This window comes from Dermacentor variabilis, chromosome 4 (genome assembly GCF_050947875.1).
Source record: "Dermacentor variabilis isolate Ectoservices chromosome 4, ASM5094787v1, whole genome shotgun sequence".
In the NCBI taxonomy this organism is placed as follows: Eukaryota; Metazoa; Arthropoda; class Arachnida; order Ixodida; family Ixodidae; genus Dermacentor; species Dermacentor variabilis.
This window is the reverse complement of record NC_134571.1, coordinates 107731032-107875210: the sequence shown is the minus strand read 5'-3', so window position 1 is coordinate 107875210 and position 144179 is coordinate 107731032. Positions and strand designations below refer to the sequence as shown.

General features: G+C 45.0%; 1 protein-coding gene across 2 annotated transcripts; it reads right to left on the bottom strand.

Annotated features, from left to right (window-relative positions):
• Positions 1-27199: 27199 nt before the first annotated feature.
• On the bottom strand, positions 27200-126545 carry LOC142579591 (protein lin-9 homolog). 2 transcript variants are annotated; one of them, XM_075689967.1, is made up of 16 exons: positions 126508-126545; positions 126146-126181; positions 125927-125973; positions 125693-125800; positions 125532-125606; positions 119683-119810; positions 115136-115261; positions 98171-98328; positions 94445-94578; positions 86179-86292; positions 57707-57811; positions 56309-56389; positions 51837-51962; positions 47966-48205; positions 36152-36246; positions 27200-33848 (listed from the first exon to the last, which is right to left on the bottom strand). In XM_075689967.1, exons 1-16 carry the CDS (start codon positions 126524-126526, stop codon positions 33740-33742), a joined length of 1701 nt encoding a protein of 566 aa, XP_075546082.1. In that variant the 5' UTR covers positions 126527-126545; the 3' UTR covers positions 27200-33739. The 2 variants fall into 2 exon arrangements, with proteins under 2 accessions (XP_075546082.1, XP_075546083.1); XM_075689968.1 differs by lacking the exon at positions 126508-126545 and adding an exon at positions 126339-126484.
• Between the last annotated feature and the right edge of the window lie 17634 nt (positions 126546-144179).

Here is a 144179-nt window from a genome sequence, read left to right as displayed (position 1 = left end):
ACCTGCAGGTTACATGAAGTCGTCCGTTTTGGCACGGCGGATCAAATCGAGGAGCAGCAGCGGTGCGTTGGGCGGCAATTTTCTAAGCTACAAACTGATATATTTGCACCGCAGAAAACGATGATAGACTTCAAGACGAATAACCTATAATCTAAATTGACTTAATATTTTCTTTTAGTGCCCCTGCTCTGAACTTGTGACACGACAAGCGACTTGCGCTGGGAGATGTCCCTGGAGACCATGGTGGTCTTCTGGCTCTCGACAGAACCTCAGAGACTCGGTCAGTAACTTTTGTGCAGTGCGTTAAGCCCGCGTGTTGTTGGGCTACGAGTTTGTAGCGGTGTCTTCCGCTCTGTTCTATGCCGCTGTCACCACCCGCCATTCACGGCCGGCTGATCCCATCGATAACGCGGGCGGAGCGTCGCTCTGACCACTGACGAAGCGCGAAAAGGAATAGCATCGGAAAAGGCATCGCTACAAAATCGCGGCCTTGGTTTGTGCCTATATGCCTTTCTTTCTCTCGCCCATTTATTTACCTCACCTGGAGTAGCTTGCCAAGCCTAACGCTAGGTTATAGCTTACCCATACGCCCGTTATAGGCAAACTGCAAATAAATTTCACTTCGACTAAATAAGTTATAAATGAGTAGTATACGAGTAAATCTGCAGGGCTGGTATTTGTCTAATTTTCGTATTAGCAGCCTTTGAATGACATGCTTAAGCAGGCGACGCTTGCCCCCCGGTGGTCGTAGTCCCCGTGTACCACGATTCGCTGCATCGACGAAGCAGTGAAACTCGCGTGACTCCTGAAGCAATGACCGCAATTAACGACAGCGTACAGGGACGGTCACCCTCCGTTGCGCTCAACCAGACCGGTCTTTGTAGCAAGAAAGAATCTATAGCATTGCGTCAAAAGGACGTGTAAGGCGGTACAATAAAGTTGCTATCATCATCATTAAGTGTTGCATGCTATCTAGTTATGGTTCCTTCTATCTGGATATATTTAGTCGATGAAAGAATGGGGATGCGAGGCACATGGCACGAAGAAGTACACCACCTATCCGAGAACACCTAATGTGGTGGAGAAAGGCTGATACACGAATTTTAAAGCGAAGCAGTTAGTGCCTACTATTCCGACTTTCGCGTCTCTTGGGTGCTGTCTCTCAGAAGAAGATGGTGATGACGTTGAAGCCTCAATTAATGGCACAAAACCACTGCGGGGGGCAGGCCACGAACCGTGTGGTAATATGATTGAAAAATGAAATAAATTTGTTAATAAATAAATAAGTAATAAAGAAGGAAAATTAATTAATAACTAAAAATGAGGAATAAACCGACAACAAATGAAATAAAGTAGTGTATAATGAACTTAATAATAGAATACATAAAGTAAATGATAGACGTAAAGATGATCAAGTTAAATTTTGTATAATAACATCATTAATATTATAACTGTGAATAATTTTATTCACAGTTATAATATTAGTAATACAACCACTGTTGAATAATTCGAAGGAAGTTTTCGAAGAGCTAAGATAACGGCTGATTGCGCAGCCATAAATATGGGTGTTAAAACGGAAGGCGCAATGCATATGACGAGGATAGTGACTCGGAAAAAATACCCACACCCACTTTCTCCTCACTCATTGATGGATCAGTCGCGATCACACAATGATCACAGCATGCCATTTAAATATGTAGTGGGCAGGAGTTTGGCATTTCATGGAAATATATCATCAAATTGAATCTTTATATTGGGCAAGGGCTTGTCTGGGAAAATGAACTCGCGCACATTAACGTTTTGTGGATCTAGCTCAGCTCGCACAAACAAAACCCGAGGTCTATGTAAGCGGGACCAATGCTCACGGAAAAATGCCCTCATTTCACTAATAAATATAAATTGTGATCGTTTCAAAGAAGATTCATAAATGTGTAAATACGTTTTTTTTTTGTTACAATGAGGAATCGGCAGGGAAGAGTAAGTACTCGTGCTTCTTGATATAAAACATTGTTAGCAACCAATTGTGGGAAATCAAAACTATGCCGAAGAGCCTCCTATTCCAGAACCAGGGGGATAATCTTCTATGCTGGTCCACCACAGAATAGCACGCACCCAAATTTCAGTATCGGTCGAACATACATGCTATAAATAGTTATTAAAGGTTCCCTGCGAAGCCCAGGGTGATGTCGGTTTGGTTTGGTTTGATGCCTACGGATATGACTCAACCCACTACGAGGGGTCGGGCATGAATCGGCTAGGTAAGAAGGGAAGAATACTAAATATAATTGTGTAATTTAGAAATGATATTAAATGAATACTAACCGTTTTGTCAATTTTCAGGCTGTGCTATTCTAAAATTTGAAGTTAGTATTTTTGTGTTCTTATTGAGGACGGTTAAACAATAACTAGGAAAGCAGCGACACCGATCCTCTGATCTTTGTCTTCCTCACTTCAGGAGCAATGCGGCCGCAGCAACGCTTGTGCTATCTACTTCATTACAGGAGCAACGGTATTAGGATGCAGCCGCGGGTGAATCTGTGAACAGTTGGTAGTTTGCGCTTCGTCCGTCTGCGTCCTTTTTCCTTTCTTTGTAAATTTTTGCCAGTGTAAAACTCAGCGCAACATAATCGTGAAAGTGCACCAACTAGCCCCTTTCATTGCTTTACCTAATGTTGTCTTTGCTTTTTGCACCCTCTTTGCTTCCTTTCGCCCACTCCGAAAGCACTGTCCTGGACCACCACTGGCCAGAAGGACGAATCACCCACAGTGATATCAAAGTTTAGCATTTGCGCTTGAACTACTCGGATGGTCTTCTAACTATACGCTGGTGCGATATGGTGGCGCGCGGCACAGCACGCAAGGCAACTGCTGCCGGGCAGAAGAAACAGCGCCCCGGCAGCTACCAGGCGTCTCACAGCGTTGGTATCTATAGGGACCTCACGCCGGGCGCCGCCTGTGGCGTTGCAGGCGTCGCGGCTCGATTGTGCGAGATATGATACCTAAGGAAAACCGCCAGCGTCTGTAGCTTGAAGTGTATACCGTCCGTTACGCTTGGACCCCTTCATGCACCGCGGTGTGGTACCATGCGCACAGCTGCTCAACAGTATTGCTGTAGTGTTTGTAAGCACACTAACTCTTGCCAGCAGTGAGAGACGGAACGTTGTCATTGCTCCACTACGGAGTCGATTGAGCGGAGCATAAGGGTGCGCCCACATCAATTCGTTTTTGCAGCCAAACACACTGTACGCATGTGGAATATCTGACACATGGACACTCAAAAGTGCTTTTTTGAATTAAGGGACATATATCGGAAAGGCGTTCACACGAGGTGACGCACGACAAAGGAGTATCTCCTTTCTATTAAGGGTCTCTTGCAGAAAGAGAGAAATTCTAACTACTTTATGGGCGTAAAGGCAAGCCTCGTTCGCATTCCATCAACAGCAGATAAGTTGATGAAACCTGCAGGTGTCTTGGCCATCCATTTTACTATATTTCAAAAAAAAAAGTTTCTTACAGTTAGCAGAGGCCCAATTCGTCTCGCAGTGAACATTTATTGTAGCCATAATATGGTCTCTAGAGATATTCTAGGAACCATAGCCATGCCTACGAACACACGCAACTTTACCCGTCGCAGATGTAGCCACCATAACATCGCACAAAATGACATGCTAAAAGCCTGTTCCTTGGTCGGTGCGCCTGTACGTAAAAGGGCGTATCAGCCTCCAGTTATGTTGCTTTCTTCAGCTACAATGCTTTTTGTGTTGATAAGAAACGTTTATTTGCTTTGCGTTATTATTCTCACAGAAAAGAAAAAAAAAAGAAATGCGCTTTACGCTAACGTTTACGCGCTTTGCACCGCTAGACAAGTAGGACAACATTATTGTTTCAACAAGGTTCCTCGTGCTATATTTGGCAGAAGCGTCACAAGGTGGCGCCACCAGCATTGCTGCGCGCGTATTCGCTTCCGGCATAGAGTTAGTACTCCAACACTGGAAGAAAAGCTGCGCGATGAAAAGTGCTATAGTGTTGCTACGACACATTTTTGTAACGCTAAGTATATTCGAAACAATATACAAGAACAAGCTTTTAGACCTAGCACGTACGTATCGACAATGTGTAAACTTCATTCCTTATATTTTCCAGAAAGATCGGACAGATATCTATAAGACTTGGATCCAAAATTTATGTTGCGTGAATGAATGAGCTTGCAGGCGACTGAACTAGATGGCGCCGCTATACTGAGGGAGGCTCGGGATCGCGCGCCTCGTCGCCTTCGCCAACGCGCCTGCACAGAGTAGCAACATGGCGGCGTCCCTGCGATTGCAGATTCCAGTGCATGAGCGCTATGGGGAGCGTTTTCTCTTGAGTTGCTTATGATAACTCATGCCTTCCGGTACTGCAATAAATCTACAGACAGGCTAAAGCCGTCTCCTGGTTCCCAGCTCTATGAAACGTCTAACGAAACTGTGCCATAAAAAATTATTCGCCACTATACGACATATTTCTTCAGCGGAATTGCATTGAACGGCACGGCGGGGTTTTACAGCGAAGCTGTTTCTGGCTAGGGTTCCATGAAATCTGCATGTGTGCGAGCAAAAATTATCACCATCAGCAATGGCTCGTACCCTTGCTCGCGCGTTCGTCGTCGTCGTCGTTTTCCTCAACTGGCTCGTTTGCATCCCTTGGCGTAATCGCGCGAACGCGCTCGTGCCACTGCTCGCGCCTTCGTCGCCCAGGTAGCACACAAAGTCTTGAAAACGTCGTATTAAGGAATTCAACGTCTGAAACGGATTTTTGACCATAATCGACGCATCAAAGACGTTCAGAACAAGAAAGCTTAAAAACGAGGGGTGAATACGTTTTGATAACGTTGGAAGCCAGACAGCTTAAAAACGAGGGGTGAATACGTTTTGCAAACGACTCAAAACGCCACCGCCACGCCACGGCGCGTCAGCCTCTTTAGCGGCTTCTACAATATTCAACAACCCATCAACGCGATCCAACCTTGGGCAAGGTGGCGATACCGTCGTCAAATCATGTGACCAAGGTGGCCACGTGATTCGTGATGCCGGGCAGCCGGGCGAGCCGGGCATAGTCGCGTCGTCATGGCATCGTCGCGTCACCGCACTCGCATTGCGCTGTAGTGTGTTTGCGGCTGTTCTGAACGGGCTGCCGCGGCCCTTTGCTATGTAAGTGTTGCAGTGTTTTGCTGTCAAGAAAACGATATTCTGTGATCAGTTTGGGTTGTGCGATATGTTTGTGTGGTTTTAATTTGGAAATCAGTAGTATTTTCAGTTGTTATGTGACCAAGGCGGCCACGTTATTCGTGAAGCCGGGCATAGTCGCGTTATCGCACTCGCATGGCACTATGGTCTGTTTGCGACTGTTCTGAATTTGCTGCCGCTGCCCTTTGTCATGTAAGTGTTGCAGTGCTTTGCTGTCAAGAAAACGACATTCTGTGATTAGTTTGGGTTGTGCGATCTGTTTGAGCCGGGCATAATAGCGTTATCGCACTTGCATTGCGCTGTGGTATGATAGCGGCTGTTCTGAATGTGCTGCCGCTGCCCTTTGTCATGTAAGTGTTGCAGGGTTTTGCAGTCAAGAAAACGACGTTCTGTGATTAGTTTGGGTTGTGCGATCTGTTTGTGTAGTTTAATTTGGAAATCAGTAGTGTTTTCAATTGGAGGGCGCGGAGTGGAGGGCACTAATCAGCTCTTCAAGTTCATTGTCATGTTATGTGAGGCGCCTTTTCACTGACGCTGTAATTAAGGCGTTAAGGGCAGTATAAGGACGAAAGCTAGAGGGACGAAATCGTGCCTGTGTGTCCCTAGCGTCGGGGTCGGCCGCTATGCGTGATCCTAACAAGAAAGCATTTTGCAGAATGCGAAGAAAGGCGGCAAAATTTCTGTCTGTGCGCACCTTGCCGATCTCCGCAATAGAGCCGTCATCGTGGTATTTTAGTCTCCCGTTTAGCAAGAGTGTTGCAGACAAGGGAACTGGTTCAAACAGGCTTTTTTTTTAATGATTCAGTACTAGTGCGGTATCCCAAAAGGTGAGGTCAAGTGCTCGCCCTATTTTCTTCCCTCGCGCTACAGCGCACTGACAGAATTTTGCGTGCACCATACCGTGCTTTTATCGTTTGCGCTTCAGGTTCTCGATTGTGTTTTCGCCCCCTTTACCCACGTGATGGGTATTTCATGGTATTACCGGGTACCACATGTGTCCATATATTGTTCCCAATATATGAAACGGCCAAATTCGATTTTATTTGACGCCTCAAATGGTAGTAATGTATTGAGTCCCTTGTAGCTTTGTGCTTGTTATCAATTTTACTATTTGGCGAATGGATACAGCATGTACGCTGCATAACTCGCTTGTGGATACTGCATACGTGAGTCGAGTATGCCCTTGGTATAAAATTAATTGTATGCTTTAGGTAGTACGATTGTTTGCAGTTTGGGACATGTGTCGGAATGTACGCTGTGCGCCCTTCGCGCTTTACGGCGGCCTGCCGAGTTCGTGCGGGTGCCATGTGTGCGCATGGAGTTCGCGAAGCGCTCTCGCAGTTTCTTTATATATATATATATATATATATATATATATATATATATATATATATATATATATATATATATATATATATATATATATATATATATATATATATATATATATATATATATCCGAAGAAAGCTTATTGAACTGAAACAAAAGCACGTTCCCAAAATTAGAATAACGTCATCAACACAGAGCAAATGGTTCACGTCCCAAGTAAAGAGAGCAATAAATAAAAAGAAACGCCTTTACTCTAAAGCTAAGTTGTCCCACTCGGATGGTGATTGGCAGCGATACCGAGAGAGAGAGTAAAACTTTATTCAATGGAAATAAAATAAGGCACGATGGTTGGAGCCCCTATTCCAGGGCCCCACTGGCACGAGCGGCTCGCTGGGCTTGGTCCAGAAGAGTCAACTGGCTCTCCCGACCCTCGTCCGCAAGCCAAGCCTCCCACTGCCTATTCCTCATTAGTGGATGTTGGTGTAATATGGGACTGTCTATGTGCGGAGGCCTCCTGGGGCACTCCCATGTGATGTGTTTTAGTGTGGGTGTGTCTGTGCACCACGGGCACTCGTCAGAGAACCTCGTGGGGTGTATTCTGTGTAGGTGGTGCAGGTTGGGGTATGTATTCGTCTGAATACGACGCCAGTCCCTCTCCTGTTCGCTGTTTAAATCGGAGTGAGGATGTCCAAAACGTCTCCGCTCCTGCCTTTGCTGTAGGAGGATGTCACGAGAATTCGGTGGAAGGACGTCGCTAGGCCATGCCGTTGCTCGGACGTTCAAACCTCGAGCAATACGGTCTGCCCTAGCGTTTCCTGCCAGTCGCTCGTGTGCCGGACACCAGACGATAGTGTGGTGCCCTTCTAGTTGAGTGCCTAAAATTTTGAATATTGATTTGGGTGCCGTTCCTTGTAAAAACAGGCGGCAAGCCGCTTGTGAGTCGGATAATATGACAGCCGAATTGGTTTGGCGCTCGGCGTCCTGAATGGCCAAGGCAATGGCTGCAGCCTCTGCCACGCATGCCGAGGCGGTTTTGAAGGATGCCGTTGTTACGTTGTTGTTGCGTGTAGAGACTATGGTGAAAGTGTCTGAGCTGGCTCGACTGGCATCCGTATAATACACCCCCGGTCCCATGCCGAAACGTTTATGAAGGGTCTTTGCCCTTGCTCTGCGTCGTCCGGGATGGTACTTGGGGTGCATGCTTGGATACCGAGAACAATCAAATAAATGTAAAGCTGAAATTGAAGCATCTAAAGACAAGTTTTTTAACGGTGACATCGTCAGCATGATAATGAACAATCCGAAAAAGTTTTGGAAAGTAATTAACCCTAAACACTCTTCTCAATCCACTATACCAATCATTAATAACGGTGAGCTACTCTCACCATCTGAAGCTGCGACTGAATTAAACTCGTTTTTCAGCTCTGTATTCACAAACGAAAATCCAATTCCACCTGACCTTACGTTTCCTTCAATTAACTCATCTATGAATGATCTCATAATTACACCAGAGGGAATAGAATCGGCCATAGATCGACTTTCGAATAACTCAGCGCCAGGTCCAGACGGCATCTGCACAAAGATGCTTAAAATGACTAAACCTATAATATCTCCCGTATTAGCCGCCCTTTTCCAGCAATCAATAGATACAGGAATTGTACCAGATGACTGGAAGGTCGGTCGTATCACTCCCATTTATAAATCAGGTGACCGATCAATGCCCTCAAACTATAGACATATATCCTTGACTAGTATTCCATGTAAATTACTTGAGCATATCATATCTTCCGCAGTTATGAAATATTTATCTGAACATAACTTCTTTTCTAACAATCAACATGGATTTCAGAAAGGACGCTCTTGTGAAACACAGCTTTTTGAACTTATAACTGATCTTCTTCAAGCTGTTCACGATTCCATAAAAATCGATGCCACATTTATTGACTTCAAGAAAGCATTCGATAAAGTTCCCCATTCTCGCTTAATGATGAAACTTAGCCGGCTTAACATACATGGTAAAATTATAAATTGGATCTCAAGTTTTTTAACCAATCGCTACCAATTTGTTTCCGTAAATGATCACTTTTCCGCTTTAGCACAAGTTAAATCTGGCGTTCCTCAGGGATCCGTACTTGGCCCAATCTTATTCTTAATTTACATTAATGGCATCAGTAACAACCTGACCTCAACAGTTCGATTGTTTGCAGATGACTGCGTTCTTTACAGACAAATTATCACCTCTGAAGACACTAATATTTTACAGGCCGACCTAAACAAAATTTCACTTTGGTGCGAGCAATGGCAAATGGAAATTAATGTTTCTAAAACTAAAACAATGACATTTAGCAGAGCCAGTAACGTTCACTTAAGTTCATATTTTCTGAACAGCATATGCATAGAGAATGTGTCTACATTAAAATATTTGGGAGTCCATTTAACTTCTAACCTTACATGGAATGATCACATTGATGAAATAATTTCGAAAGCAAATAAAACACTTGGATTCATTAGGCGAAATTTGTATTTAGCAAATGAGTCAACTAAATTATTAGCCTACACAGCTCTAGTTCGCTCAAAGATTGAATACGCTTCCATAATATGGAATCCAAATCAGACTTACCTAATAAACAAGCTGGAATCTTTACAAAATAAAGCAGCACGCTTCATCACTAAAACATACTCTAGAACATCCAGCATCACGGCTATCAAAGAGTCCCTCCAATTACCTTCTCTAGAAACACGACGACTGTTAGCACTGCTTTCCCACTTCCACAGATTGTATCATACCCCGTCATCCTTTACAGCATCCCATATCAAACCCCCACAAAACATTTTTCCCCGTCTCGACCACCCCTTCAAAGTGCGTCCCATGTTTGCACGTACGAATCTCCTGCGACAATCACCGCTCTTTCTAGCTACTCATCACTGGAATAAGCTGCCAAAAGAAATTGCTTCTATACGTGATCATGACTCATTTGTTAGTAATTTGAAGCGCAGTTTTACGCATGTTGGGTAAAAGCAGAATTTTATGCCTTTGACGCATTGTAAGTGTATCTACATGCTTTGTACGGAGTGTTGTTGTTGTTGTTTTCATCATGTATGCAATTCTCTTTCCTTTTTTTCTTTTTATATTTTCTTGTTGTATTCGGTGATCTTTACCACGGTGTTCTATATTGCCTTCCCCCCCCTAATTGTGTTTGACATATCCTGTTGTAACCCCCCCCCCCTATGTAATGCCCATAAGGGCCTTTAGGGTATCTGAATAAAAATATATATATATATATATATATATATATATATATATATATATATATATATATATATATATATATATATATATATATATATATATATATATATATATATATATATATATATATATAGGCTGCTGAGCACGAGGTCGCGGGATCGAATCCCGGCCACGGCGGCCGCATTTCGATGGGGGCGAAATGCGAAAACACCCGTGTGCTTAGATTTAGGTGCACGTTAAAGAACCCCAGGTGGTCGAAATTTCCGGAGTCCTCCACTACGGCGTGCCTCATAATCAGAAAGTGGTTTTGGCACGTAAAACCCCAAATATTATATATATATATATATATACATGTGTTCTGTTCGCGCGCTTCGCACAACAGGGCATGTCGCAGTTCTTTGTCCTTGTGCAACACATTTTCCTAGCGTACGTCTGTGCCTTATTTAATACCGGTTTCACACGGGGCTCTTTTAGCCGTTATCCAGTCCGTTACAAATCGAATTTCTCGGTCGTGATTGGCTCCTCTGCGCAAGCTACGAGAGTGAGCCAGTCGCATCGATAATTTCGATCCGCATCGGGCTTGATCGCGATCGAGGGTGGTCGTGTGACACCGGTTTTACACATGGCTCCCACATAGGGAACACATTAAGTTCAATGCTACTGAGTGAAGAGCAAGTGCATATGTATGCCAATGGTGGTATGTGGGCAAGTCCTTCTGGTGAAACCAATACTTGTGCATCTCACGTTCCGGAGTGGCAAGATGCAGCATTACTGTCTCATCGTTCGCTGTACTACAGTAGTGTTCACTTGTTACACTGAATCCCCCGTTTAAGTATTTTGTACTAATTTCACTTTATTGCTTTTTTGTTGTATGGTTATTTTTCTCGCCATTACCTTCTTTGATATATCCTAAAGGCAATATTTCCAATTTTGCATTGTTCCCATTTTTTTTATTTCTGTCACAGGATTGTTTTATGATGGTATGCGGTGGTATTTCTTTTTGTGCTCTTTTCAAGCTTCTAGATGATTAGTAACATTGCTTGGAGGCAGTAACCATCCAATTCATACTCTTGCATTTTTCACTCTACTTCTTCCATTCGCTCCGATGTCACTTCTGCATAACTCTAGTCCACCTAATAGCACGCGCACTTTACTATGATAAATTAGACGCTTTAGTACACTTCAGGTTTTTCTGTTCATTTTTGTATGTGTACTTGGCATTTTGTTTATGTGCTAGTGAATGTTCACTTTCGAGTTCATTACGAATCCTTTCTGCGACTTTTGTCATTGTTGATGTACTTTTACTTCTATTTGCATTTCTCACACAGTTTGTTCGAACCTTGCATAAGCATTAAATTTTAATAAAGTGTTTTTGCTTTGTCACAATGTTCTCATTTTATGCACTCTTAGCATGAAGGGCTTGGTCTGGCCACCTGCCAAGACGTGGCCATTTGTTCTTTGCAGGATGTCATTCCCATTGTGGTTGTAAGCATCGTAGCTTACTAAAGGCGGTATTAAGGATTTATTATTCCTAACAGGCTCATTTTCGTGCGACTTGGTAGAGGATGCGCCGGCCATGCGGGGAACAGTGCTTGGCACTGCGCCATGGCTCTTACAGTCAACACCGACGCTTCTACTCATCTTGGGCGCGATTGGAGATCGTTGTTCGAAACGCCCGTTCAGTTTCATCTCACGCGATTGGCCTAGGCCATGCCGACGGGTGCGGCTGACGACGTCTGCGCGGCATAGGCCAGTCGCGTGAGGCGAAACTAAACGCGTGTTTTGAGCAACGATGTCTGGTCGCGCCCGTCACCCGCGAAAATTAGCTTCAGATGATCGTAAACCTTTCAAGACCGCTTCTAGACCAGCTTTTTGATAACGTCCTAAAAACGTTTAGAAATTGGTTACGAATAGTTTTGGCAAAGGGATTACTTGTGTCTTTCCCAATCCTATTTCTAGACCAGCTTTTCGAATACGTCTTGCAGACCTGTTCTAGATCGTCTCAAGAAAGTAATTAAGCCGGACATTAGCAGAGATATACGACGTTTTCCCGTCGAAGTTCTCTCATTCGTGTCTTCTTTAACCCGTTTTTATCGTCTTGGATAAACGCTACGAAAACGTTACGTATCTCTTTTGTGCTATCTGGGCGTCTTCTTCCACAGCTGGCTGCGATGGCGCTCATCATGCGAGCGTTCCTATACTGCCCCTCCCTCTGCGAAGGCGCTGACGGCACTGGCCCACTACTAGTAGGTGAGGTGGCTTCGGTCTCAAATTCTTTGCCTCAATATATTGCGAGATGAAAACACGAATGTGTATAACGAATGTATAACACGAATGAACGTGAATGTGTAAAAATAAATGCCTACCTTTCGTCACAATGACCACCGATCAAGACAATAAATGTGTTCGTATTTTCGTTAAAAATTCTGCGTCAGCTCTTTGTCATTTGCTACGCAGCTTCGCTGGTCATCCGCCATCAGTGTGGAACGGTTCATGACTTTTTTTTTAGATCTCCTGGAAAGACTGGAAAGCATTGTTTTTGGCCGCAAAAGGATATACAGAGAAATTACAGATAGAGAGCGCGCCTTCCTTTCTATGTCTCCTTTTGGACCCAAAAACAATGTTTAGCAGACCCCACCAACTTGCCCGAGCAGTCTTATTCAGCTGTGCTTAAAGGGACTGACAACCAATTTTTAAGGGTCTAGTTTTTTATGGCGCAACGCAAAGCTCGCCCTCGGTAGTGTATACATCTGCAGTGGTTACTTCCAAAAGCGTGTGGATATTTAGTAAGCGGAATTTTTCGATTTCAGCAGCCTCTAAAAAAGTAAGAGTCCCTCCTCCAGCAACGCTGAGAAGTGAGAGCGTGTCGATAGCCCGCCTCGCAAATTGTGAAAGCCATCCATCGTTCTGCTTTCACAGGAATGAAACTGTGGTTAACCACCTACCTACATTTTGACCTTTAAAACCACTTTTGAAAACAAAAAGCTAATGCAATAAGCTCACGTTCTTGTACAGACATTTCTTTTATTTGTACCGCATTTTCCCCCAAGTACACGCCTACGTCATGGCTGGCTGGCCCCCGTCGTCGTTGTCCTGTCGATAGACGAGCCAAGTCAACTCATCGAAAACGAACGCGAAGGCAACGTCACTTTTCTGATCACTACAGACGATTAGGATTAGGATTAGAAGTCAGGAAAAACTTACAATAATGAAATGTATACTGCATTTCAATACTAATAAAGTACCAGTAACCGCATACACTAGTAGGTCACGTGGTGGGCCTCTTATGCAGCTTCATGTGTTTGCCGCGTGGGTCGCCAAAGGTGATTTTTCTCGACTTCTGGTGATGAACTAAAAATATAAATCCACGTTTAATGGGAAAAACACGGCTCGTTCTGGCCACTGCGATATGGAATCATTCCATATCGATTTGGTTCTGAGCGCGGTTGCCTGTCCCTTTAAGGCTAACTTCTCCACATCAAGATTCATCGCGCGGAGAAGCCCGCTTCTCGGTCTCCCTTCGTTAATAGCAAATTCATTACAAGTATGCACTGTAGTCGTGTCGGCTCACGATAGACAAATTTGAACTGGAACAAACGTTTAATGCATAAAACAATTGATCCTGACCTTAGAACAACCTATAAAGACAGCGTCTAGTTGCGGTGCTTCATTCCCCAAAACAACGCGTGCCAGGCGTTTATTTGCAGAAATTGGTAACCATGCTAGTCATGAGTAGAGCCACGGCCAGTCTCTAGGGGAGCGCGCGCTTTCCATCTTACGGCCTTCGCATTCGCCGCGGAAGCAATGGTAGTTTTTCTCCAAGAGTTACGCCTTTCGGCGCCGCCAGGGGCGCGACGACCCTACTGCTAGGGACCGCTCTCTGCCCGCCTGCTTCTGCGGCGGCGGGCGGTGATCGCCTGGTTTCGTGCTGTTTTTCCGCTGCATCTTGTTCAACGATTCACCGAAACGAAAGAAAACAAAAAGCAAATGATTTATCTACATGTCAGCCAATAAGTTCACATGTGAACGGAGTTTTCATAGAAAAATTCGAACCATAGAAACATCAAAGGTCCAATCACTCTCGTTCCTGAAAGGTATGACTGGGAAATGACAGATGTTGCGGTCTGAAATGCCGAAGGTCGTATTTCGGTCAATTTCTTGCATGGCTCATAGTCCATGCCGAAGTTAAGTGCTGGTAGAGAATTTAGTTAATGCGAAGGTTAACGGAATGGCTTATGATTTATGGGTGTTTAACGTCCCAAAGCGACTCGGGCTATGAGGGACGCCAATGTGAAGGGCTCTGGAAATTTCGACCACCTGGCGTACTTCGACATGCACAGACACTGCACAGTACACGGGCCTCTAGAATTTCGCCTTCATAGAAATGGCTCAGTAGCTTAGCACTCCAACCACTGAGCCATCGCGGCGCATTCATATATTGGCGTTTTTCACTGGTCGATTCGGAGCAGTATTTCTTGCTCCGCGGCAACGAATCCGAATTTCACTGGTCGATCTGGAGCGGGTTCGCGCGTTCCACTGGTCGTTTCGGATCAACTCGCTCCGCGCCGGATCGCTCTCACTTGCTCCGCCGCCGAGGCGCGGATTCGGGCGGAAATAGCTCGCGTCACTTCCGTCTTCAAGCGAAATCGGTACCCGCTTGGTACGCACAACATTGTGTTGCTTCGCAAAATGGCTGCGTTCGGTGCTGCTGTAGCGCTCGCGAGCGATGAGAGCCCGGACGACAGCGATTACGAAGTGACGCAGGTGCTGTACGAAGACTTCTGTGCACGTTGTCCATGCACAATCCTTGCGGGCGCGACATGGAAATGACGGACTATGCGACTGCCACGGTCAAATTACACACGGGGAACGGCGAGTTTGGTTGCCGTGGAAACGTACAGAACGGAAGTAGGGCATGGTTTTCGGAACCGGTTCGTGCGACGTGTACGTAGACTTCCTGTGTGATCCGCCGCGGAGCGTTCTTGCGCTCCACTGGCCGATTCGGATTTGTGAAACCCGAGCGCTCGCTAGAGGATTTCGGCGGCCGCTCCAGATCGACCAGTGAAAAACGCCATAAGTTTCAATGCCGCCATATTCATTGCTTTCTTTTTCTCGCCACATCGAGGAATAGGGGGTATCGTCTCCTGACTCGGCTACAGTGGCGTAGCAACAGGGGGGGCCGGGGGGCCGTGGGCCCCGGGTGCAAGGAGCCAGTAGGGAGGGGGGGGGGGTGTCATATACGTCTGAAGACACCCTTTCCGCCGGCTACACCCGGGGGGGGGGGGGGGTGACAGAAGACCTATGGGCCCCGGGTGCCAGACGACCTAGCTACGCCACTGCTCGGCTACCTGACGACGCCATTAGAGAGTTTTAGAATAGGGGCCCCAAACGTTTTGGGGCCCCAAAGAAATAGCGTCGAAGCCACTGCGCATGCGCAAGACGCAAACTCCGTTTGGGTTTTGCGTTGGGAACGCTATTTCACCGATTTAGCGGGAGCCCAAATAGCGGCCCCAAAAGCTTTGCGTCGGCGAACATGGCGGCACCCATCGAAGCGACGGCTCTAACCTAGCACAAAACTGGGTTCGATTCACGGTAACGCGTGAAGTTCGCAAGCTAGGAGAAGTGAGTGCGGTTATCGCTTTCTCTCAACTAGCGTGTGTTATGAAGATTGACTCATTAGACGCGGCTGATTTTGAATTCGATTGTGGATTTTATGGCTCGTAGGCCTAACACGGCTAAGCTTGGCTGGTGAGGGCTAGTAAAGTTGGTTTGCTCAAAACTAAGCGCAACTAATTGTTTGCTGCTTACAGAGAATAACCTCTAAATTGTACTTAAACGCGAATACACGCAAGTAAAAATTATTATTCCTGTCATAAAATGGTATATTTTATGTAATTATTTCTAATAGCTTTTCTTTGACGCCGTAGTGGCGCTGTCAGCGCAAGACGCTATCCGCAAACGTCAAACCCTATTCTAAAACTCTTCACTCCTACGTGCCCCAACGCTAACACCCGCAAAGCTCTTTGGGGCCCCAAACTATTGGGGCCCCTATTCTAAAACTCCCTATTGTCGCCGCTGCTGCCGCGAACGGCATTACTTGCAGCTGCGTGTCGAATTATGTCTCGAATTCCGACTCATCCGCCTTTACGTTGGTTTTCTAAGAAGCCTCCCAAGGTCCGAATTCGCCGATCTTAACAATGTGCAGAAAAGCCTGCCAACTTGACTTCCCTCTTATGTGCGAAGCGCAAACGTCACTGTTGGTCTGCGCTTGCTTTTTTTTTTTTCCGAGCCTCGCATATTTCTCTCTTGGACGGGGAGTGCTCTCATCGCACTGTGTGCCGGCAGGCAGCGTGGCCTTTAGTGTTGTGAGCGCTGGTGCATGTTTCTACCCGTTTCTTCCACGGATTAAGTTATTTGCTGTGCGACGGTGTTTATTGCCCGCCGTTGATCATCCAACGCGGCGATGGTATACTGCTGCGTACCGCTTTGCAAGTCGCAGTTTGATATCTTTGATATCTGAAAAATTTCTCAGAATACTTCTTGTTAACTACACCAAGAAAATCACCGACAGGAACGAGAAGCCAGCTAATTATGTGCATAAGCCATCCAGGAAGCTTTTCAGACTGTGAACTTTTCTTCTTTTTGTTTGGCGCTCTTCTCACTTCCACAGCGTTGTTCATGCCATTTTCTTTGATGGGAAGTTGTTGATCACTCATATACTAAACCGACTGAATCTGCAATACATGTGCGTCAGTCGCGATGCTATGATATATAGAGTGTTCCAGCCAACTGATATGTTCTGAACGTAAAACATATTGAAGTTATGGACCTGAGCGCACCGCATTGGACACCTTGAATTTAGCTGTGAATAAATCTGTTTTCGTTTCTCTGAATCCGTCCAGCGCCATGAATTCATGCTAAATCTGCTTTCGTGCAAAACAAAAACGGCAGCGCTTGAGATTTCAGGACCTATATTTTATACGCATCGGAATTCTTAGGAATCTGTCATATAAACGCTTCAGGCCGCTTATAATTCTACACACTGGTTAAAACCCATCAGTAGGCAAACTGAAGAGGCTGATAGATTTGTTTATCTCCAAATTTAACGGGTAGAAAGTGTTGACGTGAGTGTACCAAAGCCTCATGCGACCATACAGTTATACTGAAGAAGAGCACGCGATGGCGCGCGGTAGTTATTCTGTTGTTTAGAACTCTTAGCTGTCAAATCGAAGAGGCTGATTGCGCGGTCTTTGCACAATGCATAGGGGTGAAATATCAGGACCTGACGGTTACCACTCACGCGGGACGGACTTGGAGCGGGCGCGCGTTCTCCTTCCGCGTGAACGGCGGTCGCAGCGGCGGAGCAGTGGGGCAGTGGCGACCCCACCGCGGTGCGGTGGGAGGCGGAAACAGACCCCATTGCGAAGGCCGTAAGAAGAGAAGCGCGCGCACCCCTCGAGACCGGCCGCGGTAGAGCCTACTCCAGGCTACCCAATTGTTCACTGTCGTTAGTCTAGCGCGGCGCATATGCGGCGGCATGGCGTCGTAATGCTGCAGCTCGAACGTCACCGTAAAACCTAACTCCATTAAGTGCACATTTAGATGTCTTAATTCAAGTCGAGGCTGCTTATATCGTCACAGTGAAACCACTTCACTTCGTCCATAAGACATCCAAGTCATGTCACATGTCCATGCGCCATTTCGGATACAAATAGGACATCCGCTGGACGTCCAGTCCCGGATATCCTATTGCGGATGTTCCAAAGATATAGCACATGGACCTGTTTCAGATATCCTGTACCATGGGCGTCCCAAGGTTTTCCCACATGAACCTTTTTGACATACCTGTACACTTGAATATCTGTATTCCAATTGAGGCTTTGAGTTTCTTGGCAACCGAATTATGTTTTCCCACATGTTCGAATTACAATTCGAAGGTATCACCACTGCAGCTTGTTCGCACTTTGTACCTTACAAATTTTCTGATGCAATTTGAAAACTTCAGCTTGTTCAACAAGGCACTTGCGCTTCTCGGAATGTCTAGAAGAATGAGGAATATACTGCACTTCCGCACACGTGCGTGCGTGCGAGCGAGCGAAACCTGTGCACACAATGTATGGGTTCTTGACTCATGGAAACTCTGCCCGTTGCATCTGTCACACACCATGCGCTGCGACCATAATCGAATCTATATTATGGCAAAGACTGTGCAAATGGCCCTGGCATACATGTGTGCCCGTAAAATCTAAGCATGTCCCCATAATGTCCCTCGTGGCTATGCAAGGGATGTCCGCAGGACACGATAAGTGCGGCGAAACTGTGATGCGAGGTACGTCCGCAAGACGTGTTCGGCCCATCCTTCGGATATCCACTCGGGCAGTGGCCCATAAGGTAACCATAAGACGACATTGCTGTCACTGGGAAGTCAATGCTACCGTTTTTTTTTTTCGTGCAATTTACGAACCGAACTAAGCAACAACTCATCGGCATGACGAAACGAAGAGGCGGACGCCCACAAAACGAAAACACACACTGAGCTGCAGAAACTGCAGTATCCACGTAGTGGACATGTCCATTTCATCTGCTGCTAAAGTTCTCATTGGCTGGGCTGCGGTACACGTCAGGAGACAGGCGCTACCAGCCAATTAGCACTTCAGCAGCAGACGCAATGGACGTGTCCTCGTTGGACGTGCTCGTTGAAATTCTCAAACCCAAGTAAAACGCGAAAGTGAATAACAACCAATCGGACCAAGTTGAGTTTCTTCCCAACAGGTTTCCAAAATTTAGCGAAGGTTCTCTTTTGGGCAAAGTATTTCGTATAAGTGTAAATGCAAGACTTGGAAACGAACTGAACCAGTTGTGCACAGCGTCGGAAAGCAAACTTGTGCAGTGTGCAGTGTGCAGGTAGAATGCTCCAAAGCTGGAAAGAGTGCCGTTTGCTGTTGCTTCTTTCTTGTGGGCAAATAAACTGCCAACTCAATGTGTTGAATAAGGAAACCATCTTCTGGATGTACTGCTAAAATTATGCATACGCGCTATGAAAACGATATGCCGCCTCATGGCCTAACATGTGATGACCGACTTCAGACTTTCCGAGGCAGTTATCAATCCTGCTACCGTGCCCGTAGGCTAAAGATATTAGCGAGATAATTCCTGCTGCTTAAAGCATTACTTACATTAATGCTGGGGCAGAAATCTATAAACGAACAATGCTAAATGAAACTTAAACTTGCATCACTCTAATTTATTAATGCTCCTGCCTAAACAAAGCACACTCCGCGATTTGAAATGCGAGACAGATGTTAAAAGCAATGTTCTCCTCACCGGGAAGAAAGAAGCCCCAAGTGTTTCGAATAAACCGGTATAGTATCAGTCGTCACCATTTCCCAATGCAAAATTTATCATCCAAGTTGCTCTCCGATGCACATCGTCTGCTTCTTACGTGAAAAGATGAAATCATATTTTGCTGTCTTTCCACAGCAATGACAGGCATAATGGTTGGTACACAACAAATCTTTTGACATCTGCATTCTTTTTTGTCATTTTCGGGCTAGTGCGCGGTGGCAACACAATAATTTGAGAACTATGGGGCATTAAGCGCATGCCACGATAGGAGGCCCTCTTTCGCTTTAAGCTTGCACCTGGATGAGCTGTTCCTTGACCCGGCTGCTAGGGGAGGTGAGTATTTATTGTGTTGTGTTGGTTTTAATAGCGCATAAGTAACTCAGGCTATCATGCACCAAACACAAGTTCATCATCATCATCATCATCATAATCATCATCAGCCTGGTTACGCCCACTGCAGGGCAAAGGCCTCTCCCATACTTCTAGAACAACCCCGGTCATGTACTAATTGTGGCCATGCCATGCCTGCAAACTTCTTAATCTCATCCGCCCACCTAACTTTCTGCCGCCCCCTGCTACGCTTCCCTTCCCTTGGGATCCAGTCCGTAACCCTTAATGATCATCGGTTATCTTCCCTCCTCATTACATGTCCTGTCCATGCCCATTTCTTTTTCTTGATTTCAACTAAGATGTCATTAACTCGCGTTTGTTCCCTCACCCAATCTGCTCTTTTCTTATCCCTTAACGTTACACCTATCATTCTTCTTTCCGTAGCTCGTTGCGTCGTCGTCAATTTGAGTAGAACCCTATTCGTAAGCCTCCAGGTTTCTGCCCCGTGGGTGAGTACTGGTAAGACACAGCTATTATATACTTTTCTCTTGAGGGATAATGGCAACCTGCTGTTCATGATCTGAGAATGCCTGCCAAACGCACCCCAGCCCATTCTTATTCTTCTGATTATTTCCATCTCATGATCCGGATCCGCCGTCACTACTTGCCCTAAGTAGATGTATTCCCTTACGACTTCCAGTGCCTCGCTGCCTATTGTAAATTGCTGTTCTCTTCCGAGACTGTTAAGCATTCCTTTAGTTTCCTGCAGATTAATTTTTAGACCCACTCTTCTGCTTTGCCTCTCCAGGTCAGTGAGCATGCATTGCAATTGGTCCCCTGAGTTACTAAGCAAGGCAATATCATCAGCGAATCGCAAGTTACTAAGGTATTCTCCATTAACTTTTATCCCCAATTCTTCCCAATCCAGGTCTCTGAATACCTCCTGTAAACACGCTGTGAATAGGATTGGAGATATCGTATCTCCCTGCCTGATGCCTTTCTTTATTGGGATTTTGTTGCTTGCTTTATGGAGGACTACGGTGGCTGTGGAGCCGCTATAGATATCTTTCAGTATTTTTATATACGGCTCGTCTACATCCTGATTCCGTAATGCCTCTATGACTGCTGAGGTTTCGACAGAATCAAACGCTTTCTTGTAATCAATGAAAGCTATATATAAGGGTTGGTTATATTCCGCACATTTCTCTATCACCTGATTGATAGTGTGAATATGATCTATTGTTGAGTAGCCTTTACGGAATCCTGCCTGGTCCTTTGCTTGACAGAAGTCTAAGGTGTTCCTGATTCTATTTGCGATTACCTTAGTAAATAGTTTGTAGGCACACGGACAGTAAGCTGATCGGTCTATAATTTTTCAAGTCTTTGGCGTCCCCTTTCTTATGGATTAGGATTATGTTAGCGTTCTTCCAAGATTCCGGTACGTTTGAGGTCATGAGGCATTGCGTATACAGGGTGGCCAGTTTCTCTAGAACAATCTGTCCACCATCCTTCAACAAATCTGTTGTTACCTGATCCTCCCCAGCTGCCTTCCCCCTTTGCATATCTCCCAAGGCTTTCTTTACTTCTTCCGGCGTTACCTTTGGGATTTCGAATTCCTCTGGACTAATTTCTCTTCCATTATCGTCGAGGGTGCCACTGGTACTGTATAAATCTCTATAGAAATCCTCAGCTACTTGAACTATCTCATCCATATTAGTAATGATATTGCTGGCTTTGTCTCTTAACGCATACATCTGATTCTTGCCAATTCCTAGTTTCTTCTTCACTATATGAACACAACAATCAAACCCCGGCCCTCAGTCCCCAGCAGCTGCGAAGCAACTGACCACGGCGGCGGTCAGACCTGCAACGCAGCAGAGGGTGCTAAGAATCACTGGCTCCGGACAGGCCGCCATTGGAATATGAACCTGGCAACGTTTAACGCTAGAACGTTATCTAGTGAGGCGAGTCTAGCAGTGCTATTGGAGGAATTAGAGGGCAGTAAATGGGATATAATAGGGCTGAGTGAAGTTAGGAGGCCGAAAGAAGCCTATACAGTGCTAAAAAGCGGGCACGTCCTGTGCTACCGGGGCTTAGCGGAGAGAAGAGAACTAGGAGTCGGATTCCTGATTAATAAGAATATCGCTGGTAACATACAGGAATTCTATAGCATTAACGAGAGGGTGGCAGGTCTTGTTTTGAAACTTAATAAGAGGTACAAAATGAAGATTGTACAGGTCTACGCCCCTACATCCAGTCATGATGACCAGGAAGTCGAAAGCTTCTATGAAGACGTGGAATCGGCGATGGGTAGAGTGAAAACTAAATACACTGTACTAATGGGCGACTTTAATGCCAAGGTAGGCAAGAAGCAGGCTGGAGACAAGGCAGTGGGGGAATATGGCATAGGCACTAGGCATAGCAGGGGAGAGTTATTAGTAGAGTTTGCGGAACAGAATAATATGAGGATAATGAATACCTTCTTCCGCAAGCGGGACAGCCGAAAGTGGACCTGGAGGAGCCCGAACGGCGAGACTAGAAATGAAATAGACTTCATACTCTGCGCTAACCCTGGCATCACACAAGATGTGGACGTGCTCGGCAAGGTGCGCTGCAGTGACCACAGGATGGTAAGAACTCGAATTAGCCTAGATATGAGGAGGGAACGGAAGAAACTGGTACATAAGAAGCTGATTAATGAGTTAGCGGTGAGAGGGAAAATAGAGGAATTCCAGATCAAGCTACAGAACAGGTATTCGGCTTTAACTCCGGAAGAGGACCTTAGTGTTGAAGCAATGAACGACCATCTTGTGGGCATCATTAAGGAGTGTGCAATGGAAGTCGGTGGTAACTCCGTTAGGCAGGATACCAGCAAACTATCGCAGGAGACGAAAGATCTGATCAAGAAACGCCAATGTATGAAAGCATCTAACCCTACAGCTAGAATAGAACTGGCAGAACTTTCGAAGTTAATCAACAAGCGTAAGACAGCTGACATAAGGAAGTATAATATGGATAGAATTGAACATGCTCTCAGGAATGGAGGAAGCCTAAAAACACAAGTTCAAATTTCATTAAAAAGTTGGGTCACCTCAGCGACGATCCTTCTCTGGGCAAGGACTTCGAGGATCCCAACAAAATAAAGACCTCCATCTTCTCAAATATGAGAAGGTGGGTGAGGTGTATCCCAATATGAAGTTGTGGGTAGGCTCATTTATAGCTTTTCAATGATATCTTCTCGTAAGAAGCTAATAACATGTGTGGTATCGACAAGTGCATCTTCGCTTAAAATCAATGCTGGGTGAAAGGGAATATGTTAATTATAAAACGAAGTAAAGTATTTTTTCCTTAGTGTTTCGAGTTGCACGCATGTTAATAAGATGTGGCTTACAGTAAGTTCATTTCCGCATTTTTCATAGCCAGGCTTGTCTTGTTTTGTCAGGAGGAAGTTGTGTGTAAGGTGCCTGTGGCCGATGCGAAGGCAACATAAAATGACTTCGATGAAGCGTTCTCGGTGTGAGCATGACTTCCATTCTCTTATGACAGGTTTTACTAGGTGTAGTTTATTTGTTACTTCATTATTCCATGTAGTCTGCCATTTATTTCTCAGTGTATGGTGCACTAGTTTCATACAGTCTTTGTAAGGAATTCTTGTTTTGGGGATTTTTTTACGTTGAGCTTTCGCTGCACATTCATCTACTTTTTCGTTGCCACCGATTCCGACGTGACTGGGCAGCCAGCGAAATTGTATGTTGTGTCCTTTTCTTGTGGTTTTTCTCATGTTATGTAGGATGTTGCCAATTAACCGTGGAATTGCATTTCTAGGGTGAAGTGCTGTTAGTAGGCTTAGTGAATCTGTGTAAATTATGCTGTTTTCAATGGTCTCATTTATTATTTTTTTCTACAGCTAGAGAGATTGCGTAACAGTCTGCAGTAAAAATGGATGCACACGGAGGTAGGCGTACCATTTTTTCCCAAATGTTTTGTATCGCGGCACTGGCAACGTATCCTGTTGATGTGGAGCCATCAGTGTAAAACGCTGTGTATTCCGTGTATTTTTCGTTTAGTGATAAAAATTCTTGTAGTGTGTGTTCACATTTTTTTTTTTTTAATATGTGTTAATGTGAAGTCGCACACTGAAGGCTGGCAATACCAAGGTGGGAGTGGATCGGGTTTTCGGGCTATCTGAGGCAATGTGTCCCTTATATCTAGTTCTTGGCATCTCTCCTCGAAGCAGACAAGGAGTGGTCTTATTGCTTGGGGTTTGTTGGTAAATAGTCTTCGTGACGGGCACCTTGTAACTATTGGGTAGCAGATGTGTTTCGGCATTGAACAAATTTTTATGATGTATGAGCATGTACGCTTGGTTCTTCTGTCTGAAAGGGGGTGGCTCACTGGTTTCAACATGCAGACTGTGTATAGGAGACGTCCTGTATGCACCAGCTGAAATACGTAAACCTAAATTATGTAACGGGTCAAGGCGGTTCAAATATGACTTCCTTGCTGAGCCATACACTATTTACCCATCGTCTAAGCAGGAGCGTATAACATAACGGTAAATGTGTAGGAGGCATGCCCTATCAGAACCCCAGTGTTTGAGATGGTTTCTTTTTCAGCGCGTTAATGTGCGGAAGGAAGGCGAGTTTCTTGTAAAAAATTAGGCCTAGAAATTTGTGCTCGTTTTGGACAGGTAAATTGGCTTCGTTAAGGTGTAGGGTGGGACCTGTCTGTACAACTCGTTTGAGTGAAAAGAGAATGGCCACTGTTTTCTGAGGAGAAAAGCGGAAACCATTTCTGTCTGCCCATGTTGCATGTTGCGTAAAGGCTACTCAACCATAGACCATATTCACACTATCAATCAGGTAATAGAGAAATGTGCGGAATATAACCAACCCTTATATATAGCTTTCATTGATTACGAGAAAGCGTTTGATTCTGTCGAAACCTCAGCAGTCATGGAGGCATTGCGGAATCAGGGTGTAGACGAGCCGTATGTAAAAATACTGAAAGATATCTATAGCGGCTCCACAGCCACCGTAGTCCTCCATAAAGAAAGCAACAAAATCCCAATAAAGAAAGGCGTCAGGCAGGGAGATACGATATCTCCAATCCTATTCACAGCGTGTTTACAGGAGGTATTCAGAGACGTGGATTGGGAAGAATTGGGGATAAAAGTTAATGGAGAATACCTTAGTAACTTGCGATTCGCTGATGATATTGCCTTGCTTAGTAACTCAGGGGACCAATTGCAATGCATGCTCACTGACCTGGAGAGGCAAAGCAGAAGAGTGGGTCTAAAAATTAATCTGCAGGAAACTAAAGTAATGCTTAACAGTCTCAGAAGAGAACAGCAATTTACAATAGGCAGCGAGGCACTGGAAGTCGTAAGGGAATACATCTACTTAGGGCAGGTAGTGACGGCGGATCCGGATCATGAGATGGAAATAATCGGAAGAATAAGAATGGGCTGGGGTGCGTTTGGCAGGCATTCTCAGATCATGAACAGCAGGTTGCCATTATCCCTCAAGAGAAAAGTATATAATAGCTGTGTCTTACCAGTACTCACCTACGGGGCAGAAACCTGGAGGCTTATGAAAAGGGTTCTACTCAAATTGAGGACGACGCAACGAGCTATGGAAAGAAGAATGATAGGTGTAACGTTAAGGGATAAGAAAAGAGCAGATTGGGTGAGGGAACAAACACGAGTTAATGACATCTTAACTGAAATCAAGAAAAAGAAATGGGCATGGGCAGGACATGTAATGAGGAGGGAAGATAACCGATGGTCATTAAGGGTTACGGACTGGATTCCAAGGGAAGGGAAGCGCAGCAGGGGCGGCAGAAAGTTAGGTGGGCGGATGAGATTAAGAAGTATGCAGGGACGGCATGGCCACAATTAGTACATGACCGGGGTTGTTGGAGAAGTATGGGAGAGGCCTTTGCCCTGCAGTGGGCGTAACCAGGCTGATGATGATGATGATGTTGCTAGTTTATTTATTGTTAGCTGTACCTGTCTTTCGCATGTTGATATGTTTGATGCCGTGCAGGCTATCTGAAGATTGTCAACATATACTGAATACATAACGGATTTTGGAATTATTTTGCTAATGGAATTTATTTTTATAAGAAAAAGTGTTGTACTTAAAACATACCCCTGAGGTATTCCATTTTCCTGAACGAAATTTTTCGACAGGGTTGAGCCTAGGTGCGCATGGAACGAACGGTTAGACAAGAAGTTTTTTGTGCAGTTCAACATCCTGCCGTGGATGCCAAGATCGGCCAGATATCTAAGAATCCTGAACCTCCAGGTTACGTCATATGCCTTCTCTAAATCGAAAAAGACAGCAAGGCAGTGATGTTTGTGTATAAATGCTTCTTGTACTGTGTTTTCAAGACAAACTAGATGGTCATTAGTGGAGGATGCTTTTTTAAAACCACATTGATGGACATCGAGCAGCTCACGGGTTTTTAGCACGAAGGTTAACCTAGTATTTAGGACATTTTCAAAGGACTTTACAAGACAGCTGGTAAGCGGCTATAGGCCTATAGCTACTGGAGGAGGTTGGTGGTTTTCCTGGCTTCAAAAATAGAATAATAGCTTTCTTCCATGCTTCAGGTATCTTCCCCGATATCCAAATTTTGTTTAAAAAATTTAAAAGGGCTTTTACGGCATGTTCAGAGAGATGGCCTAGCATTTGGTAATGTACTATATCGAGGCCAGGTGCAGTTTGCTTACCAGCGGACAGTACTCTATGGACTTCTTGAACTTTAATTGTAGTGTATGGTTCATTTCTGCTGTGATTTATCGGTAGTCTTTGTTTCTCAGCTGTGTTTTTGAATTTTAGAAATGATTCAGTATAGTGCGATGAACTGGAAGCTGCAGAGAAATATTTGCCCAATATGTCTGCCTGTTCTATGCTTGTCTGTGTACCGGGGGCTGCGAGAAGTGGAACTGTGAATGAGGAATAGCTGTTATTAAGCTTTCGTACCTTCTCCCACATTTGTTTTGATGTGGTTGAGCTGTTTATAGAGGTCACGTAGCTTTGCCATGAATACTTTTCAGCACTGCGGCGGATATATTAAGCTTCCGCTCTCGCTTTTAAAACAAATTTTTCTGCCGTTGGGTATCTGCGAAATATTCCCCAAGCTTTGGTTTGTTCTCTTTTAGTTGGAGTCGCAAATAGGTGCCCACTTTATCAGAGAAATCTACCTGTATTCTCTTGCTCAATGTCACTGCCAGTGTGATCTACAAATACTATTGGACACAGCCCACTCAATTATACATGCTCGTTCAGCTGACAAAGCCCTTTTAACTTTTGAAGGTGAAGCAGAGATATCGAAACCAGGTCCAAGAACATGCCAAGCCACTCTTATGGCACAAACCCAAGACATTCGGCAAGATCCACAAGTAACATGCATGCTTTACTTGGGAGCTAATATTCTCAAGATGCTGCCAACTCAACAGACTAGCACATCCTAATAGTAAAAAATAGTGGAAAAATATATTCAACACATCCTGGACGAAATATATGAATGGGTGTGTCGGTATTGATACTGAATAGAACAGTGCAAACAGGCAAAAAGAACAAGTCAGTGCTTCATCTTGTCTCATTCTTCTGTTTTCTCTGTCCCATTCAACATTACTGCCACATTAAGCAAGACTTGCAACGAGAGCATATGAAAAAAGCTCCATCTTTCGCACAGACACTAGTGACAAAGTACATGTAAATAAACTTTATTTGTCGCAAAATACCTCTAGTACTTTCTTTTTTTAATTTTCCAGTGCAGACCTCACATCCATAAGGTAAGCCAACACAAGCAGTATACTTCAAAACCCTTTGTCACACTACGACATATGCACATAGCTCCTCAATACAGGCTTCATATGCTTATAACTCGGTCAGCAGACACCTACTCATCCCACTGCAAATGTACAAATCCATTGAGCCTCTCTGAGCCGTGAATACTTTGCTGAAATATCTGAAGACACACCAATTCCAAGCAGGAACAACTAGCTTCATTTCAATAACACATTTAGACGACGAGCATCACAGGGGCGCAGGTATCTCAAGGCTAGAACTGTAGAAGACAAGCAAGAGTACACCAGCATGTTCAATGAACTTCTTGTACATAACTACAGCTTGAAATTTGTCAGCACAGATGACATATGATTACTGTTCAATTTCTTTTATCGACACTGGCTTTGATGCCAAGAATTGTAACACTGTAAAACAATGTGCACTTATGTGAGAAAAAGCAAGACCTGGTTTCTTTCAACAACAGAAATAGCACTCAATAAGCAACAGCCATTTGACATCGAAGAAAAAACAATTTCCACCACTTGATATTTAAGTTCAGTGTTATGCTTTCAAACTGCACTAAGAACTAATTACATACTCTGCAGTGTCTAAAGAGTGATGCACTGCAACGACCAGTAGCCACAGGGCGACAAACTGGGCACATGCCCACCCCAAAATTTCTGCGTTGTTAAGCAGGCCCTGCCCAGCGTTCCCCCCCCCCCCCCCCCTTAAAAATAAGGTTTCTTACGCCCCTGACAAGGGCTAACTCTTTGCTCACATTTGGCTTCCAACAAATCAGCCAGCCAGAGCAGCTTTCAATGGCTGTAGTTTCACGAGTAATATGCCTTTTCTGAACATAACATTACACTGGTGTCTTCACATATTTCAGTGAAACTCTCTGGCTCAAAGCAGCTGGACAAAGCAACCAGGATGCAAGGAACAAAATACACACTCGAAGAAACACTGAACGGTGTGCCTCGAGAAAGGACTTCCCCGTGGTGGCTGTATGCTACAGCAGTTATGCCATACCAAAGGATGCTTGTTGGTGGGGGCGCTCCTTGCTGTCATTAATGTGTTAAGAGATTAAATTTATAGCCCACTAAATCAACAAAAAAGTCAGAATATTCCTGCGATCTTGGCATGTTGACCTAGTAGTAGTAGTAAACGACTTTATTGGGGTCCTGAGGAGCTAGGCGGGGACCTGCTAGGTAGGTCCCTACCCAGCCATTGGCTAGTCCCATGTCGGAACAGAGAGGCCATGCCTCTCTGCTCGTTCACGGGCCCTATGGACAGCACGTTGACCTAGAAATGAGATTTGCGGCCACCATGAGCTTACGTGGCCAACAAAGTCCTGTAATGTTTCACTAGCTGCAGCCACCAAATGTCAAGGATTTTCAGCTTTTCTTGTGGAACATGCAGCTCAATCTTTTGAGAGTGATGTAGTACATCAACGAGGAAAAAAAAAAAACTGAAATCTTGACAAATGCAACAGTTTGAAGGACGCAGTGCAATAACAGGCATTCAAGTGACATTCAATCTTACTTCCTCCCGCCATAGGCATCTAACACCATGTAAATTAAGCATACAAGAACCACCATAACTCAGTGGCAAAGAAAACAAGCCCATGCAAACATAAAGTAAATTATGTACCCGAATTGAGAAAGAAAATCACATTTGCTTATTTGTTTTACAGCTAATGATGGTTATTAGAAGAGGTAAATTGCACAGCTTGTCCGATTCATGGTGCTAAGAAAACACTGCGAGAATTTTTTTATAATATGCGCGCTGCATTAAGCTGTCACGACATCTACTACCTTACATTCAATAATGCAAAACAAGAAGCCTGAGCAAATAACAATGACTTTGCTCTATGGAATAAATAAGACCCAACTTAGGCAAATAAGACATGTCTGCGAGACCACAATTTTTCTCAATCTATGCTCACAATCAATACTGTGAAGCTGCAGCAAACAAAATTGCACTGCTAAAATTTCGGCAAAAGGATCACAGGAAAACAAAGCAGCAAATTTTGGACTTGCAAAAAGTAACAAGGTCAAACTCTTGTCTCATCTGATGTTAAAATTCATGCGCAAGTCTCATGGAACAAGTGGACAAGTTTAAGTGTCGATGACAAAGCAAGAGGGCTACGTTCAAACCACAGGCTCATTTGTGTTCAAATTTTGCACGGCTGCCAATCCACAGTGCATTACAATTACTACTACATCAAAAGGCAGTACTTTCCCATTTCATCCAGCATAAAAATCAGCTGCCTGCTACCGGCAGTGATATGGCACCACAAAAAGAAAGTTATTGTTGAAATGAAATCAGCGAAAGAGACAGTGGCGCTACCGGTCACTACCGTGGTGAAACACGGCGCATACCATGTTCTGCTGTAATGACACGAATGACTCCACAGTTCCTCTTGGAGAAATCTGCACTTCCTGCTAGGCATTGTCGCAGATGACAGATTTATTCTGGATGATGCAGTGAAGTACTGCATTCAAACATAAAAGTGGACTGCAACATGTTCTTTTCTGTGAGAAATCTGCGCATGAATGGGCAAGCTACTTGGCAAGAATATCTTTTTATACCTGGCTTCTTACTCAATGGCTTCTCAATGGCTACCTGGCTTCTTACAATGCTCCATACTCCTGCTTAAACATTCAAGGTATTGCTCAGCTCCCTTTTGGTGCCAGCGACCTGTGCAAAGTAGGGAAATACTCTCTGGATATTACTCCACACATTTGTTTTACCTTGAAGTGCTGTGGTAGAGGGCAACCACTTACATAGAGTAAAGTGTGTTAAGTGATTTCTATAAAAGGGTTCACCTAGCTGTTTGAAAATGACCCAACTTCTAACGAACAGCCCTGTCTTGATGCGACACTGTATTGGCCTGTCCGACGTGGGCATAAGTTCCACCACTACATTCTCCAATGTTTATCGCCGCCTCCTTGAACTGAAAAAAACCTCAGGCAGCAGTACTTACGCGTACAGTGCATTCCACTTATGATATACAGTTGCAGAAATAAGGTTCGAGTGCTACATTGTGTGCTCGTGTGTATGCATTCATATGCAGTGTACGGTTCTGTGATGCAATTACAGTTAAAGTGATTTCATTCCCGAGTTTCTTACTATCACAGCACTGTACTTTAAGCAGTATTCGACAAGCAGATGACAAGTTTGCTGCACAGTTTACAGTTACCACATACTGCAATCAATTTTATGAATCTTCACAAGCTACTGCAGCTAAGTGCACTGATGACTATTGCCACTCACACTGTACAAAAACCATGAAGTACTCTGCAATACCTCAACAAGATATGAACATATTGTAAAGTGAATCATTTCAATGCTAGTTTCTGCTCTGGAAGTTTAATGGTCACAGTTCAAAATGATTCATTGAGTCAGATGTTCACTGCTGCAATAAAGTGATAAGTAGGGCCAGTCAGTAACCCATAAATAACAGCCGCACTCGTAGCCACCCCAGATGTATGTTGACATTAAAATTATGCACAGTGCCAAAGTAACGATGTTATCCTACAAATATTATTAGACTTCTTATATGGCTAAAAGAAGTTCCACTACCTGCTAGTCCTACATAAGAACCAGATGCCCAAATTTTCAATAGTTGCATTGCATTTCTTTTAAATCTGATAACATAAATGCTAACAACACATCGTATCTGCAGCAAAGCTTTCAATATTAAGCACGTCAACGTAACCATCTGTAATGCCATTCGCCATCAAAGCAGTAATAGTTGAGTGCTCAATCGCTTTACTTTTAATTCTGACCCGCAATATGTGAGAGGAAAAAAAATGACAAGAAAAATGTCCACCACACTCTGTCCCCTCTTACAAGCATCCATTAGTATGCCACACCAGGCTACGCCGCCAAATCTACAAACTCAAGAAAAGACAAACCAAACACACACACACACAAACACTAAAAAAATGGAGGATGAAACATTCACTGCTGACTCACATGATTGCGGCAGTTGGTTTTACTAAAGGCTTTTACACAAAATAAATAGACTTATTGCAACAAACTATAAATTTGCACATAAAAACATGCAATTCCAAAAGGCCTCTTACAGAGAGGACTGGTCAAAAAGCTCTTTCAAAAGCTCCCTTCAGCATCCATTCTCACTTCGAGGCTAGGGAGCCCCAGTCAAAACTGACTCTATTACAATAAAAAACCATACAGTAATTAGCGTTGCTTTAAAAGCGAAGCTTTTCCTTGTGAACTGTGCCTGGTTTGCATGACCGTTGGTGCTGCGTGGCTGTTCTGTCACCGAATAGCCAACCCATCAAAGCTGAGGGTGCGCTTGACATCACCGCCTCTGGCCGCCGAGTTCCTTATGCCACAACCAAGTGGCACTCACCTCCGCAGCAGCTGTCGTGCAGGAAAATAAAAACAAAGAAGCAGAAAAACGCTGGGACGCCTCGTGATCTTTATCGTCAACCATTGCATCACCACCAAAAGGGGCCCACCTTCACGCTTCTGCAGCAGGATTAGCTCTCCACAATGCCTGAGTGAATAAAGCCTTCTGTGTCATTTTGTGCGGACATTCCAATACACACAAACTTGCATTTCGACTCTATACACTCGCACAAAGCTTCTCGCTATATAGATTCCAACTCGTTGGATCTGCTGCACTTCTTTTCATCCACTTCTAAAAACCAAGGCCTGTTTGCATAACGTTTGAAATTGTCTACCTTTTCTCTTCAGAACGATTAGGACAGCTTTGAAACAAAAAAGGCAAGTTTCTTTTTTTCAATACACCCTTATCACCAAATGAGGACAATAGTGCTGCAGCAGGTTTACGAGATCGAGAAATTCAGGCGGCCGAGGCCCAAGCCCTCAAAGTGCACAATACACACACAAATGAAAGGATACGATAGGAAAAAAATTTTTCTTCTTTAGCTTGATGGTTTTATTCTGAAGGGCACCGTTTAATAAAGCAAGCCTTTCTGTGTACTAAACAAGAGTAAATTTTGGCAACCTATGTTGCAGTAGCCTCAAACAATCTAAGTGGAACTCTGAACGACTTCTCAATTCCTGAAAAAGCAACACAGACCTGATGATGTCCCCAATCACATGCTTGCCGACACGAGCGCAACATCCACATCATAACCACATAGTACCAAGTGGTGGCTACATACTAAGTTATGTTTCTACTAGCTGCTCTTCCATGATTAATGCTTATAAAATGTATGCTGCTTTGCAGGTGAAATAATGGGCCATGATGACATTATTTAGATAAACTGTAGTAAGCAGAATTTTTCACAAAAAGGAGAGAAACAAATTTCAAGAACTCGCCTGTCTCCGCACCAGCCTTAAGATGAACCATATCCCAATTTTTTTATGCCTTCACAACAAAAACCCTCGTACACAGCTTGTGGAGTCTCCCCATACCGGGGCTTTGAGGGGACCATGGCATGCCCAAACAAATCTGCATTATTTACATGCCCCCTCCCCCCCCCTCCCCCAAAAAAACCCTAGGAAGCATAGCATGGACGCCAAAAAACCGTCGCTACCTCCCAAGCGAAGTGATAGGCAGACCAAAGTGTAATGCAAACTCCTTGGCAGCCCCGAACATGGATTTTACAATCTTCACCACCTGACATGTACAGCACGCCGCTTTCCATGGCTCTATAACAAACAGCAAAATCGCATGCACTGAAGTTGCCACAAGTGTGCTGCTGCCGATAGCAGCTGTGGCCGTACTGAGATGACAAAAGCTTGCACGCAGTTTACTGACAATGACTTCGTAGTTGCCCTAGGAGTGCTGTCAGGCAAGGCTCTCGGTATAGTATATAATATATACACGGTGAAGCCAGTTGAAAGGAAGCACCAACTTGGCATGAATTGTTATGTTACAGTATAATCACAAGTTAACTCAGGGCATTTTATTTCCACAAAAAGAGCGAGCACAGCAGTTGTGACCACTGAGCTGATGCCTGTACAACCTAAGAAAGAGAGAAAAAAAAAAAAAAAAAGGCAACACAAACCACAAGAACGATTCATATGTCCGTGCCATCACTAATCAAATCTCGTGTCATTCTATATGTCATTTGTGAACAGCACCACGGTAACTACAAGGCTTCAAAAGTACATCTGCATTAAAGTGACAAACAAAATCAACGCACTGGGGCTGAAAGAGACACACATCAAATAACACTGCCATCTAATTACAGCGAACATGCATTCAATGAACCCCTCAATTACAAGTGATCCATCGCTGGTGACAATGTTGTGGACCATGCAGCGTCTTCAGGGTTTCCTTGTAACACACAATTCTCAAAGCGTCTGCAACCCAGAGAGGGCTATCGCCAGAAGTCAAACAATAAAAACAAAACCTAATGGCTGTGAGCACGTAAAGGTGACGAATCCATACTGAGTGCAACCGCTGAAGCAGAAGCTGGCTAGGCAAAGAGTGCAGCTGGGATGGAGGATGGGATTAGACGGAGATGTTGTGGGACGATGATGTAAACGCGTGCAGGTTTCCCAGCTGGCTCAGACCGTTCTGGATGTGGTTGATGTGTATTTGAACTTTGTTCTGAAAAAGTCTGCAAGGAAGTGGGGAGAAAGAATGTAAGCACATGTTGATTCAAATAAAATATTAAAGACACTTATGAAGCTGGTCAGTGCATCGACATGAAAGGGCCATCCTGAAGCGACATTTTTTTCCGGACAAGCAGACATTTGAAGGGATACAGCTACATTTCGTGCTCGCATCATATAGCATCAAACCCAGTGCCTTCAACTCCCGCACGCCATCACCGTATGCCACGGTGACCGGTATTACTTCTGACAGCCGTGTGGCGATGAGCTGCCACATTTACTGCAAGTGCCGTCTGTGAACATAGGCATAATGGTCAACAGCTGGAGAGTCGGCTTAAGATGGCGATCATCTAGGTGGGTGCCGTGCATGTTCTCTTCCCCACATGCAAGGCATATTTCATCATTGTCGTCACTGCTGGAGTGATGGCGCTAAAAGCTTAGGTGTGTTAAGTAGCTGAGTCACTAGCAAAGTTCAGCACTTGCTTACCTGCGGTTGTTAGTAGTAGTCACAGTTGTTCTTATTGTAATGCGCTGAGTAAAACTAACACCTACAAAGGACACACCCGACACACCAATAGAGTGCTCCACTGTCCTTGTCTCGTGTGTCCTTTTGCAGTTGTTAGTTGCACTCGGTGCATTACAAGATGAACTAACACTAACTAGTCAAATTTTTTGCCATACAGTAGAACCCCCGCTGATACATTCCTCATTTATACGTTTTCCCAGGTATAACGTCACTAAAGCCCAGTCTGAGCAAAGGGCTTATAGACACCTATGTACTAGAATCCCCTTTCATACATCGTTGTTCTCACAATGCTCCCACATGATAAGTTTCAACTTTGGCAATGAATTACAAGAAAATATCAAGTGTACTGTCTACAACTTAAAGACTATAAAAGAAAAACATCCATCACACTGGACACCCTGGCTGTGCACTTCCCACCACCACCAACTTGCACTTTTCACGCTCCACAGCCTTGGCGGTGTGGTCATGGGGGAAATTACAGACACCTTACAGTGCACTGTGCGATAATCGGAATTCCTCTGCATGACGGTCTGCCAATTAGGTCAGAGAATCGAGCAAAAATAGCAATATTCTGTCTTTAATATGGCGCCAGTGCATCCTAGCAAAGCACCAACTGTCGATCTAGTTGTTTCAGATTGCGTCAAAAGCTCAGGGCAAGGCAAGTCAAGCCTTTTTGTTTTGAAAGGTTGCATCAGCTGCATTTACTGTTTGTCATGCGAGTTCTGTGCATCCAGCCTTTTTTCACTGATGTGTTCAATAGCGACAAGCTTTTCAAGAAGTTCCAAGTGGCACCAAATCCGCCCACAATGTATGCACTGCACTGATTAGAATGATGATTAACTGGGGGAGGCACCAGACAATGTTGGTTGCAAAAAAATTCGTGAGCATTCAGCTATCGCAGCTCAATTGACCTCTTTGATATGGCGCAAGCACTGACTATACTCCCGTCTATCTGTAGCAACAGCACGACAATGATAACATGATCAATGATCATATGTGCAAGCAGCAATGCGATGACAAACTTGGGCCATATTTTTGGACAATCACTTTTGAAGATACTACTTTCAGTTTCGTACCACTGAACGCATAAATGGGTGAAAGCGATACTGTCAGTGTCAAGAATGCCGTCACTCATAGACATTGACGTGTCTGGTGCTGGTCACAAAAAATTTTATGACAGTGAAAGTACCCCCAAAAGCGATCTGAAAATAGGTCACATTTTAGGCTACTTGTGGAATAAGTTACTCATTGTCTGCAGAATCCGATAGTTTGGGCTCTCAATTATTTGAACTTCTAGGCGGCTCTGCCAAGTCTTTATTAGCCGTCAGCGACGGTAAGACCTTTAGAGGCTAAGCCATGCATAGTGTCTCATGTTTGCGTGATTTAGAGACCATGTTCACATGCATCAATATGCAAGAATTTGTCCAAAACCACACTGCATGATTTATCTTCTCCGACTATTTTCTTAGCTCCTTTAAAACAGCATTTAAGTCATCAGCTAACCTTCCTAGCCTTGCTCTTTGCCGTGAAGCAGCCCGTCTTTCTGTATAGCACAAATATTTTCATGTCTTTGCGGACTCCCAACATTATATATACCAGCCTTCCACTGCGCTAACCACACCAACCACGACAAGGCTACGTATCTTCATCTAGCTTGTACTGTTGCTTACCCCCCCCCCCTTTCTTTTTCTAACTGTGGACATATTGGGGTAGGCTTAGAATTGAGGCTGGCCTAAATTCGAGTAAATACGGTAGATGAAAAAGAGATTTATCAAAACTCACCCGACATTACTTTGGCTCACGCTGTTCTGAACGTCCACCATGGCTTCACTGAGTGACTTCAACTCAAACGAGTTCAGGTCCCCTTGGGAAAGGTTCTGCAAGCAGAAGATCCACAACTGCCTTCAAGTCTGCAAGGGTCACACAACTGTCTCTTGTGCATAATACGTACAAAATGTTCTACATTCCATTATATATTATCATGGAATTATACATATTATATATATTATATAAACCTGAGGAATGTGGATGTTTAAGATTTCAGATGAGATTTAAGAAGCACACCTTAACTACCAGTAGGTATTCAATTAGCAAACTTGCATTCAGTATTCTTTTTGAAATTTCAACGCAAATCAAACATTTGAGAATGCATTCGAAAGCCTTTTTTTTTGTCAGCATGGTTCATCTACACTGGCATAGCAGCATGGCATCCCTCTGCACATGAAGGAAGGAAAAGGTCCAGGAGGGGGCATCATGTAACAATTATGAATCCTATCATAAAACATGTAAAGGAATGGCTCGTGAAAAGTAGGCCCTCACCATATGATAGGAAAGCGGTAACTTTTAGCCAAGGGTGTGGAGAGTAAAAGCGGAGAGTGGGCAGCGACATCAACTGTGCTGTGCGTGCAACAAAAAGGTGCAATGACCCAAACAGTTCCTTGTAATGTCTGGCAACATAGTGCGCTGTCCTGGACACTGTCAAATTCTGCCACATCGTCAAATTCTGCAATGGTGGCATTTTGAGCCAATCAGGGAGGCCGTAGCAGCCTTCTGGGCCAACCAGAGATGACAAGATGGCAGATATTGACAATATGCCGGAAAAGCGTCCATAGAGGGCCTACTTCCCAAGACTCAAAGCACATCTCTTGACATGTGCCCCCACTACTCCCAAAGAAATAAACGCAGTGTCACTGTAAATGTTGCCTAAAATATACACTAGAGCCTAACCCCCTTATACAAATATTCAAGCACAAAGAAAATCCCATTATTATAACTGGTAATTCTTATAACTGGGTTGCATAACGCAAGCAGACGAGACAAACATTCAAACATTTTACTTAGCCAGAAAGAAGCACAGTCGAACCCACTTGCGGCATCATTACTTTTAACAATAGTAGGATGCAACAATGATCAGCTGCCCTGTCCTTAACTCCTGTGTGTGTTCTATGGTAAGACAAACCACTTACTACAATGCTCCCTCGCCGAATTATTATTGGTTATAACAATTCAATCTGGCTACTGGGTGTCGTGCCAAGAAAAAGAAGACACGCAAAATCCAGGAAAAAAAAAAAAAGTTTGGAGGACACTTAAACTTCGCCTATAAGAGTGGAAGATGATAGCATTCAAAGATCCCTGAGTACTCTTCATGCTTCCTGGCAACTGCAGCTTTAACTGGAAAGTTTAACGGGAAACGCTGGCAGCGAACGCTATGCACGAAGGCGACGTTTATGGTTCATTTTTTGATGGTGTGCAAGGAAACGAGGGGGCTGCAATGCTCCTACTAAGACATATCTCAAACGGCAGCTGGAAAACATTACCGTGTTAAAAAGGGTCTGTGCTTTAGTTTCAGCACAACAGAATTATGTTTTCTCCTATATTAAGATTACAATCTGACGCTATCATGTCCGTAGGTTGTGTGTAAGTCGTACTTCAAGGTTTTTCTGACGCATTTTACTTTGAGAAATTCAATTAGTTCAGTAACTTCTCTGCGCTACCCGGAGGGGCCTGCATGGTTGGGTATTCGTCGCTTGGAATGATCATTCCCGAAACGACGGTCGACGATGGATGCGAGACGCCGACGTAGGATTTTCTGCGACACGGCGCCCTTAACGCTATCCCTTTGTAAAGCACAAGCTGCTTCGTCACAGCCACCCTTGTGCCGCGCACCCCCACTTTTTTGCTGCGCAGCATGGCAAGGACACCTCAGTTGCTGCTGTCTGGTCTACCTTCTACCCCTCAAAAGTCAGCGAGAGGATGGAAGGGAGACGGAAAGGAGACTGGAGAGAGAAGGGGTGCGTGAGGCCAGGGATGAAATTCGATAAATGCGTGCCGTGCAGGGTGCACGGCACAAACGAGAGAGTGATGAAGCACCCAGTGCTTTTATTATTTTTTTTTCCTTCTGACTCGCATACCTAGCAGCTAAATTTAATTGTCATTACTGATAACGTGGCATGGGAGCACTGTAGTAAGCAGTTTCTTTTACTATAGAACATGTACAAAAGTTGACAGTGTAATGGCTGCTTATTGTTATATCCGATATATTGCATAAACCAGAATCGTTATAAGTGGGATCAACTGCATGTTTTAGTATTCTTTTTTTCCAAACAGGGAAAAATATCTGGTGCTTTCGCACAACTGCGCAAAATCAAGCTGCAATTACCGCTTTAGCAGGGTACACAAAGGCAGACATGGCGGCAGAGCTGACAATTCGTACATCTACATCTGTACAACGATCTGCTACTGAGCGAAACCGACGCCACTTCACTGAAACGCCGTACCTGCTACTGCGCAGTGCCGATTGTCCTGTGTGATTAGTGTTCCTACTAAGTCACCTACTAAGATTAGTCAGCTACTAAGCACATGTCATCATTGTGCTGGTATGCTTGCTCTATTGAATGTGCACATTCGCTGGTAGACTGCAGCATCTGTGAAGTCAGCTTTCTTTTGCCTGCACTGCTCTTGGCCGTGTAGTGTATGCCTTATCGAGTCAACGCAGTGGGCTGCTTTTGTTTCTGCAAATGATGCGGACTTGAAGTGGTCCCACTCAAAGAAGCAGCAAAGTATGGAGGCACATTTGGGTTCATCATCATCATCATAAGCCCATTTTTATGTCCACTGCAGGATGAAGGGTACTCTCAGCTATCTCCAATTACTCCTGCCTTGTGCCAGTTGGTTCCAACTTGCGCCTGCAAATTTACTAATTTCATCAACCCATTTAATCTTCAGCCATCCTCAACCGAGCTTCCCTTCCCTTGACACCCATTCAGTAACTCTAATGGTCTATTGGTTATGTACCTTATGCATTACGCGGCTTGCAAAGATCCACTTTATCGCAATGGCAATTACGGTAGAACCTCGTTGATATGTTCCCATAATGTACGTTTTCCCGGCGCCAACGTTTGCAATCGAGAACATATAAAAATGACCCAATAGAGTTACGCTCATTTTTTACCGGTTCATATGTTCCCGGAAAACACGATTTTTAGGCACCAACATTCAGTAAGTCCCCAAACTACGATAGTATGATACATTTCCCGGCCACCAGATCCCATGTGAACGAGAAAATGTGCGAGGCGCGCGCGATTGAGAACAGTATATAGCTGCCCGCCACAGCAGCTTCACCGCAATACTTGCCCACCCATCTCACGCGAAAATGCCGGCATGTACTCGGTTTCTCATTTCAGTACCAGCAAATCTTCTCCGGGGTCGTCGGATGCCGCATTCACAGCTATCACTGCCAATCCTATTGTGATAAGCACCTTCACTTATCTGTTCTATAGTGCGTGCTGTGTAATGCCATTGGTCGCGTATTGCACGCTTCTAGCAGGCTATAATCCAAACGCACCACCTTTCCTTGCTGCAGGCAGCGCAATGTGGGCATCACGTTTCGTTTTGGTGGTATCCGCCATTGCCCACCAGCTCAATTTTGTTTTGGTTTCTTGTCGCCCTCTTAAAACCAGAGCACGACCAGCTCGGCGTGCGTCAGCGTCTCACACCACAACAATCCACGCAAGGCTTTGCATTTAGTAGATGTTAACGATAGTTGAGTCTGTCAATTTTTTTTAGTTACTTCAGATAGTACATTTTCCCGGTTAGTACGTTTTTTTCCAGAACGTATGAATGAGGTTCTACCGTATATGGACACATCAAGCGCATTTCTGCTATACCTGTCGCCGTGAGGTTCTGTACAAAGTAGGCATACGCGAATATCAAAATTTTCTAATATGAATCGAATACGAATATCTAGCTTTGAATATCAAATTGAATAATCAAAGACAGAAGCTTCTTACACTAATAAACTTTTGTTTCACCATATATTTATGTTGAAAACAATGTATTACGTATGAGAACAAAATGTGTGATTTCACAAAAATATCAATATCTACAAAAGAGATACTGTTATGACAGACTACCGAGACCAGCTTTTCAAATCACAAATGTATTACACACAAAATTTTGCAGTTTAAAACAAGTGGCAACAAACATTAAAAGTTGCCATGCAGAAAGATTTGTTCTACATGGTCAGGAAGCAGGCGCTCCCTTTTAGCAGACACAACTTCCCCTGCCACAGAAAACGTTCTTTCACTTGTGACCTAAGTGGCTGGTATTGCCAGTTATTTAAGGCAAACCTTGACTAGACTGGGATAACTGAAGAAGCCCACAGTCTGCCACCAGCTATGTGGATCACTGTCTTTTTTTAGTAATGCCTCCTCGGAATATGCAGCAATTTCCTATTCTGACGAAGAAAGTTTTCTATTTCCCGCATGGCTACTTGCAAGATTATCAAAAGTGCCCCCTACGTCACAGGAGAGCTGTGCAGACTGTTTTGGTTCTTGCTTTCTAGCTTCTGAGTTAGTCATGTCTCAGGCAGGACATAAGGCCAGATCTTGAAGCACCAGATCTTCTAACGTCATTATCTTCTGTTTGTTGGTTTTGAATACCGTATTTACTCGCATAATGGTCTCACTTTTTTTGTCAGAAATATTGACGCAAATTCAAGGGTGCAATCATTATGCAGGTTAAATTTCCCACGAAAAGAAAAAAACATTTTTTCTTCATCCCGCGTTTGCTGCGGGATGCGGGTGTCCCGCGTTGGTGCGGGACACGAAAACAAAAATGGCGGCCCGCGGAGCAAGCCGAATGCGCCGAACGCGATTTTTTTTTTTCTTCTCGTGAGTACATAGCGTGCATTGAAAAATTTTTTTCCGTATCAGTAATGAATAATATCGTTAATATCGGCAAGCTTGCGGCAATAACGCAGCCATGTCCACTTTGAGGGGACAGAAACAGATGGGCACGCTTAGCTGCCAGTGACATAGAAACATATGGCCGGCATGCTGCGGAAACTGCGGCATCTGTCTTCACTACTATCCTAATACAGCACGTTTCTGCTAAGGGTGGACGAATATCTTAGCTGTATTACAAGCGTCGGTGTATGAATAGGGTACACTTGTAACGCATCCGTGTAAACGTGGCTACTATCGTTGCCGCTCGCGATTTGTTGCGTGCCCACGAGTGCAGATGAGAAGAATCGAAAGGTGCCTTTTTTTTTGTTGTTGTTGACCACAACCATTATAAAGCCTACACATAATAAAGGCAAGTTTGGTTGTAGCTCTTTTTGTCATGGAAGTGCAGAAAGCAATGAAAGTAATGAAATGAGGCATCTACTCAAGTATGTTTGGTGCGTGCAGACCGCTTGGTTTGTCATGATTCGTTTGCATAGCATTCGACAGATGGTTAGCACGATAATTATTAGCTAGACTAGGCACATGTCACATCGCTGCGGCAAGTTCGGGGTGCGATCATTACACGGGAAATAAAAAAAATCTGTATTCAGTAAATTTGGCATAATCATATAATCGAATCCCTTCGAATATTCAATGATATCCGAATATTTGAAACCTTTCGAATATATGAAATTTTTGAATCTAGTTTTCGAAGCGAATACGAATATTACAGATTTAATTTTCGCACATCCCTAGTATGAAGTCCAAAAGAAATAAAACAGTCGCCACGCTCCGTATGCTGTATGTGCGAGTGAACGTGTGTGAGGGTGAGCCTGTGATTGTGGCTCAATCTCGCGTGCGGAAGTGAGGAAAGCGGGAAGGAAGCATGCCATTTTCCATCGCATGCAAAGCTCCAGGGGGAGGGTAGGGACGAAGAGGGGACATTTTACTCCAGGCAGCCCAGGCGGCGACATGCGCCTGCCACGGCCACTGTATTTTGAAAGCCATCTGCAACAGGGACAGAGTCCGTCCGTCACACATTGCGTTTTCGCGGCTTAAGGGGGGAGGCTACCCTGGAGACCGAACTTCCTTATTTTTTAAGATATCTGGATGAAACTTTCAGGGTACGTTTACACCACCGAACTATTAGGAACAGCAAAGTTTCACGAAGATGTTTTTATTAGTTCCAGAAGTATTGAGGTCTAACTAGGTGGTTCATGTGCATGCCTGAGGAAGAGTCTGGAGAAATGCCAGGACATCGTAGGAAGATGAAATTCACTGTGATAAACCCTTGATAAATATCCCGGGGGTTACAAAGCCCTTTTCTTTAATTTCCCCTTCAAGAAATTTTAACATAACCTTGAATTTGATGTAGCCAGTAATGACCCCATTCATAAAAAAATTGCGTATCATAAATTAACTGCACCAGCTTTCAAAAAAAAGAAGCTTGTTACCCCCTTGCAAGGTCATTCAGGAACAGAATAAAAAAAAATGGCACACAAATCTGAAGAGCAGTTCCTGAGATATCGCTTTGCCTACACCACTACTAGCGAAAAGATCCATACCGAGAAAACAGGCCTTAAAGTTGAAAACATGTTTTTTATTAGAAAGCTCCTGGTGGAGCTTCTAATTAGCTTTTACGGCTTCAGGCACACTCAACGTGTTGGATTTTCAACTGGCCACAGCCGACAGCACAGTTCCGCTGTTGAAAGTGTCTACACAGTCGGCACTCGCAGTGGAGGATCGGAAGTTCGATGCTCGTACAAGTCTCATATCGCGCTTCCGTGCACTGAACATCTGCGCTGTCTTGGGTTTGCATCGCGTGCAGCCAAGAACTAGTGAAAAAAAAAAAGAAAGCAGAGAAAATAATCTAAAATATAGCGCAAGGCGATAAGCAGCTCACAAGCAGGCATCTGTTGAGGCGGACGGAGCAAGGGGCGCGAAGGACGCGAGTGCGGCGGGCGCGGCATCGAAGGGAGCAGCCACCGCCACCGCTGCCGCCCGCACAGCAGCCAATGGCAGGCGCGCATTAGCCTGCGGGATTTGAACGCGCTGCTTCGGCCAATCAGCGCTCCGCATCGCATCGCGGGAAAATGCCAATAGCGCCTCAACTGCACCGACGATACTATTTTGCAAGGCGGCAAAACAGAGAAAAAGAGTTCACGGTCAAAACGACACCAAGATGGCATGGGCAGGCCGCAGGGTCCGGGAATGGCACGCGCGCAAAGTTTAAGTTCATTTCGGCATTTGCGCGTGTTTTGTGGGCTGCGGTGGCCTCGAAAGTAGCGTTTTTTTTTTTACTTTGCAGTTGAATTAGGTGCTGATAATTACAGAACAGGTACTTTATGAGACATACAATCCAATAATATTGTTTTTCAAAACTTGACTTTTTTCCGATTTTTTGGTTTTCGAAGGCCGCGTCCTCCCTTAACTTTGCGTTGATGCAAGACGCAGCACAGAGATCAATTCGCTCACTGCTGCTGCTACGCTTCCTCACGCCAGCATTATGACATCGATTTTCCGCATGTCATCAAGTGAAATATACATGTTCATGTTTGCTTGTGTGCGCGTGACACCATGCTTGTTAATTTAGTTAGTACGCCTATGTTTACAAGTTTATACTGCTGATAAAGCCACTGCACTTTGTATAGCTAGCTGTCCACTAATTTGCTATCACAATCAATGCTTCGCCTTTCGGGTGAAACTAACTTTTTTTCCTCTTATTGGCAACTAGAATATCTGTTATCCCCATTTGATCTCTGATCCACATCACTCTCTTCCTGTCTCTTAATGTTATGCCTATCATTTTTCGTTCCATCTCTCGTAGCGTGGTCTTTAACCTGTTCTCGAGCTTCTTTGTAAACCTCCAAGTTTCTGCCACATATGTTAGCATGAGCAGAATGCAATGATTGTCACTTTTCTTTTTAACAACACTGGTTAGCTCCCAGTCAGCATTTGGTAATGCCTCTCACACGCACTTCAACCTATTTCTATTCTACTGCGAATTCCCATCTTATGATCAGGGTCTCCTGTGAGTAATTGGCCTAAATAAACATACTCCTGCAAGACTGTAGAGGTTGACTGGCGATCATGAAATTTTGCTCCCTTGCCAGGCTATTAAGCAGAACCTTTGTCTTCTGCACATTATTCCTCAGCTCGACTCTTACAGTTTCTCAGTTAAGGTCCTCAGGCATTTGTTGCAATTCCAGGGTGTCTACCAAGTTGACACTTCCAAATTCCCTGAATTTTTCAGGTTTTCCCTGAGTGCCTTTGCGAATTTCCCTAAGTGACGCAGAACTATGCTTTATGTCAAGACGGGCTGAACCCATATTGCCTGATGCTGTCACTCTCTAGAAAGCATACGAAAAAAATTTAAAAAGAAACCAACTTAGTCCAATTTGAATACTAAGGAGTAGTGTTTATGTTATTCAAAAGGAGAATAGAAGGGAGGGGTTAGTAAAATGCACAGCAAATAATATGTCTTAAAAAAATTGCAAATTGAGTCGGACATTCTCAAATACGAATAGAAAGGAGATGCATACGGAAGCAAATATTTTCCAATATGAGCTATTTCTGTCAACTGATAGCAAGCTCAGTGGTATGAGGCCGGAACACTGTCACAATTGAAATTCTCAACAGCTCGTAAGTCAACATCAACTGTCCTGACATACTCTCAGCCCGGGCACGACGCCTCAGTGTTGTTTCACTGCTTTGAAGAGTTTATTTTGGTTTGGATTAGGGACACCTGCATCTCGGCATCAGCCAACACTGTTTTTTGAGCTCAGCAGGCCTATGAAGTGGCGAAGAGGCAAGACCTCGACGTCCCATTGTGGGAGACCTAGGCCCAGTTGACGTAACTGCTGGTTCTCATTAAAATTCACTCTCTCTCTCAACTCCTTCAAAACGGCGGCAGCACGCTTTTTTTCCCATTCATTCCTCAAGGCGTAGGTCCCTTCTGTTCTTGTCCTCCTTCCGCTACTCGTTCGCCCCACAGGCCACTTGAAGCATCTTCTTGGTCAGTTGCACAGCCCACGTCCGATTTTTCGAGCTCCCTGAGGGCCCCGAAAATGTCAGAAAAATCGGCCAGTTGGAAAAAAATAAATGCATGTCATTTACTGCCTTAAGGCAGTAAATCGGCCTTAAGGGCTCAAACCGCCACAGGCACATTCGAAAACGCTCTGAAGGCCTGCCGGTACGCGTATTAGGCATATCAGTGCTCGTAGCATGACAGGAAATACCGGGTGCACGCGTGTATAGTTGAGCAATACATACTGTGTCCAATGGCAATAGCCTGTTCCCACGCTTGTTATGCTTCACTGCAAGACTTTTGCGTATGCTTCACCAAGTAACATTTGTGTACGGAGGCAAAGCTGACTTTCGTGAACCGGCATTATGCAACGCACCATGCTTTCCAAGCTTCTAAGCCAATGACGAGGACCACAAAGGCAGAGTCCGTGCCATTGCTGACAGCAGTGAATTCTTTCAATAAAAAAACATGGCATCCAACGGCAAGAAGCTTCCTAGCAAACGTCGAAGCAGCTAGGCCTAGCGTTGCCGCCGTGGTGGCTGCGGCTGCCAGCGTATCTGCATGCAAGAGCACTGGTTCGAGACGGCAAGGTAATCAAAATGGCAGTGGTGGTGGCTTTCATTAATGCCGTTTCGGACCTGCGGTCAGGGCAAAACCTCCGGAAAATCGGACAGCGAAGAGTTCTTAAGTTTGAAATTCCAGACGTTCTGATAAACTGACTCTACGGGGTACGTCGTGGTGCTGCGAAGCTGTACAAATTATCGGGAATCCGGAAAGTCGGTTGTTGACTGTACATTGGCAACTCCTCCAGCCGACGACAGGGTGTCAAAGACGATTCATTACGATTCCTGTCTGTTACTCGAGCCAGCATTACTTTGCCTTTAGACCCTCTCAATAAAATTAGAGCTCATTTTCCCTGATAGAAGCACAAATTCCCTGAGTTTCCCCTGACTACTCAAAATCCCTGAGAATTCCCGGTTTTCCTGGTTGGTAGACACCCTGAATTCATCCCCAGTGTTGCTGAACAGGACAATGTCATCTGAAAACCGAAGGTTGCCAAGATATTCGCTAATGATCCTCACTCCTAAGCCTTGCCAGTCTTAATAGCTTCACTAATTCTTCTAAGCATACACGGAACAGCATTGGAGAGATTGTGTCTCCTTGCCTGAGCCCTTTCTTGATAGGTAATTTGATACCTTCCTTGAGGAGAGACAAAATAGTTGTGGAATCTCTGTGTATGCCTCCTGCACACCTTAATTATACAAAGCCTTCATGACTGCTGCTATGTGTATTGAGTCAAATGCCTTTTAATAATGTATGAAACCTATATAATGAGGCCGCAGATTTCTTGATGACATGGACATGATCAACTGTAGAATATCCTTTCCTGAAGCCAGCCTGCTCTCTTGGTTGATTGAAGCCAAACGTTGCCTTAATTCTACTGGCAATTATATTGGTGATTATTTTATACAATACTGAAAGCAAGCTAATGGACCTATAATTCTTCAATTATTTAATGTCTCCCTTCTTCAAGGTTAGTACGCTGTTGGTATTTTTCCTGCTCTCTGGTGCTCTTGAAGTCAGGAGGAATTGTGTATAAAAGGCCACAAGCTTTTCAAGTATAATATCTACTCTACCTATGATTAAATTGACTGTTATTCCATCTTCTCCTGATGCTATTTCCAGGGACATGTCTTGCAAGGCCTTTCTAACTTCAATGCTAGTTACAAAAGAAGCCTCTGTAACCTGTTCATCACTACTTCCAATTAAGGTTGCGTGGCTGCTCTGAGTACTGTGCAGGTCAGCATAAAATTCTTCTGCTGTTTTTACTATGTCATCAAAATTTGTGATGACATTACCCTGCTTATCTTTCACTGCATACATCTTGCCCTATCCCATGCAAAGTTTTTTTCTCACCGACTTATTTTACTGCTTCCTCAATCTTTATATCCTTGTAGTTTCAAATATTGATTACCTTCTTATTTATCAGCTTTGCAGTTCAGCAGATTCTACGTAATCTTCAGTTAGACGATTTTATGCTTTGTTATTTCTTTATTAAGTCCTTTGTTACTTGGCACAGCTTCTGGGTGCAGCTTCTGGGTGTAAGCCTGCAGCACACTTACAATGGCACTATGCCACATGTGCTGCTTGGCCCGGAGAAAGGAAATAAACTCTACGCAGCTGAGCAGATAACTGAAGACGCTTGTCGCCATAAGTTTGGCAGAGAGAAGTCATACTGGCGTGCCAGTTGTTGGTTATACTCTTTTCTGAGGCTGCCATCCCATCCCCGTATATTTCTGATGCTGATCTGTATGGGCATCACCGCTATCGCACTGAAGCCGTAACATTGGTAGGCTGATCTCTCCACTTTCCTAAAAGGTGGATATCTTTTGCAGCACTACGTGGCACAGTTTTTTTGCCACTTGTGGAATAGAGTCACTTGTTTTTTGGCAAATCACATATTCCAGACTCCCAATTAGACTTTTAGGCAGTCCCCGTTGAGTCTTAATTATTGGTTGGCAACTTAATGAGGTTGGACTGTACCATCAGCATAAATTAAATGCCAGCATGAACAAACTCCTATTATGCTTAATTACATGGAAGTATAACATGTAATTACTCTGTAGCCAGTTTTAAGCATGCAGTAGTCCCAAACGTGTTCTGGCACCTGAATTAAGCCACTGTCACAAATGCAGGTGACCCTATAAACAAAATAGCACGTTGGAGTAATTTTGGAGTTGTTCACGTTTTAATCCATACGGATAGTACATTGAAGATATTGACGCCTATTGGAAGAAATATGAAGCTTGTCCACACAGCTTCGCAGGACACTGCAGCACATACCTTGACCTGCAGCATGAGGGAGGTGAGCTTGGCTACCAGGTCTAGTGCTTGCTGTGCCACGCTCCCCTCCGATTGTGACGAAGGGGAAGCGTTAGAGGAGGAGGAGGAGGCCGATAGGGTGGCCGCCATGCTGCCTCCTGGGGCAGCACATTGCTGCATCAGTTCACGGGCCTCATTAAGGCACTTGCTGCGGATTGCCTGTGGCTGCATGTCGAACTGCAGGCCCTGCTCGGGGGCCAGCTGGAAGAGAGAGGGAAAGGCGTCAAGAGAGAAAATGTGGTGGAAAGTCGGTGCCGTGTTGGTAACGTAACGAGAAATTCACTAAATTAGGGGGGCTTCTAGTCGCCTAAACAAGACCGCTGCCTTTTTAGAGTCATTATCCATCAATCAAGCTTATTATTAAAATATATGTATTCACAATCCAGTAGAACACAGCTGATACGTTTCTCAAGAGACTGCAAAAAAAGAATGAAATGGCCGGCAAAGCGTAGCAGTAAGGAAGACCACAAATCAGCACAGCAACATCAGAAACAGCTTTGAATTCCTGCCAGTGAACTTATTATACATCTCAATGCTTGAACTGTGACCAGAGACGGTACATACACATGTGTATAATTAAGGGACACATACTACGTTTCATGACAGTGGTCCCTTTCCTCTTTTAAAATTCTTCACCACATAACATGGCTGTATTGCGGCGAAGCTAAATTTATTGAAGCAGCAAAATGTGCAGTCGGATACGTTCGAATTATTGAGCGTTTGATAACATTAACTAATGCATACTCCTGCTGGAATGCCAGAGGAGGAGTCCAAATTATTTTATTTTATGAATTAACAAGGTTTTACTGTTTAGGTGGATGAAGCTTACTTTATAACCATCCACAAATGTTGCTTCATATTATGTATATGCAGGTCTGTATAATACAGTCGCCGACCAACAACTCAGACACCGATAATCCGGGCATGCTTAGTAATTCGAACAGCTTCGCAGCACTACCAATGGCCCCATAGACTTAGTGTGTAAAGACGGTCAACATTTCGGACAGCCGCCAGCTCTACATTCAATTATATGGACTCTGTCAGGGGGTGTTGCATGCGCTAATGCTGCTGCCATTGTTTCCCCAAGCAACCTCGACAAGACATCAAGTATGGCCTCAAAGATTACCAGCTAGACTGTGATCTCTGAGACCTTGCCTTGATAGCTGCTCTACACCTCTGAGCTTTAACTGCAACTGCCGATCTTGGAGGCATTGCCTGAATTGTGAGGTTGCAACAACATCGTGATCATCGCGTCCTTTCTCGGCACAGCCGTGCATGGCCCGCTATTGCCATTTTGTTTGTCAAGTTTGCCTTGCACACCAGACAGCGCTCTGCAGGCTCCAACAAGTCTTTCTCGTGAAGTTCTAGATAGGCCGCGTCAAATGGCACCAACGGTGCCCTCGCCGTCCGACCCCAAATGAATCTAGAGTCCGAATCCGAATGAGCCCAACTCCACAATTGAAGAGGCTGAACTGCCACCTACCATAACTAACTAAAATGTGGATGTCAATGATGACCTGCTTGGCTGCGGTGTGCCAACTCCTGCCGCCGTTAGATCTGAACACTTGGCAGAAGTCGACAGCACATTTTCGTCATGTGCCGAAGTGAATGACGAAATAATTGAGCAAGTTCTCCCACCGTCAACCAGCTACTCTGACTCAGATGATGATGCGCCATGTGCTCCGAAGCCTTCCACATGCGGATCTGACTCAAGCCTTTGCAGTCCTAGCATCGGCGCACAGCAAAACTCAAAACTGGCAGAAATACAGGCAGACTGGGTTGCACATAAGTGGAAGTGCATGCAGCGATGCATTGACCACTTGTTCCGTGCACAAGTAAAAACATAAATAAAGTGACCTCTTTTGGATACATTTTTTTTTGTTGCACATTCCATAGTTCGGACTTATTTACATTCACCATGGAGTCCAAATTATCGGTCGTCAACTGTATGCGGGTTTTCATGGCACATCCTATTGTGGCGCATGCTACGTTGCTCAGGGAGCCAGAATAAACGACGATCATTTCATGCTACTATGGGTTACTTAACTGCCGATAGTGGAAGCCTTCACAGCGAAAACAATGCAGAACGTGATGGCCTTAGACCATGCCTGACAACTAACTTGAGCAACCACGGCAATGTTGCCACTTTGTTTTCTACCAATGCCATGGCAAATCAGTTCATTCCACTAACAGTGTTTGCACTTACCGTTCCATTGTCTTGGTCCATCTCCGCACATGTCGTACCTTATGAATAATATCTTTCAGAACATTGTATGGCACTAGGTGATATCAGATGACCACAGCCTTTCTCCTTTCAGCCAGAACATTAATTCATTAGACTTTGGTGGGTAAGCAATCTTTACATAAAGGTTTCATCCATAAACATTTATCCTTTATGCTTTAGCAAAACTGCCATGGGGATACGATTTCAACACAAATAAATGACTGCCTTGGGCACTATTTTCAAAATTATCCAGAGATGAGACATTACCGGCTGTATATGATACAACCAACCCTCGTACATCAACAGCCTTCTTTCCATTGCATATCCTTGCATGCCATATTTGCATGATATAAGTCACTCCTTGCAACCCACACATCTTTGCAAAACACTTAGTGTAAGAAAAACTGTTATATGTATAACTAGCATAAATAACTCAATTAAAAAAAGGGTAGTCTTTTATGATGATGAATATAGTGTTTTGTGGAGCAAGGGCATTTTGCATTATGACCTAAGGTACCGGCTGGCACCCATGCATTTCTATGGGAAGAAACTTTCGATACTTCAATCCTAAAATTGGCCTCTGCCGGGTAATTCGAACTTGACCAGTCACACACATGTGCCTGACCCCTATGGTGACCCCAATAGAAACCCCTTTAATGGAAGCGTCTGTCTCGATGGAGCTTAGGGGGCAGTGATGACATTAAGTACACCTTATCTCCCATTTTTATTTTCGGCCTGACCCCCAAGAAAGATTTTCATGTAATAACCATAGCTTAGAATGTCCAATTACAGTAGTATTTACCCGATTCCATTGTGCACCATTTTTTTAAAAAGAAGATTGGGCTGAGAATAGCCTGCGTAGTGCGATCGGATAAAAGCCCAAACTGCCTTCGTGATGCTTGTATGTTTTACTGCTTAACACGAATGCAGTGCGGCAAAACTAATGTTAAGAAAAGAAAAACACCATGTGGTGAAGGTGACTCTAGGAAACAGGTCACGCATTGTGCAAGACATGTTAGACCCTTGCCCACATTTCTTGCTAAAGATTGAGTGCATGTTACATTTCTACATCATTTAGGAGCTTTAATGCCATTTCCCCGTTAGTTTTTTTTACTATGGACATGCAAAAAGTGGGAACGCTTTTGTTTCAGGAGCATGTTAGAACTGGGCAAATATTGCTAAATGAATCAATAGTGTATTTTGCTGTTATTTTCCACATCTTGTTTAATTTGATGGATAATTTGATCAATCTTGCTGGTCCTGTCAGGGTCAAATTTACGGAAGTCAAGTGCACATAATTTTACTGAATTTCTGGTGCGCAGGTTACGCACATAAGAATAAAGTAAATTCAGTGCATCTGAGGCTAAATTTTCAACAAAATGCATTATTCCCTCATCCCCTTCCCAAGTGCTAACCACAAACAGGTCCAAGCTGTCAATACTTGGCTCATTAAGCAAACACATTACCCACCAGAAGCACAATCACATATTTATCTAATTCTAGACACAGTTGCGGACAGGAAAGTTGTTGGCAAGTACAAAACACAATGTGGTAAGAATGGTTTGTAGTGGACAGAAACACAGGAAGGTAGCGCAGTAATATAAGTACCCTTTCACAGTAGGTCATGATGCCTTCCAGAGATTCCTCCAGATCTTTGTTGAGTGCCTCAAACTCCATGATGAGGGCTGCGTACCGCTTCTTAAACTCGGGCTCGATCACCTGTCCATACGACGTCTGCAAACAAGGCCACAATAACTTATTAGAAATAAGTTCTGCTTCTACTCGGTTAAGACAAACACAATAACCATCCCCTTACTGCCTATTGCAATGACTGTGCGACATTTCAAAAGTGGGTGGACTAACTGGTGTGCCCACAGCTGTGTTACCACTATGGCCAATGTTTGCGGTCTGTTTAAATGTTTCATTACACGGCCACATAGTGACACAGTCAAAACTCATTGGAACGAAGTTGCATCTGATGCAAAAATACCTTTGTGATATCCAATATTCTTTATAAATGAATATTTGTTACATGCTGATATGGGCGATAAACATCTTAAAACTTGTTATACTATATCAAGGTTGAACGTTACAGTGGACTCCTGCTAAAGTGTATTTGAAGAGACTGTGAAAATCTGTCCATGAGAAGTATGGCTTGACAGATGAGATACCCAGAACTCAAAATCTGCTCTTCCTGGTGCACCTAAATATCCACTACAGTAAAACCTCGTTAATTTAGATTTCCCTGGACCGAAAAAAATGTCCCAACCAACTGACTGTTAAATTATCAAGGTTATCAAGAAACCAGTAAACAAAAGCTTACTATGTCAACGCGCTTTTGTTTACTGAATGAATCTATAGCAGCACAAATGAGGCAACACACTGAAAGATGAGACAGAGCTACTGCGGACGCCATCCACGTTTCCCTGCATTACAGCCAATGCGAACTACAGCCAGTGCATATGACGGCGGCTCGGCAAGTTTCGACCTTGGAAGAACGGTTTGGTTCACCTGTTGAGGAGTGTTGGTAGTTGCTGCCTATTTTGCCTCGCAATGCTTCCGATAAAATATGGGTTCCTGTTGTAGATCTTTAAACCTTTCGCTGTCACAGACGTACCGGTACGTCATCGCGCTTCCCCCCCACAGTGTCACTGACGTACCGGTACGTTCTCTATCGTGCGTTCAAAATTTCGCGCCCGAGCGCAAAGCTGGCGCTCCTGGATTGGCCACGCCATCTGTTGACTCTTTCTACAAGTTCGTATATTCGCTCCGACCTGTGTTAGTACATGTATTGAAGAGTACGGTGGGACTGCCACTCCACACTTTCTCTTTGCTGAGTGGCGTGGTGGCTCCGCGTTCGCTGGATCATGCGTCGCGCACGTGTGGTTATGGGTTCAAGGGTTGTTCTGCCATCTCCGCTGGTTTGAAGGTTTTCATTTTTCTTCTGTTGGTGTGTCTGCTACGGCGCGTCAAGTTCAGGCACACGTGCCGTTGCCTCTCTGAAAAGAGTGACTCGATTGCTACTTTCGCTCTCTCGCCACACCCTCGCTTCCGACTTGCAGCAGTAAACGTAAAGCCCTTCGAACTTTGTTTAGCCTTTTTCCATCTCCCTCTGTCTTCTTGATCACGCCCATTGTCCCATTTCTCTCCGTTGTGTGGGCGACTGAAAGCGCATTCTCCTCCCTGCGCGCGGTTACTTTCTGATGGCTGAGTGCACGGGACCTTCGTCTTCTCATTGGAGCGGTGGCTCAATTCCGATTCAGAATACGAGCCGAGCTCGGATTCGGACTCGGACAGAGTCGCATGCGAGGAAGAGGGTTCCGCATCATCAGATTCGAATGTTGAACGGATCTTATAGTCAGGCTGATGATGATGATAATGTTTACTAACAACAGCTGTAGAACACTGAAATGTGCATATTGCATTGACTATGTTATTTGTATACTAATCATAATCAAAAATAAATTGCTATGTTCATTCCCTGTTATGCTCGTTCCCTGAAACCTGGCGCACTGGGGGTGCGTCACGGCCAGAAAGGTCCGACAGCGAAAGGGTTAACTTGTGTTTAGTGTTAACTCGTGTTAGTGTACATGTGTCGTAAACACATGCACACTACACCTACAACAAAACAAATCCTATTTCCATTTCACACAAAGGCAGTGCTGAAGCTGCAATTCTAGGCATCGCGTGACTGATTAGCGCTCGAAGCAGCGAAGGCCTCATGACTTCCTTTGCAGCACAGCCGTGGCGCGTGTCTTCACCCGAGACATCACATCTTGATTATTTTTTCGCCAGTGAGCTGGGCACCAAGGTCGTCTGTCTATCAAAATGTAGCCAACACTGTTCATTCTTGAGTCAAAATGAAACTAGTGGAATCGCGATAAACGGAAATTACTTAAACGGAACTGCCACTTAAATGGAACACCATCCACATGGTTGGTTGGTTTTGTATTCATGTAATGCTCTCTGCAATGTCTCTCAGTAAATGGAACGAATTTTCCTGGTCCCTTGAGGTTGGATTTAAAGAGTCCCCTGTACTGAATGAGTTGTGGACGAAACCGCTGTTTCTATCGACACGATCATGGATGGCGACCACGCAGTTCTGAAGGCACACGGCTTATGTGCGCACCTAGTCAAAACGAAACTACTATTTGACGTAACCGCTGGGACAAAACCATGGCCGTAATCAGCAAGTACGTTCAAATTAACGAGTTTTATTCCATTATATAATCCTTGTGCCTACTGGGCCCCCAGGATGAGTCCAAATCATCAGACTTTTTCAATTAGCGAGGATAAAATAAACGAGATTTAACTGCAGACAAATTAATTACAAGCATTAATAGAACCAATAAACAGACATAAATAGAGACAGTCATTCAATTTGCACAGTACAAAGCATTGCTATAAGCCCTATTACTTATTAAGCTATCGAATGATTGTGGCTTGCCGGCACTGTGCTAATCTGCGAGCTGTCACAAAAGCTGGCATTACGCCTAGCATTCTAAAAAAAAAACTTGAGTGACAATCTATCTAAAAAACAAAGCGCAAACATTCTTACACAAAAATATGGATGCCACTTGATCTTTACACTGAGCGGCTTCAGCCATGGAATGCCAAACTAGACATTTGTGCTGCCAGGTTTTTCTTGTTACGAAGGAGGAGTTTGTGCGAGTGGCCAAAACAAATCTGGCCCCAACGACCACATGACAAAATTTTTTCGTCACAGTTTCGCTTTAACACAGCCACCGCACGCTACATCCGCAATTCTTGAAAAAGCAGTTCTTGGCAGTGCCACTCAAGTTGTTGCGCTGTGCAATTCGCAGGCCCAAAGCCAGCGGTGAATGTGTCGCATTTGCGCTCGCAGTGGGAATGGACTCTGCTGCTCTGCAAACTGAAACCCGGGAGGTTTGAGATCTAAGAGAGTTTGTAAGGTGTCGCCAGTCACTGGCTAATCAACGCTCAAGTGGTACTGATAAAGAATCGGGCAACTGTACATTGATGACCTCTTCAATTACTGTTTCTGTGGCATCAGTTCTTCAGGCTTCTATGTGGTCGACGTTGGAGTAGCTGTCTATGCCCACAGATACACCATTTGCTTCTTGTGTAGCTATCAGTGTCACTTCAAATTTGCTGAGCTGAGTAGCAGGCACAAGTGGCTGCTGCAGATGTTAGGCTTAGCCAAATTAGCAGTGCGTATTAAGTGGCGTTTTTTTTACGTTGGATTTATGGGAAACCAAGTAATGTTCACACAATGTTCCTCATCGAGTTCATTTTTACGAGTCTACTATATTTGGAATGTCCCCACACTGCTCTAACTTTGTGACCAGCAGCCATCCTCAAAGGAGGACAATATGTTGTGCAGTGACATCACACCGTTTTCTGGGAGTTGCCAGTAACCCTCCTAGGACAGTAAAAAATGTTCAAACTTGCCTTTTTGTGTGCAAATGATTTTTATGATCATATAAAGCAAGAACCATGGAAAAAAAATTGTCCGAGGGATGAATTTTACTAGGGCAATAATTTTAAAATGGTAGGCTTCACACCACACAAGAGAGTTCATGTTCTCATATTCATGTGCAAACAATTTCATGATCATGTAAAGCAAGACTACGTGAAAAATTTGTCAGAAAGGTGAAATTTACTAGGAAAAATTATTTTACTCTAGTGAAACTAGGATTTCACTGTCCAAAAGCAAGATTATGCATCCAAATTCACTCTTGAAAAGCTCTGTGTCATCTGATGTTATTTACAGGCACAAAATAAATGCATGCCATCCGGCAGAAGAAGTAGAGGCAACTACTGGGCAAAGATAAAGTATAGACCAGTGCTCCAAGATGTCCAAATCCCATTTTCAATCAGACAATAGACAAGTACATCTGAAAACTGGCATAAATGCAGGACACGATTATTGTTGCAACTGTGAAAGTATGGTGCCAGCTTGCATGACATAAAGTGTCCCGTTTAAATGGCTCGCAAATTATAGTCACCCCTGGCCATAACTACGGCAGCTGCTTCCCCAATCCAATGTGGCCCTGTAAAACACAGGACATCAACCAACATATGATCAGAAAAAAGTTTACCATCTTCTCTGCTTGTGTGTTCATGTCTCTTAACTTCTCAATTTTCTGCTTTTTTACAGTAAGGATCTTGGATAGCTGGACCTGGAAAGAAAGAACTATGCATGAGCACATACATTAAACAACACTCACACAAGAACAAAAACAATATACACAGTTCCGAAATGTAGATAATTCACACTCCTCCTGAAAAAGATTACATCATGGCAGTGTTGATGAAAGTGAAATAGTCAAACCTTGTTATAATGACCTATTGAAAATAATGAAGAAATCATAACTTCCTCTTTTAATTCTCATAGAAAAAAAAAATGACCTTAATGATGCAAAAATGTTCCATAAATGGATATAAGTTCATAACAAACATTTACTGATCAATTCCTGCCAATTTGCCCTGAGACTAGCAGCTCCTGACGCTGCTAGTAACTTATCTTGTGCAGCATTTCAAAACTTCAGCAAGCTGCTGGCTATATGGTAACGTGCCAAACCAGCTGCCCTGCCAAATCAATTGCCACATCAACACTCTGTCAATGCCGCCAATTCCCACTCTTTCCTGCACTCTACGCACGTCGTGCGTAGCAAACGTAAAACGTAAACAGCGGATTGCTTAGCTTGCGGTACATGGAGAAAAGATGCTTCGGTGCATGCTGTGCCGTTTACCTGTAGTGTACTTCTGTGGTCTTGTTGCATGCGCAAAGTTCAAATGATCAACTTCATTTTCAATTTTTCGTTCCCTTTGTCATTGGCTCAGACGAATTAACACCGTCATTATCACCATGATCAGCCACTCGAACGGCAAAAAATATTTCACAGACGCTCTCTTTATTGTCTGAAAAAAGCTCACAATGTAGCTTTAAAGACTTTGGGATTTCCACAATTTTTCTACTTCGAAGTCCTGGCTGCACGTACCCCTGGACTTTCTCTAACACCTAAGGAGTACTTCTGAACTTAAATTCAACCAAACGTAAACAATGATAATAAACAACTGTCACAAAGCAGTCACTTTATTATAAGTTCCAGACCAATTTTTCTGTGCACCAAATACCCTGGTGTTCTAGATTATTAAACACTGTAGCACTTTAATGAACTCTACGTACAGAAACTTCAACCTTACAGGACACTCTTCAATTTTTTGGACTTTGCATGCACAAGTCCTACTGATGCTCCAGCTCTGTCACATCAAATCGTAGTATCTGCTGGTTTACTTGAATTTTTCCGTAAGACATCCGCTGTACTTAAGTTAAATTCAGTTTCCCTAGCATGCACTTTTTGTGATGTTGCACTACTTTCTTACGTGCCAGCAGTTTTCCTATAAATGGACTCAACTGAATCAAAACAGAATTTTAATAAATTTCATTAACTTCCACAATCCGGTTGTTCAAGACTGCAGATATGCTCACTTACCATAAGTGTTAGAAACTCGACAGGGAACCCGCCAACAGTGGATGTTTCATCGACGGACTGGAGCCCAGAACGCAGTGGAGAGGCACCTAGGAGTGGATCATTATCCTGGGTGAAAGGGTAGGGCATACAAGAAATTATAAAATGTTCTTTGGCTTTCTTTGTTCAGAAAGGCAGCTCTTACAACTCTAGTCAATGGTACCAGCTCCATGGTCCATTAATTGACACTGGTTGATAGTGGCAAAGCAAAGTTGTTCCATATGGACCAATACACATGACATCACAGCTTTGTGTCAAAAATTGCTTCCAGCAGAGTCAAAGAAAAAAAAAATGGAAAGAAGGAAAGGGGTGTGCGAAGTGTAAGCATCAAAACTTGCCTGCTAATTAGCTTCCAAGTCTTGCACATGTCACTAAAATTTAGGCTCCTGAAAATTTAAATATTTAATATTCTCATATAATTCGATCGAATACTAGCTATTCAGGCTTCAGTCTGAATTATTGTTAAAAGATTTTAAAGTATTTTGAACAAATAAATATAAATTTGAAAACATGTACAATCGACAATTTCAGTGTGCAAATTGCATTGCCATTGACACAGCTCATAGGCAAGACAAGCCAAAAACAAAGAATTCATTTAGAGCATGGAAAAAATATTAAGAAATAGGAGGAACCATCACATGACATTCTTGAAGCCAATCTAGTGTACCCCTCATTTTCTCACTTTCTTGTATTGATAATGTTAGAGGGACAATAAAGCGAAACAATAAATCAGTTTAGACTAATAAGGCATTATTTGAGAACCCTGCAGGCAGTCATTTCAAAATAATAGTTTGATTATTAGATGAGAAAATGAAGGTCGAAATATCAGTTTTTGAATTTCGTGCTGAAACCCCGACGCCGGTACGTCAGTGTGACGTCAGGCATTCCAAGTATGTTTTCGCATTTGGGCCGCGTTGGCTGAGTAAAGGTTCCCAAAACTTGCCATGTTGAATATTTGGTTCCTTTAGAACACAATGTGGTCAATCTGTACTGCTACATATAGTTGGTAGGCCCTAGAAGATGCCATCAAAATCCATGACGTCACAACAACCAGGTGCAGGAACTTGAAGGAGGCGTCGCCACCCTTCTTTTGTTTGTGCGCTTTTTCTGGCTTACCAAGCATCTTATCGTGGTAACAGTGGTGTTTCTGGTGTCATATAAAGGTAATTTACTGATGCAAAAGAACTCATTTTTTATCTTTAGTGTCCCTTTAATGTGCACAAGAGTGGAAGGAGCAGACTGCAGGAATGTTTGCATAATACATGTAGCTTGAGCATGTGTATTATTTTTGCCTCTTGTTTGTTTCATCAAATAAATGAAGTTGAGAGACAACGCTCCATGTGTTCACTTTGTTCTTGTTCTTTGTCTCTCTGTCGTGCTGTAGTTAATAATGAATCCATGCCAACTCGCCCGGCTTTCACTTATTATGTCATGTGAGGTGTGCTGCTCACAGGATTCAACGCGTGATGTGTGCATTTGCAAACTGAAACAAGGAAGAAAATAGTGTTGGAAGATGTTGCACTGCGAAAGGCTGAATGCCACATGTTATGTTCCTCCGTAAGTGTTCTTTTTTTGTTTCTTTCCTCCAATGTTTACAGTTGCTGACCAATCTGTCATACCTGATCGATTATTCCAACATCCTTACGGCACTGGCCACGCTCTCTCATTGAACCAATGTATAACACTGACCAAAGTTTTAAACACAGAGTGGTGACTAGGCTAATTTTTCAGTGCATAGTCTCTACACACAACGTCAGAGATATTCCAACCATGAAGAAAGTTGGCCCCATTCAGGCTGTCCGTTATACTCTCACTTTCGTTGATGAGGTGGCTTTCTTGCTTTTCAAAAGCTGTACAGATGCCAAGAATAAAACTTAAAACCAAGAGTAGATGTGTGTCAATTCAGCACCAAACTGTAAATTTGGTCACGAACACCCAACGAAGCAGCTCTGGCTACGCTAAGCCAGTATGGTTGTAGCGAAAATTCACTGCTGGCCAAGGTGGTGGCAGGTGGCAAACCATCACAAGAAGTTTGCCACTATGCTGGCATGTTTGTACAAGTGGCTCATCAGTTATAGGGTCCAAGATCATGAGAATGATTCCCTCAAACGCGGAACTGGTCTTCTAGATCTTTCTGTGCATCGCTGCATCGGCAGCCTCTGTTTGCTTCACAAGTTTTTTCACAGCTTCCTCGCTCAAGCACCTTACATCATCCCACCGACATGCATACCCCACTGTACTACCCATCCATACCAAATTGAATGCTCAATGCTCGCGCTACCACTTTTGCTGCCTCATTTTCTTTTTCTTTTTCATACAGCAGTGGACTGGAATGGCCTTCCCTGTGACATTGCAGCCATCACGTGTCCATCAACTTATGCCGAAAACGTTACAGCATACTGTCCTACTTGAAGACCGTTTTTTTTTTCTAAATTTAATTTGTTAGCCCACCCCTTTTGTATTACCCCTTAAATGGAGGTCTTTAAGGTAATGAAGTGAAGAAGTGAAGTGAACGGGCTAGATTGAGGTCTGCAGAAGCGCAGCATTCGGGCCCATGGGTGAGTAGCCAACGACTACAGTGAGCATGCTTACCATGTATTTGGAGTGCTTAATAGACAGGATGGTTTAGGCTCATGTGTAGGCAGAAAGCAGCAGGCTGAACTTGCGCAATACAGCCTAAAGTGCCAGCAGAGCACGGTCAATGTCGCATGTGCGTAACATCTGCTCTTTGTGGTATTGCAACAACACACTACACATTGGGCTATTCAACAGGCGAACACAGAACACACCCATTGCCTTGACCATCACAAAATTTTAAGCAGACTGATCACAAGACTGAGCACAAGTCTGCAAATTAATCTTCTGTACTGCTGGTATTGTCAAAAATGCTGAACTTGCCTTTTTGAATGAAATCATCTGAATAACAGCACTTTGAAAATAACCATTTAACCCTTTGAAGGTTTTTGCCGTACATGTACGGCGGCAGTTTTCTGTCCCACAAGGTCTTTGCCGTACGGGTACGGCTTCGACCCTCCGTTTGAAATTTCGCGCCATAATGATGATGCGTGGATGGATGGATGGATGTTATGAGCGTCCCCTTTGGAACGGGGCGGTGGGTTGCACAACCAAGCTCTTGCTATTATACTGCCTAATGTCCTACCTAGGTTAAACAATAAAAAAGAGAAAAAAAAAAAACAACACTATGAAATACCCCACCCAAATTTTCTGATCCCCTATTTCGAACTGTGCTTTTGTACGCCTCCGTTTTTTGTCGTTTCCCTACTTTTCTTCCACCAATACTCTAATCGCCTCTTACTAATGCCTACTGCGGGCGTGTTTACTTTTCCACTGCTCTCGCTGAACCCAAGTTCTTCAAGGAGGCCAGTGGCGCCTAAATCGACCGCTGGGTAGACATCTTCACATTATAATAAAACATGCTCTATAGTTTCCCTTGCCTTACCGCAGCAAGCACATGTTTCTTCTTCCTTCTTATATCTCGCTTTATAGGTGCATGTTCTAAGATATCCCGATCTCGCTTCGAAAAGTAATGAGCTTCCCTTTGAGTTATCATAAATTGTATCTTTCCTGATTTAGTTTTTTCCTCTTAAGTAGTTACTCATGGCAGGTTTCTTTTCCGTGCTCACTGGGAGGTGCTGCCACCTCTTAGGACTTACAAGAAGCGTTTGAAATTTGTGCTATGTACTTGGGGAGATAAATAGAACTGATTTCAAGCTTCAGCGCGTCGCGCAGACTGCGGCAACACCCCTTTTGCGGTTTCGGTTTCACCGCGTGATCGCAACAGAGATGTGCGAAACATTATTTTTCTCTTTGTTGGCATTCTCTTGCAGCGGCGTTGGAAGTTGATTTCTATCTTGATTGGCGCTGCTCTTAGCTTGTTTATCACCGTCGTTTGCGAGGAATTCTCGCTCTCAGCGGCAACGCGCTTTCGCGGTTTTGGTTCCGCTGCGTGATCACAACGGAGGCGCGCGAAACGTGATTTTTCTCTTTGTCGGCTCGCTCTCGCAGGGGCGGCGGAAGTTGATTTCTATCTTGATTGGCACTGTTCTTAGCTTGTTTATCACTACCACTCACGAGGTATTCTCGCTCTCTGCGGCAACGTGCTTACGCGAGAGGGTGCCTCAGACCTCTGTCCAAGGCAGCCGCATGCAGAGAAGATGTCATGTGTGCGCCAACACAACTCGTCGCTCCAAGAGGAGAACAGACACGCATTTTAGGTGTGCAGACTGCGATAAGGCGCTGTGCGTAGAACCGTGTTTCAAGGAGTACCGCACTCTGAAATACTATTAACATTTTGCAGTTCTGAGTCATGCCGACACCAAAATACTGTTCCAACATTTTTTTTTACTATTCATTCCCGACTTTATACATTTTGTACATTCAAGATCCGCAATAAAGTAATTTGACCACCTGGGAAAGTTTTTTCAAAATAAGTCGACCCTCAAAGGGTTAATGAAATGGAGTTTGAGTCAATTCCAGACATTCTTTACCATCCATTATATCATCTCATAACCTTTCAGGGCCAATGACATAAATATACAGCGCTGCGAACAAGCTCAAAATGGTCGATGCCGTATATTTACAGCGCCGTCTGCACATTTAAAAAGTGCACCTATTTCCTAACTTTTTCTTTTCTGGCATGTGCTGCCACTAGGTAGGAATACAGGGAATTTTTTTTCTTGCGCCTCCCTCTCTCGGTTTTCGTTGCATGGTTTCCTTTAGAGCCAGTTTGCTCCAGTGCGTCTACATACTACGGCTCACACATTGGCGCGCATGCATGCGAGCGGCAGTTTGGGTTTTGTTCCGCAGGCGGTTTCAGCTTAGAACAACAAAAAGCTGAGCTAGTTGGTAAGGATTCATTATGAAAAAGAGGTGAGGCATGCAGCCAGGACACAAGAGTCCTGTGTTGTCCACTTCTTTACTCTTGTGTCCTGTCCGCACGCTTCACCTCTTTTTTGCATAATAGTTTCAGCTTCTTGCACTCACAAAACTGATGGCTGTCTCGTTATTAATCACTCAAGCAGCGACCGCCTGTTTCTCGCTCGTGTAGTATTCACAGGAGTGTGCATAGGAAGGATGCCGCCGTGCATGCATTTCCTTTTCTTTTTCTTTCTTGGAGATCCGCGAAAACTAACTGCCTCTGGTTGGCAATAAGATGAAGATTAATGGTAGTTTGTCACACGTTTTGCTTTTTTGACGGGCACATAACCATACAGTTTTCTTGAGTGCACTCACCTATGCAGTTTGATTACGATATGGACATAAATATTAGTGCAAGAGCAGGAAAACTTGAGAATTGGAAAATATGCTTGTGTGCGCATTTTCTAAGCCTTGAACTATGTGTATAACAATGCATCAAATTTTTAATTCATATGTACCATAAACAGTACATATGCACCAATGCAAAATATTTTTTTCTCACTTTACAGTCACCCTAAAAAAATTACGGTAATTTTTTTTCGAAATAGGTCCCTCAGAAGAATTGGAATCTGTAATAAAAAAAATCTACCCTGGGCGGTCGCATATGGCAAAAAAAATCGACCCTGAAAGGGTTAATGCAAGCAGTTCAAAACATGTGCCATGTACCACTGTTGCGTTTCGCCTGCGACACGTGGTTTTGCCGGCGCGACTGCGGCGGGGCGGCAGACATTTTGGCCCGATCGTCGTCGCCGCAACACTCATCGCCAGGTGTTTCCAGGCGCGTCTGCGGCGATGCGACCGCCTAGGGATCCTCCTCGCATTCCAGTCATTGTGCCCGAAACAGGCGATGCCAAAGCAGGGATCTCATTCCAGTTATTGGGCCCGAAACAGGCGATGCCAAAGCAGGGATCTCGTTCCAGTCATTGTGCCCGAAACAGGCGATGCCAAAGCAGGGATCTCATTCCAGTTATTGGGCCCGAAACAGGCGATGCCAAAGCAGGGATCTCGTTCCAGTCATTGTGTCCGACCGGCAGCGCCACGACAGGGTGCTACGAGATCGTGCGCAGCGCCACGACAGGGTGCTACGAGATCGTGCGCAGCGCCACGACAGTGTGCGTCACCATTAGCCCATTGTACATTCACGTGCTCGTCTTTTGAGGGGTTCCTTCTTGCCCTCAACTGCGAGAGTATAAAAACAGCTGCCCCCGGACGCCAAAAGGAGGGCTCCGATTTCTTCAGTTGAGTGAAGTGCTCTCCCGTCTCTCTACTTCGGTCAAACCTGACCGCCAACTCTTTGCGATGTTAAAATAAACAAGTTGTTTCGTTGTTACCAGTCGACTCATGCTTTGCCGGGACCTTCGGATGCTTCGAGTTGTACCCCAGGCCGCCAGGCCAACGCTACCCTTGGGGCTTGCGACCCAGGTACAACCACGGGCGTCAGCGCCGAGTTCCCAACAGATCGTACCAGCAGTCCGATCCCAAACATCTGGTGGCAGCGGTGGGATCGCCTACGACTTCAAACAACTGTCTGCCAGCGGCGAGATCGCGACAACGGAGGCCAGCAGCAAAGAGATGCAGTTGACAGTATGCTGAGCAGCTCAACGACGATCCGGGAGCAGTGCAACGAGCCCTGTGTGACGACTGGTTGCCTGCAGCGGAACGACTGCGCGGAATTCCTGCCTGCGAGGTTTGGTGAGTGCGGGACTTTCTTCTTCTGAGCTTTGCCAGGCTTTTGTTAGTGTCAGAAACAGAGCTGGTAATTGTGGTTGTCGTTGCTGCCGGGTTAGTTTGCGGCAAGACAATAGTAAGCAGTAGAGAAAGCAGCATTCAGAGCAGCCATGGATTTGAAGTCGTTGCGCAAACCGAAATTGTTGGAGCTTGCAAGAGAGTTGGGTCTGGATGTCTCAGACAAACTCAGAAAACCAGAACTGCTAAAGGCTATTCTTGAGTTAGAGGCTGAGGATGACGAGCTGTCGGAATGCCTTGAGACTATTGAAGAGAGGGAGACTGCAAAAGAAAAAGAAGAGCGTGAACGTAAAGAACAGAAAGAGCGAGAGCAACAAGAGCGTGACCGTCAACACGCTTTGGAAATGAAGCGTCTTGAGGTAGAAATGGAACGCGCTCGTAATGGAAGTCAGGCACACGGTGCAGGAGAACGCGTATTGTTCAAAATGACTGACCTGATGCGGCCGTTTAAGCTTGGAGAGGACATTGGTTTGTTCCTGGTTAACTTTGAGCGAACGTGCGAGAAGCAGGGGTTCTCTCGGGAAACGTGGCCACAGCGCTTGCTCACTTTGTTACCCGGCGAGGCGGCCGACGTAGTCGCTCGCTTGGATAGAGAGGAAGCAGAGGATTTCGACAAAGTAAAATCGAGTCTGCTAAAAAAGTACCGGCTGTCTGCGGAGGCGTTCCGTCGGAAGTTTCGGGAAAATGAGAAAGGCAGAAGTGAGTCATATACAGAGTTTGCGTATAGGCTTATGTCGAACATGCAGGAGTGGCTCAAAGAAGAGAAAGCGTTTGGTGACCACGATAAAGTTCTGCAGTGCTTCGGGCTAGAACAGTTTTATAGTCGGTTACCGGAGAACGTGCGATACTGGGTCTTGGATAGGCCAGACGTGAGTACGGTGGCTAGAGCCGCTGAGCTAGCCGAGGAGTTTGTGACACGTCGGGCTCGCGGAGCTAAGGACGGTCAAAAGGGTGAATTTGGCTCGAAGTTTGAGAGGCCGAAGTTCACACCCATGAGATTAAAGGGGGACACGCGTAGTGAGGATGCGAGCGAAAGCAGTCCGACCAAACGTAAAGAGACGGCGGCAGCCAAACGCAGAAAGCGGTTCGAGATGAGGCGAGCGCGCGTTTGTTATACGTGCCAGAAGCCGGGTCACTTTTCGGCGCAGTGTCCGGAAACAACACCAAAAGTTGTGTTTTTTTCAATAGGCAGCACTGACGAGAACATGAAGCTTCTCGAGCCTTACATGCGAGACCTCCTCGTGAACGGGAAAGAGTGCCGAGTGCTTCGCGATTCCGCAGCTACGATGGATGTAGTTCACCCATCTTACGTAGAACCCCATATGTTCACGGGCGAGTGCGCGTGGATCAAGCAAGCCGTGGAAGCTCATAGCGTGTGTCTGCCAGTAGCAAAGGTGCTTATTGAAGGACCTTTCGGAGCGCTTGAGACAGAGGCGGCAGTGTCATCTATGCTGCCACCCCAGTACCCGTACCTATTTTCAAACAGGTCCGATCACCTCCTGCGCGAGAAGGGGCTTTTGTTTGGTGAAGCTAGTGTTCAGGCCTTAACCAGATCGAAGGTTCGGGAGCTCGCTGCAAAGGCGGTAGTTGCGGGGCCGACGTTATCAAACAACGAAAAAGGGTCAGAGGCGCAGCAAGCTGATATTCAGAGCACGCCCGAACTGAATAGACTTGAGTCTGTAACGTTAAAGGCGCCAGATACTGGAGAGGAAACGCCCGACGCGGGAAAGTTAGAAGAGCTATCTACTGATTTGCTCATCGCGCCTACGTCAGACGGACTGGATAGGTTGCTAAAAGTCAGCCGGTCGGCTTTGATAGCCGAGCAAAAAAAGGATGGCAGCCTGGAAAACGTGCGCTGCAATGTCAAAGAAGGTATCGCCAGGAAAACTGCGCGTTTTGTGGAAAGAGGGGGAGTCCTGTACCGGAAGTATCTAGACCGCAGAGGAGTGGAGTTCGATCAGCTGGTCGTGCCTCAATGCTATCGTCAGGATCTGTTGCGCTTGTCACACGGGGGTTCGTGGTCCGGACACCTAGGAGTTAAGAAAACTAAGGACCGTCTCTTGCAAGAGTACTATTGGCCAGGGTGTTTTCGGGACGCAGACCATTTCGTGAGGACATGTGACACTTGTCAGCGGGTGGGCAAACCAGGGGACAAATCGAGGGCGCCGTTGAAATTGGTACCTATCATAACGGAGCCTTTTAGACGGCTCGTTATTGATACAGTGGGACCTCTGCCGGTAACAGCCACGGGGTACAGACACATTTTGACTGTGATCTGCCCAGCGACAAAGTTCCCTGAAGCAGTGCCGCTTAAAGAACTCAGCTCAGTTGAGATAGTTAATGCACTACTGTCCATATTTGCGCGAGTTGGTTTTCCTGCGGAAATCCAATCAGATCAGGGCACAGTGTTTACTAGCGCTTTGACGACAACTTTTCTCGAAAGGTGTGGGGTAAAGCTGTTACACAGCTCAGTGTACCACCCACAGTCGAATTCCGTTGAGAAGCTCCACTCCGTCATGAAGCGCGTGTTGAGAGCGTTGTGTTTTGAACATCGAACTGACTGGGAGCTGTGTCTGCCTGGGGTGATGTTTGCTTTAAGGACCGCGCCGCATGCGGCTACGGGGTTTTCGCCAGCTGAACTGGTGTACGGTCGCTCGCTTCGATCTCCGCTTCGCATGCTTCGAGAATCGTGGGAAGGTAGGGGCGACGACCCAGTCGTGGTGGAGTACGTGCTTAAGCTCCTCGAACGCTTAAGAAGGGCACAGGAGTTGTCAGGTGAAGCAATGACAAAGGCCCAGCAGAGGGCCAAGGTTTATTATGATCGGACAGCCAGGGCCCGTCGTTTTGAGGTTGGCGATGAGGTCATGATATTGCGCACATCGCTAAACAACAAACTAGACGTGCAGTGGGAGGGCCCAGCACGAATTGTTCAGAAACTGTCGGACGTTAACTACGTGGTAAGTCTGCCAGGAAAGCGGAAAGCACAGCAAGTTTACCACTGTAATCTGCTCAAACCTTATAGACAAAGGGAAGCAGTGGTGTGCATGATGGTAAACGTTCCTGAAGAGCTTCCGGTCGAGCTTCCGGGTCTAGGCTCAGTGACGAACAGGGAAGACACCGGTCAAGTCATTAGTGACCTTATCAGTAAAGCACCGCTGTCGCCTGAGCAGAAAACCGAACTACACCAGCTATTACAAGAGTTTCAAGGTCTGTTCTCTGAGAGGCCTGGTAGGACTTCTGTACTTACTCATGATATAGAACTTACCTCCCCAGAGCCAGTACGATCCAAGGCGTATCGGGTGTCACCCCGCCAGAGCGATATTATGGAGGCTGAGGTAAAGAAAATGCTACAGCTCGGTGTTATTGAGGCAGGTGAGAGTGATTATACCTCCCCTTTGATTTTAGTTGAGGTACCGGGCAAGGAACCTCGTCCTTGCGTCGACTACCGCAGGCTTAATTCCATCACTAAGGATCAAATTTATCCGATCCCTAACATCGAGGAGCGCCTTGAGAAAGTTAGTAGCGCTCAGTTTATTTCCACCCTAGATCTTGTCAGGGGTTATTGGCAGGTTCCACTTACAGAAGAGGCTAGTAGGTATGCGGCGTTCATTTCTCCAATGGGAACATTCCGTCCTAAAGTGTTGAGTTTTGGTTTGAAGAACGCGCCATACTGTTTTTCAAGTCTCATGGATAAAGTGTTGCGGGGACAGCAAGAATTCGCTTTACCGTATCTAGACGACGTAGCGATATTCTCCGCATCCTGGTCTGAGCATATGACACACTTGCGGGCAGTGCTAACCCGCCTGCGCGAAGCGGGCTTGACAGTCAAGGCTCCTAAGTGCCAGTTAGCACAGGCCGAGGTTGTCTACCTCGGTCACGTGATTGGTCAGGGTCGTCGCCGCCCCTCTGAAATAAAAGTGGCCGCTGTGCGAGACTTTCCGCAACCGCGCACCAAGACCGATATTCGGTCGTTCTTGGGTGTCGCCGGCTACTATCAGAGGTACATCCCTAGGTACTCTGATATCGCGGCTCCCCTGACGGATGCTTTAAGAAAAACAGAGCCTCAAACAGTCGTCTGGGACGAGACAAAGGAAAGAGCTTTTAGCGCCCTAAAGAGTGCCCTAACAAGCCAGCCTGTGCTACGGTCGCCAGACTATACAAAAGGGTTCATTGTTCAGTGCGATGCTAGTGAGCGAGGCATGGGCGTTGTACTGTGCCAACGGGAAAATGGAGAAGTAGAACACCCCGTCCTGTATGCTAGTCGTAAGCTGACCAGTCGTGAGCAGGCGTATAGCGCCACCGAGAAAGAGTGTGCATGTCTCGTGTGGGCCGTTCAGAAATTGTCATGCTATCTAGCCGGCTCGAGGTTTATCATTGAGACGGATCACTGCCCTCTCCAATGGCTGCAGACCATCTCTCCCAAAAATGGCCGCCTCCTGCGCTGGAGCCTCGCTTTACAACAATATTCCTTTGAGGTGCGTTACAAAAAGGGGAGTCTCAACGGTAACGCCGATGGCTTAAGTCGAAGCCCCTAACGTAGGAATCAGCCTCAAAATTGTTTGTTACTGATGTTTTTCTTCCTGAGGCAGGATTTTTTTTAACATATTGCTTTTGTTTAGTGTTTCAAAGTGATGATATGCTTTCTAGTGCAATTTTTCAATTTGTGGACGCGTTCTGAGTGATGCTAGACTACTGTAAGGAACTAGGCAGTGGTATAAAAAGGGGAAAGAGCCTGGCAGGGCTTAGTGAGGGTTGTGCCGTGCTTGCTGACTGAGCGGTTGAGTTTTCAGCGTAGTTCTAACGCTTGCCGGGAACGAGAACAAAAATGTGAACTCTCCCGAAGTCACTTTGCAGTGTCCCGTGCGAACCTGAACGAGAGAACGAGGCCTTCTCTGTGCGCTGCGCTCAAGAAACGTCAAGGGACGCCCGACTTCGGTTATGAGCATCATCGAGCGACATCCCTCCGGACAGCGGATGCAGTCCCCTGTCCATCGGGATCTCCTTCCCCCGGCGGGGCGGTCTGTTGCGTTTCGCCTGCGACACGTGGTTTTGCCGGCGCGACTGCGGCGGGGCGGCAGACATTTTGGCCCGATCGTCGTCGCCGCAACACTCATCGCCAGGTGTTTCCAGGCGCGTCTGCGGCGATGCGACCGCCTAGGGATCCTCCTCGCATTCCAGTCATTGTGCCCGAAACAGGCGATGCCAAAGCAGGGATCTCATTCCAGTTATTGGGCCCGAAACAGGCGATGCCAAAGCAGGGATCTCGTTCCAGTCATTGTGCCCGAAACAGGCGATGCCAAAGCAGGGATCTCATTCCAGTTATTGGGCCCGAAACAGGCGATGCCAAAGCAGGGATCTCGTTCCAGTCATTGTGTCCGACCGGCAGCGCCACGACAGGGTGCTAAGAGATCGTGCGCAGCGCCACGACAGGGTGCTACGAGATCGTGCGCAGCGCCACGACAGTGTGCGTCACCATTAGCCCATTGTACATTCACGTGCTCGTCTTTTGAGGGGTTCCTTCTTGCCCTCAACTGCGAGAGTATAAAAACAGCTGCCCCCGGACGCCAAAAGGAGGGCTCCGATTTCTTCAGTTGAGTGAAGTGCTCTCCCGTCTCTCTACTTCGGTCAAACCTGACCGCCAACTCTTTGCGATGTTAAAATAAACAAGTTGTTTCGTTGTTACCAGTCGACTCATGCTTTGCCGGGACCTTCGGATGCTTCGAGTTGTACCCCAGGCCGCCAGGCCAACGCTACCCTTGGGGCTTGCGACCCAGGTACAACCACGGGCGTCAGCGCCGAGTTCCCAACAGATCGTACCAGCAGTCCGATCCCAAACACCACACTGTTTTGCCACACTACCACACGGCAAGAAGCAAGGTGGCTGGTTACACTCCAGAAATCGGAGGTGGCAGTCATGTGGTATCACAAACCAAACCACTCACATGCACTACACTCAGCCTGTACATAGGATGATGACCACACAACAGCCACATCTTTGAAAGCTGACTATGCACCACTGAACAGGCCCTTCCACCCGTTTTCATGCTTCACTTATATATAATTGACAAGGGTTAACCATAGTCCTCTGATGTTGGTCCTCTGGGAATGCAGGGGGTGCTCTTTTTTTCCCTTCTTGTCTTGTCGCACACTCATTGCATTCACCTTTTGGCAGCATAGACCTAACGCAAGAATGCGATTTCTATCACCACGTGACCACCACCCCGGGTTTCTGTGATGCAACCAGCCTTCACATCCATTCTTGAAGCCATGCTGCACTTACCGTGCATTTTGAACTGGTCGCATTGAAAAATTATGTAATTATGCATGTGTTGCATTCTCAAGGAAAGGAGGCTTCAAGACACTATCTCTAGCTCAACAGTCTAAACTTTAGAAATTCCGTTAGCCTAATTTGGCAAGCCTTGCTTGAGGCTATAGAACTGCACGGCTGACAGCACAAAGTATACCCTGTGCGTCAACCAGTGATGATGGGACTGTCATGGAGTGGTTTTCTTGGTTGATAGCTTTTGGAGATGTGATCCCTTTGCAGCATTTCGCATAACTCGGCAACAGACACGGCGCAACAGTGTTCCTCTGGTGCACAATGTGTCGGCTGTAGACTTTAATGCATCCAGTTCTAAGAGTGAAAGTGATCATGTCTTGTATCCCCAAAAGCAATCAACCAACACAGCCCCTCCATGCAGATCTACTTCTGGCAATGCCGAATCCGTACTCGGGGCCTGTTGGGTGGTACTGAAAATAGCGTTCTTGAAGCAGGGGATGCATATTCTCAGACAATCACTCAATTATGGCTGGAGGCATGGCAGTCCATGCTGCAGCCACTATCTCAAGTGTCATAAACAAGTCCACATCAGTCAAATGTGGATTTCTTTAATTTTGTTGCACTTTTCTCATCGAGCCGCTGATTACACTGCACCAGGTATGCAAAACTGTCATCACATGTCAGTAAAGACATGTGACCATGCCATCTGAAACGGGTGGTCAACAAACAAGAGGGTGATCATGAAGTGCTCCCGGCGCATGCAATTGCTTCCGGTGCTTTGCTCTTTTTGTAAACACAAATGGCGGTGGGCTCGTAAACGCACCGTGGAGGCATTTTATGTAATTTAAGCGAGGACAAAATGCATTGAAGTGCATTTTATGCTCTCCTAGTGTTACGTGTGTAGATAATGTGGCGTCTAATGCTCCAGCAGATTTAATTGATGCTGGATTGCAGTTTAGTGATGTTTCCTTGTCCAGAGATATGAAATACATTGAATCCCATGGGCTTTCGTCGGGAATATGGGAGAATTTCATTGCGGTAAGAATTTCATTATCTGGGGCTTTCGTTAATGTGGGGTCAGATTGTACACTGCCAACAATTACGTAACACTACATACAACCCTGGCCAGAATCACAATACTCCGCCGTGCAAATGTGGCTCCATGAAACTCACTGACAACATTGAACTAGACTGCAGAGCATGCAGTGGAAAAAGTAGCTCATACAAGATGATTCTGAACAGACCCCATACTAAAAGGTCCCTTAATTCTTAACTGCACATGAGATCCCTCGCACTGCCTGTCAGAGTGGCATCATGCCACTGAGTTGCCTTGATTTAACTGGCCACATTTTAAAATTCCAACAGTGAAATCAAGGTGACCAGCGACATTATTTACATCCTTTAATTTCTCCTGTCCTCCTTTTTACTACTGAGGCCTTCCTCCAACTTCTCTAGTCTAGGTATTTGCCTACAGGCAAATACCATGACAGAGAACTTCTGTGCATTTAAATAAAGAGCTTTCTTTGTTTAGTCATGCCCCATTTTCATGCTTGTTTGTAATGCACTGTTAATTAGCCTTTTACAGGGGGTGGGAATAAAAGTGTACATCTGAGAAGACTGATTACCGTAGACTTCCATTAACTCAACTTTTTTCCGGCTAATTCGATTTCTGGCTGAAGGTGCTGGCTGGCGCCCATGCATTGCTATGGACCCAAACCTTAGCTATTTAAATTCTAAAATTAATGTTCACTGGGTAATTTGAACTTCACGAGTCAGCATGCACGCACATGACCCCTATGGTGACTCTAATAGCCACCCTTTTAGTGGCAGCATGTCTCAACAAAGCTTAGGGGACAATGAACACACGTAATCTCTCGTTGAAAATGCCTATTTTCAGCCTGCCTTAGGCAGATTTTCAAGCAATAATGGTAGCTCACAATGTCCGATAACAATATTTACTCGATTCTAATGAATGCCTTTTCTTTCCCAAGAAAATTGAGCCGAAAATGTGCAGTGTGATTAAATATACAGTCGCAGACTGATTTTCAGACTCCAAAAATTCGGACATGCTCAATTATTCGGTCCGCTTCGCGGCACCGCCATTCTCCCCATAGACCACAATGTATAACAACTGCTGAAAGTTCAGACACCCTGCAACCTCTCGTCTGATTTTTCGGACACTTCTTGAGCCAACTCAATCGAGAGCACCATGCACCGACTCTGACCGGTGCATGGTTCGACTTGCTGAAGTGATGACGACAACAACGATGTGGAAGTGGATGACGGCCCTTCATTATCTGACGTGGCGCGTGCTTTGAGCGTCACAAGCTTTCGAAGAGATGCGGGGCCTCGTGGACAAACTCGCTCGCAGCCTTACCAAGTTCGAAGGTGTTGCGGCAAGGGCACCACAGTGGCAAGTGAACATCGCAGATTTTTTGCTGCCTACCCACAAATAAAGCCTGTCTGAGTGTGTGTGTTTGAGAGCATCATGACGTAGTTCTTTGTCGGCTGGTAAGTAGCTTCTAAACTGGCATTTGCGGTTAATTCGTACATCATTTAGTGCATGCTTAAATGTCGTTCTAGGCCGACTACGTATTCACGAAGTTTGACTGTACAAGATTATGTACCTGACATGCCAGGAAGAGAAATATAACCAAGACATTAACACAAACAGCACTCATTGCATGTTGATAGGCTTTTGTTAATGATAGTCAAGAGCTTTCTTTTACCGGAGCTTTGTCAAGCCGAAGAAATTTCGGCTTTTTTTCCGGCTCTCCCTTTTTCGCCTTGTGTATCCAGTGGTGAAAATAAAAATCATGATGATGATGATCTTCGTTGTGCACAGGAAACTAACACTTCAGTTTAATTAGCTAACATTAATTATCTCACTTACTGGATAAGGATATTGGATAATGTAAATACTCGGTTACTTTAAATCCAGTTATGGCTCATGTTTCAACATTCTCTACAACATTTTTCATTGTGATCTCGTCTATTAGTTAAGTTTATAAAGTTAGCTAACGACAGTCAACAACCGATTTTGGACGTCCGACTTTTTCTAGCATGCCTTATAATTTGGATGTCTTCGTGGTACTGCCACGTACCCCATAAGTCAATGTATAAGAATGTATGAAATTTCAGACACAAAACCTTCGCTGCCCGATTTTCCTGACTTTTTTCCATGACTGCAGGTCCGAAACGGCATTAATCGAAGCCAGCACTGCCGCTATTTTTATTATTCTGGCGCTCTTGCACACAGATCCACTGGTAGATGCAGCCACTACTGCGGCAACGCTAGGCCTAGCTACATCGATGTTCGATACCTAGTATTTGCTGTTCAGTACCATGGTTTTCATTGAAGCAATTCGTCGCTGTTAGCAATGGCACCGACTTCACCTTTGTAAACCTCGCCAATGGCGTTGAAGCTTGGAAAGCATGACGCATTATGTAATGCCGGTTCCAGAAAATCAGCTTCGCCTCTACACAGAAAAGTTACACGGTGAAGCAAACGCGAAGTATTGCGGTGAAGCATACCAGGATTGGTAAGGGGGCAAATGCCACAGGGCGCGGTATGCATATTCCTAATTCATAGACAATTTTCATGCTTACAAACTAAGTTCCCAGAAGACTTCCGGTAAAGCCCACAGGAGCAACACGAGTTACAATAGCCTATAAACTTACAGGACCATATAGCTGGCGCCAGTTTTCTTGGGGAGTTTGAGTGTTTGACAATTGCATTGTTAAGTTGCAAAGGAAGTTGTGATGCCTTGGCTGCTGTGAGCGCTAATCAGTCAGATGACAAGGATTGCAGCTTCTGCAGTGATTATGTACAAAATAGAAACTGGATTTTCAGGTTCATTTAGTAAATGAAAGCTTGATGTAGTAAGCATTTATTGATTCTTCTCTTGGTATCATAAACATTTCATTAATCGGAATGCTTTTTCTCGGTCCGTAAAGTCCCAAATTAACGAGGTCTTATTATAAGACAAGGCCAAACTGCTGTTACATGTGACCACAAGCTATTACCAGCTTATACATGACTAGTGCAGACGCCATTGACATGACATCAATACTTTGCCTTTTTCAACATTTTGTATTTGATTTCCCCAAGTATTTTAATTGTGTGCTCAAGTTTTGCATTTCTTTTCGTTAAGAGCACATGGCAACCTTGTGCATTGTTCATGTCAGGGCCCTGTATCGCAGAAGTCCAGCATCAGCGCCTTGCGTCTAGTGTCAACCATCATTTCGGAAAAAAATAATTTCGAACCTCACATACCAATCACGCAGGCCTTTCATGTAGCGCAAGGAAGTTACTGAACTAATTGAATTTCTCAAGGTAAAACATGTCAGAAAAATGTTAACTATGACATACAGACAACCTACAGACACGATAGCGTCGGATAGTGATTTCAATATACGAGAAAACATAATTTACGCAGAAACTCAAAACACAAACCCCTTTTTCAGCGTTTCTACCATTCATACAGCGGCCTTGGCCTCCGAGATTTGCACACACCGGTGCACGCAAATCTCAAAGACCATAAAGCGGCGGGCACGGTTTCTTGCAACACCTGCAGATGGTGCTCGCCTCCACCACAACGCCGCCCACACAAGAGGCCGTGTTTCTACCAGAAAGCTCACCTCCGTGTATAGCATTCACCGCCAGCATTTCCCGATAAACATTAGAGTTACGTAAGCTGCAGTTGCTGGAAGCAGCCGTCAGGGATCTTTGAATGCTATTGCGTTCCACTCTTAAAGGCAAAGCTTAAAGGGACTGACAACCAATTTTCATTGCATCTATTATTTTAATGCAATGGAAAGCTTACCAGTAAGAGTGTCTAATCATGAATTAGTAATACGGAAAACGCCGTGGAACATTCTCTATCATAATTTTTCAATCTGCAGTGAGGATATAGTCCTTCACTGGAAGCCTGCTGAAAACAGTGTTAGGTGAGCGGGATAGTGATTACACGCCGGCATTAGTGGGAGGCAGGTGACAAGTGTGGCACTAACTGTGAGAAAGCATTATTTTGTTTATTTAAGTCGAGGTTCCGGTGATTCACGTTTTCTGAAGTGTTAAAGTATTTCTGCGATAATAGCCAAGTGCTTTCGTGGTTTCCTGTCCAACTGCTTTGGTATTTAACCAGTCAAAATGAAACCAACCGGATCAAAAACGAAACAACACTTTTACATGTGATATGCAGTTCAGCGTGCTGCCGTAGCCGTGCAAGCACTTTTGATTTCCGAAGCATAGAATAAAGCACAAACGTCTAATATAGCAACTGCAATTTAAGCAATAATTATGTTGTACTTAAGGGGGGACGTGGCCCTCGAAAACTGAAAAATCGAGATAAAGTTGAATCTTGAAAAACAATATTTTTGGGTTATATGTCTCAAACTACTGTATTTACTCGCATAATGATCGCACTTTTTTGTCAGAAAAATCTACGCAAGTTCAGGGGTGCGATCATTACGCGGGTTAAATTTCCCGCGAAAAGAAAAAAATTTTTTTTTTCGGCCCGCGTTTGCTGCGGGTGCGGGTGCGGGATACCAAAACAAAAATGGCGGCCGGCGTAGCAAGCCAAACCTGCTGAACGCGATTTTTTTCTTCTTCTCGTGAGTACATTACGTGCATTGAAAGTTTCTTCCATATCAGTGCTGAATAATATTGTTAATATCGGCAAGTTTGCGGCAATAATGTGGACATGTCCACTTTGAGGGGACAGAAACAGAAGGGCATGCTTAGCTGCCAGTGACATAGAAACGCATGGCCGGCGTGCTGCAGAAACTGCAGCATCTGTTTTGAATGAATGAATGAATGTGTGTGGTTTAGTGGCGCAAGGGCCAGATATGGCCAAAGAGCGCCAAGACAGTGTTAGTGATTTCGCGGTGGAATGATGAGTTCTGTGAAGAAGATGTGACTTGGCTGTAAAGGGGCCTAAAAATAGTCGCTGTAAAGTGCGTAAAATCTACGTGCTATAAAATTATGGCGGTGACTAATGACGAATACTATGAACATTAAAATCCATCGTAGAAGAATGATGCAAAATAGAAAATATATGAGATGGTAAAATTACTTGGAGCACTGCTGCCTCGCCAGAACCCTTGAAGCACAAGGGTTTAGAGGCATGTGCTATACGAAAGAGCTATCACAGCGGCATCCTCTGAAGAGAGGACCCGCTACGAACATGTGGGGCTAACAACAATGCAAGACAACATCTTTCAGAAAACTTAGGACACCGTTGGTGTTGAATAAAGGTTCTGGGCCGAGTAACTTTACGGGATGTAGGGGAATGCGCTGCCGTATGCTAGGGAAAAATGTTTCCTTCTCTCAGATTCGGCTGCCCGACACTCCAGGAGGACGTGGAGGACAGTCAGCCTCTCCCCGCATCTACCGCAGGTTGGAGGATCATTTTCAGTGAGTAAAAACTTATGCGTGCCAAATGTGTGTCCTATTCTGAGGCGATAGAATAGGACATCTGTTCGCCGTGATTTCGTTATGGAGGGACAAGAACCTAACTGTGGCTTTATCACGTGCAGTTTGTTATTTACTTCTGCGTCCCACATACATTGCCAGTGGTTTCGCAGTTTTCTTCTTAGGAAAGGCTTCAGGTCTGTGACAGGGACCGAAGCAGTAGGATTAACTGCATGCAGTGAAATTGATGTGGCCATCTGGTCCGCTAGACCGTTTCCCTCGATGCCCCTATGTCCAGGCACCCAGCATATAATCACATGTTGGTTAGATATATATGCTTTACACAGTACGGAGTAGAGTTCATTAATTACTGGATTTTTGTGCTTACAGAAAGACATCAAGGCCTTCACAACACTGAGGAGTCCATATATATAACTGATTTCTGGAGTTTTGATTTATATGCTTTACAGCGGACAGCAGTGCGTAGGCCCCAGCCGTAAGGATACTAGTTTCCGGATGCAGTACGTCGGATTCCGAGAAGGATGGACCGATGGCTGCATAGGACACCCCGTCGTGTGTCTTCGATGCGTCTGTGCAGAACTCCGTGCAGGAGTGTTTGTGCTGGAGTTCCCGGAAATGCATTTGGATTTCAATCTCTGAAGCGTTTTGTGAGTTGCATGAAAGATATATCGCATTGTATCAGCTGCCACTCTCCAAGGAGGTAGCAGCTTGGCTGGATGCATTAGGCGAAGCTCGAGGAGTGGGACATGCATTTCATGACTAAGCTCCCTCACACGCAGCGAGAAAGGCTGTCTTATGGAGGGACGATTACGAAAGAGTGTAGCATATGTCATCTTGTTAACGGTATTAAAACACGGATGTTGAGGATTAGAGTTGACTTTCAGAAAATATGTTTGGCTGATGTATGTTCTCTGCAGATGAAGTGACCACTCATTTGATTTTACATATGAACTTTGTATGGGACTCGTTCTGAAAGCGCCTGTGGCCAGTCGGATTCCTAGATGGTGGACTGGGTCTAGCATCTTTAGTGCGCTCTGGGCGGCAGAGTGATAAATCACAGTACCATAGTCTAGTCGTGATCGAATGAGGCTTTTATAGAGATTCATTAAACACTTCCTGTCACTACCCCATGTAGTCTGGGATAGAAGTTTCATTATGTTCATTGTTTTTAGACATTTTTCTTTAACATGTTTAATGTGTGTGAGTCTGTAGTCAAGTATAACACCTAGAAATTTGTGTTCTTTGTTTACAGGTATCTGTTGTCCACGCAGTTCTATGCAAAGATCTGGGATGAGACCTCTCTTTCTTGTAAAAAGAACATAAGAACTTTGGTAGGATTGATTTTAAATCCGTTTTTCTCTGCCCATTTTGATACTTTGTTCAAACCATGCTGTACCTGTCTCTCGCACACTGTGAGGTTACAGGATTTAAAAGCTATTTGAATGTCGTCCACATAGACAGAGTAAAAAATGGCCAGTGGTAATGAAGCACGAATCGTGTTCATCTTCACTATAAAGAGCGTGCAGCTAAGCACGCCTCCGTGGGGTACACCAGTTTTTGTGCAAAAGGCCGTGACGGCACATTGCCGACTTTTACACAGAATGTACCATTGGACAAATAGCTTTCTATTGGGTTTAGCATATTATCATCAATGCCCATTTCTGACAAGTCTCTCAAGATTCCGTAATGCCACATTGTATCGTACGCCTTCTCCATATCGAGGAATATGGATAACAAAAATTGTTTGTGTACAAATGCATCCCAGATATTTGCTTCTACACGTACAAGATGGTCGGTTGTGGAGCGTCCTTCTCGGAAGCCGCACTGATAAGGATCAAGCATTTTTCTCTGTTCAAGAAAATGAATGAGTCGCCGATTTATCATTTTTTCAAACACCTTACAAATGCAACTTGTGAGGGCTATCGGGCGGTAACTTGCCACTGCGGAAGGGTCTTTGCCTTGTTTCAAAACAGGGACCACAATGGCTTCCTTCCATGTGGCTGGAAGGTACCCTGCATCCCAGATGGTGTTGAAAAGTGTGAGTAGTGTAACTTGCGTGTCATTGTGTAAGTTTTTGAGCATTTCATACATGATTCTATCAGATCCCGGCGCAGAGCTCTTGCATGTGCTCAAGGCAGCTCTCAACTTGGCAGCACTAAAAGGACAGTTGTACGGTTCATTCTGTCGACATTTTCTTATGAGTGGCTTGCATTCTTCCATTTGTTTATATTTCAGGAAGGATTGAAAATAATGGTTTGAACTTGATACGCTCTCAAAGTGCTCCCCAAGTGAGTCTGCCTGATCTTGCAATGTATCGCCCTGTGTATTTACTAGAGGAAGTGAATATGTTTGTCGCCCTCTAATTCTATTTACCTTGTTCCAGACTTTCGCCTCATCCGTAATCGAGTTAGTACTCGATAAAAACTTCTGCCAACTTTCTCTTCTGGCCTGTCGGCGGGTTCTCCTACCTTGGGACTTTACTATTTTAAAGTTGACAAGATTCTCTGCAGTGGGCAAAGCGCGTTGCAACCCCCATGCTTTGTTCCGATTCCTACGTGCGATTCTACATTCATCGTTCCACCACGGGACATGCCGTTTGCATGCCGAGCCACTTACTTCACGTATGCATTTAGATGCGGCATCTATTATGAAGGCTGTAAAATATTCCACAGCAGCATCAATTTCTAACGAGGACATGTCATCCCATGATATACTAGTTAAGGTTCAGCATTTCTCCCAGTCTGCTGTGTCAATCTTCCACCTAAGAGCCTGTGGTGTATATTCGTTTTCTTTAAGTGTTCTTAATAGTATGGGGAAGTGGTCGCTTCCATAAGGATTGTTCGTAACTTCCCATTCGAGTTCAGGCAGTATGGACGGGGAAACTATGCTCAGATCAATTGAAGAAAAGGTATTGTTTGCAAGACAGTAATATGTGGGTTTCTTCTTATTCAGAAGGCAGGCACCAGAAAAAAAAAGGAACTGTTCAGCAAGACGACCTCACGCATCTATACGAGAGTTCCCCCACAGGGAGCTGTGCGCATTGAAATCGCCAAGAACAACATAAGGTTCTGGCAATTGATCTATAAAGGATTGCAATTCATGTTTCATTAATTTGTAATGTGGGGATATGTAAAGAGAGCTAATGGTGATGAGTTTGTTTAGGAGAACAGCTCGAACCGCCACTGCTTCGAGAGGCATTTGTAGCTGTAAAAGTTGACACGCAATGCTCTTATGGATAGCAATGGCGACATCGCCCGATAATGCGACAGCATCATCGCTATCTTTGCGAAAAGTTATATACTGTCGGAGAAAGTTTGTGTGTTTGGATTTTAAGTGTGTTTCTTGTAAACACAGCACTTTTGGATTGTGTTTTTGGATGAGTTCCTGCACATCATCAAGGTTTCTAAGAAGACCTCTGACGTTCCATTGAATTATTTGTGTATCCATATTGGAAGTCAATAGGTGCTGTGTGTACAGAAACAGAAGTGTTAATTAGAGGTTTCAGAGATTAGATTCCAGAGCTCTTTCGAGGCCCTATAATCGGGGTTTTGCCCTTTCTGGAGCGTTCGAGGGAGCCTCGCCGCTCCTTAGGCGCTTGGCGCGCCATGGGGGTAGGTGTAGTGTCCATTGCCTCTTGTGAGGCGCGAGACAGGTGTTCTTGTGAGCGAGAAGTTACCAGGAAGGGTCCCGCCTTGGAGGGCAAGACCCCTGCGCCCACCAGCTTGGAGGTCGATCGGGCTCCCTGAGGGATTTGGCTGCGCCGGCCGTTGCCAGCACTGGAAGGGACCTGGGAGGTTGAGGCAGCCTCGGCTGCGCCCACCTTCGGGGTCGATGGTCCCTTCTCCTCGGTTGATGGAGCAGCGCTAGCTGCAACCGCCGCGGGGGCAGATGGCGAAACTGCCGACTCACTGCTTGTGGGTCGGACAGCCGCCGGAGGCCGTTGTGACGCTGCCCCCTGACGCGCCACATCGGCAAAGGTTTTCTTTGGCAGGTAGGATACCCGCCTGCGTGCCTCCTTGAAACTTATATTTTCCTTTACTTTAACTGTCACGATTTCCTTTTCTCTTTTTCAAGACGGGCACAACCGACCGCGAGTATGCGGCATGCACGCCATCACAACACAATGTGGAGTGTTCTGGCACGTTTCGGAGGAATGTTCATTGTCACTGCACTTGGCACAAGTCAGCCGACCTAGACAGTTCTGTGAATTGTGACCGAAACGTTGGCACTTAAAGCATCTGAGAGGATTGGGAACGTATGGCCGAACACGCAGTTTGATATAACCGGCCTCGATGGACTAGGGAAGGACACTTGAGCCGAAGGTGAGTATCAGGTGTTTCGTCATCTCTTTTCCATCTCACCTCATCTTAATTCGTTTAACATTGATAACATTCCGGTCACTGAAGCCCTCCAAGAGTTCAGCCTCAGTGAGCTCCATCAAGTCATCGTCAGAGACAACACTACGGGTGGTGTTCATCGTGCGGTGCGAGGTTATAATTATTTGGGTTTCCCCAAATGACACTAGTTTTGACAAATTTTCATATTGTTTTTGATCGCGGAGCTCCAAGAGGAGATCACCGCTTGCCATCCTCGATGCCTTATAACCAGGACCAAAGACTTCTGTCAATGACTTGGAAACAAGGAAGGGTGAGATTGTTCGTACTGGTTTATCTGGTTTTGCAGAATGAATGACATGGAAACACGGGAATGATTCTTTTTGGCGGCGAAAAACCTGGAAGATTTCATCGGTGCGCCCTCTTTTCTGAGGGCGATCAGGTAGTGGAGGGAAAGAAGTAGCCATGTGTGGACGTGTAGTTTTCGGCAGCAACGCTAGCCACGCACCATGGAGTCCAACAAGGGGACGCTGCAGGGCCTGAAAAACAGGGCCTGCAAATGCCAGCTGTACGTTGCCACTATAACCCAATATGACATAACCAAGGTTGGCTACTCACACAAGGTTAACCCTTGCTGCCAGGAAGGTCAGAATTAATAAAGAAATGAGAAGGAGACAGGAAAGGTGGAAAGTAAGGGAAAGACTTTCCACCTTTCAGGAAAAGGCAACTGCTGATTTCCCCCGGGTGGGTCAGTCCGGGGGTGCCGTCAACGTGAAGCAGAGGCCAAAGAGGTGTGTTGCCTCCGCCGGGGGGCCTTAAAGGTCCGCACACCCGGCATCGGCTCAAACCCCAGGATCCCCTTTTCCCTGGACACGGCTAAGCCACGCACGGTTAAACGCGGGCGGGTCCAACCCTCGTGTGCTCGGGTACGTGGTGTAGCAACACACCAAACGCCTGCTGACGCAGACGCCCTTGCGGGGAGCATCTGTTTTCACTACTATCCTAATACGGCACGTTTCCGCTATGGATGGGCGAATATCTTAGCTGTGTTATAGCATCGGCATATGAATAGGGTACACTTTTAACGTATCAGTGTAAATGTGGCTACTATCGTTTCTGCTAGCAACTTGTTGCATGCCCACGAGTGCAGATGAGAAGAATCGAAAGGTGCCTTTTTTGTTGTTGTTGACCACAACCATTATAAAGCCTACCCATAATAAAGGCAAGTTTGGTTGTACCTATTTTTGTCATGGAAGTGCGGAAAGTGATGAAAGTAATAAAATGAGGCATTTACTTAAGAATGTTTGGTGCATGCAGACCGGTTGGCTTGTCTTGAAGAGTCGTTCGCATAGCATTCAACAGATGGTAAGCCCAATCATTATTAGCTAGACTTGGCACACGACATATCGCTGCGGCAAGTTCAGGGTGCGATCATTACACGGGAAATTTAAAAAAATAGAATTTTGACGACAAAATTCAGGGGTGCGATCATTATGCGAGTAAATACGGTACCTGTTCTGTAATTATATGCACCTAATTCAGCCGTAAAGTACAAAAAAGACGCTACTTTTGAGGCCACCGCGGCCTGCAAAACACGCGCAAATGCCGAAATGAAGTCAAGCTTCGCACGCGCCATTCCCGGCCCATGCGGCCTGCCCGCGCCATCTTGGTGTCGTTTGTCCGACATGTCCTTCCATAACTATGACTTGAGCCACCCATACTCCAAGCATACGCGAAGGCAACGAGCGCGCGCAGCTGCCAAGTGAGCCGAAGCGAGCGACGTCCTGGCCGTGACGTCACTCACTAGAGGGCGCCACTCCAAATTCTCGCTGCTAATTGGCGTTTTCCCGCGGGGCGATGTGGAGCGCTGATTGGCCGGAGCAGCGTGTTCAAATCTCGCAGGCTAAAGCATGCCTGCCATCGGCTGCTGTGCAGGCGGCGGCTGCGGCTGCTCTCTTTGATGTCACGCTCGCCACGCTCGCGTTGTTGTTGCTCCTTTATCTGTCCACCTCAACAGACGCCTGCTTGCGAGTTTCTCGAAGTGTGGGCTCGTCCTGCCATGATTTTTGATGAGTCAGGTGGAAAGCTGTCCATTAAGTTATGATGCATGCTCCTAAGGTCACTCGACTCGGCCGTGTGTGCCAGTCGAACTACAGGGTTTTGTTTGGCTCACTGGAACCCAGAGTCGGAACCGGTGGTCGCGCACCTTCGTATGGTTGCGCTTCCCTGCGGATGGCTTTGGTGGTTTCCATGGTTGTATGCCTTCGCCGCTCTTGCGTCAAGGCAGTCGCTTGTGCCCTGTAAGACCGACATGGCTGTTTGTGTGTTGAGGGCAGTTCCTCAGTTGTGCTGCACCACAATAGCCCCCTTGTCCAGGAAGGACTGCTGTCCCGAACCAAGCTCCCCCGCCCAGGTAGCCCAGGTTGAGGGGGAGCACTGGGGTCAATGTATCGGATGATGTTGGGTTGATGAGTACATGTAAGCTCTGGGACGGGGCACCTCCGGGTGCCAAGTTCTCTTCCCATCTGGCAATGGTGCGAGATGCTCATCGCCCTGCGCTATCTTTTAGCTTATTTTCTCAGCTTCTTTTTTTTTTTTGCTAGTTCTTTGCTGCACGCTATGCCGGCAACGAAGCCCAAGACAGTGCAGATGTTCAGTGCACGGAAGCGCGATATGCGACTTGTACGAGCATTGAAATTCCGATCTTCCACAGCGAGTCATGAGTGAGTGCCGAAGGCGTAGACGGTTTCAGTGTTGGAACTGTGCTGTCAGCTGTTGCCAGTTGAAAATCCAACACATTGAGTGTGCCTGAAGCCGTAAGAGCTAATTAGAAGCTCTGCAGGAGCTTTCTAATAAAAAAACATGTGTTAAACTTTTAAGGCCTGTTTGCTCGGAATGGATTTTTTCGCTAGTAGTGGTGCAGGCGAAGGCGATATCTCAAGAACTGCTCTTCAGATTTGTGCGCCATATTTTTTATTCTGTTCCTGAATGACCTTGCAAGGGGGTAACAAGCTTCCTTTTTTGAAAGCTGGTGCAGTTAACTTATAATAAGCTATTAATGTGGTCATTCAAATTCAAAGTTGTGTTAACATTTTTTGGAGCGTAAATTAAAGAAAAGGACTTTGTAGCCTCCTGGGATATCTATCAAGGGATAATCGCAGTGAATTTAAGCTTCCTACAATGTCCTAGCAATTCTCCAGGCTCTTCCTCAGGCATATACATAAACCACCTAGTTAGACCTCAATAACTCGGGAATTAATAAACACACCTTCATGAAACTTTGCAGTTCCTAATACTTCGGTGGTGTGAACGTACCCTGATAGTTTCATCCGGATATATTAAAAAATAAAAAAGTTCGGTCTCCAGGGTAGCCTCCCCCCTTAATAACAGCCGACTTACATACAGTAATCTCATTAGCAACATCCTAAGTAGCAAAATTTCACTGCCAGGTCTCGCCACTTACTGGTTTTTGGGACACTCTTTGCCAATTTAACACTATAATTCCTTCTTAAATCACAAACAGCATGCTGGATTCTATCACTATAAATCATGGTAATTTCATTTCCATCAACATCTCACAACACATTCTGGCCAGTTGTCAGCCCTTTTAAGCGCCCTCCAAACTTTTGCTTCGCACCTGAGTTGATAATTTCCTCATGCCTTTCTGCTTCAAGTGTGGATTGCTCCGAGGCAGCCTGCGCCTTTTTGTTGCTGCTTCTCCATGACTGGATTCGATTGGCAACATCTGGCACACAAATTATGATGATGGCAAAACTGCAGGTTGCCAATTCATTTTCTATTTGCAGCTAACACTAGCGTGACAGAGCTTTTGTGGCTAGTCGAGGCATTTGGGTGCAGTGTTGCTCAACAAATTTCGTGCTTTCGGTGCAGCTTGGCACAGAAATACACAATTGTATCAAAATGGCACAACTGGCACAGCTGTTGCATCCCTGCATCTGTTACGTTTTCAACACTTTTCCGATGGAGCACCTTAATCGCATCTGTTTCATCATCATCATCATCATCATCATCATCATCATCAGCAGCAGCAGCAGCAGCAGCAGCAGCAGCAGCAGCAGCAGCAGCAGCAGCAGCAGCCTATTTTATGTCCACTGCACGACAAAGGCATTTCCCTGCGATCTCAAATTACCCCTGTCCTGCACCAACCGATTCCAACTAGCGCATGCGAATTTCTTAATTTCGTCAGCCCACCTAGTCTTCTGCCACCTTCGACTGCACTTCCCTACTCCTAGCACCCATTCTGTAACCTTAATGGTCCACCAGTTATCAAACCTACGCATTACATGACCTGCCTAGCTCCATTTCTATCTCTTAATGTCAATTAGTATATTGGCTATCCCCGTTTGCTCTCTGATCCATATTGCTCTCTTCCTGTCTCTTAACATTACGCCTAACATTCTTCATTCCATTGCTCTTAGTGCCGTCCTTAACTAGTTCTTGAGTTTCGTTGTCCGTCTCCAAGTTCCTGCTCCAAAGGTGTAGCGACAAGGTCTGGAAATTAAACAAATGCTAACATAGCATTTGTTTCATTTCCAGACTTTTGTTGCTACACTTGTTTCTTCAGTGCATGTCGTAGGCCCCATCTAACGCTCTTTCCCACTTCACAATGTCCCCTTACTTTGAAGGTTTTTTAACAAGCATTCAATAAAGTTTCAACACTTATTGAGACTTTTGCACTCACGAGTTGTGGTCCATGGCCGTACATCGTCCTTGGAGGGCTCAGGTAGAACACTTGCCTAGGCCGTTGCCTTTGTAGAAAGGATGACTTGGGCATCGTTTCAGGAGGGTCTAGGCTCTAGGGAGGGAAAGAAACACTACACTTGTGGAATGAGTGGCACATAATACACATGGTGGTGACAAGATGAATTGTCCTTTAAACATCCTATTACAAACACAAGATGCACGAGTGTGCACACACACCTATACAGACTTTTTTTTTCTTGTCCAAGTTAAATGGCTTTAGGTTGATGCAAAAGCCTGCGGCATATCTTGTTTTGCTGCAGATAAAATAGCCACTAGCCAGTCAGAGCAATGCTTATTTGCCTTTGGAATAGCAGAAGCCCACAGCACACAACGCACAAGCAAGATACTACTTATTATTTGCATGCATAACTGGTCCCTGCAATTAACTCTGCCACACTACACAACCAGAGAGAAAGAAAAGAAATCTGCATGTGCAATTACCTGCGTAAATAGCCTTGCTTTTTGTACATCCTGTCATCTCTGCTCTTACCAGTGCTATTTACTGAGCGCTAGGAGACTTCACAACAATGGATCCCCGTCATGTCATGAAATCCCTGTTGATTTGCACAAGCCAAACATTTAGATTTCAGTTTTAAGCCTATAGTCTTCTTTGACTCTTCTACCCAATTTGTGGTTTGTATGTTTCTGGCCAACTTGGGACACTAGATGTCACTAGTTGTCACCAGAAATAAATTGAATAAATAAATATGTCCAATGTTTGCTTTCAATACATGTCACCAATTGAAATAACAGTTGAAGGTGCAGCATGCCTGATAAATAACCTCAAGCTAACTACGTCCTGTGGCATTGACGACATTATTTCTAAAATTCTGAAAAACATAGCATCTAGTAAAATTCTGTCCCATCTTCAGGCAATCTTTAGAGACTGGGCTGCTGCCTTAAGATTGGAAGATAGCAAAGGTCATACCCATATTTAAGTCAGGTAATAAACGCACACCGGAAAACTACCGTCCAATATCATCTATATGCTATAGAATGCTAGAACATGTAATTGAATCACATGTCTACAGTCACCTGGAAGCCAACAAATTTTTCTTTCCTAACCAACACGGATTTTGGAGGAACTTCTCTTGTGAAATGCAATTACTAGAATTAACAACTGATTTGCATGCTAACATGGAAGAGGAGCTCCAAACTGATTATGCTTTTCTAGACTTCTCAAAAGCGTTTGACCTCGTAGCACATTGCCGTTCGATTTTGAAATTACCTACTCTTAAATTAGATTCTCTTACATTAACATGGATTCGCAATTTCCTTTTTAATCGTTGGCAATTCACAGCAGTCAATTTTTCCTCTCCTCTTTCGCACGTTACTTCAGGTGTACCTCAAGGCAGCGTTCTTGGGCCATTACTATTTCTAACATACATTAATGACTTACCCAATAACACTTCCTCACACGTGCGCATTTTTGCAGACGACTGCATTCTTTATCGTTCTATCAAATGTGCCGATGATCATGCATTCCTCCAAAAAGATCTTGAACTTATTTCTCTTTGGTGTAAGACTTGGCTAATGAAGCTTAACGTTCCTAAATGTAAAACTATCTCTTTTAGCCGCAAGCATACTAAATCTATGTTTCATAATCACATAAATAACATCACTATTTTGCATGATACTCAATATAAGTATCTTGGTGCTAACCTAACTTCGACTCTTTTGTGGTCAATGCACATTGCATACATATGCACCAATGCTTCAAGATCATTAGGATACGTAAGACGCAAGTTGCATAATTCTACTAAAGACATTCATAAACTAGCTTATCTAACATTTGTTCAACTTCAGCTTGAAATGCCGCATCCGTCTGGTCTCCCCATCAGAAATACTTGGTCGAACAACTAGAATCTATCCAAAATAGGGCTGCGCATTTTATTTCACGTTGTTATGACTGTAACAAAAGCATAACATAAATTAAACTCGAACTCTCACTACAGCCCTTGCATGATCGTCGTGATATAGCCCTGCTATCATTATTTCATAAATATGTCCATAATACAGCACCATCAGTCCTGCCTCTTGAAACTTCACCTTACAAGTCACACCGGCTGTACAATCAGTTCAATTTCATGCGCTTCTATGGAAAGACTAATTCATTTAACTACTCTGCTCTTACAAGAGCCATTCGCCTTTGGAACAATCTTCCTAATGCCATCGCTTATGAGAGTGACCAGGAAAAATTTCAGCATGTTCTAGCAATGCATTTTTCAAACTCTACATAACCTAATGTGTTATTTTTTTCTTGACTTTCTCGTTATTATTGTGCAACTAACCCTCAAATACTATTTTATTATAGCCAAATATTGTCCGCTCGCTCTGTAATTCTATTGGTTATATTTTACTTTGCGAAAATTTCTTGTTCACTGACCTCTCGCGTTCAAAAGCATTCGGTTTGTCTTTTGTACAATTTTTAACACGACATTACTGCATGTCGGCGCATTTCTTACATTGCATTTTTTTGTATATGCGTTCACATATGTATTCTAATTATTGTATAATCTTTGAGTGTACACTCCCCCCTTACACAATACCTCTAGGGGCCTGTAAGGTATCTTTAAATAAATAAATAAATAAATAAACCCTGGTTCCCCAGAAAAGACGCCCGATGGTCTAACCATTAAACCATAGACACATGCCTAAAAAGGTGGAATAATCTTGAGCAAGCCAGCCCTTGAGATGCTTGGGGCATTGGGCAAATTGCATAGCAACAATCTGCCACATTTCCTCGTATCTAATGCGCACCTTTTCTTTTTTCTTTTTCAGAGAGAATGGGCCTGAAAATTGCCTGCGTGTTGCAATCAGATACGAAACCAAACCCTTGTTTACTGCGTTAGCAACAGTCTATAGTCAGATGCAGCATCATTGCCATCACAAGGTGGTGACAGAGCACATTTTTGTGAAGGTTTCTGTGGGTTCATTTTCTGCGCAAATATGATCTGATGCAGCACAGCATTCTCGGTCAACCGCTTTCAGAGATACTATCACGTTCCTTAGATATCGCGCAAAGCTGTAGCGAACTCCGTACGACTCAGTCGATGCATAGTAGAACCTTGCTCATGCGCTTTGGCAGAAAGCAAGAGAAACAAGCTTACTAACCAGAAAAAAACTCAAGCCCCATATGCCTCACCCCCCCCCCCCCCCCAAAAAAAAATATGGCTCTGGTTGACATCTATTTATTGCAAATCGTTGCAGCATGAGATGCCGACAAGCGCTGACCTGGTGCGGCCGAAGCTGCCTGAGGTGCACATTGTAGTTTTTGTGGTTTCGGCGAGCTTACATTTGCAATCCTCAAATTTGGCCTCGGTTAGCAAGTTTTTTTGAGTCGGGCACTTTGCTGGAAAGTTATGACATCCTCCCTAGGCGCGAATTGTTGCAGCACGAGACACCAACGCGCTCCGAGCTGGTAGGGCCCAAGAGACACGAGATGCACACTGTCATTCTCCTATTGCTTAGTGTTTTAAGACAGCGACAGGAAACAAACAAAACCGAGCTCGTAGGTAACACCAAAATACAATGGCTACAGTGCAACCAGAGCAAAACGTGACGATCACTTCACACCGCCTGCAGCAGGGAATGGCAGCACATTTGCCTCGTCTCTTTTTAAAAACATGCAGGATGCTTCCAATGGCACTACGTCCCATGTGGTGTGAAACAGATAAGTGAAGGTACTTATCACAATAACGTTTGTGACGATAGCTGCGAATGCGGCAAGCAACGATGTGGGAGGAGATTTGCTGGTACCAGAATAGAAAACTGAGTGGATGCTGGCATTTTCATGCAAGATGGGTGGGCAGCCACTGTTCTCGATTGCAAGCACCTCGCTCATTTTCTTGTTTGCATGGAATCTAGTGGCCGGAAAACGTATGATATGGTCACAGTTCGCTGATGTAAAGAACATTGGTGCTGAAAGACCGTGTTTTCCAGGAATGTATGAAATGGTAAAAAGAAGCGCAACTGTATTGGGTCATTTTTGTGTTCTCAATCGCAAACAATGGGGCCGAGAAATTGTACGCAACGGGAACCTATCAGTGAGGTTCTAATGTATAGGTCGGCCAGCCCTTCTGGCCCTCACTATCTGCACACAGTGATCACTGGAGAATACCACCCCTGTGTGCTTGGTATCTGTGGCCAGTGAAGCGCAAATGCGACAACACGCCACTTTAATTAAAGGGGTCCTAAAACACCTTTATAACTAATCATAGCAGGATGTCTACCAGGATGACATTTTCAAAGTCCCTGAGTTTTCCCAGTTTTCCCCGAGCGCCTTTGCAATATTTTCTGAATGACACAGAACTTTGTTTTATGTTAAGACGGGCTGACACCATGTCGCCTGATGCTGTCACTCTCTAGTGAGCATGTTAAAAAATTAAATAACGACTTAATCCAGCTCACAATCACATTCGTGAGGCTGATGTAACGCGCAGCTTCTGCCACTGTCGGGCCTGAACCTCCCGTGCTGTCGCTTTCCGTGTCATGCTTATTACTGTCGCTAGGTAACACTGCGGCAAAACAGAGGCAACGATGACGAAAAGTCAGACCTTGCAGCCGACATCTCTTTGCGATCGCAGCAGCGCTGCCGAGCAATTTCTTCACATTCCAAATGCCACACACCGTAGTCAACAGTAGACCTATGTCGCGTGCCAGCGCCGACTTCTTCATGTCACATTCGACAGCACGAACAATGTCCAATTCTTCTTCTATGCTGAGCACTTGGCGTCTTTTTCATCCGAGCTTCGGCATGACGTGAGTCCTCGCTTACATGACGCCACAACGCTCTCTGGGACGGTGCCGAAATGATGTTGATGTTGATGTGGCTTCAAGCGCAAACGCACAGGGCACTTGGAGGCCGTTGTTCAGATCTCCGAGGCTTGTTGTTCTGCTGGGCCGCCCGATGGAGACGAAGCACCGCCGTGTTTGAGCGACAAAAAGTGGAAACACTATGTGTTAACCGATACGTAAGCGGCCATTGAACATTACGTTCAATGGCCGCTGAGTCGGGGATTTGACTTTACTACTTTTAAAACGAAACTACTGTTGAAGCGGGTACGGTTTGACAAGGTTTTACTGTACAGTTATATTTTACTGGTTAATACATTCCTAGAAAACACAATCTTTCAGCACTAACGTTCAATATGTCAACAAATTGTGATCATATGAAATGTTTTCAGGCCATCAGATCCCATGCGAATAAGAAATGGTGCGAGGCAAGCACGATCAAGCGCAGTAGACGAGTGCAATGGTAGCTTCTCTATAGTACTTGTCTGCCCGTGTAACGTCAAAATGGCTCCAAGCACGCGGTTTCCTATTCCAGCACCAGCAAACCTCCTTGCAGGTCGTCGCCCATGTCCATTCCAAGCTGTCACCGTCAATCCCCCCCATTGCGATAAGCCTTTTCACCTATCTCTTTCACTGCACATATGGCCTAAGAAGTGTACTGCATGCTTCCCAGGCAGTAACCTAAATGCACCGCCATTTCCCCAGAGTGAATGTCATGTTTTGCTCCAGCAGCGTCGTATTCCAGTGTTGTCCACCAGCTTGATTTCGTTTTGGTTTTCCATCGTCGTCTCAAAGCACATCTCAGGCCATTCGAGTCCCACCAGAGCGGCACGTGGTGCCGTTTCGTCTCATGCTGCAATGATTCAGGGAACACTTCAGATTACCGTATTTACTTGTACAATGATCGCGCTTTTTTGTCAAAAGAATTGAGACAAATTCAGGAGTGCGATCATTACGCGAGTTAAATTTCCTGCGAAAATAAAACTTTCTTTCATTCCACATTTGCTGCTGGATGACAACAGGTCAACAAATAGGCGGCTGCCGCTGCAACAATACGGGACACCAAAACAAAAATGGCAGCCGCCGGAGCAAGCGGAATGTGCCAAACGCTATTTTTTTTCTTCTCGTGAGTACATTACGCGCATTGAAACAGTTTTTTCCAAATCAGTAATAAATAATATCATTACTATCGGCAAGTTTGCGGCAATAACGTAGCCATGACCACTTTGAGGGGACAGTAACAGAGATGGGTGTGCTCAGCTACCAGTGACAGAAACCCATGGCGGGCATGCTGCGGAAACTGTGGCATTTGTCTTCATACTATCTTAATATGGCACGTTTCCGCTACGGGTGGGCAAATATCTCATCTGTGTTACAAGCGTTGGCGTATGAATAGGGTACACTGCTAATGTATCAGTGTAAATGTGGCCACTATCGTTGCCGCTCGCAATTTGTTGCGTGTCCACGAGCTCAGACGAGAAGAATCGAAAGGTGCCTTTTTTGTTGTTGTTGACCACAACCATTATAAAGCCTATAAATAATAAAGCCAAGGCAAGTCTGGTTGTAGCTGCTTTTTTTCATGGAAGTGCGGAAAGTGATGAAAGGAATGAAATGGGGCATCTGCTTAAGAATGTCTGGTGCATGCAGACCGCTTGGTACGTCTTGAGTCGTTCGCGTAGCATTCGACACCATTAGTCAGATGGTAAGCGCAATCATCATACACCGCACCATCATCATCAACTTGAATTCGACAGATGGTAAGCGCGATCATCGTACACCACACCATCATCATCAACTTGCACACGACATATCGCTGTGGCAAGTTCGGGGTGCAATCATTACAAGGGAAAAGAAAAAAATCGAATTCTGATGACAAAATTCACAGTTGCGATCATTACGCGAGTGCGATCATTATGCAAGTAAATACGGTACATAATGTCAACTCTAATCGAGTTGGCCAAAATTTTTATTGTGACTTTAGATCGTACGTTTTCCCAGTTAGAATGTTCCTTGTCACGTTTTTTCCCCTATATACATATGAATGAGATTCTGCTGTACATGGTTTTACAGGAAAGGGTTGCAAGGAGCTTCAACTTGAAAATACTATGCAGGACTATGAAACCAGGACCACCCAAAAAGTACTGTAAAAACCCGCGTGTAATACGAGGTATTTTCCTTATTATCAGCATTCCAAATTTTTGCCTCGTACTATATGCAGATTCGAACAAAAATTTCAGTCAGAAATTTGGGCTAGAAGTTTTGGTTTCGTCACTGCTGCGTGGGTATGGCTTGACTGCGTTATTGCTGCGTGGCTACGGCTTGGCTTCCTTATTGCTGCGTGGCTACGGCTTGGCTTCGTTATTGCTGCGTGACTACAGCATCGTTTCTTTATTATTGAGTGCGCACCTTGGCAGCACACGTGCAAACCACGCTTCGCGAAGTGCATCTTTTTTATTCCGCATTGAAGGACCAAGATGTTCGGACCACTAAAACAGTACTCGGCTGCTTTCAAGAGAAAGGTCATTTTATCCGCACAGGACATCAGCAACAGTGCGGCGGGGGAGGCAGTTTGGCGTCAACGAGGGAAGCATACGCAGACTGGATGCGCTCAGGTGAGCCTGCAGTGAAGCCGACCAGGCAGCTGAAGCGGGCTTCACCAGCCACGCTATGCAAGTGAATTGTGGACGCATGGGCCAACATACCAGAGGACGACTTTGTGCATCGCGCATTCAAGAAGTGCGGCATCTCGAATGTGCTCAATGGCACAGAGGATGAGTACCTCTGGGAAGATATGTGTGACAAGGAACTATCTGAAGAGAGCGCAGCTGACGAAGACAGCGATTGAAGTGCGGAGTGAAATTTAAATAAATGTTTTCCTCGAGTTTTCCTAACTCGTATTATATGTGGACAAACCTTTCTTTTTTTTTCAATTTCGCGTCCCAAAAGTTTCACCTCCAACTACAAGCGGGTTCGCATTGTACGCAGTTTTTATGGCAAATGCATTAAGAATACTGCATCTGAATCCCACTCACGCTTTATTGCAGGGATTTGTCATACTGTGTACCGCAATCCATGCCTGCCAGCGTGCTAAAACACTATTTTCTCATTTACAGAGTTTATAAAAAAAAGCGGGTCAATTTCACTGATTTTCTTTGAGCCACATAGCAAGAAGCGCAGCAACGTCCACAAGGAGGTCACCTGCGGCGTCACTCATAGTTTTATGCGTGCCGTCATATGAAACGGGACATTCGCAATCTTGCGTTGTATGAACACCATTTTTAATGTACTATCTCTATAGGAAATTTGCTGGGACCGCATTAACCCATCGTAACACTTGGGACTTTGCGAATTCGGGGGTTGTATACCGAGGGCTCCAGTGTAGCTGCTTTAAATGAAAGGCCTCGACTCACCAGGACTTCATAGTCAGGGACTGAATGTGTGCCAAGGCCTGACCGGTCGAACTTGGTGCGGTACGTTGCTGTCTGTGTGTCGACGGCATCGATAGAGCCTTCAAAAAGCCCATCTTGTGGTTTTCTTAAGCGAGCTGAAGGAAAGAAAATATGAACAGCATTGAGATTTTACGTGTCTAGCCAGAGAAAACAGGCCAACAACAGCAGCACAGATCAATTCAACAACTGAATTTGAGGGCAATCAGTGGAATCAATGCGACAGTAATGGATTAGCATTAGTTCTCCCGTTTTGCCCCTGTTGCGCAATCACTCTCCACGCATATCACGAGATGTGCCACGCTCTTCGTTGCATAGCCTTGGCAATCTTCCATCGACATTCTTGTACAGGAATCACTTGTACCATCGTTACCGTTATCTACACAGCACAAATAACACAAATGCATTCACTAATGTGACTGTTTGAATTCATGACACGTGTCTGGACTTGCCCTGGAGTGGAGTGCATCTACTGTAGTGCATCCATCTGTGCACCTGTCCCTGCAGCGTGCTTCCTCTCTCATGACGTCGGGTGTCTCAACCATTTCCACTCCCCTTTTATGCCATACACAAGCCAACAGACAAATCTTTGTTTGCATTAGCGTTCTAATGCTAGTGCATTCCAGCTCAGACCACTTTTAACTTAATCGCTTATGGTGCACAACCGGACATAACGCAGTTGCCGGAAAATCTTACAGACACGCACTGCAGCAAGTTCCCTTCCCAACGAGGTACACCGGCACAGGGAAGACGAGGACGATGCAGAAGAGGAGGAGATGCAGAGCAAGTGAACATGCAAGGAATAGAGGAAAAAAAAAAGAAGTGGCTGCAACACGCTGGCTCAGCAAAGGTTGCCTAGGTAACGAAGGCCTGTTGCTCCAGCCGCACCCAACGGTATGCAGTCCACACCAAACGTGTGAGCGTCGTCATTCTTAGGCTTTTTATAGTTTGACTGCAGGAACTAACTACAGTTGCAGACTGATTTTTGTGGACCAGAATGGGGCCGAAGGAATGTTTGAATTATCGGGCAAACCAAAAAAACGAATCTCAATGGCGCTAATATCAATTTGTTGTGTTGTACAACTCCAGCATGCTGGAAAAGTCAGTCAAGGCTGCGAGTACATGTTAAGTTCACCCGCCGAAATGCACGCTGTCAGGAAGTGCATATATCATGGGGCAACCTTCATGCCATTGCCAGTTTAAACACTGTGTTCTGCAAATTCATCAGTGCTCAACATTGTCCACATGTGAGCTTTGGCCATTCTTACCAGTACGCGCACTCATAAACTTTTGCTATACCTGTTTGTGGTAGTTGCTGGCTTTTATAGTCGAACCTCGATATAACAAAGTTGTAGTTACAGCGTAAAACTTCCTTAAATTGTGAATTTCTTAATTCAATGTTTTATTGTTTCATTATTAAAATTAACTTTACCAATTCCCACAGCACTCCAAATGGATAGTACCTTGTTAGTAAGCACTTTTAAACAAACTGCAAGAAGGTCGGGCCATAATAGCATGGTTATGAGTGCCAGCATGTGCGGTGCGGATTCCACCGAAAGCAATGCATTGGCGTGGCTCATGGTGAAGACCACAAACTTGCAGTGTCAACGCTAGCATGCAGGAACAACAAAATGCGCCTGAAATCCCCAACTATTTCGGGTCAACCTTCGCACTCGCCGCGGAGAGATCACCTCCAAGATCTGGTGCCTGGCCCATGCACGAATGCACTTGCTAGAAAGCAGATAGGCGCACTTTCCTCCTCTCCCTTGCACAGAAAGAGTCGTCAGCTCTTGCGTTTCTTTGAGTGCTACAAGCTGGAAGTTGCCGCGGCCGCAGCAAGAGCCGCAGCCGCCACAAGTTGTTTACCAGCGCGACAAATGGCGCAGTAGTGTTTCCTGCCTACCGCATTCCGGTGCGTGCGCAGTTTGAAAGTGGTCTTGTTTGAACTTTTCATGCAGAAGGACGTTAAATTTAACTTCTGCCTCGGCCGACATTTCCATAGTCTTTTGCTAGATTTACTAGCCATACAGGCTCAAGTAAATACTTGAAATGGCCAAGAACTTTGCTAAGTCAGAACCGTGTCACAAGATTAGTTCATTAAATTGCGAAAGAGTAAAGAATACAGTGTACAACGCAACAAAGATCAGGAAATGGAAATAATATGTCACATTGCAAATTTTGTTAAATCGAGGTTCATTATAGTATCAAGGTTTGACTGTACCTGCAAGCTCCGCTTCATGTGTGCTGCCATCACGCGCACGCAGAGCATACTAGTCTACGGCACAAAGGCAAGTGTGACAAAGGGCTCACATATTTTTTTAGAGGATTTTACATTCTTATTCCTTTCTAGGCGCACACCTAGTAACCAGTTTTAACTGTTATAACTGACAACGCCACATGGGAGTATTGCAGTGAGTGGTTTATTTTATCATAAAATACATTCAAAAGTTTATGACACAATGGCTGCTCGTTATATATGTTACATTGTTAAAACCGGTATCATTATAAGTGGGTTCAATTGTAAACCTATTTGATTTGGTCTCTGAATCAAATAGTTACTATTAAAAAATCCACATATTTTTCTAATAGGTTTTGGATATTTACGTCGTTTACTGCACACAGTCAAACACGAATTTGAAGAAGAAATGTAATAACTTTCATCCCATACACAGCGGACATAGCAGTGAGCAGCAGGCTGCGTCGCTAATACAGTAAAATTTTTCTGGCTAAACACAACCACTCTCAATAAAATGTTGTACGGACATGCTATTCAGCAGTGGGTACTCTAAGGCACTATTTATAGATGCAGTACCTGCGCTGTTTTAATGAATTCTATATTAATATGTCTCAGTGCAACATACTTTTTACAATAGTGGCACCATCTGCCACAATCATTCAAACTAGAGAAAAAAACATCTTTTTTTCCACTCTGCTATCGCAGCAGATACACAAATTATTAATATTTGTCCATGAAGGTATACACAGATATTAACTGGCCAACAAAGCAGCATTTCTAACCTTTATATGACAATGCATGAATATGTATACTCCGAACAGCCCAAAGTTTGAGAACTGCTTCGGGAATTGTCTCTAATGCCCCCTTTGTGTGTTTAATGAAGCATGCTTTATATTGTGCAGTGTAATGACAAACTTTCTGATATTATGACTACCAGGTTGTCAAAATTTTATATTAATGATGAGCAGGCAGCCCTATTTTTCACAAGAGGAGGGGGGGGGATAGCATGCAATTAATTAAAGTTTGCCCCAAGCACGTCCTGCTTGTGAGATACATACGCACTTTATTAGTGATTACTTGCCTTTAGAGGCAGCACAAAAGCAGCAGCAGCAGCAAACTTGGAACAGTACAGGCAGAGAACTGCTACATTGCATTTAGATCACAATGACATTTTTAGCGACTTTGCTGCCGCCAATGTTGCCTGCTTTAGGCACTTGGCTGATTAAACTGGTTCAGAGCAAGTACTTCTCTGGAATATGGCATCCTGCGCTGAAAGAAAAAGGGCAGCACGGGTATCATCACATTTCTCTGTCGTAAACATCTATGTTTTTTTTCAATATTGCGCTGCTCCACCTTTCTAACACTTCATTTTTCATGAAATTCGATTCAGCATTTGTGTATTGTAAATTCATAAACTTTTTAAAATATCCTGGAAGGCTCGCTGGTATACATACCAGTCACTTTGGTCCCAATCACCAGTGGCAGCGGAATGTCATCGGGAAGACTGGTGTAGTTCTCCATGGACACTGTTCTCCGCTGCTGCACCTGACGAATGTTGTTTCTCCGCTCGTGAAGTGCTCGGATTTCTTCGTCGAAAAAGGCTGGCGAGCACCTCAAAATAGAAAAGCCACAGCTATCTTTGAAAAAGGCTGCATCTTGGATACTACCTTGGTTCTATTTCATCTGTCATCCTAGATTGCTCAGAACTGCCTGAGAATGTGAGGAAAGCTGCCACAGGGCAGGGGCTCTGGGTTGCAGTATAGGCTCTCGTAATCGCCGCTTTAACCAACTATGACCTTTGAATAGCCACTCTGACCCAACTTCAAGCAAACAATTTTCGCACAAGTACAGTACTATATATTCAGGTAAGGGAAGTACTTCTTGAAATTGAATTTGGGCCTGAATTTGTCAGGTGCAGCTCGCACGTTAATACAAAGTAAAAAAAAATGCATTCTGCTACAAAAAAAAGACGCATTTGCCACAATTTGCAACTACCTTAAGATGCCATTATTTTTGCTTTGTTTGCTATTTCACTGTCTTCACCACTGGCACACATCGTATTTTTGTATGAATAACACAAAAAAGAAGTTTAACATTTACAGCAAAGTCTGGATGAGAGCTTTATACAAACATTGCCTTGAAATGTGGCTTTATGGCGGTGCGTGTCTTGCTGCTGTGAAGCAACACCTCAAGGCAAAAGTTTTCCACTATACAAAGTTTTGTTATCTCCTAAGAATACCCAACTTCCTCCCCACCCCTGCATGCTGGGGCTTCCTTCGTCCCACACTCATTTATTTATTGAATATGTGACCACAAACAGTTTGGTGCCTTTAGTGTGGTGCACAATACCGTACAAACTGAATGGTGTATGTAGCAGCAAAGAAGCATAATAGCCGCATAAAGGCACACAAGAACTGTAACAAACACAATGCGTGGAGCAAAACGTAAGTGAAAAAAAATTACCGACGATTACGTTACTTCCTAATGCGAAATTTGAGCGCAGCAAATAAGCTGTTTCACCTTTTCGATAGATTGAGGCAAAGAAATCGAGCAACACATGTATGCGCTATCACAGAATTTTTTTTTTATTTTTCACACGTATTCCTTTAACAAAGACTCCACTAACAGTTCTTGACAGTCATGAAGGAAGCTTTGTGGTTGGAGAAATAGACTGATATATGTTCGACTTGGTACACCAATGCTTGATTCTCAAAGACGAGATCTATACAAGTGCCTCGCGAGGTTGTCACAGCCGTGGGACGCGTTACGAGCGAGAGGAACAGGATGTTCTCCCGCATAAGTGTTAGGAAATTGCTGTTTGTCTTTATGTCAAGCCGCCACCGATCTGGCTCTCTGATTGCCACCGCACAGGGCGAACGGCAGCGGCAATTTCGGCTCGGGCGGTGCACATATACAGATCCGCCGCCACCGATCTGGCTCTCTGATTGCCACCGCACAGGGGTTGCATTGGAGGAGGAGCAAAGAAAGGAATTAAGTTCGAGCCGGCGCTTTGACAACCGGAGACTCGCAGGAAGAGGGGGGAGGGGGGCGGCGTGTACACCCAGCGGCAAACGATGGGGGCAGAAGCGCGCGCAGCAAGCGGACAACACGATAAAGGGAGGAGGGAAGAGATAGCAGCGACTGACTGATGCCGCTGACGCCGATAGTGAGTCAACCCCAGCTGCGGAGTTGGTTTCAGGGACAACGAATAACCGGCGCGTCGGCAACTGAAGAGCACCCTATCCGCCACACAAGAACAGGGGGGGGGACCCTTTCCTCCTCTTTCTGCATGGCAGCGACGGTGTTCTATGCAGTCACGTTATCTTGACTCTCTAGCGGCGTCAGCCGCATCCAGCGGTATCAGTCGGTCGCTGCTAGCGCTGGGGGGGATGAAAGGGGGGCGGAGCTGGTTACGAGGCCGACGATGACGCGAAACCCAGGAACGGACGCCAAAGAGCTGCGCTCTAAAACAATGACAGCATTTAAATTGCACGGGGCCAATACCCAAGCTATACATATACATGTGCACACAATGGGAAGACAATGATATGACCGACTTGTGCAATGAAGGTGAAGTGACGTAGACAGTCCTGGCAAAAGGAATGCAATCAGCACATCAGCGCAACCGCTCTGCTGGCCTGAGAAAAGACACTATCTGGTGCTATACCGGCGCCTCCTCACCGGCTCTGCTGAGGAATGCGCAGAGGCTCGATTGTTCGTATAAATCACTGTGGCGTGAAAAGCAGTTAGCAAATTTCGAAATTTACCAGAATGTATGTTAATGGACTTGTGCCAGGACCTTTGAAAAATTCGTATCAGCTCAATATTCTTATCAGGCATGATCGTATCAGCAAGATTCTAGTGTATATCCTGATGAACTCTCTTTCAATGCATTCTATCAAGGCAGAGAACTACTGAGGCAGGTAGTTCCAGACAACAGAGCAGTACTCCAGCTTAGAGTACACTATAGCATGGCGTAGTGCAATACAGTCAAACCTCGATATATCGAAAAAGGATGTATCAAATTACCACATATATCAGATGCTTTCTATATCATCTGGAAAAGTGGATGCATTTTTAATTTTTTATTTCAAAAGGGGTCGGACGTAAAATGGAGATATCGAAGTCCGCCATCCCGCACCACAGGCGCCCAGTGCACAGGCTTTCCCACAACACCCTCGAAATTAGCAGTGGCGTGATGGGCGTTCCAGACTGCTGCGCACTATAGCTGCACACATCGATCGCGCCGAGGACTCTATTCGAACATAGCGGCGTACACACGCAGCAGCTTGGCTAGTTCGACAGCATCAACGACGCATTGCATTTGCCGCACTGACTCCTCCTCGGTGCCGTGCTCTGCGCCTGCTGCGCCTCGCGACAACTGGTGGTTTCCATCCGCAACGACATGCGACAGCGAGCACTCACTGGGCTCACGCATAGACGCCTTGGCAGACGTCTCACTTAATACTTTGTTATTGACAGTGTTACAAAATGCTTCGATTGACGGATGTGGAGATCACAACAGAAGTCTTGCCTTGTACCTCAACAGTGGCGTGTACCCACTATGGGGGATTGGCCAAGAAGCAGGTGGTTTTCCATATGCTTAGAAGTAAAGCGAAACTAGATTTGAATAGTGGAGCGTGGAACGATAGAACAGTAATTTAGAAGTGTAATGAAAATATTGTTAAGAATTTTAATAAAATAAGTTAACGTAAAGAAAGGAAATAATAGAAATTATTGACAATTTTAGAAATTCAGCAAGGTACTCCTTTTGTCTCTCTACTAAAATTGTAATCTGCAAGAAAAGCATTTCTGTGGCTGAATCCCAGTGAGGTTGCCCCAAAAGAAAGAACGGTTGGCGAGGTTGGTGGCCCAAGTTTGGTAAATGAGTATTTTAATAGTTTCCTTTGTATTATAAAGCAGCGGCACGAGAGAAAATAATGTTCGATAGTTTCAGGTGCACTGCAAAAAAAGAACATAGGGGGGACATAGCGAGACCAGACCTGTGTAAGTAAAAATTTAGAGGAGGGATACAACATCTCAATTTTGTAAAAGAAACTTCCAATTGCCTTGAAGGGCACCAATTATTATTCCATGGGAAGCCAAGATGGTGGAATTCAGAAGACGGTGTTAGCATGGATATTGCAGGGTTTTGAGATATATCGAAATTTCTGTAGCTAGCCGCGGTGACACAAGCTGATGTCAGCAAAACAGATATGATAGGGCCGTTGAGGGATGCTCGTGCGAGTGAATCAGCCATTTCATTAAAGTGCAACCCATGATGTCCCCATACCCAAAGCAAACATACCTTGAGTAAGTACGGAGGTACCAATGAACGAAAGGTTCTTTGAATTCTTGAATTAAAAGATGCAGTTAGTGCTGTACATACAGATAGCGAGTTGGTCACAATAACAGCTAATGGGTCATTTTGGGAGAGTTGATCCCGCAAGCACTGATGTTGCCCCGCTCCCGACTTCAACTGAGGCTTTAGTTGCTTTGGCCCTTCTATGCCACTACTGCGGCACAATAGAGGGCACCGGCCTATCGCTTGTGGATCGTTTAAACTATGTTGAGGACTCCGTGTTTAAGCTCGCGGCTGCCAATAGAAAGCAGGCTATACTACTGCAGCACTTTCAGCCAAATAAACAAATGATTTTTGTGAAGCTTCAATTATTTGCTGTGCCACGATTGGGGCGCGATTGGGGATCGTTGTTTGGAGCGCACGATAGGCCTAGACTGCGCAGACTTCACGCAGCAGAGGAAGTCGGTACAGCCTATGCTAATTATGTGCGGCGCAATCGACCACGCATTCCCGGCGGACAAAGTCGGCGCAGCCTAGGCCAAATCCACGCGGCACAACCAAATGCGCGCTCCAAACAAGGATCCGCGATTGCACCCTTGGTTCACTGATTGATTTACAGAAGTTTTTGACGCATTTTTTATTCGATTTTATATATTGAATTCTGGCTATATCGAAATATTTCGTGATCACTGCACTATTTGATATATCGAGGTTCGACTATAAGAAGCTGGTTTGGTGAATTCTTTGGCGATGCTTCAAGTCTTCAGAGCGCTGTTGGTAATGACTTCAACGTGCCAGAGCTTAGTGAGTCATCTATATATACCCCCAGGTCACGGATTACTGAAGCTTTTGCAATACCCAGGCCACTTACTGTATACAAATGATAAAGTGGGCAGTGAGAGCAACAATGATATCACACGGGGCTTGGACGGGTGGATTGGTAGCTTCATATTGGAGCACCATCATGAGACAAAGTCAATACAATGTCGCATAAGACAGCAATCGTCAGTGGAGCCAGTGCTATGAAACAATTTAATGTCATCAGCAATGAGTAACAGGTCACAGCATTCGACATGCGAGACTAAATCACTGATAAATATTAAGAAGAGTAGAGGGCCGAGATTGCTGCCCTGAGGGACACCCGAGGAAGAGCGAAATACCTTGGAGAGGCAACCTGACATGAGCGCAGCATTTGTGCGATGAGACAGGCAACTAGAAAACAATGTTGGCTATTTCCTGCATGCACCACACAAATTCGTCTTGCACTGGAACGGAGCTTGGGAAACCAAACTGAAAGGTTTTGGACAGGTCAAAATCTATGTTGTCCATGTGGCCTCTGGTATGGAAATCAGGGTACAAGTCTACGAAAGAATGTACACAGGTTTGTGGCAGCGGCGCGGGAATGATGAAAACTGTGTCGCTGCTCACACAGCTTGTGGTAAAAATATTATATATTCGCGCATATCACCCGCACCCAGAATTCGAAATACTTGACAGTAAAATCGGCTGTGTGAGTTATAGGCGAATTTCGCCATGAGGTGTGGCTTCACAGCAGTGTGCACTGCGCTGCCGTGAAGCCACATTTCAAGGCATGGTTCTCTGCCATACAAAGTTTCGGTATATCCTCGGGAACCCCACCCTCTCCCCAGCGCCACGCTGCCTGAAGGCCCATTTCAAGGCAAAGTTTCATTATCTCCTACAGATCCCCACCCCTGCATGTTGAAGTTCCTTGCTCTGCTTCTTTATGGTGGCCCATTCTCCTACTCTTTACAGGTTGTGATTTTATCTAGTTTAGTAACTGACAAAAAGTGCACATAGTGCTGGCCAACAACTCTGTTCCAGTGGCGCTCCGTTGGTCTGCGCGAAGTGCTTCATGATACAGGGAGAGGCAAAATACCATTAGGATTTTCAGCTCGGTCGCTTTGCTCCATTGCAGTTGCCCATGCAAGGGCAGCTCCGTCCATGCTGTCATCCTCTGCATGTGAATGCTAGCTGCAAAGTGATTGGGTTTATGTCATATGACTGATTTGTCCATAATCATGTCCATCGTGTGAATCCAGCTTTATCAGCGTCACATAAGAGGGGGGGATGGACAAGGTCCCGTATAATACGGAATATAGGTCGACTCCCTTACCTTGAAGCAAAGAAGTCAACATAAAAATTCTAAGGCACAAAACTTCATTTCATGTACTGGTGCCATGAGACTCAGCGCCTGCTCACTCGTTCGCGCTGTCTGAACTCTCGTCGGAAGACAACTGCTTCTCACTGGCTGCATCCCACAACATGCCGTCCAAGGAGTTGCTAATGCAACATTTCTTGAAAGCCCGCACCACCATATGATCGGGCAGCGAGTGCCAAGCTTGCTACACTCACGTGGCCACAGTGGTGAGAGGTGACCTGCGCAGCCGGCTGGTTATGGTCTTCGGGTTTTCGCCGGCCATCCACTGATTATAGAGTTCACGCACACGATCTTTTTAACTACAGTGGAACCCTGCTTATACGAATTTCTCGGGACCGTGAAAAAGCGTCGTAAAATCTGAACATAAATTATGCCTATAAAAATACTACTTATTTGCGACGGATTTACGAGAAACTTCAATGTAAATTACTAACATACTCTGCAGGCTTGGAAACCCAAATTACCAAAAAAGTAAATGCGATAAGAATTAATGCTGCAGTATAGGTACCAACTATGCTTTATTCAAACGAACCTTTACGGCACTCCACTGCCCACGGCCATGATTCCCGCCAGCCGGCGCAAACTTTCAAAAAAGTTGTTAAGTTTCTTTTGGACTTTGTTTGCTCCATGAATAAAGAGCTTTCGCTCGAGATGGGCAACGTCCAAAAGGAGGTCCTCTGCAGTGCTGCGTGAACAGATGAAGTTCCGGACGCCGTCTATGTGCCGTAGTACCTCGGCAAACGTGGTAGGCACAGGCACGGCATCTGTGGCGTCGTCATTGTCCTCGTCCGATGTCGCAGCGGTGTCGGCACTAGGCAAAGCCTCCTCGATGGCGTCATCCAGCGACACCTCGCCGCAGTTCGCAATGTTGTCGTCGGCCTCCACAGACTTGGTGAAGGTCGTGGTGACGTTTGAACCCTCGAAATCGTCGGCGGCAAAGTCTGCATCGGCCTCAAGCGGCATCGAGGTTGTTGCATCCCCAGCAGAGGAGGCAGTCTCTCGCTTAAAGCCACAGTGCTTGAACGACTTAGCGATTGTGCTTCGCGACACTGCGTTCCACAAACTGGCAATAAAATGTATGGTGTCGAGCACAATGATCTTTTTATTTGACTCGCTGCCCTACATAGCCGCCAGCCGACGCAGCACTAATCACTTCCAGTACCCTTGCTTGATGCACTTAATGATGCTGGAGATTCGGGTATCTTAAGGTCCTGGGCAATGCTGGCTTTTGTGGCTCCATGCCGCTTTCAGTTCCTCGATAATATTCAGTTTATCGCCGAGCGATAGGACTGTCCGCTTTCGGGACCATCGTGCGTCGCGTTGCTGCACACAAAGAACATGTGCGATAAACCTAGGCCTCTCCGTGCTACCTTGTCAGCGATCTGCTGCTAGGGAACTGGGAGGAGAGAAACCCTTCCCCAGTGCAACAAGAAGCGACGCCACTGAGAAGAGAGAGAGAAAGTGATTGTGGAGAAGAAAAGGCACTATTTCAGCACAGCGGGCGTCGCGGGGCGGCTGCTGGTGGGGAGGGGGAGAGAAACACTTCCCCAACGCGACGAGAGGCGACACCACCGAGAAGAGAGGGAAAAGTGATTGCGGAGAAGAAAAGGCGCTATTTCAGCACAGCGAGAGTCAAGGGCGGCTGCTGGTGGGGGAGAGAGAAACGAACGCGCTTCGCGAGGGTCGTCGCGGGGGTCCCATGCTTCGCGAGGAATGTCGTACCGTATTTACACGATTGTAAGTCGACTCGAATGTAAGTCGACCCCCCCATATCGCTTGACCGGTAAAAAAAAAAAAAAAAAAACCCGAGGGCGCATTCGATAACGAAAATTTATTAGTAGCTGACATGGTCACTGGACTACTCGTCTTCACTAGTGCTGCCATCGTCATCGTTGCTGCGGTCCCACAGCGCGTCGTGGTCGAGCGAAATTTCAAATTTGGCAAACGACCGCACCAGGACATCTTGCAGAACAGCAGCCCACGCCAAATGCACCCAACCACACGCAGCCGTCAGGGAGGCTCTTTTGACAGGTCCGGTTGGCGTAATTTCGCAGTCTTCTGCCGCCAGCCGCTCGTACTCACGGCGGAGCAGAACCTTAAATTAAGGCGAAGGTCCGGGCTTGTTTCATGACCACGTCACACTTCACTGGCAGGGACCGACCACGCATTTCAGCGACGCTGCCGCAAGCTTAGCCTACAGCTCCTGAAAGCGTCCAGACTTCGGCACGTGGGAAATTTCTCACTTGCCGCCACAGGGTGAAAATTTCGCTTCGCTGCAGTCGCCACTCTCGCACCACCCGTTTAGAAACATCGAAATTGCGGCCCGCTGCGCAGTGATTTGTTTCTTCGGCGTAAAGGATGGCAGCCCTCTTGAACGCTGCTGTGAACGAGTGCCGAAAGATTAGTGGGCCTGCAGCACTCATGACGACTGGGGAAGCATAGAAGTAGCACGTAGCCGGCAGTCAAGTGGAGCGCGTCAAAAAGTTGGTCAAACCAATGCCAATGCCTTTAAGGCCTTTAAACAGAGAAAGAGAAACCCGCGAACGGTGTCTGCTCTTCCATGAACTACCGATATTCCCCGCAAGCGCCGCCGTTCTAAGGGTGCCGCCGCAAATGGGAACAGCGGCGCTTCCATCAACTATCGACACCCCCCATGAGTATTGCATGCACTGTAAGACTCTCAAAAATGTTGAAAAACCCTTCCGAAAAGCAAACAAACACGCGGGATAGCGAAAAGATACGGGTAGGAACATAGAGCAAACATAAAATTGTAACTACGTTGTAGCTCTCGTTGGTATCGCTTTTTTTTGGCGGGGCCATGTTTTGGTTTCGATTGTAAGTCGACCCCCCCAACTTCATACTTTCAAATTTTAAAAAAGGGGTCGACTTACAATCGTGTAAATACGGTATAATGCGGGTCAGGCGTCAAATTGCGTCGGATAACCAGGGTTTTTAATGCACTGCTTCTATGGGGACTCCGCTAATCCGTCATAGAACCCGGGTCGTCTCAAAACTGGGGGACGTATAACCGGGGTTCCACTGTATTTCGTTACCACCTATATTCAAATCTATCACTGGTGAACGATGCTTTAGATTGTCTATTTCGACGCAACGGAACCGTTTCCTATCCATATAAGGTCATCCAGAAGTTAGTACAAGCACTGCACTTTCAGAATCAGGATGTTGTGACTTTTAACAGACCTTTTTGCAAGCTAATGTGTGCGCATGTTCTAGCGAAAACAGGCGTGGCTGTCACCTTCTGCCGAGCTCGAGAAAAAAGCATGCCGCTCACAATTACACTGCACTAGCATGAAAATCTTGTAATCAAATGACTCCCAGCACATCACGAATTAAATTATATCGCCAGCTTTGCCATCCAACAGTGCTGAGTGGTGATAATTCACCGAAAATGACGCCACCTGTTCACGGAGTGAGCTTTGGTTTGGAGTCCGAGTTGTTTTCTTCCACTAAAGTATACTTCTGAACGTCCGCTGCGTGTCCAACATGGGGACCTGATTTTTGCAACCAGTTTCCAAGAGTTTCGGTAACGCTGCTCCCGTAAAATCCCGGCAAGGGGCACTGCCGGCGTCACTGCACAGTTATCGAAAGTCGCTCCCATGGCGTCATCCCGCGTGGCTGCATCGCGAGAAAAGCGTCATGCTTGAAACTATGCAGCACCTGCACTTAAATTTAGTGATGAGGACTAGAGTTAAGATTCCGACGATGACGGTAAAGTAGATTCAAGCGCTGCCTGCGACAATGTTTTTAGTCAGCATGGGACATCCGCAGCTCTTTATCGGTGGGTTTCCTTTACGGCCTTCAGTGGTCTCCTTTCTTGTGCGCACTTATCTGCCGATATTTTTTCACACCTTGAGAGCTCTACTGATTATCTTCAGGGTGCATACTTCGCTTGGTTAGGACGTGCTGCCATCGGCAGCAAAGAAACTTCCGTTCACGCCAAGAAGGCCGCCCATAGCACATCTCGGCCCAGCATTACGGATCAATGCAAGGACAGTTTACAACAGCGTGGGATTTCTTTCTACTGTTCTTCTCTGCAGAGGTGATAAAGACAATGTGCAAAAATACAAACAGATATGTTCGGATGCATAATCTTGTAGTTGCCCAGCTACGCTGAAAGCGATCGGTCCTGGAAGATGTGCATGACTCAAGACCAATTGGTGAAGTGCGTTCCTTGGACTTCTCATCAGACCATCCTCCAATGCCGAAAAGGCGGAACTGCAGAATGTGTTACGAGGATCCCAAAGTTAAACAAAAGCTATACGTTTTGTGGGAAAATTGTGGAGTGCACCTATGCTTTACAGAATCCAGGAACTGCTTCACCCAATACATGAACGATGAACTAGTCTTAGTTTTTTTTTTTTTTTTTTTTTTTGTATCCGAAGACCGGCGGTGTACTGAGTATTTACTTCTTCAGACACAATTCCTGGGTAATTTATTTTTGAAATGTATATTCTGAATTTTCTTTGATAATAATATTTTTGTATATATTTTTATTGATGTTTTTATCAACTGGCAGCAAAAATGGCGCTTGCTAGAATTTTATGTTTTACCTAATAAGATCTTTATTTGGCAGTGCATGTGTTTAAAAAGAGCATTTTCTTATGCACAATATGCTATGCTGCAATGTGCGCTGGAATATTATTTGCAGTGATAAATAATTTTTTTCCGACACCTATAAGAATAGATCATTTTCTCGTGGTAACAAAAGAGTTAAAGGGCTTGTTGAGCCCGACGTCCAGCGGCTGAAGTGTTGACGTCATGCCTCCCAGAATGATGCCAAGCTCTGTCCTCCCGTTGCGGAGCACCTGCTTCCCACCTGCGGTCAAGTGCCCACGAAAGGCATCAAAGACGAGCATGCTCGGACACCGCAGAAGCGCGCCGGGTCTCCGATTCCAGACGGTATGGATCCAACTGACCATAAGGGCCTCGTCCATATAGCCCTTTTTGTTCAGGCCAACGACGACATCCCACGGGAAAGCCTCTTTCGGCAGCGTCTTCCTCTTGAAGGTTATATATGGGGGCAGTTCTTGCCGTCTGCTGTGCACGCGAGCATCACCATGAAGCGTGAATGCTCGTTCCCCATCGAAAAACGCTTGACTTCCTTCGCGCGACTTCCGAATTGGCCGCGTTCGCACACTTTCACGGACGACGGCATACCGAACCACACTGGCATTTTATTAGTGTTGCCCATATGTCCCAGCATGTAGCCATGCTGCTGCCGGAAACAGATAAAATAGTGCTAAAACTCGACCAGTTTGTCCTCGTACACTTCTGGCAGATTGATGTGCACCGACGAAGTGCGAATCCTTTGCGTCGCATGAAGCGGCGAACCCAGTAAATGGAGCGCCAGAATTGCTCCTTGGACAGTCCGGATTCACGGGCGAACTCGATAGCTTTGATACGGATGAGTACCGCTGTCACTGCCAAGGATCTGGCACGATGCTCGGGGACAAAATTTGCCACCTTGTCTTCGAGCTCAGGGTACACCGTGCGGCGCCTGCGAAAGGACTTCTGCGCATTGCAGGCAGACAGCTTGACTTTCTGCGTTCGCCAGTATCGGACACTTTTTTTCGAAAGAGCAAAGTGCCGCTGGGCAGACATGTTCTCATTCACTTCAGCGTATTCGATCACTTTCTTTTTAAATGCCACAGTGAACTGACGTCGAGTACCGGTACCCATTTTGCGGGAATTAACGACACCAGGAACGATTGCTGCACAAAAAGGGAAGATGGCGTTGGGCCAATTGCGTAGGCCACGTCAACGTTGGGCTGTGTCGGTAAACATGGAGGCGATAACGATGCAGATGCCGAAAGGTCTGCAGCTCCCACGTGTTGCCAGATGACTATTCAGGTTGTGCCAAGGGCCGGCATATGAGTCGAGGGGTGAACTTTTAGTAATATTTATGGAAAGGACCTTGACCTATATTTCGCATTATACGATAGCATGTCAAAGATATGACGTGGGTGATTCATGCATCCACGAATGGAAACTGTTTTTGCAAACATTTGAGTGCTGTATGCAGTTATTTCCAAGGGTTATACGCACGGATTTTATTTTTCTTCCCGGGCTGTTGTAACTGCAGGCGCAGGTTATCCACTGCGACAGGTGACACAGCGAGAAATACGGCAGGTATAAAGTCCAGCGTGCAGTATGGTCTCCACAGCTTTCGAAAACGAGCCAAGTAGCAAGACTGGTCGATAACTGTTTACACTGAAAGGGTCACCAGACTTTAGGATTGGAATGTTGATTGAGCGTTTCCATATAGTGGGAAAAACACCAGCCTCCAGGAAACAATTGAATGTGTGTGTCAAAATAGGTTGTGTGCCTTCACAAAAGGTTGTTGTCCTTGATCGCATTGATAGTGGCCGCGATTTCACATACGGCGTTTTCGGTGAATAGTACAGTGAAATCTCTATAAAAGGAAATCACATAAACAAAACTGCCTCTTAAAAATGGAACGCCATCCTCATGGTTGGTTGGTTTTGTATTCGTGCAATTGTATTCAGCTTTGTCTCTCAGTAAATGGTACTCCTGATAAACGGAACCAATTTCCCTGGTCCCTTGTGGTTCTATCTAAAGAGACTCCACTGTAGTTTCACTTTGACTCGAAAACCTTTCGAGGATGAAAAGCAATGGCTACATCATGATGGATGGATGATATGTTGGCGACCAGCTCACTCGCGACGAAATGATCATGATGTGCGCGGTAGTGAAAAAAAACGTGTCTCAATATGCATGCACCAGAGTCGCTCTGTAAAGGAACTCACGAGGCCTACGTCGTTGCGAGCGCCGATTAGTGACAGAAGATGGGAATTTCAGCTTCAGCATTGATTTTGTGTAAAGTAGCAACAGGATTTGCTGGCTCATTCAGTAAATAAAAGCATGTTGACGTAGTACGCATTCACTTACTGTTTTCTTGATACACTCGATAATTCGACATTCGGTTAATTAGAACATTCTTTTCAGCCCCATGAAGAATTAGAGGGCAGTAAATGGGATATAATAGGGCTCAGTGAAGTGAAGTGAGGCCGAAAGAAGCCTATACAGTGCTAAAAAGTGGGCATGTCCTGTGCTACTGGGGCTTAGCGGAGAGAACTAGGAGTCGGATTTCTGATTAATAAGAATATAGCTGGTAACATACAGAGGGTGGCAGGTCTTGTTGTGAAACTTAATAAGAGGTACAAAATGAAGATTGTACAGGTCTACGCCCCTACATCCAGTCATGATGACCAGGAAGTCGAAAGCTTCTATGAAGACGTGGAATCGGCGATGGGTAGAATGAAGACTAAATACACTATGGGCGACTTTAATGCCAAGGCGGTGGGGGAATATGGCATAGGCACTAGGAATAGAATGGGAGAGTTAATAGTAGAGTTTGCGGAACAGAATACAGTAAAACCTCGTTAAACCGTACCCGCTTAAACAGTAGTTTCGTTTTAAAAGTAGTAAAGTCAAATCCCCGACTCAGCGGCCATTGAACATAATGTGTTTCGTATCCGCATAAACCATACCAGCTTACTGCGTACGCATCGGTTAAAACGTAGCGTTTGAACTTTTTGTCGCGCAAACACGGCGCTGCGCCGTCTCCATCAGGCGGCCTGGCAGAACAACAAGCCTCAGAGATCGGAACAACGGCCTCCAAGCGCCCTGTGCGTTTGCGCGTGAAGCCACATCAACATCATTTCGACGCGGTGCCAGAGAGCGTTATGGCGTCGTGCAAGCGAGGACTCGCGTCGTTCCGAAGCTTGGATAAAAAAGACGCCGGGTGCTCAGCATAGAAGAAAAATTAGACATCGTCCGTGCTATCGAATGTGACACGAAGAAGTCGGCGCTGACACGCAACAGGGATCTGCTGTTGACTACAGTGTGTGGCATTTGGAATGCGAAGAAGTTGCTCGGCAGCGCTGCTGCGACCGCGAAGGTATGTCGGCTACGAGATTAGACTTTTCGCCATCGTTGCCTCTGTTGTTGCCGAAGTGTCGACTAGCGACAGTGACGAGGACGACACGGAAAGCGATAGCACAAGCGATTCAGGCCCGACAGTGGCATAAGCTGCGCGTTGCGTCAGCCTCATGAATGCAATCGTCGCGACGACAATAGGGGCGCGATAACGTAACTCTATTCCAAATGAAAATTATTCCAAACTCCGGCACCCGTAATGAAAAAGGACCCCCGGGACTTCTGCAGCACTACTGCGCATGTGCACGGTGAATACGTAACGCCAACGAGGAATCTGCCATGCGAGTGTTTGCCGAGAAGAGGGGGCTGGCTGAAAAGCTGGCACGCAGCTTCAGTAAGTTTGAGGCCGCTGTCGTCGGCGTGCTAGGCCGCCGCGGCATCAAACGAAAATAACGCTTTTGTCGCGCGAAGTCAATAAATACTGCATGTTTTTTCCCCTTTCATCGCACTCTCTCTGAGTTCTGTTTTCGACAGGTAAGTGGGCGATCTCATGCTATTCGGTTAAACAGTACTACCGTTTAGTACGTACCTTTCCCGTGCTCCGGCCAGCTACGGTTTAACGAGGTTTCACTGTAATATGAGGATAATGAATACCTTCTTCTGCAAGCGGGACAGCCGAAAGTGGACCTGGAGGAGCCCGAACGGCGAGACTAGAAATGAAATAGACTTCATACACTGCGCTAACCCTGGCATCATACAAGATGTGGACGTGCTCCGCAAGGTGCGCTGCAGTGACCACAGGATGGTAAGAACTCGAATTAGTCTAGACTTGAGGAGGGAACGGAAGAAACTGGTACATAAGAAGCCGATCAATGAGTTAGCGGCAAGAGGGAAAATAGAGGAATTCCAGATCAAGCTACAGAACAGGTATTCGGCTTTAACTCAGGAAGAGGACCTTAGTGTTGAAGCAATGAACGACAATCTTGTGGGCATCATTAAGGAGTGCGCAATAGAAGTCGGTGGTAACTCCGTTAGACAGGAAACCAGTAAGCTATCGCAGGAGACGAAAGATCTGATCAAGAAACGCCAATGTATGAAAGCATCTAACCCTACAGCTAGAATAGAACTGGCAGAACTTTCGAAGTTAATCAACAAGCGTAAGACAGCTGACATAAGGAAGTATAATATGGATAGAATTGAACATGCTCTCAGGAACGGAGGAAGCCTAAAAACAGTGAAGAAGAAACTAGGAATTGGCAAGAATCAGACGTATGCGTTAAGAGACAAAGCCGGCAATATCGTTACTAATATGGATGAGATAGTTCAAGTGGCTGAGGATTTCTATAGAAATTTATACAGTACCAGTGGCACCCTCGACGATAATGGAAGAGAAATTAGTCCAGAGGAATTCGAAATCCCAAAGGTAACGCCGGAAGAAGTAAAGAAAGCCTTGGGAGATATGCAAAGGGGGAAGGCAGCTGGGGAGGATCAGGTAACAACACATTTGTTGAAGGATGGTGGACAGATTCTTCTAGAGAAACTGGCCACCCTGTATACGCAATGCCTCATGACCTCGAGCGTACCGGAATCTTGGAAGAACGCTAACATAATCCTAATCCATAAGAAAGGGGACGCCAAAGACTTGAAAAATTATAGACCGATCAGCTTACTGTCCGTTGCCTACAAACTTTTTACTAAGGTAATCGCAAATAGAATCAGGAACACCTTAGACTTCTGTCAAGCAAAGGACCAGGCAGGATTCCGTAAAGGCTACTCAACAATAGATCATATTCACACTATCAATCAGGTGATAGAGAAATGTGCGGAATATAACCAACCCTTATATATAGCTTTCATTGATTACGAGAAAGCGTTTGATTCTGTCGAAACGTCAGCAGTCATAGAGGCATTACGGAATCAGAGTGTAGACGAGCCGTATGTAAAAATACTGAAAGATATCTATAGCGGCTCCACAGCCACCGTAGTCTTCCATAAAGCAAGCAACAAAATCCCAATAAAGAAACGTGTCAGGCAGGGAGATACGATACCTCCAATGCTATTCACAGCGTGTTTACAGGAGGTATTCAGAGACCTGGATTGGGAAGAATTGGGGATAAAAGTTAATGGAGAATACCTTAGTAACTTTCGATTCGCTGATGATATTGCCTTGCTTAGTAACTCAGGGGACCAATTGCAATGCATGCTCACTGAAGGCAAAGCAGAAGAGTGGGTCTAAAAATTAATCTGCAGAAAACTAAAGTAATGCTTAACAGTCTCAGAAGAGAACAGCAATTTACAATAGGCAGCGAGGCAATGGAAGTCGTAAGGGAATACATCTACTTAGGGCAGGTAGTGACGGCGGATCCGGATCATGAGACGGAAATAATCAGAAGAATAAGAATGGGCTGGGGTGCGTTTGGCAGGCATTCTCAGATCATGAACAGCAGGTTGCCATTATCCCTCAAGAGAAAAGTATATGATAGCTGTGTCTTACCAGTACTCACCTACGGGGCAGAAACCTGGAGGCTTACGAAAAGGGTTCTACTCAAATTGAGGACGACGCAACGAGCTATGGAAAGAAGAATGATAGGTGTAACGTTAAGGGATAAGAAAAGAGCAGATTGGGTGAGGGAACAAACGCGAGTTAATGACATCTTAGTTGAAATCAAGAAAAAGAAATGGGCATGGGCAGGACATGTAATGAGGAGGGAAGATAACTGATGGTCATTAAGGGTTACGGACTGGATCTCAAGGGAAGGGAAGCGTAGCAGGGGGCGGCAGAAAGTTAGGTGGGCGGATGAGATTAAGAAGTTTGCCGGCATGGCATGGCCACAATTAGTACATGACCGGGGTTGTTGGAGAAGTATGGGAGAGGCCTTTGCCCTGCAGTGGGCGTAACCAGGCTGATGATGATGATGATGAAGAATTAACGAGGTTTTACTGCACTACAATGGAGGCAAACAGAATGAAACAGAACGCTGTCCCCAGACATGAATAAACTACAGTCAAAATGCTTACCTCCGAGGCTTGCCCATGATTCGACGGATCTTGCACCACTGGACCCTCGTCAACTTTCTCGTCTTGAGCAAAGGAAATGACTGCTTCAGGTAACCACAAAACTCGTTGTCTCCCATGAAGAGTGGCCTTTCAAGAAAAATAAGGACAGCAGAGTTAGTCGCAGACATGATATGACAGCCTAAGTGAGCCTTCAGACAGTCATCTTCATTTGCATAAATTCCATGCAAATACATTCGAAACAAGTGGTAGCCTAGTTACAAGGAAGCCCGACAGAAAAGCGGCTTAAGCTGCTTCTTCGTTTCAACGACAAGCAACACATATTTTACGAAGTTGCACAAATGCTACTACGTGCTTCTTGTATGTAAGAGGAATGGCACTTTTAGCAAGTACAGTTGATACCGGATATGCCGAACTCGTAGAGAATTGCGAAAATGTTCAAGATAATGATCATTTGAAATACAGTCGAACCTGACTATATCGAACCTGTTTACATCGAATTATTCTATATATCGAACAATTTCTGGTCACGGTATAGTTGCAATGAGTATATACAGTCAAACCCGGCTATATCGAACTCGCAAAAAAACGCGTATCAGTTCAATATAGAGCCTAATTCGATATAAGCCTGCTAAATAATTGGATGTCACATACCACTTATAAAATCATTTTATTGGTGAAACTAGCTTAGTTTCGCACGAAGTAGTCCTGCATTTTCTTCTGCTTGGGCAATTTCGCTGCCTGTGACGCACGCACTTTTCCACATGGTCAGCGTCGGAGCAGCTGAGGCCGCAACCTTCCGCATTCGCGCAGAAGCACCGACTAGCGCGAACGCACCAATCACTTCGGAGGATGTGGGCCAAGGATCGGCATTGCTTTCATCATTGTGCCCACTTTCACTTGTGCTCGGTACGATGTCGGCAATGTAGTCTTCGTTTTCGGGCTCTCCTGTGGTCGCGACACCATCATTTGCGCTCACAAACTCGTCCACCGTTGATTCGTCAACAGCTTCCGGAAATTCTGAGAGCTCGCTCCGAACTTCGGAAACATCGGCAATGGCTTCTTCGCATTCATCAGGATTTAGTCATCACCGAGCACGCGAAAGTCGGCACGGCTGAGGCAATTTCGGATGAACCATTCGCACACGGCCCTGCATACGCGTCGGGCGCTACGGGCACCGGGTCGCGAGTATGGCCGCTTTAGCCGTAATCTCCCCCTTCAAGATCATGCTGAGAGTGCTCCTTGGAATCTTGTATGCTGCGAGGACATCCGATTTCTCATCGCGTTCGATCCTATGTATGATTTCGAGATTCACGACAAAAGGCGAATTTTGCCGCTTCATCTCGGCAACACTGCTGGAGACGGCCTACAAGGCGCACACACAACGAACCATAAAACCAGCGAGACAACTCGCACTTCTGCCATCCTGCACGATGAGGGCACAAGAGCCTCTGATTGGCTGTCTGAGCAAGCGCTGCGGGCGGGCCAGGATCATTTTTTGCAGGGGGGTGTCGACGGCTCGTCCGAGGCAGGGCGGTCACGGTAGGGAAAGCGGTTGGATGGAGCCGCGCCACCGGGAGGGAAAGCCAACTTCCGGGGGCACTTTCTGCCGTTTGACGTTCGATATATCGGGAGTCGCTGCTTTTTTTGTTCGAAGTAAGCGTAATTTTTGCTATATATACTCATTGTAACTATACCGTGTCCAGAAATTGTTCGATATATAGAATAATTCGATGTAAACGTGTTCGATATAGTCGGGTTCGACTGTATAGCAAAAATTACATTTACATCGAACAAATATAGCAGTGACTCTTGATATATAGAACGTCAAGCGGCGGAAAAGTGTCCCCAGAAGTTGGCTTTCCCTCGCGGTAGAGGGGAAACTCGGCGGCGCGGCTCCATCCAACCACTCTCCCTACCGTGACAGCCCTGCCTCGGGCTGCTTGGGCGAGCTGTCGACAACTCCCTGCAAAAAGTGATATTGGCCCGCCCGCAGTGCTTGCTCAGACAACCAATCAGAGGCTCTCGTGTCTCGTCATGCAAGATAGCAAAAGTGCGAGTTGTGTCGCTGCTTTTCTGGTTCATTGTGTTTGCGCATTGTGGGCCTTCTCCCGTAGTGCTGGCGTGATGAAGCGGCAGAATTCACCTTTCATCGTGAAGCTCGAAATCATCAATCGGGTTGAACACGATGAGAAGTCAGATGTCCCCGCAGCGTGCAAGATTCCGAGAAGCCCTCACAGCACGATTAGGGCTAAAGCGGCCAAACTCGCGATCCGATGGCCGTGGCGCCCGACGCGTATGCACGACTGTGTACAAGTGTTTCTTCATACGTGCCGGTTTACGCGTGCTCGGTGACGACTGTAAATTCTGATGAATGCGACGAAGCCGTTGCCTGTGTTGCCGAAGTTTGGAGCGAGCTGTCAGAATTTCCGGGAGTTGTTGACGAATCAACGGTGGATGAGTTTGTGAGTGCAGATGATGGTGTCGCGACCACGGGAGAGCCCGAAAGCGAAGACTACATTGCCGACATCGTACCGAACACAATTGAAAGTGGGCACAATGAGGAAAGCAACGATGGTCCTTTGCCCACATCCTCCGAAGTGATTGGTGCACTTGCACTAGTCCGGTGCTTCTGCGCAAATGTGGAAGGTTGCGGCCTCAGCTGCTCAGACTCCTTTTAATAATGTGGGCAAGTGCTTGCGTCGCAGGCGGCGAAATTGCAAAAGCAGAAAAAAATGCAGGACTAATTTATGTGAAACTAGGCTAGTTTCATCAACAAAGTGATTTTATAAATGGTGTGTGCTTTTATGACATCCAATTATTTAGCAGGGTTATATCGAATTATGCTCTATATCAAACTGATAGGCTTTTTTGCGAGTTTGATATAACTGGGTTCGACTGTATAAAATATGCCTATCTGAAAGTTATATGGAATCTCTGCACATCTCAGACACTTCCCCCGTGATGGCGAAAATTGTGAACCTGCCGATTTGTTTCTCCAAGACCGTGTCGAATGCACAAAATATAACATTTTTGCTCATGAACGTTGCAAGTCACCCACACTACGGAATGGTCTTTGATAGACCGAACTGATCACAACGCTGACTCTAAAAGGCCGCATCTTCCGGACACGAAACTACAGTGTGGCTTGTGCACGTCGAAGTGCTTGTTGAGAATTTTTAATTTTTTTTCAAGATGAGGTAGAAATGAATGCACTGCAGTAGCAAACTAGCCTGTATGATACGTGCCGTGCTGCCACGAGCACATTAATGCTGTGAATTGCGCATGAATGTGCCGGGCCGCATGACCGTTATAATACCAACAATATGCCATTTAAGTGCGTCCGATCTATGTCACACATGGGCAATGAGCCAGGCAGACTTTTGTGTCGGGTTTCGGAACCAACTTCCAGTTAGAAGCCGTCGTCCTCGCTTCTCGACCGCCCTAAAAAGTCCGTGCATCTCTTCTTGCATGCCGCTCAGCTCTCCGCTGACAGCTAGCGACGGGTACACCCCGAGCGACGGGTACATCCCTTTGTCCTCAGTCCTTCCCCTCCGGTCCCTGTGTCAGTGATTGCCAACATTAGTTTTGAAAGTGGATTTCAGCTTGCAAAACATCAGAGTCCATTACCACTCATGGGTAATCGTAGGAGCACGAATAAAAAGTTTTCAGCATGGAGATGTGAATCACACAGCAGTAAGTCTTGCGCGCGGCTGCCGCAATGGTCTTTCCGCGAAGTACATATGCAGTGTGCAGTGGCTTTGTTAAATTCAAGCTGTAATGTAAAGGTCCGTCCAAATAGAGGTTGGGGTCAGATTAATTTTGGCCACTCGTGGCATCTTAAAATTCTGTTTTCAGAAAGCCCTTGTCTACAAGATACACCCGGTGGCGCAGCACCTCTAGTTAGGTATCCCATGCCAAGCACCACTCAGTGAAAAGATCCCAAGATTGAGAACGCGTTCAAGGGGGTTTTACAACTGTTCGATATAGACAACAACTCCATATATCCAAGTTTGACACATCCAGGATCGACTGTATAAAGGTTCTGCAACTCTTACAAAATATTTCAATTTGATCATACTACAAACCTGGAATCATACGTCGTCGTGACACAAAGCAAGGTTTGCCGATGCAGTGTAACAATAAGGCTAACTATGATGACACTGCTTATAAAAACGAGTAAACGAGAGTGTTGCAAGCTTCCTTCGTCTGTGCCTGCAAGTGGCAGATGCAGTTATCCCAGGAATGGAGCAAACCAGCATGCTGTGACCCCCTCCTGAGTGCCAAAATCAAAACTGGTTTATAGAAACATTTATCATGATAAGTTGTTTATGCCACTCTGACAAGTCGAAAATGTCATGCCAGTATAGTCCTTTCAGACAAAATCCTGGAAACCATTAAACTCTACACTCGACGAAAAAAATAAGGCAAGAAAACCTTCCTTAAAAGAAATTGCAAACATAATGCCGTAGCAGTGTAAAACATGCACTTTCTCAAACAATGTTGTTATTTTGAGTATGGCATGAGAACAGATAAGAGGAGCCACTCACTGATCAATGTTTGAGTAGAACCATTCGTAGCAGACCCATCTGTGGGCCTTTGGAAGTTTCAGGAGGTTCCGCAGGCGTATGCCCACTTTCTGGATTACTCGCTTGTCTGGCATTGAAACAGGAGGTGGCTTCAGAAATAAAAAAGAATAAGGGTGTAAATTTACAAAGTGCCCTAACAATTTGGTGAGCAACACAGATAATTTGCAACACAGAAAGAACTAGCTATTATTGCAGGACAGGCTGTGCTTTGTTAAATGCAGAGCCCTGCTCCACACAGGTCTGCTGATCCTCATGATTTGGTTCACGGGTGTGTCATGAAGTTATGTCACCATGCAATAACTTTGTATACAAATATGTGATTGTACCTTGTTGTTCCTTCTAAAATAAAAGGTACATTAAAATGCATGAGGTGAAGAGGAAATGCATTTGCATTTCTACAGAAATTCCACACTTGCTAAAAGATCTGAAGAAATATTTGGACAAAAGCTGCACTGAAAACTTGAGCAGCCTAGGTTATTTGAGATAGCCTTGTCAACATTCTAGGGTTTGAGAAAAAATTTTGGCAGGTGCTCAGTTCAACAAGGTGGGTTTGAGAGAAGGCTAATGGAGCCAAGAAGTTTGTGTACAAGCAAGGCATCTGAGCAGTGCTTAAACATCTGGTGAGTTTCCAACTTTCCATTTCAGATACTTTAGTGAAATGACTACAAGCTTTGTTTTCCGTCAGAAATGCAGTTTTTTTTACGCTCATCTGGAAAGGCGAAGTCTCGCTCTCAAGCATGGATAGCGGCTCCACGAGAAACATATTTATCCAACACGTGTGTCAATGTGCCTACTCATAGTGCGATTCGTTCGCCGGATTTTGCGCTAACATTAGTGATCAAGTGTTAGTGTTTGGCCGGCTGAACAGTGATCATATGGGACTTTCATTAAATCCTATATTGCTGCTTTGGATTAAATTGACAAGTGATCAAGTCAACACGTCACCAATAAGCTTTTTGACCACTGCCGTTGTTTGTGCCTCCCATTCCATTATGTATATGCAGCTCGTCGCCACATTTTTGCTTTTTTTTAACATATGGCTGTTGCTTTCTTTACGACTGAGGACACAAAGTGTTTTCAGCTTCACTTCTATACAAGTTATCTGTGGAACATTACAAAAATGACAAAGCATGATTCTGTTTATCTTGGTACTGTAGGTGATGGATGACTCATCTCTGATGATGTAACTGACTACCACAACTATTACACACACAGATAGCAGTCATCTCAAATAAGTTTTAGCATATCGTTGCTCCAAAGCCACATCTGACTGAGTCCTTCGTACATGAAGTGCTCAATACGCAATTTCTTTGTCAATAGTGTTTGGCATCTTTGTGTTATCACATAACAATGCTTGAATGCACTTTCCTAATGCTTTTAGTGTTCTGCATGCCCCTTGAAAATTGAAACTGGTACGCTGTGTTTTATTGGCATGTTTACCATGTTAGTAACATCAAGTACCCATGCGCTGCTTCCTAAACTACCAAACAGCAACCCCAACATTAAAATTATTTTTGTGCAGAACAAACAAGACAAATCCAATAAATTTGCACCACTGCAATGAGAAATGTTGCAGTCTAAAACTCAAACTTGTGTGAAGGAGCAGACGGCAACTAATAAGCGCTCGATAAACATTGAGCCATAGTGAAAAAAATAACCTTAGAATGGCACACAAACTTCGCACACTTTCTGCCTCTCATCCACGTTTTGCTGATTCCTCATATCAGATTAAAGCAAGGGCTAGCAGCTGGGAAAACAGTTACAATACTTGTACATAAGAAATTACTATTAGAAGTATGAAGTAGAATGCATAAAAGATAACCAGGGCAGAATACCAATGCCATCATTGACACACAGCTTTTCCCTGTTTGGCTTTTGTAAAAATTAGGTTTTACAGCTCATTACTTTAACTATCCATTAAGATTACCTAGTTACTATGGCAATTTTATGTGTAGCTCAACGGCAGGTGGGTAAGCAGCTTCAGCAGTTAACAATGGCACCAAGGGCCTGCTTCTGTCCCCTTATACTTTCTTTTTCCCGAGTTGGCATAAAACTATGTATGTGGTGAAGACTGACAAAGCACACAAAAAGAAGTGTGCAGCGTACCGAAATACACTTCAGAAGGATGATCTGTGCGTGGCATAGCTAGTGTTTTGTTCTAGTTCACTCTATTATTTGCTGCCAAATCCAGCTAAGGTGGCAGTACTGTTGCTGTGCTAGTGTGGATAGGTGGCCGGCAGCTCGCATTGAAATGTGCACAGCAGCACTCTGCTGTGAGTGATTCAGGCCTATTGTTCGCCAATCAAACGAACTGAATGCAGTAAAGCGGTAATAAACTGCCCGCCAATGCAACATTTTTGCACGAATGACACAGAATATTTTTTTCATGCATGCCTAGTTTCGTTTTTGTGATTGGGCCTACGACGGCCACATCAAGCGGTCAAAGACAACTGCTAATAGTGTTCACATTCGTACAATAATAAAAAAAAAAAGCTGATTCATGTCAAAGCAGGCACAAGGACTGAAAAGCACCCTTTGTGGCATTTTTCGACAACGTATTTGCTTCCACTTTCTCAATCAGCCTTAACAAAAAAGAAAAGGCTGAGGGTCAATTTTGTGTTTCACTCTAGCCTTTTTGCCCTCCAACCCACTGCCGTGCGCTGACACCATCTTGCTGTTTTTTCTAGAACTCAAAGAAGCTGCTTTTGCTCGTTCTTCCACTTTCATATCCTCCCTTTGGCTCTTTTTTTGGCTTCATAAGCCTGGCTTCTCTTGGCTTGCTTGCTTTCATTTCCTTTAGGTTTGGGCACTGTGATGACTGCATCAAGCCATACTGCTTATCTTATGTGCATGCACTTTGCTGGCGCACATCAACATACAGTCAAGAGTTTTATGCTAATGTTAATAGAGAGACATTGGTGCTGCAATCATGGGTAGTCTGTGGATTTTTCTACTATTGGTATGGATTTATTAGGAAAGCAAATTACAGATCCTTTTTTCATCCTTCTTTGTGGTGCAGTTGCGTTCAGTGCTGCCCTCATAACATTCCTTTAAACAGCATAGTGACTTGTGCCAATTGCCTTTTTTGGACACAAAAGCAACTCCAAAGTGTTCAAGTGACTGGAAAGTCCACGATAGCAAATTTCAAGAAAGAAAAGATTCTGTAGTTATGTTTTGAGTCATAACTTAGCATGGAAATCTCATTATTAGCCCAGTGATTTGTCTTGTGCTTTAATGCAATAACATCTGCTTTAAATTTTGCAATAACAGACCATTGTGCACATAACTCCAACAAAGCTTGCTCGCTGCCATTATGCTGCGAAGTGCAAAGTTGCATGTGAAGCTCACTGTGTGCTGTTGGTAGTGATGCGTGAATTCAGTTTCTTATGCCTGCTGGATGTACCTACGCGAACTTCAACTGTTCAGTCAGATAAATACACTGGCAAGCATAGTAAAGGGTCCCGATTTGTAGGCACCACAACTGTGAGCTTGTCACCAATGGAACATCACGATGGCCACCAATTGAACCCATTTTCATTCGTGGACCACCATAAAGCCCCTATGCTCCGCTTCATACTCAGTAGGCACGGCTACGGAAGCTATAGAAGTAGTATGGTCATGTAAGTCTCGTTCTATACCCTTGTGGTTTTTGTTCTGCAATGCTTTCTACATGATAACTACTTTATGTGTTACAACTATAACATGTGGACATAAGGTTACGCTGTATCGGACATTATTTGTGCACTTTTCTGTTTCTAGTACAAGAAACGCTATCTTTAAGTCGCAAGTGCAAGCGGTGCGTTGTGGCCACTGGTCGCAATAATGTGTCACCGACCGTTTGGTGGTAAATACGTTCAGATTAACAACACCTGTATGCACGCCTACACTTTTCTTATGCAACACACTACTATTGCATCACAAATGCAGGCAGTGAGAGGAATCTCCCTAGCCTTCCAAGTGTCACCTGCTATGTACGAAACAAAGTACAGACTTATCCAAGGACCACAGGTTGCCGACAATGATAGCTGCATAAGTGTGGAACGGTAACAACTGGTAGGCTTGCCGAGCTTGCCCCTCCCTGACCACACAGCGAAATTCTGCTGATATCATCCGTCAAGCTTGAGTTCTGAAATGTGTCTTCACTATAATGTAGATCAGCATGAACTTTCGTACTGGCTGTGCTAATCAACTCTCTTTTGCTTTGGAGTAATAATTACTTTCTACAGCAATTTAATATTTTTGCAATTGATTTGCTCAACTTCCACTACTACAAACTCCCCCCAGCATATCAAAAACGCTAGTATGGGCTCTAAATTGGGTTCCCCGAGCTCAAATTAGAGCATTTAGGCATCAAATTCAGCATATCATGAATGATACATTATGCTTTACAGGGCTAAATGAGTTCTGTTAGCCTACATTCTGCAGCAGAAGGCCAAATATTCGGCGCTGGTATGGCACGAGGTGAAAACACGACACCACGGTGCATGCGGTTAGCTGACTACAATTTGTCTGTGGAGCTTGTAGTGGTGCCATGCCCATTATGCTTAGGATATGGGACCCAATTTTTAGTGTTGTTCTGTTATTACATTTCACACATCAATGCTGCTCACCAAAAAAGAAACAGAGGCACTTAACAAAGTATGTTTTACTAACAGTGTGTCAGAAAGGTCATGCTGTTCACACTGGTAAAGCAGAGTTTCAACGAGTTTGTAATATATAAAATAATTGCATAAAAACAGAATTGGCCTTCAGTTCTTCTTAATTGAGAGTGAAATTTTACTGTATACTCAAGTTTTTAGAAGAGTGGCATTTTACAACAATTCTGATTATTATCTTCATACCATCTTTTTTATAGTGTACTTTTAACACTGTATATCGATGCATCATACCATTAGTTGCTTTTTGTGCCATGAAATACAATTGCATGAGCAAATGTAATTTGCATTTGAACAGTACACTTACTGACACCATACCTTTCTCACAGTTCTATATACTCTAGTCAGCTGATGCAAGGACAGGATGGAAATTTTATCAACTCTTAACGTTACAGTTTCAAGTCAGTGTAGGCTGCTTACATGTATGCCTACAGTACACATTTGGCCAATGTACTACTTGAACAAGATACTTACGGAATAGCAGAAGAGAAGCTATAGAAATGCCAAAATAACAAGGCACCAATGAATTTCATTGCAATGCAGTAAAAACAATTGAAGATGGCAGTGATCTGCTTCCAAACTCCCCGACTTCACATCTGCATCGCAGATTGTAGAGTACAAAACTGGTTTTGGGTCGCAACTTTCGAAGAATGAATGATAGCAAAGGCTACCAGACCTCACAATTTTCAATCTTGCAATTCTGCAAGGTCAATAAATTGCACCTTTGAAATTAAGATAACAAACACTATCTTACATATACCTCATTTTCAAAAATGATGCTGGCTGACTTACACTCCTTAGCAAGCATATGCAACAAAGCCTAGTTCGGTGATAGAATTTTACACAAGATCTTGTTTTATCCACTATAGCACTGGTATCCAATTAATTCCAATTGCTTAATAGCATTATGTCTGCTTCATGTTTAACCAAACACGAGTTGAAATTTCAAATTTGGCTTCTGAATTTAATTCATACAGCCTCAATTCATTCAATGATTCATGTCGCATATGCAATGCAGTGCATTACACAAACTGCGACCTATGTAACAATGCCCCTTTTTTTAGCTATGTTAGCCAATTAAATTTTTAAAATATATATGCGCATATAAAATTTTTACTGAACACAGAGGTCAAGGCGTGCTAGATGGGAACATACCGGCTCTTTTTTAATGCTGCGGTTACCCGTCCGCTTGTCCGGTGTCCATTCCGGATCGTCTGTCTTCTGCGAAATCTTGAGAAAAACGCAGGCAAACGCAGAACAGCTCTCAAGGGATGCCAAATTTATAATTAAACGTCGATATGATATCGCATACTCACCGGCGACGCGATGCGTGCCGATTTCCGCGCTGAAGATCTCGATAGCGTGTACGATGTGTCCTCGAAGTCATTGAATATCCTCCTATTTCTCTTCCTTATACGAGGTGGCTGCAAGATACGGCACGGCATAACTAGGAAAGCTCGACACCACGCGCACCTTGCTCACACCAGACACGAGCATATTGCAATCAACAGTGGGACGGCTGAATAAGGTCACACCTGAAAGCGACTCACCCTAGACATCACTGCCAGTTGCTTTTGCGTGTTGTTATTCAGAGCGCCTGAGGAGAGAAGAAGACATTAGTTGTCAGCAAATACTCACAAGCGGCCACAGTGCACGGTATGCTCTCTTGCATATTCACATTTTTTTTCCAAATGTCGCGCGCTTACGGGGTGGGCTACATAGCTACGCTGCTGTTTGGCGTCGTATACAAAACATTTCAGGCTACGTACCATCCTTCATGCTAAGAAGCGCTGCCGCCGATTCACCTGAAATGAAAAGAAGAAAAGTGGATACAAACGCATCGTGGCGCACTACAGACCAGCATTAGTGCTCAAACACCGCTAGCACTTTTTTCCGCCAAATTTTCAAAATGCTTCAGAGGCGAATTCAAAATGCCTGCAGCGGGACTGCGATTAGGCTTACACAATCAGTATTTATTTTTTGCTACAGGAATAGCGCGCAAAATTCAACGAAAGAACGACGGCTACAATCAATAAAGGTTCCTTCGTTTATCCTGCTTAAAATCAGCGGGCTACAGCTGGGCGGCAAGCTTACGATCACGCCTATAAACACTACGGAGGAAATTTCCTACTTTCAAGCGAGTCCGCCATGTCGACGCATTTAAAAACCGCTACCTCAGCGCCACAAGCCACGTCACATAAGCAAAAAATGCCAGTCTGGCAACACCGCATAAAAACGAAACTGAAACCAGAAGGGTGCGTTGCTTGGAGCGCACGTTAGAGTTGCAGACAGGAAATAAATCGTGTTTGTGTCTACGATGCCAAATGAATCAGTGTTTCCAGAAAATAACAATGTGTAACATGTGCAGCATCCGATTCAATGTGACTAAGCTACCTAAAGAGGAAGTTCTACCTCAGAAGCTCCTGTCTAAGTACATCGTTTTAGTCGGCATCCAGTGAACCGATTTCGTCAGATTTGTTGCTTTCAAAACCAAAAAAGTCAATCTGCTACTCATCATTACTTTTTTATAAAGGTTATTGCCAATAACAAGACTAAAAAAGTCGAAGCATCAAATGCACCAACTCTGTCTTTCCTCGATAAGAAAAAATAATATAATAAGCAGGACGTTTGTAAAACCCTAGTTATTTAACACTGAAACAATTTCAGCTGCAAAATCATGCATCGAATTCATCTGCTTCAGATACTCTAACATATGCAGTTTACAGAACTTCGACACTCTCTTTTGTTACGTATATTTGCAGAGTTGTAAACGTGGTCATGTATTTTTTTCTAGCTATATATGAGCTCCTAAAGCAAAATTTTGCTTCCCGCAGTCGCTAGAATTCGGAATTCTTTCGAAAATACATGCAACCTGTTTCATTCAGATTGGTTCATCGGTTGTGTAACGATAGCAAATTTCTGCGCTTTGCATGTAATTGAATAAGAAAATCGGCGCTAACTAAGCTCATTGCATGCGAAGGGGTCGCGTTGATCAGCTTTGTTAATTGGCGTTGGCAGGTTACTTCGGCTATAGCAATCATGATATCAAGTGCAGCGACAGAGAAGAAAATGACACACATACACAATACTACTCTTAACTATAGACTTTTTTATTTTCGTACGTAGAAGATATATATATAGGATATACTTATCGGACGAACTTAAACAAAAACGATAATATCAACATACAGAGGTACGCATCAGAGAACTATACACGTGTCCACAGCGTAATCAACACAAACAATGCAAATGCCTATACTGATAATTCAAAACGCGCGCAGCTTTTTCAGATAGCGACACCGAATGAAAGCATGCTCACGCACCTTCATCTAATTTTTGCGATTTCATACGCTTCAACCATTTCTCATGCTATTTGTTACTCTGTACGTAACGTCGCACAAAATTGTGAAGCCATCCTTTTTTTTTTTTTTTTGACACTTTAACGACAACATTAATTTGAAGACACGGCGCGTGTACAACTTTGCGCGTCTCTGTTTTAAGTTTAAATAGTTTTAATAGTTTAATAGCTTTTAATAGTTTTAAAAAGTATTACTAGGATTCTGGCATTACTTTTACCGAGAACAATGGTTCGTGATGGGGTACCATTTCGCTATACCGCTCGTCGGTACAACTTCAGTGGAACCCTTCGCACAACTGTCGACGCATTTCCTTTCTTTATTTTTACTTTTATATAGCGATATCTGTGTGCATGGCTCTAACTCGAAGCAGACATCCTTCTGAGATAATCTGCGCACTTAGGTAATAGCGCCCGTTTGCGGCGTGCGATTTTAATTTCGAAAGAATTTTTTTTTTTAGAAGCTCTTCGATGACACTCATGCAAGACATTTCAGACAAGGTGACAAAGGATGCCATGTGAGCTAGCGTAACTTTCTAAAGGCCACACGTGGTTCACAAACACACTGACATATAGGTATCGAACGAGCGAGAATCGCAAAAGCTATGCGACGGTACGTACGTAGCGAACGTCAAACGAATGGGAATTGTTGACACGCGTGACCTTACGTATTCCGGCAGTCCGGCAGAAGGCGCGGCCTTCGTGTGTCCAGGAGACTCCATAAGAGGAAGAAGGCTAAGAAGGGGAAAATGAATAGTGCGAAAGTACATTCCCCAATTGCCTGAAACAACAAATGCTGTACATTCCATCACAGTGTCCTTACCATCTTTCCTAATGGCACTTTCCACTTTATAAAATTTGGCTATGTTGTCGGGGCGGCGGTTTTGTTATGGTCGTTATGCATAACGACCGTAGCAGCGCACACCACCATGGTGGTGTGCGCGGCAAAGGCGTCGCGTGTGCAAGATTGCGTTAGTCTTTGTGTTCTTTTACTCTGTGTTATCTAGACTGTGCTCTCCTGGCTGTTGCTGTGGTCATGTGGAACTGGAAGAAGTAAAACGAGCGAAAGAACGTACGCCTCCGCGCACACCAAAAGGCCGATTGTCGCACGTATAAAGGCGCGGTCAACGCGTTAGCCGCACGCATACGCACGTTCTCTTTTGCAGCGCGCGGAGCATATCACAGAACTTTGTTTTGCTGAAGATTCACTTACCGTGAGAACAATACACCTCTGGCCGCGGTCAACGTATTTAAACGCGTTAACGACGTTCTCCTCTGTTGGCCTCTTCGTCGGCGCGCTGCTGCTCGTCACATCTCCGCAGAGCGCGGCCACCCGAAACTTGTTCAGTAAAGCAAAACGATCCCTAAAAAGTCACGACCAGCATGCGTGTTTGTTCTCGCGGACTGTGGATGGGCTGGCCATGGGCGAATAGCGCCATGATTTGCGTTAAGTGTGCTACCGGTCATTGCCTCTGTATTCTTGCAGTGCTGTGAAAATGCACAGCAGAAAAGCAGGCAAAAGTAGGGCGAGACCCGCCTAACAGTCTAACTTCCGAGTTCATTATGAACTCCTTTCAATGCCAGAGCACAATACTCGGAAGAAATCCCTTAGGCAACGATATCGCAATTGTATATACCGCGACGGGATCCGTTGGACTGGTCACTACGGCGCGTGCACATCTGCGCAGCCCGGCGTGAGAGAGAAAGAGAGAGAGAGAGAAAGAGAGTGAAGAGGAAGAGGCGCTATTTTCTGGAATCCTTTAGGGAGCATTGTAGACATTAGAAAAATCTCGATTTTCGGAAATTTAATGCCAAACACGCCACATTCCCGATACATTTCGGTGGCTGCGAGATGCACCTTCCGCTGGGGCGTTCCTTCATCGACCAAAATGCCACCGATTTCTGAGGGCGCATTTGCTTCGCATTGCGCAACACAGACAGATAAGCACTCAATGAGTTGATGAGGATGATAACAGTGATGATGGGTTATATGGGTCTCATCGCTGTTGATAATGATTCGACGCGGGTGGATAAGGTGCTAAAGAGCGATAAGGACTTATAACGGTCAGGGCAAGTCTGATAAAGTTGACAACTCCGATAAGGGTCGATAAGGGTTGAATCAAGTCCGACAAGACTGATAAGGAGCGATAAGGGTGGATAAGAATCGGATTGATTGCGATAAGATTGATAACGACCGATAAGGGTTAAGGGTCGGATCGAGTTCGATAACGTTGATAACAATTGATAAGGGTTGGTAAGGGTCGGATCTAGTCCGATAAGGTTGATAACAACTGATAAGGGTTGATACTGGTCGGATCAAGTATGATAAGATTGATGACACCGGGCTGTGTGGAGATAAGCAAGTGGCACAATGTTTACGTAGAGAGAGAGAGAGAGAGAAGTTTAATGACACGAAATGCCGAGGGGTCGGCCTGAGGTATATTCCTCTAGCCAGCTACTCGGCGTTGGGGGAAGGGGAAGAGGGAAAGAAAGAGGAAAGAAAGAGGTGCATGATGGGTGACGATGACGATAGAAGGAAGATGTAGAATATATGGCAAGCAATTTGGCTTGCTCAAAGTCTGCAATCCAGGCCCGTAATTTTTAAAAAGTTCAGTAATGCCTTGATGGCCTTGAAACTCGACAGAGCATCTGGCCAAGGGCCTAAAAGAACGTCCTCCGACAACGGTGCGCTGTCGAGACGCGTAGAACCCCAGTTAAGTTTCTGCCGTAAGCTTTTAATGCGTAAGCATTCTATGGCTGCTTCCCTCGGAAATCGCCCGTCTGTCTGTCAATAACAAGTGACACAATGCACTCAGAACGACAGAAAGTTGAGCTAGTTGGTAAGAATTCATTATGCAAAAAAGAGGTGAGGCGTGCGGACAGGACACAAGAGTAGAGAAGTGTTCGTGTTGAAGAAGGCGTTCGTGTTGTCCACTTCTCTACTCTTGTGTCCTGTCTGCACGCCTCAGCTCTTTTTTGCATAACAATGCACTCCACAGGGGGCCATATGGGGGTACATATGACAATGCCTTATGCCTATTTATTTATTTATTTATTTATTTATTTATTTATTTATTTATTTATTCAAGTGCTTTAAAGGCCAAAAGGCACGACAGACCGTACATTCAACCACGTAATATTTGTTGTACCTTTGTCATCATGGCTTCTGACTGAAAGAAAAAACACTTTTAAAAATCGCAAACGTTTGATATTTGCACAGTTGCATACTAAAATATTAGGCAGTCAAATGCCACCATATTGGTTTTTCTATTTCATCTGGAAGGCGGTAAGGCCAGGCATTGTCAGCCTCTCATTGTACAGCTGGCTCCGAGTCCCCTTTGAGCAGATCACGTCTGACGTATGTATCCGGTTGTCTTGAGTGTATACAACCTCTGAATTAAAGGCGCGTATATTAGTGATCAAAATTTATATTGCGAATAGAATTGTCTTTGCTACACATATTGTATTCGATTCGATAATGAAGGTTTTTGGATATTTGTTCATGCATGAATATGTACGTGGGCGAAAAAAAAAAAAGAAAGAAGAAAAACAGATTTGTGCGAGCTTGCAGAATTACAACCGAATCACCAGCGAAGCTGTTTCTTTCGAGCAGCTGTAATAATACATTTCTAGTGACAGCAAATGAATCAAACCATACACCTCCAAACTTTGTCCACGCATGACCAATAATATGGGGCACTCGTTTCCTGCAAAAATAAACTCGGCGACGCATTTAGTTCCGCAGGGCATCGCAAGAATATGTGCAGATAAGTGTAGAAGTGCAGGCCAGTAGGTGCCAACAATTGTCAGGAATAAACGCAAAATACAGGGCGTAGGGCAAGACGAGACAACTCGAGTGCTGACTTTCATCTGAACCGATACACTCACTGCCCATGAAACCTCCACTCTGTGAAACCACGATCTGATTATAAGGCATGCCGCAGTGGAAGATTCCGGATTATTTTGACTACTCGGGGTTCTTTAACGCGCACCTAAATCCAAGTACACGGGTGTTCTTGCATGTCGCCCCCATCGAAATGCGGTCGCCATGGCGGTATTTGAGCCCCCGACCTCGTGCTTAGCAGCGCAACACCAAAGCCACTAAGCAACCACGGCAGGTAACATTGTCGACAGTGCTTGCATAGCGCTTGCGTAACGCTTTCGAGCAATGCAATAAGCAATATAGTGAAAAATCTGTAATTATTCATAAAAAACTTTCAACTGTGGCCAGACATCATCTCTAAGATCCCACGCCGACAGACGGCGGAGGTGAAGCAGGCGTTAAGCTCCCCACACGTGCGCCGATCCCGAAGATGGTGCAATGCCGGGCCGAGCCGCGGCGGAGGTGCAGTTCGCCATTAAGGGGCTCACATACACAGCTTCGCTGGTCATCGTTCTTCACAGAGTGGAAGGGCACTGAGTTTTTATTTTGATAGCAATTACATGGACACTCTAGGTGCATTTCTGCCGTCGCCGTCGCCGTCGTGGTGAGGTTCCGAGTGAATGAAAACGTGTGAGGGTGAGCCGGCGAAGGCGGTGCAATCTTGCGTACGCAAGCGAGGAACGCGGCCCGGGTGCGTGCCCTCTCCTGTGGCGCGCGGGGTAGGGGGGTCAGGCGAGGGAGGAGGGGCGTTCTTCTCCGGCGGCTGCTAGGGCGGCTAGGGTGCCTCGATGTCCTCCTCGACCGCCGCTCCGTACAGAGTGGAGACAACCGCGGTGTCTACTACGGCGTTGGCTACGCGAATTACGGACGCCGTAGTAGACGCTTTGGCGGACGCCATAGGGACGTGTTTCCGGCGCTCGTGCGTCTTGAAAGCTGCCTGCGACGTTGCCAAAGTGCGGGCCTCGATCATCTTCAACGCGATCTGCGATGTTTGCAGAGTGCGCGAAGTGCCGGTAGCTTCGTATGCGCTGTGCTTTCGACGCTTCGTTCGCACTGAAGCGAGACATGCATGAAGGTCAATTCGCTTGCTGCTTCCGCGATTCCTTTCTCCAGAATTTTCACAGCCAGTTCCAGCACTCATCGAGAGAGATGCGTTCATGTTTACCTGTGCGCGCATGACACCGGGCTGGTTAATTTAGTTAAAACACGTTGACGGGCTAGTTGGTTTAAATCCATGATTGAATGTGTAAGCGCGACTGAACAAGGAAGTGGAAAGAAGCAGACACACAAAGACAGCGCTGTCTGTGTGTTTGTTTCTTTCTACGTCCTCGTTGAATCGCGCTTAAACATTCTATCATTGTTAATTTAGTTAGTAAGTGAATGTTTACAAGCTTATACGGCCGATAAAACTACTATCCTTACTTGATACAACTATACCTACTAATTTGCTATCGCAATCGGGGCTTCGCCTTTCGGACGGAACTGAGAATGTTTTTATATTACCCTCAGCATGTCCCTCACGTACACCGAATGGAAACATTAGGTGCTTAGGGCTATGTTTAGGCTACGTTTATATATGTGTAGGGCTCTTTGTTTTAGGGTAAAACCCAATAATTGCCAATTTTTGCATCCCGAACATAACTGATGAAAATCGGGATTAAACCCGATTTGTCCCCGAAGATTGTCCCTTCATAAAGTGCAATAATAAATGCAGGTGTTACAAAACTATTGAACGCTGCCCGTCTTTTGTGAACAAGTGGTCAATATATGTTATCCTATTAAGAATATTATTATTATATGAATATAGTACACGGAGTGATCATTCTTAAGTTTTGCGGAATTTTTACAAATTGCCTGTTGCAGATAACATAATCATTGTTTTTCAGCTAGATTACTTAGAGGCAAACATTACTTGCACGAGAAATCCGACACATATATTCAACTAATTAAAAAATAACCAGACAAATTCTTAATGAATCAATTTACGACCAATACTGCAATTTACCAATTGTAGCCAGTGAGTTGGGAAGACGTATCCAACTTGAATTAATTCCCAGAATGACACGAGTTTGGAGACATGCGCCACCATACTCGCCGTAAAAGTGCACTGTTGTTCCACTTACATATTCAAAAGAACGCTCTTTTATACATTGAAGCGCGAAAGTAACTGGAAGATCCATGTATTTTGTCCCACACGCGTTGTGAAATAATATGTCAAAACTGGTGTCATCCTGGAAATCCTACGAGGATACGAGCAGAGCGTATCCGTTCCCGAGCACGATTCTCTTCCGGGAGCAGACCACGACTCTACGGCGTGCACCGACTCGACCCCTGCTAAGCCCCAAAAGGTTGGTTGTAACTACGAAGCACTAACCACAGAGCAAGATCACATACTTCTTTGGGGGGGGGGCCCATCCAGACCTCCACCAAGGACGATTCTTCGGCAAGCCCCTCCACCTCACCCCCCCCCCCCCCGTCCGAAGTTTGGGCTGTGCAGTCAACAAGGATGACCGAGAATGCCAAGTCATGATGGCAGTGTGGGCTAACCGCGTCACGGCCACATGGGCTCCATGCTAGCTCCTCTGCCAGGGTCTCGACTACTAATTTACGCCTCTAGTAAAGTTTACTTCTCCCTCTCATTTCAAGTGGATACGTCTAACAAACTCACCGGCCACAATTCGTAAGTTGCAATATGTGCCGTAAAGTAATTAATTAACAAGTTAGTTATTGTGTTTGCGTTAATTAATTGAATATTTGCTTCGATATCTCGCGCTAGTAATCTCCGCCCCTTCGAATAAAACAGCTTGAAGACAAGAACTATGCAGTCTATCCCGAGCGACTTTTAAAATTTCCGTAAAACTTAAAAATGAACACTCCGTATGTGCCTCATTTACCGCTGAACACTAAACAGAAATCCGGCGTACATAAAAATGTAATATAATCAGCACCTACCGGGGAAGAGTGAACGAAAGAGTTTCCAGTAGCCGCGTTTACATGAATACGAAAATGGCGCATTATCGCACTTGTCGGACGTCGCATGCATGTAAACGGCGGTAATGAGCTAGGAAGCTAATCAACGTAGCGCTGACGTTGCTCTGCACTGCGACCTTGAGAGGATGTTTAGCCAGCCACGTTACGTTCAAAGAAGTGACCGATCAGTCTATATGCTAATCCATTAATTATGTTGCAAGAGTGTAGGAACTATAAGCAGCTAGGACGACAACAAATGAGCACGAAAAGCCCGATAGGTTCAGAATGGACACAGAAATGCTCCTAGTGCATGTGGTAATATACGTGAAACACGGCTTGTAAGATAAGGAAAAGCCTCACACCGAAGCATATGCCCATGTGCTCTACTTTCTTTTTTTACTTTCTTTATTTGAGAAAAAAGTGCAGAGAACCGCGTAAAAAAGGAACTGTCAAACCTGTCTCTATTTATGGTTGTTAACAATGAGGCTTTCTTAGAATGTATATTAATAGTGGCTGACAACGAGGATTTGCAGAGATGAGTAGCTCTCTCTGTGATTAATGTTCCCGTAAGTGGTTTCGCTTGTTTAAATAAAACAGCTGCGTTGATAAGAAGGCCATTGCTCGCTTCTAGAAGTTGCAAGAAAAATCCCGAACTTTGGGCTGGCAGGTGAGAAAACCGCCGAGTTCAACCCGACTTTCCCCTTTCGAAGTAACAACCGATTTTTATCCCCCGAATTTCAGAATATTAAATATATATATATATATATATATATATATATATATATATATATATATATATATATATATATATATATATATATATATATATATATATATATATATATATATATATATATATATATATATATATATATATAGACAACGAAGGACGCTGCATATACTTCACCACGAACACCGGAAAACATTGCGTCTGACGTTAACAGGTGTATAAACATTTCGAGCAATTGCTTAAATAATTCGCACTGCAGATTAATATATGCCTGCATTTTATATTTGTGTGCACATTACTCATAAATGCGTCCCTTGTTTTAAGAAAATCATAACTCGGCGGTGTAGCTATAGTTGTGCTATAAGAAACAGTGTGCAAGACTTCTATACGCCGTTCGTGAAATGCATTTATAATGTTGCGGATGGCGTGCATAATTCGCTTATTGATGATGCTGTCATTAAAGCACACACTTTAACATTTCCCTGAACATCAACCAAGATATTTCCGCCATTGCTGTCAAGTATGAAATCGGTGCCACCTTCAGTTGCCAAGAAACGTTCTACTCGTGTAGTGTAACGCCTGAAAAATAAGGAGAAAAAGAATACTATATCTTATCACGAAGAATATTCGCGTAAAATTAAGGAGAATAAGCATGCAATTAACTCACAGACTTTAAAACTTCAGGGCACATTGCTCCTGCCACGGGCTTCAAATTTTACCAAATGTCAACTTGGCTCCGCATTTAAATTCTCTTGAGACACTGGGAAACCAGGCACACGTCTAACTGCTCTATACATAACGCTCTGGAACGCTTGTACATAAATGATTTTGCACGAATGGCTGTAATAATCAAAGAGAGCTTAAACATTGATTGTAGATCATCCCTATAGCGTGCCACACCATCGCCGCGCAAGTTAAATGTCGGTGCGACGTTTCGTTCTCCTGGCATACCGAGCAGACAAAACACCCGCTTCGCGCACTCTGAATAATTTTACACCCTTTGTGGCTTATCTTCTCTCTAAACTATAATTGCCGTCTGTCTATCTCGCGCGTATTTCCTTTCTTGAACATTCTGCGCTCTCTGCCTTCCTGTCAAGGACGATATGGTACATGCATACTGCTGAAACGCGCATGCCGTTCGTGATGCGATTGGTTTTAAGCGATAAAGAACGAAAGACATTGCAACATATGCGATCATTATCGATTGGTGACAAGATACTCTTCAAAAGGCGAAAACCCTTCTCAATAAGTATAGCGCCTCTAAACGCGAAGAAAACGAGTATTATTTGCGCGTTCCTTGTGCGTGCAAGCTCTTGCCTGCGTTCTAACTGCGCCTCGGTAGGGCCAAATCAAAACGTGCCGAGCCGACGCCTCCTATAGACCTGTGCGGACCTGTGCGCTCTTCTTTATGACGTCATGCTACTTCGACCGAAATTGCGTCTCAACGTCCTCGCTTGCCCGCGAGCTACGAGTTCGAACTCGAAGGACCCGGCTCAGCGGCGTTCAATTGCACATTAGTGCTTTCGCATTCACAACTCATGAGAAGTGCTTAGCTGCGCTCTGTTTCTATTAATTATGTGCAAAACCCCTACGTAGTTTAGACTTTCGGTGCAGTTGAAATGATAAGATGTTCGATAAATATGCCGCCGCTGTTTGGTTACACCGAGGAACTTTCTACACGCTTCATATATGCAGAAATCGAGTGTTCAGCAAGTTTCCTTGAGACTGTAAACCTAACAGACATTTCAATCTTTGCTCGAGCATCGCCCCAGCCATTACAGTTTGGGAAAAGCTTACTCAGAGAGCTACTTGTACAATAAAATTGATATATATATATATATATATATATATATATATATATATATATATATATATATATATATATATATGTAACAAAACAAGTTTTGCTCTTACTTTCCCTTTATTCCTCGAAAGTAAAAATAAATCTATTTCACTACTAGGTAATTTTCTTTTTGCTTCCGAAACAATTAGGTGACTGTGCTTATCGTGAAATATCTAAGCCAGAATACATCCAGCATGTTATGACGATACTTTGCTCAAGTGAGTGGATTGCCGAAAACAGTCACAATGGAGAGGACTGAGGCAAGCATTCATAGTTCTTCCCCTCCTACTAATTTTGCTTCTGGCGCTACGTTACAGCATATGTTGCTGGTGAAGCAGCGCACTGACACGGACACAGTGACGACACGCAAGAAAAGACAACACTCGCTGCTGCTGTGTGCTTTCTTGTGTGTCTTCACTGTGTCCGTGTCAGTGCGCTGCTTCACCAGCAAGGTATGATGATTACTCACCAACTAGCCCAACTTTCCACTTTTCAGTTACAGCATATGTACGCCATACAAATTAGCTACGACTCCGCACCCTTTCAGATATAAATAAATAAATACTACATGACTGTTTTAATGCGATTGCATTACGTGTGGCCTGCGCGCACCTTGTATCCTTCTAATAAAAAAAATGTGGGCCTATCCTGAAGACAGTGCAGTCAAATAGAGCTTCTCAAAGTGCTGTCACGAGCGAAGAATGCGAGCACCGAAAACTCGTGGTGCGTTTAGCGTACGCGAGCGCGTCAGAGTGAGCGCGAAATCGCAGAGTTTGTGAGAGATAAGAGGCATAGAAACGCCACTTTTGTATGAATGATAGTGTGCAAGTTCGAGCATAACGCACGCGCGCGCGCAGCTGTCTAGACGTCACAATCATCCCATTCGAAGTACGCTTAAGAGAGTTGGAGGTGCCAAGTTTAAGAAGTATATGTGGAGCAAGGTGCTAAGTTGGTAAGCGGGGCTACTTTCTGGCCTAGCTCTTTTCCCTCCTGCTTTGATGAAGAGTGTCTGCCTGCGCTGGGAGGACAGTACACTCTTAATCATCGGCATGGATTTCTCCGCATACATACTGAGCAGACATTGTAAATATACGTGAGTCTACGACACAGAGAGAGAAAGATGCGTATAGAATGAAAGGCAATGAGGTTAACTGAGGGCGTGCTCGGTTGACTACTGCTAATTTTTTTCGGGGTTGAGATGGTGAGAGACGAAGCGGTGCCGATACGCGTCTTGCGCGCGCTCCCGTCGGACGTAATACTGTGCATCGGGTGCATGCACGGTGAGGAACTCCGAGGTAGTCGCCGCTTATGCGGAGTCCTTCAGTACAGCGTCTCGCGATAAATCACTGCGCAATTTGTGGACGTTAAAGCTCACTGCTTGATTTATTTTTCAAATGATCGTCTATACATTTGGCGCACGCGTACGCCAGGGGGCACGTATTTACAGTGGCGAAAGCAGATTGTCGTATTTAGAGCAAGTTGTGAATGCTGCGCGCCACACAGCAGTGCACGGGATACGTCGACATCGCCGCGTATAGAAGTGAGAGCGAGACCGTGCGGACGGAGCGCTAAAAGAAAGAAAAAAAAAAAAAGACGCTCGTGCAACTTTGCGCTTCCACCCGTGTTCCCTCAGCTGCTCAGCGAGGAGGGCGGTGCGGAGTTTTCTGTCAGTGTCACCTAGTGGATCAGAAATGGTGACGCTGTGTGCGACCCGAACAATAGGAACGCCATTGTTCCTACTTCAAGGACATGCCTCATCGAGTCACCGTCAGAACCGGTGACAGACCGGATCGCTCGAGGAGGATCATGCAAGACGCGAGCGACGCTGTCAGAGGCGCGCGTGCGTGAGAGAGGTTTCAGGGCGTGACGTCACGAATCCGCGGCGCCGATAGCATCACACTCCCTGCAGACAAAAAAGAAAGAAAAAGAGAGTCTTACAGCGAAGCTGATAGCCTCTCGTTGGTCGACATTTCTCGTGGCATCGTCCGTGGGCAAAAATGTAGGCCGGTCCCGGAGGTAGTGAAAAACCGGGCCGACCCTCGGCGGAAGTAAAGCAGGCTTCAAGCACTTGTGCCTTTCCGCCTTTTTCAACAGCGCTCGTCCTGTGTCCTCCATCGTCCGTGTTTTTTGGCGCTGTCTTAAATATGAATGATCCGTACCAATTAGCTCGCACCCAAACCCTTCGGGTTCAAGCACTCAGCAAAGTGAAGCGAAAAGTGCGTGCATTCTTTGGAATCACGCATAGAACATGCAGAATAGCATTCGTTTCCATAAAGAACAAGCACGAAACAAGCATCCGAACCACATAATTGATAAGGCGCTCCTGATAATAATGCGAATCATGTAGCGCTCCCCGTATACGTTTTCCAGGTAAATAATAATGTTGCGCAAGCTGGCCGTGCCCACGGCAGCTTGCGACGTGGGTAGTGACGTCACTAGCCTTTCGCATATAAGAGAATCAGCCAAGCAACTGATTTCATTGTTGTTGCAGCACTGCTATTGGTAGGCAACGCTTAGTTAGGACTCCTGAGGAGCAGCGTGAATACGAGGAGCGACAAAAAGAAAAAGAAATGACAATACAGCAGCGGCGTACTGTCAAAATTACCACTAATACCATTACTTTAGGTTACCATTATTACCATTACTATAAAGCAATAAAGAACTGCTTAACCCCATCAGCAATTGTAGCGCTGATTTCAAACAGCTTCGTTGGGCATCCACTTTCGCAGGGCCAGGATGGTGAGTCAGCTTTAAAAAAAAGGTATTTACAGCGAGTGACATGCGCAAAGGCAAGAAAGTTGTATTTATTTGCTGATGGTTGCTATTTCACCTTCGACTGAACACTTTCTGCGAATTGTGCACTCGCTGGTCCATCTTAAAGAATGAATAAATGAATGAGAGTGGAGGAGCATGGAGAGAAAAAATATCGAGAGAGCTTGCAATGACGATCAAGAGGTCAAGAGGCTCCCGAACTATAGACAACTTTTTTAGCGTTATATGCGGGAATAATACAGCCTGAGCATGACAGGTACAACGAGAAACACATCAAATTGACTAAACAAAACAGGAAATGCAGCTATAGAAGAATCGAAAAACAACAACAAAAAACAATATGAGTATCTCCGAGCGACGGAAAACAACATTATCTTGGTTCTGTCCAGCTACGTGGCCTTCGCATATTTTTAAGCTCTCGCTAAAGTTAGCTGGGGCACTCTGCAGATACTCCTGTTTACAAGCACGCAGCTTTGTCCGTCGGATTCAAAATAAAGTTGTTTCCATCCATCCATTGTCCGTGGCAAGAAATGCATGGCGCATGGCAAGAAATGTACACAAACGAGGCGCGTAGCGGGCACTGTTGCTGATAAGGTGTTTATGCTTTGTCTTCCCCAGCCTAAACTAATCTGGATTAAGACGTGGGACTCTTTCCAGAAGCACGCTCGCTTGTGCGCGCTTTGTCTCCGTATAGCTTTCCCTTCATAGTCACAGAAAGTTGTCCGCGGGTATAGCTCCGTCGTTAGCAAGTCCGGGTTCCAGCGTATAATAGCCGCAGCGGCAGCAGTTAAACCCCAGTGGGCAAAGTACAGTCATCATCTCCGCAGTAACGTCAGCTCGATATGACTGCAACGTAAGCGGTGTGCGCCAGACGATCCACTGACATCCTGTTACGTGAGGCCACACCGCTATACGAAAGCTGTCATTGTTCTCCGTGATACAGGGGACTCTTGGCAGTGAAATAATAATAATAAAAAAGTGGCCTTTCGATTAACTCTAACGTTACAAATTTCGTTGGAGTGTGAGAACAATAGACGCGGCCAAGTTTCGAAAGGTACACTTGCAGAGGCTTCTGTGGAGCGGCAGTGAATGGAAGCGCCAACGTAGTCAGCCGACATTTTGTTTCCTCTACAACTATATAGGGTGTCCCAGCAAACTTTAGCCAAAGTTTAAAAATATGCGAACATGCCACGTAGCTGGACAGAAGCAAGGTAATGTTGTTTGCCGTTGCTTCGTGATACACATAATATTTTTTTCATTCCGCCTAATTAGATAGTTAGTCTCAATTAATTGATCAATTTCTTAAGTATTATTAGTTTAAGAGTGTCAATGAGAAAATTGTAGAGCAACATGAAAAACTCCCGATACAACTTTCGCTTGCTCAATACGTGCTACGCAAAAGTGTTTTTCCGAGCGTGAATGAAGCTCGCGAAAACACGCAAAGTGCTTCGAGCGGCCAGTCGCGCGGCAAGTTTGCGTGCACAAGTTCTTATTCAAAAGCCCCCTATAACCCGCATGCATAGCTTTACAGTTATCGGGCAACTGCAAAACTTAACCTGGAGACGCAAGACATTGTGTGTAACTAAGTAAAAGACTGGCGCATTTACAGCTAAAATTATTAGGTTATTTAACAAAACATGCGGAACCTTGGTTTGTGTGCGTGCACCATGTTTGAACTGTATGCAACAAACCGTGTCCATGAACTGCTTTAGTTTTTCAGGCCTTTCACATTAAGAACCCTGATGTTTTCGTTTGTCAATATTAGGAGTGGCGAGAAACGTATACGTATGTGCTTGGTTACCTCGCGTTATTAAGGACAGTTTAAGCCTGAATCTTTAAACTTTGACTTGTGTTTTCTGTTTGCAAAAACTGTGCGCATGTTGTGCTTTGATGCTGCCAAAAGTGTGCGAAGAGGTCGGCGGACTCGTGAAGCTATAGCTGCGTAAGCGCTTACCAGTTAGCTTGTACCTGCAGGAATTCAATGTGTATTTTCGCTGCATGACGAAAAAAAATGTCAACTCATTTCATTTCATAGTCAGATTGTATACAGATGCCTTGGACGCTGCAATACATGCAAGTCGTGAACCGTGACGTAATAACAGTGTCGACGTACTGCTCTGGAATGTCTATATAGGACAATGGATGCATAAGTTGCGGCAGGAGTTGAACAGGGTGCATGATTCCGTTCGACAATCACCGACTGAGCTCTTTCTTACCTATACTATCTTTGTCACCTGAGGGCTGGTGTATAGGTTAATGAAGGGAGTCTATTCCAAGTTGATTTCTCTCGTCACTACGTCACATGTCCGAGCGGCGCTCCACTACACTAAATCAGCGTGATCAACTGGTCAGGAACGGAGTTCACAGGAAAAAAAAATGACGGAATCAAATGAAAGGAATATATGTACATTATACCGGCCCTGAATTGATTCCAGGACTTAAGTTTTCTCGATAAATGTTTGGGTCATTATCTTGTGTCGTTTCAAATGTCATTTGAAATTGTCGTAGACATTGCACCTGACCATCCCAGAATCAGTAAAAAAAAAAAAGAAAAAGAAAGAAGGGACAATAAAAGCGAGGCCACGAATAGTCTTAATTGTTAATTGTCTTTTTTGCCTTCACTATATTTGGGAACGAGAGCAGAACCACTTTTTCCAGTAAATATTCAAGGACTAGTTTCCTTTATTTCGTATACGACCGCGAGTATTCCTTTATATGCAATACAGACGCTCTGAGTTTCCATCAAGATCAAAGTAAGACGTTTTAAACTAGTTTTTTGCTACAAAGAAAAAAGTAAGATTTTCATTATTGCAATTCTTCTTTCTTTTTTGCACTAGTTCGCTTTCATATCGAGCCCTGTAAAATCTTTTCGGTGATCGCAGACCAGTACATTACTATTGGACGTTGTTCCCAGATGAGACAAAGGCGAAACCGTATCTGAGCGAATTCGCGCGCGCTCGGCAGTGGAAAACGCGACGGATCGGCCGCCACACCATGGCACAGGTCGGTGCGAATCGCTTGGGCTGCTATTCTGCAGACCGTCGAATTCCGGCACGTTGCCATATTTCACTACGTTCGCGCTTTGGGCCAGTCAGAGAGGCCGTATTGCCATGCGAGCCAATCAGAGCCGACATAACGGTGGAATTCGACAATGTCCAGCGCAGCACCCTCAGTTTTCAAAATTAGGCGTCGCTGGTCGCCCGGAAGCACTTAAACCACGACTTCAACGAATCCCTGGATGCGCGCATCGTTTACGTCACCAGTCCTCCTTTCGTGTGTTGCGGCGAAGCACGCCTTTTCATCGGCGAGTGCAGCTCGAATTTACTTATTTCATCCAATAGGAAATGCTGACGTCGCTATAAAATTCCAGTTACCTAACCATCTGTCGACGAACGTCGCAGACCGGAAAAATAGAAAAAGATCTTTTGTTGTCGAGTTTCGTTACTGGGTACCAATTTCTGACCTAAATTCTTTCGGGCAACGCTGAACGACAGGCACCAAGCGTCGCTTATTGCTCTTGTTGTTATTCTTTCCTCAATATGTCACTTATTAGACAACTAGGAAGACGAAGTTTGGCATGCGACTCGCTTTCTCTTGTAAGCGCGTGCAGAGCAGACAGAACCATGCAATATCTCCGGCTGCAATGGAGTCACGCACGGGATGTAAAGCAAATATAATTTACTCCCACGGTTCACATATGACGACAGCTGTCTGTACGAATTTCAAACGAAGTCATAGGTGGCTTGGCGTGAAGCCACCTTCCTGTTTTCTGCCCGGCGTTTCCTTCCTGCTGCTGAAAACGTTTACGCAAGTTATATTCTTTTCGCTGACTATGTTTATTCTAAATGTGTTTTGAGCATTTAGATAGAAAATACGCATCTTTCTTTCTTTTTTTTTGGGGGGGGGGAAATATATGTTCCGTCAAAGGGTTAAAGTCTAACAAACACTGTGCATGTGTTAGGGAATTGGATGCGTGGTGGAAAGTCACAAACCCGCTTTCTATTCGATGTCTCCGGACTCGCTAATAATCACGAAACTCTGGGAGCGGGAGTTGACTATACTGAATGGTGATCGTTTTTTTTTCTTCTTTCTTTTTTTTTGCTAGAATGTAGAAGGGCTGTTTAGTTCACGATGTATGCCTTATACTGGCCAATCCTGCTCTGGTGAGGGAGTGCGTTACCGGTTCTGGTCACCGGGATCAGGCCACACTCCAGGCCTGTTTGTGCAATTTTATCAACACGCGGATTTTT

What these genes read in the sequence shown, in the direction of transcription:
- LOC142579591 (XM_075689967.1), bottom strand. An exon ending in TCATGACCTACTGTGAAAGG is followed by an intron (nt 48,206 to 51,836) that starts GTACTTATATTA and finishes TCTCTCTTCCAG; the next exon opens with CTGGCCCCCGAGCAGGGCCT. An exon ending in CCCTCATGCTGCAGGTCAAG is followed by an intron (nt 36,247 to 47,965) that starts GTATGTGCTGCA and finishes TTCTGCTTGCAG; the next exon opens with AACCTTTCCCAAGGGGACCT.